This window comes from Nicotiana tomentosiformis, chromosome 4, assembly GCF_000390325.3.
Source record: "Nicotiana tomentosiformis chromosome 4, ASM39032v3, whole genome shotgun sequence".
NCBI classification, from domain to species: Eukaryota; Viridiplantae; Streptophyta; class Magnoliopsida; order Solanales; family Solanaceae; genus Nicotiana; species Nicotiana tomentosiformis.
The window spans coordinates 76364100-76508278 of NC_090815.1; the positions used below are offsets into that span (position 1 = coordinate 76364100).

Sequence of the window (144179 nt, forward strand, 5' to 3'; positions counted from 1 at the left end):
ACCGGAGCAGAAAAATAATATGAACACAACACGTACCACATACGAAAATAAGACACTAACAGACTAGCCCTACACCCAGTACGAAAGTGGACAAACGCTCAACTACCTACTAACCTACAATCTTAATGCTCGACCTCCACATCTTCCAATCAAGGATCATGTCCTCAATCAGCTGGAGTCGCGTCATGTCCCGCCTGATCACCTCTCTCCAATACTTCTTAGGTCGCTCTCTAACTCTTCTCATACCCCCTAAGGCCAACCGCTTGCACCTCCTAACCGGGGCATCTAGGCTTCTCCTCTGCACGTGTCCGAACCATCTAAGCCTCGCTTCCCGCATTTTATCTTCCAAGGGAGCTACTCCCACCTTCGCTCGAATATCTTCATTCCTAATCTTATCCAACCTAGTGTGCCCGCACATCTATCTCAACATCCCCATTTCTGCTACTTTCATCTTCTGTATATGGGAATTCTTGACTGGCCAATACTCTACCCCATACAACATTGTCGGTCTAACCACCGCTTTATAGAACTTACCTTTAAATTCCGGTGGCACCTTTTTGTCACACAAGACGCTAGATGCTAATCTTCATTTCATCCGCCCTGCCTCGATACGATGTGTGAGATGCTCGTCGATCTCCCCATTCCCCTAGATAACTGACCCAAGATACTTGAAACTTCCTCTCTTGGGGATGAGTCGTGAATCAAGCCTCACGTCCATGTCCGCTTCCCCCGTCACGTCGCTGAACTTGCACTCCAAGAGTCCAAGTATTCTCTCTTAGTTCCTAAGTTGTGTGGTTCATTTTTTGTACCACACCCGTCGCGACACGGGACGGGAGCGGGTGTTGGAGCGGGATACGTCCCGTATTCGTTCAACTAACTTCGGATTCTTTCACCTGAGTCCATCGACAAATTTGGGAGGAAATTGAAATTTTGATTTCTCAAATTTAAAAATAAAACAGATGTAAGACATAGAAAATGGCATACCTTCAATATTGTAATACTTTTGTCTCATATTTGCTGCTTTGTATTCCAGAAAAAACAAGAATTCAAGGGGTCGTGTTCTAAGTTCGGACTTCTGGTAGACAGTAGCAGCGATATAGATGGAGAGTTGGTGGAAGGCCTTGAATGGCTTTCTTTTACTCTTTATAGATCTATTTTTTATAGTTTTGAATTTTGTTAGCTGAATCCCCGCACCCGTATCCATACCTGGATCCGCACCCCTAAATCTTAAAATTAAGATTTTGCCGAATCCGAACTCGGATCCGTGCCCGTATCGGATGCCCGTACCCGAGTCCGAGCAACTTAGTTTAATTCTACTCAACTTGAAACCTTTAGACTTATAGCCCGTTTGGACATAAAATTTGATGGAAGTTTTTTCCAAAAAAAATTCACTTTTTTCCAAAATCAGCGTTTGTTCATAAAATTTTCAATTTTCACTTGAAGATGCATTTTGGAAATTTTTTAAAATTTGAAAAACTCCAAAAAGCTGTTTTTCAAAATTTTCACTCAAATCACTCACAAAACTTCAAAAACAACCCAAACTGAAATTTATGTCCAAACACAACTCTAAATTTCAAATACCATTTTCACTTGAAAAACAATTTCACCATTTTTTCGAATTTTACAATTCTATGTCCAAACGCCTACTTAAGGGTCTGTCTCCAAACCTCCAACGACACCCGAGTCCGAGCAACTTAGCTTAGTTCTACTCAACTTGAAACCTTTAGACTCAAGGGTCTGTCTCCAAACCTCCAACCTCTCGTCAACACGGCCTCGCGTCTCATCAATCAGAACTATATCATCATCCCAGTGCAAATAGGAACGGGCTGAGTGCGGATCCTTGGTGTAACCCCATAACCACCGAAAAATGCTCTGAGTCTCCTCCCACTGTCCTAACCCGAGTCTTAGCTCCATCTTACATGTCCTTAATCACCCGAATGTATGCTACCGGAACACCTTTTACCTCCGAGCATCTCCTAATATATCCTAGGGACCTTGTCATACGCTTTCTCTAGGTCAATAAACACCATGTACCGAGGGTCAATAATTACCAAAATGCAGAAAGCATTTCCCTTTTGGCTTACTGGTATAAAATGCAGAATGTATATGATGTTGATAGGCTCATAGATTTCCTCAGTTCTCTCACTGATTAGAAATGGAACTGAGTTTTTGTAAGGTTACAGTTGTAAACACTATGCGCCATCTTAATGCTTGTGATTAGTACAACTTTGCTTACCATTAAACAAAATGTACAAGATTTTGCACAATCACAGGACTAATTCATCATTACAGTAACCCAATATTTAATCAAAATTCCTCCTGTTCCTATGCAAAGTACTGCAAGAACAGAGAGGAGCTGATGGAGACATGGAAAAAAACAGAGGAGGTGCAAGTAATATGTAGATTAGTTGAGGTGTAGACAGGTTGACGCGGAGGACGTTATAAAAAAAATACATAATTACAGATGTGCGCTTTTTTCTTTACAGATGTGTGTGTATGTCTACGTATATAAAGCAATGAAGGATAGCTGCAATATATGCATTCGAACCAAACTATTAAATAATCCACCGGTCCCAAATTATTCCCCATTTTGTGCTCAAACTGACATCAAATGCGAACTAATTAGTCACGATAAAAAAAAATGTGGTTATTTACAATAATGTTTAGAAAGAAATTACATTTTCATTTCAAATCATTTAACAAAATTCGTGTCAAAGTTTAAAACTATTGACCAAGCGAAAACTGGACAACTATTTTGGATCGTCGCAGAAAGTAACCAGCAATAGATCTTTTAACACTCAACTAAAACTTTCTCTTCATTTTTCTTTTCCCTTACGAGGTAAAAGGCTAGAAGTAACACTATTCTCTTCTCTCTTCTTTTCTTCCCTTTGCTTTCACGAAAGTAAAGTTCAATAGGGCTTTCACGAATTCCAAATTTAACACGAAGATTCTTCAGTGGAAGAGGCAGTTTCAGATCCGCTAAGCAAAGTAATAGATTAAACCAGGAAAGAAAAATTACCTGAATAGAGGAAGAATTATCAGCTTGAATGTCGGTCCAAAGCTTCTGAAAAATGTCATGGCTACGATATACAGCACCTGCAGGTGGTTGCAGCAGGGAAAAGAGTGGCCGCACGCAGCTGATCAGTCCCGAGAAGTAGAGAAGCGGCACAACCAGCAGCAAGTGCCTCCGACGGAAGCTTCCTCGCCTGCGTAGCCTCCTCCGGGAACTTTGCCGGTTTTTCGGCGATGTCGGCGGCGAGCTTTGTGTGTTGTTGTTGTTGTTATTGTTGTTGTTAATGGCGTAACCATTTGCACTTTTCGAAGTCATGCTAGAAAGAAAGAGAAAAAATCTATTGTTTACATTACAGTAATGTCTGTTTTATGAAGTTTGTATTTTTTGAAGAATTTAGAGAAGAGTAATAGTATAAACAGAAAGAGTGAAAGAGAGGAGTAGTGTAATAAGTGGAGTGGCCAGTGGCCGTGGAGTATGGAGCCAACAATGTGGGAGGGAGAGTGAAGTATATGCTTATAGTTAGTCTTTTTGACTTTGAAAAAGAAAGGGAAAATGATTGATGTGGCGTTTGTTCGAAATTTTTTTAAACTGTCAAGAAACAAGGTGAGCTTTGGGGTTTGGGAGGGGGGAAGCGTTGATTGAACAAAAATAATTACCTCCCTGTTTATGTATCACACATTTTTTTTTAGAATTTAAGTTTTATATATATATATATATATATATATATATATATATATAGTGATAAAGACTAGCCTATTTAGAATGTGAAATTTGAAAATAAGATAGATTAGTTACTAGAATAAATAAAGATGACTTGATAGCAAATTTATTACGATGAAAATAATATTAGTGAAAATAATGTTTATTACTAGAATAGTGTATATAAATTAAACTCTTTTTTTAATTTATTTCAAAAATAATGATATTTCTAAATCTGCAAATAATTAACTTTACATTTTTCAGTTTATTCTTGATGACAAACTTTTCATAAATGTTAGTTTTATATTTAAACAAAAGGTGTGACATATTTTAGATCACAAGTTCAAAAGTCTTTATTTTTTATAAACTTTGTGTCAATTCAAACTATGTCACATAAATTGAAATGGATAAAGTATTTTTTAAAAAAGATTTACTCCTTGGCAAGGCCCGTTCCTATAATTAGGGGTGTTCATGGAAAACCATAAACCTAAACCAAACCGAAAATCGAATCAAATCGATAAAAAAATTACCATTTTTTAAATTTAATTTAGTTTTACTTTTGGTTTTGAATTTTTTTTAAAAGCGACTAGATTTGATTTAATTTTGTTTTAAACAAAAAAATAATCGAAAACGATCGAACCAAACTAACTATAAAAATGCCCCTTTATAAATTATTCTCTCTCTCTGTATGTGTGTGTGAGAGAGAGAGTGTGTATTTTATATATTCTTTTTATTTTACGGTCCATATTAGTCGTTTGCACTATTGGCTTGTGTGACGATCTGATAGGTCGTTTTAACTATTAGCCTTAATTTTAGTGTTCCGAGACTTTTCTTAACTTTATTTGATATTTATTGATTTGCATGTGTGGTCTGTGTCGTTTTTCAAAAAGTTTTTACGTAAAATTTTGAAGAAAATGTGATTTTTGACTTAAAATGAGGCTAGAGTTGACCACGGTCAATATTTTTAGTATACGACCTTGAATCGGTGTTTGATGAGTCCAGTAGGTTCGTATGATATTTTTGGACTTGCAAGTACGTTTGGTTGGGGGCCGGAGTAACCTGAGCGCATTTCAGCGCATTATGTGAAAAAATTTGAAAATTGAGTTTTCAAGTTGAAATTTAGAGTTTTGGTGATCGATTCTCATTTTTTGATGATTTTGATGATTTGAGGTAGCGAGCAAGTTTGTAGTATATTATTATACTTGTGTACATATTTGGTTGGGAGCCCGAGGGGCTCGGGTGAGTTTTGGATGGGTTACGGATGGGTTTGCAACTGCTGGTGCTCAGCAATTACTGGTGCAAATCTGCAGATCTCGCATTTGCGAGTTCGCTTTTGTGGTCATTGGATCGCACTTGCGTAAAGGGGCTGGGCTAGGTGTCTTCACATTTGTGAGGACATGATCGCTTTTGCGGATGTTGGACATTCGCATTTGCAATCATTTTGGTCACATTTGCGATCGATGTCTCGCGTTTGTGGACATCGCATTTGCGACCAAGTATTCACAAATGCGATGTCTGTTGCTGGGTAAAAGAGGGAAAAGTCGGGACTTAGTTCATTTTATAGCATTTTTCAACCCCAAGCTCTCTAGAGGTGATTTTTGAATAACTTTTTCTTCCCAAATTCATTAGTAAGCATATTTAACTAGTTTTCAATCAATTGCAATTACTTTTCATGAGTTTTTAACATCAAATCAAAGAATTTCATGGTAGAAATTAGAGGTTTTGGGTAGATTTTTAGGATTTTGTAAAATTGAGATTTAGACCTCAAATTGACATCAGATTTCGATACAAATTACATATCCGGGCTTGGGGTGAATGGGTAATCGGATTTTGGTCCAAATCTCGAATTTCGACCATGCGGGCCCGGGGTTAAATTTTCTTGACCTTTTAAAAAATGATCAAAAATGAGCCTTTTTCATTCGTGGGTAGTTTTTAAATCTTATTTTGAATTGTTTGAATGATAATTGGCTAGATTTGGTTGGTTTGGAGGCTTGTTCGAAAGGCAAGGCCGTGATTGGTTGGTGATTTGGTTGCGGAGTGAGATAAGTGTCGTGGTTAACCTTGAGGAAATTAGGACTTGATTGGACTATCTGCTATTTGATTTATGTGTGGGGACATCGTATATGCAAGATGACGAGTGTATATACGTTGTCATGGGTTAAGCATGCGAGGTGGGTCTTTAACTATGTATCTTAACTATATCATGCCTTTTTACTCTATGTTACTACTCATATCATGCCTTCGTTGTTACTTGCCTTTATTTGTTAAATACATGCTTTCTTTGTTACATGCCCTCTCTTGTGTTCTTGATCTGTGCATCCATATTTTTACTTGTTGTTCATTTCCATTTGTCATATGTCTTTAATTATTTATTTGCTTCTATTTCACTCTAATTTGTTATATTGGATTGCTTTAGAGTATTTACTTGCTTTGATTCCTTTCTCTTGTGTTGAGAGCTACGCCATAGATGTTAGGGGTCTCGAAAGGTTAAGCGCGAGGCCACAAAGGAGACTGGTGATGGAATGAGGAGGTCCAAAGGAAAGTAGAAGCTAAGAAAGCAGCATATTTGAAACTAGTAGAGAGCACAGACAAGGAGGAGGAGAGGAACATCAGAGAATGGTATAAGAGCGCTAAGAAGGAGGCGAAGCTGGCGGTCACGGAGGCTAAGACTGCAGTGTTTGCTCGTTTGTATAAAGAACTGAGGGACAAAGGAGGGGGCATAAAGTTATTATGGCTGGATAAGGTGAGAGAGATGAAGGCTCGTGATCTAGACCAAGTGAGGTGCATCAAAGATGAAGACGACAGAGTTTTAATGGAAGAGGCACAGATCAAGCGATGGTGGTAGACTTACTTCCATGAACTCCTGAATGAAGAGGGGGATAGGAACATTGTGCTAGGCGATTTGGATCAATCCGAGAGTCGTTGTGATTTTAAGTATTGTAGGCGCTTTAGTTTTGAGGAGGTCGCAGGGGCAGCACGTAAGATGAAAAGGGGCAGAGCGACCGGGACAGATGAGATCCCGGTCGAATTCTGGAGGTATGTAGGTAGGGCTAGATTAGAGTGGCTAACTGGGCTATTTAACGTTATTTTTAGGACGAAGAAGATGCTCGAGGAGTGGAACTGGAATACGATGATCCCGTTGTATATGAAAAAAGGTGATATCTAAAATTATAACAATTATAGGGATATCAATTTGTTTAGTCACACTATGAAAGTTACTGAGAGAGTGGTAGAAGCGAGGGTTAGAAGGACGGTGTCTATTTTTGAGAACCAGTTCGGTTTCATGCCGGGACATTCGACTACGGAAGCCATCCATCTTTTTAGGAAGTTTGAGGAACAGTACAGGGATAGGAAGAAAGATTTGCATATGGTGTTTACTGACCTAGAGAAAGCGTACGACAAAGTCCCTAGGGAGGTCGTTTGGAGATTCTTGGAGGCTATATGTGCCCATGTAGCATACATTAGAGTGATTAAGGACATGTATGATGGAGCTAAGACTCGGGTGAGGACTGTGGGAGGAGACTCCAAACATTTTTCGGTTGGGATGGGGTTACACCAAGGATCTGCGCTCAGCCCGTTCTTATTTTCTTTGGCGATAGATATGTTGATACGTTATATTCAAGGGGAGGTGCCATGGTGTATGTTATTCGCTGATGACATAGTACTGATATATGAGACCCGAGGTGGTGTCAATGAAAAGTTAGATGTTTGGAGACAGACCTTAGAGTCTAAGGGTTTCAAGTTGAGTAGGACTAAGACGAAGCACTTATAGTGCAAGTTTAGCGATGTGACGGGGGGAGCGGATATAGACGTGAGGCTTGATTCACAAGTCATCCCCAAGAGAGGAAGTTTCAAGTATCTCGGGTCAGTTATCCAAGGGGACGAGGGGATCGACGAGAACGTCATACAACGTATAGGGGCGGGGTAGATGAAATGGAGGTTAGCATCCGGCATCCTGTATGACAAGAATGTGTCATCAAAACTTAAAGGTCAGTTCTACAAGGCGGTGGTTAGACCGACTATGCTGTATAGGGCAGAATGCTGGCCAGTCAAGAACTCCCATATCCAAAAGATGATTATAGCTGCAATGGGGGTGTTGCGATGGATGTGCGAGCACACTAGGTTGGATAAGATTAGAAATGAGAATATTCAGGAGAAAGTGAGTGTGCCCCCCTATGGAGAATAAGATGCATGAAGCGAGGCTTAGATGGTTCAGGCATGTGAGAAGGATAATCCCAGATGCCCCAGTAAGAATGTGTGAATGACTGGCGCTGGCAGGTAGGAGAAGGGGTAGAGGGCGGCCTAAGAAGTATTGGGGAGAGGTGATCAGGCAGGACATGGCGTGACTTCAGCTTACCAAAGACATGGCCCTTGACAGGAGGATATGGAGGTCGAAGATTAGGGTAGAAAGGTAATAGGTAGTAGTGTGTTTTTCTGATCTGTTCTAGGTTTATTAGGGCTAGTTGACTAGTACATTGCCTTAGATTCTTAGAGTGCTAGTATTTGGGTTGTTTTTAGTACTATCTTCCGATTCGGTTTGCTAGTACCCTTTTGTATTACTGCTTGTTGCTATTGCTATTGCTTTCTTCCATTTGTTTTTTTCCCGGTTCATACATTACTGGTATCATTTTCCTGGCCTTGTTGTTGTTATTTACTTGTTCCTATTCTTCCTCTCGAGCCGAGGGTCTTTCGAAAACAGCCTCTCTACCTCCCCAGGGTAGGGGTAAGGTCTGCGTACACATTACCCTCCCCAGACCCCAATTGTGGGATTCCACTGGGTTGTTATTGTTGTTTATTTGGATCGGGTTGTGCGCCGCAATAGATATTGGTATTATTGTATTGGATCGGGTTGCACACCACAACAGATGTTGGTATTATTATTTTGTATCGGTTTGCACGCCGCAATGGATATTGATATGTTGTTTGGGATCGGGTTGCACGTCGCAACGATAATTGTATATATATTTATGGATCGGGTTGTGCGCCGTAATGGAGAAGACTTATTGATTGTTCTTAACTGTTGGTTCTGTATCCGTGTTGTATTGAGAAAATTGAGCATAGATATCATTCTGGGACCCTCTGTTATGTACTTTTTGTTCCGGTTTTCATGTTAATTCTTATTTTCTCTATTCTGCTATTATTTCATTTATACTCGTGCATGTTTATAGTGAGTTCTTTGTTATAGCCTCGTCACTACTTCGTCGAGGTTAGGCTCGGTACTTATGGAGTACATGGGATCGGTTGTACTCATACTATACTTCTGCACTTCTTGTACAGATTCTGGTGTTGGTCCCAGCCGCGGTTAGTGGAAGCTCGCTCAGACTATCTTCACACGGAGACTTAAGGTAGAGTTGCACGGCGTTCACAGACCCTGAAGTCCCTTTCTTATTTCTTGCATTGTTATTTCAGACCTTGGTTGTAGTGTTTTGTTTTAGTAGCTCATGTCCTTGTGACACTAGATTTTGGGATTTGACTAAACAGCGTATTTGGAATTATTATATTTATTTTACAGTTCTAACTCTTTGTTTATTAGTAAACTGCTTTTAAAATTGCTAAAAATGAATAATGTGTAGTTAATGTTGGGTTGCCTAGCAAGTGAACGTTAGGAACCATCACGGCCCCGCGGTTGGGATTCCGGGTCATGACAAGTTGGTATCAGAGCACTAGGTTACCTAGGTCTCACGAGTCATAAGCAATCTTAGTAAAGTTTGGAGGATCGGTACAGAGACGTTTGTACTTATCTTCTAGAGGTTATAAGGCTTTAGAAAATTTCACTTCTTTCTTTCTCTATCGTGCAACTTTATTCTATATCATTGAATTTAAATCATTTTATTCTTGTTCTCTCGCAGATGGTGATGACTCACACAATATCCACAGTCGATCAGGAGCTGGAGCCCCAGGTTGCAGCAACTACTAGGGGTAAGGGTCAGGGCTAAGGTAGGGCAAGAGTTAGAGCTTAGCCTAGAACAAGCGCAACAGCGCCTATTGCAGAGCATCAAATCGAGTAGGAGGAGGATATCCCTGTTCAGACAGTGCTAGTTGGACCAGCTCAGGTCCTAGAGGGGTTCATTATTACCCTGGTACTTCAAGATGCTTTAGTCTACCTAGTGGGCCTTATGAAGAGTGTGGCCCATGCCGGTGTATTTCCTATAGCACCACCCGTCTCTCAGGCTTGGGGAGGAGTCCAAACTCTCGCTACTCAAACTCCCGAGCAGATGGCTCACGAATATCAAACTCCAGCAGCGCCACCAGTTGGAGTAGTTCAGCCTATTATTGCTACACAGTCTGGGGAGGGACCCGTTATATCGTTTGAGGGGCTGAAGAGACTGGACAAATTCACCAAGTTATTTCCTATTCGATTAGGTGGTACACCTTCTGAGGACCCACAAGATTTCTTAGACCGTTGCCATGAGGTATTGCGCAACATGGGTATAGTGAACTCTAATGGACTTGATTTCGTAGTGTTTCATATGCATGGCTCCGCTAAGAAGTGGTGGCAGGAGTATGTTCGGGGCAGACCGGCAGGTTCACCTCCACTTACTTGGGATCAGTTCTCATAGATATTCTTGGAGAAGTTCATCCTTTTTACTTTGATAGAGGACTATCGTAGCTAGTTTAAGCGCATCAGTAGGGTAGCATGACTGTTACCCAATACGAGACCAGATTTGTGGATTTATCATGCCATGCAGTTGTCTTGATCCCTACTGAGAGGGAGAGTGTGAGGAGATTAATAGATGGCCTTACTTATGGTATCAGGTTACATATGGCTAGAGAGATTGAGGATGATATTTCTTTTACTCGAGTTGTAGAGATTGCAAGATAGATCAAGAGGGTTCGTGGTCAGGGCAGAGAGGCGATCTCTGAGAAGAGGCCTCGTCATTCGGTGGTTTCAGTGGTGCCTCATCTGGAGACCGGGGTTCCTTTGGTAGAGGCCATCCTATCATGCTAGTTCAGTCATCAATTCAGGTATCACACAGTGCTTCGGGCAGTCATGGTTCTTATGGGTCTCGTCCTGAGCAGCTAGCCTATAGTGCACCTTCAACTCCTATCAGTGCACCATCGATTTAGAGCTATCACAGTGGTTATTCGTACCGTCAAGGTCAGTCCCAGATTTAGCATCCACGCTAGCCGAGAGAGTGCTTTGAGTGTGGAGGTACATGTCATATAAGGAGGTACTGTCCACTCATCCATCTAGAGGCAGGGGTCAGGCAACCCCAGGTGGTGGTCAGGCCATTAGAGGTAGAAGTTAGCTAGAGAGAGGCTATTCGAGAGGTGGAGGTCAGATTGGTGGGGCTCAGTCCCGTTTCTATGCATTTCCAGCTAGATCTGAGGCAGAGTCGTCTGATGCGGTCATCACAAGTATTGTTCATATTTTCCATAGAGATGCATCAGTTTTATTTGATCCGGATTCTATTTATTCGTATGTGTCATCCTATTTTGCTCCATATTTGGATATGTCTCGGGATTCTTTAAGTGCTCATATTTATGTATCTATGCATGTTAGGGATTTTATTATGGTAGACCGTGTTTATTATTCGTGTGTGGTCTCTATTAGGGGTTATGAGACTAGGGTAGACCTTCTTTTACTCAGTATGGTGGACTTTGATGTTATTTTGGGCATGGATTGGTTGTCACCATATAACGTTATTCTGGATTATCAGGTTAAGACCGTGACGTTGGCCATGCCGGGATTACCGAGGCTGGAGTGGAGAGGTTCATTGGGTTATGTTCCAAATAGTATGGTGTTTTTTCTGAAGGCGCAACAAATGGTAGAGAAGGGGTGCGTGGCATACTTAGCCTTTGTGAGGGATGTTAGTACTGATACTCCTACCGTGGAGTCAGTTCCAATAGTGAGAGACTTTCCAGATGTGTTCCACACAGACCAACCGGGCATGCCGCCCGATCGGGACATTGATTTTGGTATTGACTTGGTGCCGAGCACTCAGCCCATCTCTATTCCACCATATCGCATGGCACCAGTGGAGTTAAAGGAATTAAAGGAACAACTTCAGGAGTTGCTTGATAAGGGTTTCATCAGACCGAGTGTTTCGCCTTGGGGTGCTCTAGTTTTATTTGTGAAGAGGAAAGACGGCACTATAAGGATGTGTGTTGAATACAAGCATCTGAACAAGGTTACAATCAAGAGCAAATACTACCGTGTATTGATGATTTGTTTGATCATCTTTAGGTGCTAAGGTATTCTCGAAGATTGACCTGAGATCGGGATATCATCAGTTGAAGATATGGGCATTAGACATTCCGAAGACGGCTTTCAAGACCCGCTAAAATCATTATGAGTTTCTGGTGATGTCTTTTGGGCTGACCAATGCCCTAACAACCTTTATGAACTTGATGAACAACATTTTCCAGCCATGTCTTGATTCCTTCATCATCATGTTCATTGATGATATATTGGTGTACTCTTGCAGCCGGAAGGATCATGAGCAGTATTTGAGGATCGTACTCCAGACTTTGAGGGAGAAGAAGTTATATGCTAAATTCTCCAAGTGCAAGTTTTAGCTTGATTCAATGGCATTCTTGGGCCACGTGGTGTCTAGTGAGGGGATCAAGGTAGATCCAAAGAAAATTGAGGAAGTTCAGAGCTGCCCTAAACTATCATCGTCTACAGAGATTCAGATCTTCTTGGATTTGGCAGGTTATTATCGTCGTTTTATAGAGGGTTTTTCATCCATCGCAGCTCCTTTGACTGAATTGTCCCAAAAGGGTGCTCCTTTTAGATGGTCCGACGAGTGTGAGGTGAGCTTTCAGAAGCGCAAGACTGCATTGCTTACAGCCCAGTGTTGGTATTGCCTACAGGTTCTGGATCTTATACTATGTATTGTGATGCATCGCGTATTTGACTTGGTGAGATGTTGATGTAGGATAGTAGGGTGATTGCCTATGTGTCTTGGCAGTTGAAGATTTATGAGAAGAATTACCATGTGCATGATGTAGAGTTAGCAGCCATTGTTCACACAATGAAGATTTGGAGGCACTAACTGTACGGTGTTCCATGTGAGGTCCATACTGACCATCGGAGTCTCTAGCACCTGTTCAAACAGAAGGACCTTAATTTGTGGTTGCGGAGATGGTTGGAGTTGTTGAAAGACTATGATATCACCATATTATATCATCCATGGAAAGCCAATGTAGTGGTCGATGCATTAAGTAGGAAGGCTGAGAGCATGGGTAGGTTGGCATATTTACCGGCAGTGGAAAAGCCATTAGTTATGGATGTTCAAAATTTGGCCAATCAGTTTGTGAGATTGGGTATTTCGGTGCCTAGCCGAGTTCTTGCTTGTATTGTGGCACAGCCATCATTGTTGGAGTGCATAAAGGCTCTCTAGTTTAATGATCCTCACTTGTTATTGGTGAGGGACACGATGCAACGAGGTGGTGCTAAGGAGATTGTGATTGGGGATGATGGTGTTATGCGGCTTCAAGGCCGGATTTATGTTCCAAATGTTGATGGGTTGAGAGAGTTGTTCCTTGAGGAGGCTTACAGTTCGCGCTATTCCATTCACCCAGGTGTCATGAAGATGTACCGTGACTTGAAACAACACTATTGGTGGCGAAGAATAAAGAAAGATATTGTTGCTTATGTCTCTCGGTGTTTGAACTATCAACAAGTGAAGTACGAGCATCAGAAATTGGGTGGATTGACTCAGAGATTGGATATACTGGAGTGGAAGTGGAAGCGCATCACAATGAATTTTGTGGTAGGCTTACCATGGACATTGAAGAGATTTGATACAGTCTAGGTTATTGTGGACTGGTTGACTAAGTCCCATACTTCATTTCGATGATGACTTCCTATTCTTCAGAGCGGTTGGCTCAGATTTACATCCGGGAGATTAACCGCCTGCACGATGTGCCCATTTATATCGAATCTGATTGAGGCACGCAGTTCACATCGCATTTTTAGAAAGTCGTGCAATATGAGTTGGGCATGCGGATCGAGCTGAGTACCGTGTTTCATCCTCTGACGGACAGACAGTCCGAGCGCACTATTCAGATATTGGAGAATATGTTGTGGGCATGCTCTATGGATTTTGGGGGTCAGTGGGACCACTTTTTACCTCTAACAGAGTTCGCCTACAACAACAGCTATCAGTCGAGCATCCAGATGGATCCGTCTGAGGCCTTATATGGGAGGCGATGTCGTTCACCGATTAGTTGGTTTGAGCCCGGAGGGTCTAGATTGTTGGACACTGATTTGGTTCGTGATGCTATGGAAAAGGTTAAGGTATTTCAGGAATGACTTCGTATAGCTCAGTCCAGGTAGAAGAGTTATACAGACCGAATGGTTCAAGATGTGGCTTAGATTGTGGGTGAGAAGGTTCTTCTCCGAGTATCGCCAATGAAGGGCATGATGCGATTTGGGAAGAAGGGAAAGTTGAGCCTGAGGTTTATTGGTCCGTTTGGGATCTTGGAGAGAGTTGGAGAGGTTGCTTATAGGCTTGCATTGCCTCTTAGCCTAGGTAGGGTGCATCCGATATTTCACGTTTCCATGCTTCGGAAGTACTACGAGGACAAATTGTATGTTTTGGACTTCAACACAGTGCAACTTGATGAAAATCTGACCTATGAGGAAGAGTTGGTAGCTATTCTAGATCGACAGGTTCGTAAGTTGAGATCTAAGAGGTTTTGTTATGTGAAAGTGCAATGGAGAGACCAGTTGATTGAGGAAGCTACTTGGGAGCCCGAGTTCGATATGCAGAGTAGATACCCCCACCTTTTTACCAGACCATGTACTTTTCTATGTCCATTCAAGGACGAACATTTCTTTTAGAGGTGGAGAATGTGATGATCCGAAAGGTTGTTTTGAGTATTATCCTGAATTTCAGTGTTCCGAGATCTTAGACTTAGGCGTATGTTCGGGTTTATATTTGAAGGTTCCTATGATCTTTGAGATTTTTCGAAAGTTAGAAATTTGGAGGTTTGGAGTGTTCCTTAGTTTGACCGAGGGTTGACTTTGAAGTTATCTGATTCGGATTATTGTTCCGGAAGTTGAAATATGCTCATTTTGTTATTTGGGACTTGTGTGCAAAGTTTGGATATAATCCGGATTGGTTAGGCTTGAATCAGATGCTTGGTTTGAAGTTTGGAATTTTATGAACTTAAGAGAAGCTTAACATGTGTTTTAATCGTCGATTCTTGGTTTTTATGTTAGTCATGGTGTTTTGAGCATTCAGACAAGTTTGGATAAGGTATTTGGACTTGCTAGTGTAACTGGATGGGGTCCCGGGGGCCCGGGTATGTTTTTGGATGGTTTCAGATCACTCTTTCTTGGTTTTGGATTGCTGCTTTTCTGATGTGTAGCAGTGCTTCGCGATCGCGGAGCTTGTCTCACGATCGCAAAGAAGGGGGAGCTAGCATGAGGATTTTTCTCTCCGCGTTTCCTTGATGGTGTCGCATTCGTGGAGATAAGGGAGCAGTAGAATATCGTTCGCGTGCATGGGCCGCATTCGCGAATGGGTAATGTCAGGTGGAAGGAATGCCTTCGCGTTCGTGGAGCAAGGCTAGGGTGTCTTCGCATTCGCGAAGAATCGAAGCAGTTGGGCGGTCATTTTAGCCTTCGCGATCACGAATGGTGTGTCATGATCGCGATGTGTATAACTGGGCAGAACATTACGTGTTATAATTTTAGGATTTTGCCCATTCACTTATATTTTGAACCCTGGACTTTGAGAGGTGGAGATATTTTAGAGCAAATTCACTACTACTTTAGAGGTAAGTAATTTTTACTTGAATTTGACTTTATATCTTAATTCTCCTTGGATTTCTACACCTAAAATATGGATTTTTAAAGAAAAAAATGGGTTTCTGTCTACAACTCAAGAGTGTGTAATTTGGGAATTTGAAGGTCGATTTTGGCTTGGATTTGAAATTTAATCATATATTTGGACTCGTGAGATTATGGGTAATCGGAATCTACCCCTTGACTCGAATTTTGACCTTATGGGCCCGAGTTGAGTTTTATTGAGTTTTTTGATTTGTGTAAAGATCGAAACTTTATTGTTTGGGGATGTTATTGAGTTGTTTTTCTTTACTAGATTTGGATCGTTTGGAGTTGAGTTTGGATATTTAGGCAATTTTTTCTTGCTTTGAGGCTGTCGCACGGAGTAAGTCTCTTGTCTATCCTTGTAAGAGGGAATTCGCCCCATAGGTGATATAATTGCTACTTGATTCATGATTTAGGAACCACATATATGCGAAGTGACGAGCGTATATGTGTAGTTAGGTTTTGGATCATACCCAGTATTTGTTGACTTGAATTGTGCTTTATTGAATTATATGAAGTTACTAATCGGAAACGAGTTACACGCCATAAATATTGATTAATGATCATTTAATGATCAACGCTTGGATATGGATCCATCCCTCTCAAGTCAGATGATTACCCATGTTACCTTGGACCTGTGAGCGTAGGCACTTGTAATTCTTTTGGTGCTTATTGGACACGTGGCATGTGTCAGGCACATGGATTTATGCTGTGAGATGTTGAGAGTGGGATCCTGAGCATGCATATTTATTCATATTTGGCTCATGGGGTAGATTTATTCCAGTTTGGTTGATAAGTATTAGGTCTTATTCGAGGATTGGGCTGTTGATATCTTATGTGATCTCTGATATCTGTGAAAGCATGCCTAAATCCTGTATAATCTCTATTTAAGCTTTAATATTCGTTTGATGATTTATATATTTGATTACACTTTTATCTTATTATTGAACTGTTAGAGTCGATGTCGACATCTTATCACTACTTCTTCGAGGCTAGACTTGATACTTACTGAGTACCGTATTTTATACTCATGCTATACTCTTCTGTACATTTTTGTGGAGGTTCTGAGGCTGGTGTTAATGGTATTCACTCGACGTAGTAGGTGATTTTGAGGAGACTTCGGGGTGAGCTACTCTACTTACCCGATTCGCAGCACATGGAGTCCTCCTCCCTATCTATCTCAGACAAACAGTATTATTCTGGGTTTTGGTTTATATAGACTGTCGCGCCCCGTTTTCTCGTGAAAGCAGGTTTCAACATGTGATAACTCTTTTAAATGGGTGTTAAAAGAGAAGAGTCACCACCTAATATTTTTTTTAGGTGCGTTAGGGCACCTATTCGCAAATAACTCTGTTTGACTAGTCTACGTCACCAAAGATCGAGTGAGAGCTCAAATTACCTCAAAGAGAAGGGGTTAGATACTCTTCGAGGTCCACATATATGGGTCCCGACCAAATTTTATGCTATGTGGGACTATCGAATTATAATTATCCCATATGATCATAGAATTTAAAGAAAAGTAGGGGGTCTAAATTTACAAGACAAAACATCTTGCACTTAGGAAACGAAAGCGGATTAGACATTAATAAACAATGGATACGATCTGGAAGATTACAAGATATGGCCTATTTTAATCTAAGTTCTCGTGAAAGCAGGTTTCAACATGTGATAACTCTTTTAAATGGGTGTTAAAAGAGAAGAGTCACCACCTAATATTTTTTTAGGTGCGTTAGGGTACATATTCGCAAATAACTCTGTTTGACTAGTCTACGTCACCAAAGATCGAGTGAGAGCTCAAATTACCTCAAAGAGAAGGGGTTAGATACTCTTCGAGGTCCACATATATGGGTCCCGACCAAATTTTACGCTATGTGGGACTATCGAATTATAATTATCCTATATGATCATAGAATTTAAAGAAGAGTAGGGGGTCTAAATTTACAAGACAAAACATCTTGCACTTAGGAAACGAAAGCGGATTAGACATTAATAAACAATGGATACGATCTGGAAAATTACAAGATATGGCCTATTGTGTGTGGGGGGGAGGGGGGATCCCTATATTTTTTAGCCTAAAGGATCACCACGTACAATATAAATAATATTTTGCAACTCCCTTAAGGGTAAGGGTTGCTCATATTATTCAATGGGCATAGACTATCATCTCCTGCTTACCCAATTACTATATTAAAGTTGTTTACCTAAAGGCGTTCTAGTTCAATTCTAAAATGCGTCCTGTGAGTGCCTTATCCGTCCCATGCATATGATCTAGGAGATTGGACCTACTATTTTGGTAGTTCTAGACTTTACTTAGGATACTCAAAAAAGATAAAACTAGGCGCATAATCAAAACAATTAGGACTGCACATAGTTGACAATTAAGGGCTCAAATTGACCTCCTCACATAGACACAAATGCATGCAAACAATTATAGGTTCATGTTAACAGTGTTCCAGATTATTAAGTGAACGGCTGTAGGTAGGCAGTTGAAATCGGAGTATATTGAATAGCGCAAGACCTATATGCATGATTTCTATGTGGTCAATCGATTCAAGAGTTAACATAGGATCCTACAAACTATTGATTTTAATAGATGGTTTATTAAAACCTTATAGGCATGATCTCTAGGCGACTTATGACTAGACTGTGAGATCATTGAAAGCGCATAGTTATTTGTCTTTGATCCTATAGACATGATTTCTAAATAAATAGAGAAATACTATAGGCATGGTATCTAGATAATAATATCCGAGCAGCAAAGTAATTGAGAACATACGGTTGTTTCATTTTATTCCTATAGACATGTTATCTAAGGCAACAGTATGACGAGAATATTAGTAGGAGAAATTTCAATTAACCACATTGAAATCCTATATGCATGATTCCTTATTTGGGCAATGAAGTTGTTTTAAACGCATGCTAATTTCATTAATCTTGTAGGTGAGCCACATAATTGCAAGAGGTATCAATGTGAGCAATTCTTGATTACTCAAACGAGATCCTATAGTCATGCTATCTAACAATACATAGAAATAGAGCATGTTGAGCAAGTAGCAAATAAAGCATTTAGATCTAATAGGCATGTTTTCTACTCTCTCATGCGAGAATTAAAGTATCCTAGCCACCACCCCTCACTTTCACTAATTACCCATTATTCGTTATTACAGATCATTACAAGCCAAAATAAAATAATACAGGCCCAAATAAAATAGTTGCAGGCTTAATAGAGCAATTACATGCCCAAATACAACTATTACAGGTCTATCATAAGTATAAAATAACCAAGTGATGCTTTCTGGGCCTTCACCAGCCTTACTCTTCGCATACCCAACAGGCCCAAATCCCCAGGCTCACAAAGAACGATTAAAGTATGCCTGAATCCAATGCTTAGATCCAACAATACACATAGCCCAATAAACCAGGCCCAAACATGAAGGCAATTGTCTTGCTTACCCACTAACTAGCAACCAGCAGGAATACAAACAACACAAGTAACAACCCAATAGACACATGTACATTAGATGCTCGGTGTTACAGCTAATAAAGAAACCGAACTGTTAAACAAATAATATCTAAGAGATAAAAGAAGCTCAAGAACATAACAATTTGGCTAAAGATTCTCATAGAGATTTCAACAAACAATGGTTCAAGATGGACATGGTTCAAACTAATTCTGGTTCAATAGAAGTTCATACATAGAAGACTTATCAGGAAGATCTAAGGCAAGACATGGTTGAAGCTGATCCTATAGTCAAACAGAGATCCCTATAATGAAGGTCCAAAACAGACCAATCTAATAACACAGTTCAATAGGTGTGACAATATAATTAGCAAGTATTTACCTAGTTCCAATCATGAAAGACTTAGCATAAGAAAACCTAAGGTGGAACATGGACAAGGATTAATTCTGGAAAGACAGTCTTTTCAAGAAAGACTTAGCATGAAAAATCAAGGCAAATTAGGTTGTGATCATAGTTCAATGGGTGTAACTCATCAATTAACACAAATTTACCTAATTCTTAATAGGTCAGAGATTCGGTAGGTCGACTACTCATGACAATTTCAATTATATGCATCCAAGATTGTCCTAAAGCATTAAACTCAAGTAAACTTAACTCTGGCATGTAGGGTTCTATAGAACAACACCATAAAGCATGCAACAATAACACAATATTGGGGTTTATAAATAGCAGAGAAATATATTTGTCTAAGAGTTAAGACAATATTGGCACGCAAAATTCACATGATCATGGATTAACTCCAGGAAAGTTAGGGAGTTGTACATGAATGACTTAACATGAAGGAGGAAGAACACATGCGGACAATTATGGGCAAGCATTAGTTTTCTAAGAGTTTTTAGTACAAGAATCCAAAACAAGGTCCAACAGACATCAATAATGTTTAAACGAACCAGGCAAACATTAGGAATCAACTTAGTTAACTATGCATGAGTTAAAATTAGGACTTGAACAGGGTTGAGGCTATTGAAACTGCAGAATGGCATTAAACCGAGCAGGATTGTATACGAAGTAGCATACTATCAAAATCATATTAACTCGTAGAAATCCAAATAGAACCGGTGCATGTAACATAAACACAAACAGAAGGAAGAAGAATTGCGAGGGTAGAGAGCACTAACCAGTTGCGAAAAAAACGAACAAAGAGTGAGAAACTTAAAATCTCAGAAATAGCAGCGATTGAATGAGAAATAATGAAACCCCAAATCTTCAGTGCTTCAGAGTTTACAAGAGCCTCAAAGTGGGATCCGAGCAGTGCTTGCACTAGAGGAGGTTAATGAATTAATACCGGTGGCCTTGGCTTTCATCCGGCCAAGAATCAATAGTTTCATAGAATACCAGAGTAAGTGAGTGAGAGAGTAGTAGTGGTTGAAGGTCCGTTTTAGGGGGATTGGGAAGGGGTTTATATAGTAGTAAACTTAAACGAACAAATAAGGAAAAACAATTAATCAAACATAATAAAAGAAAGAATATCATATAAAATCAATTTAGAATCGAATGAGGAGAAGAACCAGGCAAACCCTAGTTGAAAACGAATTTAGGAAAAATCGTCCACAAGCCCTGATCACTGAGGGATCGACGGAAATATGCCATAATCAAGAGGAAATTTCCTCTTTCTGAGCATGTAGAGCCACAATCGTACCCAGATCCACAGGGTCAAAACTGTATCTTAGAGAATCGGCCTTGCCATAAGGGAATTGGTAACGAAAGTTACCATAATTGAGTGAGATGAACAAAGATGGTAAGTAGAATCCGCATATAAACGCGTATAAAGAAGGGGTGATGGAGGATCTCCTATGTTGGCTAGGTTTTGTAGAGACAGGAGGAAGGTTGGGAGCATTTAGAGGCGACAAATTAGGAGAAATGGTAGGGATTCCGGGGGGGGGGGGAGGGTTGGTTAATTAAAAGAGATGAGTTCTTTATGGGCCGTTGATCATCTGAGATCAATGGCCAAGATTAAAAGGGGGCGGGGCAGGTCGTTTAAACGGGTCATGACCGGGTCGTTTAAAAGAGGATTATTTGATTTGGGCTGGGGAATTATTGGGCTAAGGTGGGGTGTTTGGGCTGCCAATTTGATCCGAAAAATAGCCTGATGGGCCAGCTTTTAAAATACCCAAAATTAATTAAAACAAAATTATAAAAATATCTAATAAATAATAAAAAATATTATTTATGAAATAAAATGCTTAAAAAATAATAACTCGACATTATAAAAATATAAAATGCTATTTTGGCATAATTAATATAATAAACGCAATTATTTATAGAATATAGGCTATTATTGCAACTAATGTAGACAATAGGTAAAAACGCAAATGTAATTATATAAAAATAGGATAAAATATTATAAAATACATGTGGGTAAAAAAATAATAAATTTGGTTGATTAAGTCACCCAAAAATAATTTGAAGGGACAATCAACAAATATTTGAATAATTTAAATGCAAGAAAAATTAATTTTAAAGCTTTAAAACTTATAAAAATACATATACGCCCCCTTATAAAATGGGTAATGGTGCAAAATAATATTTTGAAAGTATATGAAATATTTTATAAAATATGAGTGCAAAATTGGGTATCAACATAGACAGTTGTGACCGTGTTGGCTCATGTGGTGGATTTATTCTAGTTTGGTTGATATGTATTATATCTTATTCAAGGATTGAGTTGTTGCTATCTTACATGATCTCTGATATCTGTGAAAGCATACCTAAATTTCGTATAATCTCTGTTTAAGCTTTCATATCCGTTTGATGATAGTCTGCTCTATTATATATTTGATTTACACTTTCATCTGATTATTGGACTACTAGACTCGATGTCAATCCCTTGCCATTATTTTTTCGAGGTTAGACTTAATACTTATTGAGTACCATATTTTATACGTATGCTACACTTCTGCATATTTTTATGCAGGTTTTAAGGCCGATTTTAGTGTCATTCACCCGATGCAGTAGGTGATTTTGAGGAGATTTCGTGGTCAGCTACTCTACTTGCTCGATTCGCTGCACATGGTGTCCTCTTCTCTATCTATCTATCTATCTATCTATCTATCTATCTATCTATCTATCTATCTATCATGTCTTTCTATCTATTTCAGACAAACAATATTATTCCGTTGGCTTACATACTCTTGTTAGATGCTTGTGATATCCGGTTTTGGGCTATATAGATAGTTGTGGTTGTATAGACCTTGTCTCGGATATTTTATCTATCTTACCGGTTTGAGATTATTATTGTTTCTTATTATATTATGGAATTTATTTAAGATTTGATAAATCTGCTTTATAACTAATTGTGATTGTTATTGTGTTGGCTTGTCTAGCGAGCGGGTTAGGCTCTATCACGACCTTTGGTGGGATTTCGGGTCGTGATACATATGCCTGTATTGAAAATTCCATGTTCAACACCACCAAATTTATAACTTGTATTATAAGTTTAAAAGTAAAGATTAAATTCTAATTAAGGTAACATTCATTATTTATATTTGCGCATTTAGCTGAAACTCATATAGTTATTTCGATAATTTTTTCTCAAGGGATCAGACATTGAGTGCAACTGCACGCTATTGCATTTGACAATCCAAATTTGCGAAATGCAAAACTCAACTTCATAAAAAACAAATTATCAAATGGAAATCAAATTCGGAAAGATGAATTAAAAATAGTTGCTCGTTGTAAATTACTCGAACAAAGTCGTAGCAAGATGGGTGGAGAGCTCAATTATTATTAATACTAGTTAAATTAACCCGCACTTCGCACGGTTAAACAATTCTTTCTACTATTTAGCTGATATAAAGAAAATAAAAGTTGAATGCAAAACCAAAATTACATACGAAAAACTCAGACAGAAAAGCAAATCAAAGCAAATAAGCATTGGCAACTTCTTTTTTAGTTTCATAATTAAAGAGTTCTCAAAGAGCAGTTCTCTCAATTTGAGAGGTGAAGTTAAATACTCAATTTATAGGGAAAACTTATCAAAGAGCAGAATCAGTTATATAATTCATAATAGTTCTAATTATAAATTTTATTAGAGATTGGAATAGGATATTAAATCGATTGCATTTAAACTCTCCTGCAACACGAAGAGGAAAGTACTTGCTGCTTTGGTCATTTTTTCAGTTACTTATTGTGTTTCCGTGGATGTTTAAGAGACGAAAAAAATTAAGGGAAGCTAAAGGTTGCTAAATGAATTTTACAAAAATCTTGCTCGTATTGTTTTCATCATTTAGAAATCGAATGCCAATTTCCAAGTACAACAACTATTAAGCAGCACATTTAATGAATTGATTAAAAGATACACTTCAAAAATAAAAAATAGTAATTTAATTCACATCATTCCAAAATAAAAAATAGTAACTTCACAGCATTTCAGAAACTTTCTACAACTTTTACGTCATATTTTAGCCACTAAGCAATAAAAAATATTATAACTAAACAAATATACCATATAGTGAGAGGCTTCACGTTCCCGTTTCCAAATTGATTGAAACCATAATTTTCTTTCTTGGCTTTTTCTTCTGCCAACCATATTATGACTATTCGTGGTAAAATAGTTAAAAGAAAATAGTTAATCACCCATATTATCCACTAAAAAATAAGTTGGATAATAAACTTTTTAAAAACGGGTCAAATATTGATAATAACCATATTATCCATTTAGAAAATGGATAACCAATAGGTAACCAATGGATAACCAATGAGTTTAACTTTTACATTTGTAAAGCCTCAAATTGGGGGTTCCTCAAGTTTGGGAGACTAGGAGTTCTCCCAAAAGTGATCATATTCAAAAAGTTATGGATAATATGGTTACCCATATTATCCGCCGGTTAACCTATTTTTTATCAGTATTAAATATGGATTGGGTCGGATAATCTATCTATTTTTTCATTACACGTTTCCGACCTGAACCATATCCAACTCGAACCGCCCGTTTGCCACTCTTAATTATGACCAACACCAAATTTAGGATAGGAAAAATGAATTCAAAAGAAGCAAGAAAGGAGGATTTTAGGAAAGAGATAGAAAAATAGTAGTTCTAGAAGAGATTAATGGAGGTCATGGCTTAATAAAAAAGAAAGAGATTAGAGGGACTTTGATCACGCTCAATTATGCCTCCTAAGAGACTAAGCGATCGTTGCAAATATAATCTGGTTTACAAATCCGAAGTCGAATCCCACAGGAAAATAATATGTTAATTACAACCAATAGTTTTACACGAATTCAAGTAATCAACCTTCAGAAATATTATATAACCATTTGAGAGTTTACTAACTAAAATCAAAGTAATTAAAAATGCACTAATTTATAATGAGCAAAGCAAATATTGTAGATAAGATTTGGAAGAGTCTAAGGTTATGATTTCCCCTATTATCGGAATCTTTCCTACTATGTTTTTATGAATTTGCCTAACTATTCTCTACCAATCATGAGTACTTTGATTGTCGTAGCTCTCTCTCTCGCAACTACTACAATTTACTAGACGTATTCTCTCGAACTACACTAGGTGGCACTAATTTACCGCTCACTACGATCGCACCAAGGCTTCGTTATCTCTAATCCCGCCTTTAAACTCTCCGCATCGATCTCTAAACTACGTTAGGAGTGTTGTTGTTCAACAACTACCTAAATGTGTGCTCTCTCTCGAGCAATATACACACTAAATAGGCACAGTAAATTGAGAGCTCTTCAATTAATGATAATTACGAGTTTAACCATACTAATTTCACTCAAATCCGATTCCGAATCGGTGTTCAAATCCCAAAAATTTATTTTATAAAATTTCTACAATTTTTCCCAAATTTCCATCTCAAAATACTGATTACATGATGAAAACAACGATATATTCATGTATGTTAATCAATTCTGAGTTAGAATCACTTACTCCGATGAATTTCTTAAAACACCCATGAAATATCGTCTCAAACCGAGCTCCCAAGGTCCAAAACTAAAATAATAACCTAAGCCTCGATTATATAGTACATTATCTGAACTTGCCATGTGCGGTGCGCACAATTCCAAGTGTGGCCGCACATCCCAGCTCCTGCGGTCGCAAATCCCAGCTCCTGCTGTCGCACAAAAATTGTGCGGCTGCACTCTCTTGGTGACTGCTCTGCCAGACTTTAGTATTTTGGCCATAACTTTCTCTACAGATATCCAGATGATGACATATTTACTTTTCTGGAAACTAGACACGAATGACTACAACTTTCATTTTTGAATCATCTCAAAATTCCTCGTAAATCAAAAGTTATAAGCTTTCGAAGTCGGACCAGCGAATCTGAGAGTTCTTCAGTGCGGCCGCACACAAAATTGTACGGTTCGCACAATTCCCTTGAGGTCCGCACTTCCCTTTTGCCTCAGCAATCCCAAAATATGCGGTCCGCACTTCAAAAGACCCCCAGAGCATCATTAGAGTGCCGAAAAGCCTGTACTCGCTCAAAACTCATCCCGAAACTCACCCGAGCCACTCGGGATCCCGTTCAAATATACCAACAAATTCCATAACATAACAAAGACCTACTCGAGGCCTTAAATCACATCAAACAACATCAACACGTCGAATCGCACCTCAAATGAAAATCTATGAACTTTGAACTTTCAAATTCTATATCTTGTGCCGAAACACATCAAATCAAGTCCGATTGACCTCAAATTTTGCACACAGGTCATAAATGATATAATGGAGGTATTTAAATTTTCAGAATCGGATTCCGGCCCTAATATCAAAAAGTCAACTCCCCGGTCAAACTTCCAAACTTAACTTTCTATTTTAGCCATTTCAGGCTTAATTTAGCTACGAGCTTCCAAATAATTTTTCGAACACACTCCTAAGTCCAAAATTACTATACAGAGCTATTGAAATCATCAAAATTCAAATACGAGGTCGTTTACACATAAGTCCACATCCGGTCAACTATTTCAACTTAAACTTCCAACATAAAATTTATTCTTCCTAGCTAACTCCGAAATACCTTAAAATCAAAACCGATAATTCCCACAAGTTATAATACCTCGTAGGAAGTAATTCAAGATTTCAAATAGTTGAAAGGAGCGTAAATGCTCAAAACGACCAGTCGGGTCGTTAGACCAAGGAAACTTCTTATTGCCTTGACGGAAGTGGGTGGTGGCAGCTTCTCTATTACATCAATCTTGGCATGGTCCACTTCAATGTCCTTACTTGACACTAGGTGTCCCAAGACTATACCTTTCGTGTACCATAAAATGGCATTTTCCCAGTTTAGCACCAGATTAGTATCCACACATCTCTGCAGTACTCTTTTCAGATTTCTAAGCCAATCATCAAAAGCATTTCCCACCACTGAGAAATCATCCATGAAAACCTCCATTATGTCCTCTACCATATCTGTGAAGATGACCATCATGCACCTTTGGAATGTGGTGGGTGCATTGCATAGGCCAAACGACATTATCCGAAAAGCGTAATTGTTATATGGACAAGTGAATGATGTTTTCTCTCTATCCTCCAGGGCAATTAATATCTGATTGTACCCCGAGTATCCATCCAAGAATAAAAAATAGGACCTCCCAGCCAAGCTATCTAGCATCTGATCAATGAACGGCAAAGGGAATTGATCTTTTCGGGTGGCCTTGTTCAATCTTCTGTAGTCCATGCAAATTCGCCATCCCGTAACTATACTTGTGGAGATTAATTCATTATTCTCATTTTGTATAACAATCATCCCAGCTTTCTTTGGCACACACTGAACTGGGCTAACCTAGTTGCTATCTGAGATGGGAAAAATAATTCCTGCATCTAACCACTTAATCACTTCCTTCTTTACTATTTCCTTCATGTTAGGGTTTAACCTTCTTTGATGTTCTCTGGAGGGTTTGTGCTCATCTTCCAATAGAATTTTATGCATACAGAAGGGTGGGTTGATACCCTTATTATCTACAATGATCCAACCAATTGCATTCTTGCACTCTTTCAACACCTGCAAAAGTTTTTCTACCTACACATCTAACAAACCAGATAAGATAATAACAGGTAAAGTCGAATTAGGTCCCAAGAAAGCATACTTGAGGTGAGATGGTAGCGGTTTCAGCTCCAATTGTGGTGGTGCTTCGATCGATGGCTTGGCTGGAGGGTTCTTTCTTTCTTCAAAGTGTAAAGGCTCGAATTCGAGCTCTCTTTTCCAGTACCCTTTCCCTTGAAGAGCCAACACCCATTCCACCAAGTCCTCACCATTTACTTCTTCTAAGTTCATAAAGCAGGCTGTTAGAGGGTCTTTTGTATTAAGTGCCTCATCATCTTCCTCCATGATTACATCCACCATGTCTAACAAAGAGCAATTTGCAAACTCATTGGGTCTCCGCATAGACTTTTGCACATTAAATGTTATTTCTTTATTATTCAGCCTCATCTTCAGCTCTCCCATTTCACAATCAATCAGAGCTCTCCCTGTGGCCAAGAACGACCTTCACAAAATTATGGGAATCTCCTCATCAACCTCGCAGTCCAGAATGACAAAATATGCTGGAAACACGAATTTTCCAACTTGCACAAGTACATCGTCAAGTATACTCGATGGCCTTTTCACCGTTCGGTCAGCTAGTTGCAGTAACATGGATGTGGGCCTTGCTCTTTCAATGCCTAACTTTTTATAGATAGACAATGACATTAGATTTATACTTGCTCCCAAATCACGCAATGCTTTGGCAAATGTATAGCTACCTATGGTGTATGGAATTATGAAGCTTCCAGGGTCGGATAACTTCTCAGCTATAGGTCTTGACACAACAGCACTACAAGTCTGTGTCAATGTGATAGTTGCCACGTCTTGGAAGTCGAACTTACGATACATCAAGTCTTTCATCATTTTTTCATAACCAGGCATCTCCCTCAAAGCATCGATTAGAGGAATGTTTACCTGAATTTGCTTCAGCATTTTCATAAATTTTTTATACTGCTCATCCTTCTGATATTTAGCCAACCTCTGCGAGAAGGGTGTTGGAGGTCGCTTCTTTCCTGTAGCTTGAGTTAGATCCTGCTCAGGAACTTTTTCTAAAACCTTCTCTTGCACTTTCTCAATCTCCTCCGCAATAAATTTTTCCTTGTTTATTTCCTCTTGGGCTGGTTGCACTCTTACTTCTGTTATCCCAGTTGACTCATCTAACTCAATTGGCACTGACACAAGTATTTCAGTTAACCGGCTCTCACGAGCAATTTCTTGCTCTAAATCAAGATCTCTACCATTTCTCGAGCTCACCACCATAAGAGGCTTTGGGCCTTGCTCTTTCGTATTGACATGTGTGTCCGTGGGTAACGTCCCTTGAAGACGATTGTTAAGGGCCATGGATAATTGCCATAGTTGAATCTCAATGCTCTTGATAGCCGAGTCATGTGACACTACCTTTTCTTACATTTGGTGGACCTTTTCTTCCATTTTCCCGCTGGCCCCAATGAGTTGTTGCAACATTCCTTTAATTTCAGATAACCCATCATAATGCCTCACTATTTGCTGTTGTTGAGGTTGTTGATAAGTTAGCTGCTGATTTTGTTGGTTGTATCCTTGTTGCCTTTCGTAAGGTAATACTTGACCCTGTGGTCGCATAGCTCCAGGATTGTTGGTGTTATTGTACTGTTGTTGTGCTAGTCTATATTGCTGATTTTGCTGCCCCCAATTCTGACCACCTTGTCTCTGACCTCCGTAGTTGCTCACATAGTTCATGTTCTCTTGATAGTTCTGGTTCTCACTTTCACCACTCCACGAATACACGTATGGTTGGTTAATGCATGGTGTACATAATCCCCCATTAGTCGTGTCAGTTATGTGTACATGCTTCTGGCCTGATTCATCAATCTTCTTGGTAAGGATACTCATTTGCGTCATCAGAGTGGCCATATTTTCAGCTATGGAATTGTTCGGGTCCAATGCTACTGAGTGAACTATATGGGTGATTGTGGAGTCTCTTGTCATCCATCTTGAGTTTTGATCCATTTTATCTAGCAGGACCTTACACTCTCTAAATGACTTGCTTAATAATGCTCCACCTGCTGAAGTATCAATATTGTCCTTCAAGTTGTCCGCCAATCCCATGTAAAACCGTTGTCTCAACATCTGATCTGGAATGCAATGATGTGGACACTTAACCAGCATACCTTTGAATCTCTCCCACGTTTCTTGTAATGTTTTGGATGGTTTCTAGCTGAAGCTCAATATCTCATCAACCTGCTTGGCAGTCTTATTGGGTGGGTAGAACTTATTCAAAAACTACTTGACTAATTCCTCCCAAGTTGTGATGGAATTTATGGGGAGAGAATTATGCCATGTTTGGGCTTCTCCTGTCATTGAGAATGGAAACAACAACGGTCTTATTGCTTCCGGTGTCACATTTGGTTGCCTTTGCATGACGCAAATCGACAGAAATTTTTCAGATGCTGTTGTGGATCTTCAATGTAAGACCCGGAGAATAGTCCTTTGTTCTGCAGTAGATGTAGCATGTTGTTTGTGATTTGAAATGACTCCGTTTTTATCTGAGGGACTGCAATTGCAGTTGCCAAATTTTCAACGGTGGGTTGTGCCCAATCATACAAAGCTTCTTCTAGCACAAGAGGTGCCACACCCTGATTGTTCGGGTCATTCACATTGTTTCGATTGTTTTGATTATCCAAAGCGTCACCCATGTCCGGTTCAATTTGTTCTCTTGGGTGATGTTGTTGTTTGTCCTTCTTGTTTGCACGATTTAATGCCTTGAAAGTTTTCTCAGGATCCGGTAATGCTTCAAACAATTCACCAGTTCTTGAAGAGTTTCTAGGCATACACCTATAATACACCAGACCACAAACATTAGAATTTCAATGTAATGAATAAAAATGGAGAAAATTGACTATACTAAGAATCCTAACAATTCTTATAGATGTAATTAGTAACACTGTTGCTTTCCTCAGCAACGACGCCAAAATTTGATCACGCCCAACTATGCCTCCTAAGAGGACTAAGCGGTCATTGCAAATATAATCCGGTTTACAAGTCCGGAGTCGAATCCCATAGGGAAATAACGTGTTAATTACAACCAATAGTTTTACATGAATTCAAGTAATCAACCTTCAGAAATATTATATAATCATTTGAGAGTTTACTAACGAAATCAAAGTAATTAAAAATACAGTAATTTATAATGAGCAAAGCAAATATTGTAGACAAGATTTGGAAGAGTCTAAGGTTATGATTTTCCCTATTATCGGAATCTTTCCCACTATATTTTCTATAAATTTGCCCTAACTATTCTCTACCAATCATGAGTACTTTGATTGTCGTAGCTCTCTCTCGAGAAACTACTACAATTTACTAGACGTATTCTCTCAAACTATGCTAGCTGGCTCTAATTTACCGTTCACTACGATCGCACCAAGGCTTCGTTATCTCTAATCCCGCCTTTAAACCATCCGCATCGATCTCTCAACTACGTTAGGAGTGGTATTGTTCAACAACTATCTAAATGTATACTCTCTCTCTCTCGAGCAATATACACATTAAATAGGCACAGTAAATTGAGAGCTCTTCAATTAACAACAATAAAAATATAGTTGAACAAGTAGAGAAAATTCAAAGGCAAATCTATATTAAACGCAGTAGAAAATCATCTTCCAATAGGTTCCATCAAACCTTAGATTAAAGAGTTTAGCTACTCATAACACTACTCAAAAATATATAAACCATTATCAAACCAATATTCATAGAAATAAAGATAGAAAAGTAGAGAGAAACTCTTCGATTCGTCTTCTTGAATGAACTTGAGGATCTTTCGGGCTCAACTTTGCTTCAACAATGGTGTTTCTTGCCTTCTTAGGTCAAGTGTGTGGCTTCAATTAGGATTGAAAACTTTTATATCACGTCCCTAAGCCAATTGACTAAGTTGCCCCTCAAGATAAAACGCATACAAATTTGCCCTTGTGCTATAGCTGTGCTTCGCACAGGACCTGGTTGTGTTTTTCAGATTTTTCTGTGCTTTCCCTGTGCTTTTCAAAGTTACTTTACTGCCTGGTCCGATTTTTCTTTTCTTCAAAAATTGCCTTTTAGCTTCATTTTTTCTCAAATCACCTTTATTCTTCACTCTTGGCTTCCTACATAACAAACTTCAACAATTAAGCTCGATTGGTCATCTTTCAACATTCAAAACACCTAAAAACACATCAAAGTAGGGGTAAAATATATCCAATTATATGAAATTCTAGCATATTATCAGACTTCGTCTATGATAGCAAGCATACTGATGTTTTCTGGAATTTCTTTTTTATGTTATTAATTTTTTCTTTTCCTTTTTCTCTTCTTTCCTATTATTACTCGTTCATCTAGCACATTCATTTCGTTTTTTGTTCATTCTCTCGATCGCTTCCCGCAATTGCTCTTCTTTTATTTATCTCATTCAATTTACTTTTAGCAGCTATTGTCAAAGTACGTTAAATAGGGAAGAGAAAGAACCAAAATCATATAGATAACAATCAAGGACTCAAGTTGGAGTACTTACTCAAAAGACAGACTCAACGCTAGAGGAATCATAAATGATAAAAATAATCACATTTGTCATTGGATAAAGGTTCAATCATTGACACAGTACATCAGTAGTTATACTATTATCAGCACTATAACCAAAACAAACATTTCCTTGCTTTCCAAAATTAGTTTTCTAGCAAAAATTTCAATCTAGAAAGTATCGAAATCGTAACACATAACACGGCTACTTTATAATATTATACAGATATTATTTTTTAAGAAAAAGAAACTCACCTTCAGAGCTTGAAATGTGTAATATTCATATCTGCTTGATTTGAAGAAACTCTTGAGAAAAAATTACTCCTTAAATTATATTTGTAGTTGAGTTACAAGTTGTTTACCCAAAAAATTGGATAGAGTTAAATTTGTGTATGATTCTAAGGATATGTGATATAATTTGATACAAATCGTATAGAGAAATAGAAATACGTGTATTCTTGACTATGAAAATGAGAATAGTGAGAAAAAGAATGAATAAGATAAAGGAAAATAAACACAAGGGGATATCTTTCAATATGAGAAGAAATCTTTTGTTCTAATCTCCCTCTGCTTACAATCCATCCCCCTTTTATAGTAGAGGGATCCTACTTTATATACAACAATAAAAAATACGTAGTGGAGAGCCCATGATGTATTGTCTTTTCCCTACTTCCCGCCAGGATTCTCTCTCTTAGTGCGGCTGTAACGGCCTTGTTTGTGAGCTTCGATACTGACTCGAACTCGATATCGGGTCGAACCATTGGCCTTGAATCGAGCTTGATCCTGACTCGGAGTCTTGATATTCGGGGTGGGTATTGATTGGTCTGTGCATCTCCGACAATCTTTTGCCTCGTGGTTCGATTTGGTCATGGGCCCGATAATGATACCGAACTGATCCTTGATCGGACTTGGAGCTCAAATCCTGAAGGCCCTTTCTTCGGACCTCAACCTGACCTTACGTAGATACCTTTCGATCGAAGTATTGCCGTCTTGATCAGTCTATACGACTGACTCAATCGGTTCTGACCATACACAGATAGTCCCCTTATTTCTCGAAAAAGGATGTGGCGAGAAACGATATAATTTTCCAACAGCTCGTTCAGATATATACTGATGTTTACATCGATCTCGACTATGACGTATGTGATAGTTATCCCATCGGTTCGATTTTACCAAGGCATTTAATGTGTCAGACGGTGGTCAGCCACCTCTCATATTGAACCGTTATTGCTTCAATCTATAAATAGCCTTTCCTTCCATCATTCATACTTTACGTCTTCAATCTTCCAATTTTTCTAAGTTCCTTTTCGTCTCGTCTGAGTTTTCTGCCTGTAAATCTGTGAGTTTTACTGCAAACTTTTTCTTAAAACACCAAATACTTCCGTTCTTTGTTCACGAAAATTTAAATGGCAAAAACGTCTAAAACTGTTCCGCAAAAAGAGACCGCTTCTTCTTCTCGACCTGCTGGTGGCGAGGATGTGGAAGAGCCCCGCCCTGAGGAATTCGTTCCGGTAGGGTGTTCGTTTGTAGGTGATTTTAAAATTTAAAAGCCTTCTCCGATACCGGGTCGGTGTGATCCGATGTCAAGGTATCAATGTTCAATTACCGAAAAAGTTCTCGATAAAGTCATACAAGAATACAACTGGGATAATAAACTCGTAGTAATCCCATCGCCTGATGAATCAATTACTACCCACATCAAAGGGTTCTTAAGTGTTTACACTTATCCTTTCACGTTCGGACCTTTAGACCCCGACATCGCTGCCTTTTGTAAGAGGTACGATGTGACCCTCGGCCAAATTCACCCTTCCTTTTGGAGGATAGTGATTATTCTTTGATTTTTCTCGAGCAAGGTCGAGGAGCGTATCTTCACCTTCGATCATCTTATGCGCCTTTACAGTCCCCGACTTTATCAAGGAGGGTTGATCAAGCTTGCTCGTCGAGCAACTAAAGCGCCATTCTCGAGCATAAACGAGACCCGGGATCGGGGTTGGATGGGCCGTTTTGTTCGAATCAAAACCTCGGACCTGATCCCTGCTGATGACTTGCCATTTATCGAGAAATGGAATATGAGCCGTGAGTGAACGTTTCACTTTGCCCGTTTTGATTTTGTGATTGCCTTTTATTTTGTTGATCCATTTTTCTTTCCTTATCATAGTCGTAGCTTGAATGCCAGAACCGATCCCGGATCTTAGACAATGGGTCGAAGGTCTGGTGTTGCATAGACCGTACTCCGAGTGTGCTTGGGTCGAATTATCAAATGGTCGATGGGAGGCCCGCAGTCATGGTAAATCTTTTTGTCGATTTGTCTCTTCATCGGTTTGTATGGTAAATCTCCCTCTTCCCTTGTGTAGGACTAGGGAAAGATGTAGTCATGAGGCCCCCATCTGGTGGCAAAGAAGTTCCTGTCCTGAAGCAGGTAAAAGAAAGGAAGAGAAAAGTCGTATCGGGCTCCCCGAGCTCGGAGAAGAAGAAACCGTCTAAGAGATCTCGAAAGCCGAAGGGGGCTCTGGTGTTATGACTTCGGAAGTGGCCCGCCATTTAAGGACGAGCCTGAAGAAGGAGAGAAGAATTTAGCCTGTGTACGTGCTAATGTTGTGATTCAACAGTCTTCCAAATTGGTGAAAACAAATCAGGGAACCTTGGCCATAATCCCAGAACAAAAAGAAGCCGAGATTATCCCTTCTCGAACTAAGATGATTGAAAGGGACACCGAGGGTGGATCTTCTCGGGCAGTAGAAGATATTTCAAGGGATGAGTTTGGGATAGTTGACATTGGCGGATCCCCTCAGATTTCGGATGTCATGATTCGAGAGGTCATCATGTTGGAGGATCGGCCCTATGAGGGTATTCAGGAGTCGGCCGATATCTATGGTTTTTTGGAGGGGCTCGAGTCAGGTGCCTCGGAGGATGCTACCGGTTTTGGTGGAATGTCGGTACCCAAAAAAGTGTCGTGGTCAAGTTCTACCGAGCCTTCATCAATTCATAAACTGGTGGACCAATTTCTGGCCCCGAGCATCGATCCCGACCGAAGGCAGAAGATAGTGCTCTCCGTACCTGCGGATACCCGAATTTTTTCTTCCCCTGTAGGGATTGTCAGCTACCTACGGTCCTTGGTGACCGAAGAAGATCAATCAGTGATGAATGCGGTGGGGCCTGCCTGTCTCTTTAACGAGGCCCAACATGCTTTGAATCGGGTAACTCTGATGGCGTTTCTGTTGCTTCTTTTACACATAGAGTTGTAGGTAATTCTAATATTTCTTCTTTTGTTTGTAGGATTCGGTGTTGCATCACGAGGCCTTTCTTCGAATTCGGGAAGAGCATGATGCTGAGGTTCGGAGCCTCACTGAGAAGAGTGACTCGTACAAGCTCCTTACTGAAAACTTTCTAGCAGATTTGACAGCGGCTCGGGAAGAGCATGAGGAGATGGCTGAGCAGGTATTTCGAATGTTCTGTGATAGTAAAGATGAAAAAGAGATAACCACTAATGATCCGATTCTGTAGGTTCGGTAGAGGATCGAGTAGATTGGATGGCTTAACTCACAGGTAGATGCACTACTTGCCGAGGCATAAGAATTTAAAAAGTGTATGGATATCCTTGCCTCAAAAAAGGAAGCCGTTGAAGCTCAGTTGGAACTGTCTGATGCCCAACTTCGATCTGCGAAAGAAAGTGTTTTGGGACTATCGAAAAGATGAATGAGCTTCAGCATCGGTTGGATTTGGCCACTTCAGATAAAGCAGATTTGGCCAAAGAACTCGAAGTGGCCAGATATAAGGTGATCGAGGCCAATAAAAGAGTTGATGCCAAAGTGGCTCAGTTCAGGATCGATGTCGAGGTTAACCAAGCCAAAGCTAAGAGCATGGTCGAACATGCAAAATGGAAAGCTCGGAGAGAGGCTCTCGAGGAGGTTAGAGCTCAAGGCTTCGATATTGGGGCCGAGATTGAAGTTGCCAAGGTGGAGGAGAACAAAGCTCGGAGGTTGGCCTTTCCTAAGGAGGACTCCGATGACTCGGGGGAGTCTGAAGATGAGGACGATGCCGAGAATACGACCTCCGATGAAGATTGAGTCATTTAGGGCCTTAGGTCATTTGCTGCGTTCTTTTGATACCGCTTTCAGTTTTTGTATAAAGAACTTCATTTTGGTAGAGTAGCCGCCTCTGTACAAAAAATTTGTAAATATAAATCTTTCTTCCTTTTGAAGTAAAATAGCCTTTCAAACTAAATAGATAGTTTGAATTTTAATCTCTGTTGCCTTCGGGCCTTGTGGGTAGTCCCATTTGCTTTATCGGGCTCGAACATCCTTCAGCTTAAATAGTCAAGTGTTCGTTTGAATTCAAAGAAATGAGTAGTTTTGCTCGAAATAATGTAGCCCGTAGGGGTAATGGCCGAGTGAGTGCTTGCTCGAACTCGAAATAAAAGTAACCCATAGGCTTAGTAGTCGAGTGAATGATTCGAACTCGAAATAATGTAGCCCGTAGGCGTAATGGTCGAGTAAGTGCTTGCTTGAACTCGGAATAAAAGTAGCCCGTAGGGGTAATGGTCGAGTGAGTGCTTGCTCGAACTCGAAATAAAAGTAGCCCGTAGGCTTAGTAGTCAAGTGAATGATTCGAACTCGAAATAATGTAGCCCGTAGGCGTAATGGTCGAGTGAGCGCTTGCTTGAACTCAGAATAAAAGTAGCCCGTAGGCTTAGTAGTCGAGTGAATGATTCGAACTTGATGTAACATAGCCCGTAGGCGTAATGGTCAAAGTATCCAGTAGGCTTAATGGTCGAGTGAGTGCTTGCTCGAACTCGAAATAAAAGTAGCCTGTAGGCTTAGCAGTCGAGTGAATGATTCGAACTCGATGCAATGTAGCCCATAGGTATAATAGTTGAGTGAGTGCTTGCTTGAACTCGAAATAAAAGTAGCCCGTAGGCTTAGTAGTCGAGTGAATGATTCGAACTCGATGTAATATAGCTCGTAGGCATAATAGTCGAGTGAGTGCTTGCTCGAACTCGAAATAAAAGTAGACCGTAGGCTTAGTAGTCGAGTGAATGATTCGAACTCGAAATAATGTAGCTCGTAGGCGTAATGGTCAAAGTAGCCCGTAGGCTTAATGGTCGAGTGAGTGCCTGCTCGAACTCGAAATAAAAGTAGCCCGTAAGCTTAGCAACCGAGTGAATGATTCGAACTCGATGCAATATAACCTGTAGGCGTAATAGTCAAAGTAGCCTGTAGGCTTAGTAGTCGAGTGAATGATTCGAACTCGAAATAATGTAGCCCGTAGGTGTAATGGTCAAAGTAGCCCGTAGGCTTAGTGGTCGAGTGAGTGATTGCTCGAACTCGAAATAAAAGTAGCCCGTAGGCTTAGCAGTCGAGTGAATGATTCGAACTCGATGCAATGTAGCTTGTAGGCGTAATAGTCGAGTGAGTGCTTGCTCGAACTCGAAATAAAAATAGCCCGTAGGCTTAGTAGTCGAGTGAATGATTCGAACTCGAAATAATGTAGCCCGTAGGTGTAATGGTCGAGTGAGCGCTTGCTCAAACTCGATCCTATTTGCATAATAAATCTTGAACATATAATATCGGTAAAGAAGTGGGCTTTCTTTGCAAGTCATTATACATGTGTTTATGTTTTGCGTCAGGGCTCGGGCCAACTATATAAGCATGGTTCGTTTTGACCATTTCGCTCTTACAACGTTTCCTGTTGAGACACTGTTTCTCATCAAATAACGAAGTAACTTCCTTTGCACCGAACTTGATAATCATCACAGATGCATTCAATGATAAAGCCCCCAGTATATGAGGTTGATTTTAAAGAGGCCTCGGATACTCAGCAGTAGTATCGTTTTCGCTATATGGCTGGTATCGATCTCTGCTCGACTTTTGCTTGGTAGTTCTTTTCGAAACAGACCTAGAAATTAACTGGCCATCTTCAACTCTTATTTTGGACCGATATCGATTGTGCACATCGGTCCAAGTACTAACTGGGTACTCGATCAGATTTTGCTTCAGCCGTTGTGAAGCCATCGAGCTCCGCTCATTTAGACCTTGAGTGAAAGCTTGAACAGCCCAATCATTTGTGACTAGTAGCAGATCTATTCGTTCCATTTGAAAACGAGATACGAACTCCCTTAGCATCTCGTTATCCTTTTGTATTACCTTGAACATGTCCAACTTTCTAGTTTCGACCTTTATGGCTCTGGCGTGTGCTTTTACGAAGCAATCTGCAAGCATAGCAAAAGAATCAATAAAGTTAGATAGTAAATTATGAAACCATACCATTACCCCCTTTGACAAGGTTTCACCGAATATTTTCAATAATACAGATTCGATCTCATCATCTTCCAAATTATTGCCCTTGATGGCACACGTGTAAGAAGTGACGTGCTCGTTGGGGTCAATCGTTCCGTTATATTTGGGTATTTCGGGCATACGGAATTTTTTGGGGATTGGTTTTGGGGCTGCACTCAAGGGAAAAGGCTTTTGAATGATTTTTTTCGAATCTAGCCCTTTTATCATTGGTGGAGCTCCTGGGATCTGATCGACCCTGGAATTATATGTTTCTACTTTTTTATCGTTGGCTTCAACTCGTTTTATGAGTTCCTCGAGCAATTTAGTAATTTTGGGAGTAGCCCCCAATTCTTGCTCATTTGACTTCACTATGGCTAGTTCCGTTCTGTGGGTGATTTCTCGAAGCGGATTGGGCTCCGACCTGCTTTGTACCTGAGTTTGGCTCTGCAACTGAGCTATCACTTTTTGCTGGGCTTGTAACATCTCAAAGATCATCCGTAAGCTGACTCCGATTTCCTCCACGTTATGGGTGTCTCGAGCTACGGATCGAATATCGTCCTGAATGCTTTTTTCCGGTTCGGAACGTTGGTTCGCCTCAAGAGCCACTTGTGAATTGACATCTAGCGGTACTTCGACTCGAGCTTCTGTGACATCGTTAATTCGCCTTCCGGCCCTGGGTGTCAAGTTGTTGGTTTCATCTTGAAGGCTGGTTTCGTGGTCGATAGGTAAAGCCATCAATCGAAGGTTTGCCATTGTTGATTTGAAGTTGTAAACTGGTGTGTGTTGCAAATTTGTATCAAACAACCACTGTTACCCTTAGCCCCACGGTGGGCGCCAAATTATTTACCCGAAAAATTCGATAGAGTTAAATTTGTGTATGGTTCTAAGGATATGATATATATTTTGATACAAATCGTATAGAGAAATAGAAATACGTGTATTCTTGACTATGAGAATGAGAATAGTGAGTAGAAGGACGAATAAGATAAATGAAAATAAACACAAGGGGATATCTTTCAATATGAGAAGAAATCTTTTGTTCCAATCTCCCTCTGCTTACAATTCATCCCCCTCTTTATAGTAGAGGGATCCTACTTTATATACAATAATAAAAAATATATAGTGGAGAACCCGTGATGTATTATCTTTTCCCTACTTCCCGCCAAGATTTTCTCCCTTAATGCGGCTGTAACGGCCTTGTCTGTGAGCTTCGATACTGACTCGAACTCGATATCGGGTCGAGCCATTGGCCTTGACTCGAGCTTGATCCTGACTCGGAGTCTTGATATTCGGGATGGGTGTTGGTCGGTCTGTGCATCTCTGACAACCTTTTGCCTCGTAGTTCGATTTGGTCATGGGCCCGATAATGATACCGAACTGATCCTTGATCGGACTTGGAGCTCGAATCCTAAAGCCCCTTTCTTCGGACCTCGACTTGACCTTACGTAGATACCTTTCGATCGAAGTATTACCGTCTCAATCAGTCCGTACGACTGACTCAATCGGTTCTGACCGTACACACAAGTTTTTCTTTAGTTGTATAAACTAAAGTTTGTTTACTATCAGACAATCCTCCATATGGATCTATATCTTCCTCTGCATCATTCTTATCACCATTAACAATTTTACAATGATGCAATCCTGCACCTCGTTGAATATATTTTCTCGACAATTCCGTTGTAAGTGGATAATCCTTAATCAATAAGTATAAGTTTATGGGCAAACGAATTTTAAAAGATTATTGTTGGCCGTACAGAATAGTAGAACATTAGCACATTGAGTCGGTGGTATGAATAGAAATGGGAGAAATAAGGAAGATTATGTAATGAAGGTAACTTTTGAAAACAACAGGGGAAAACCCGCATGTGGTTGAAGAAAGAAAAGCTAGAGAAAAAGTTATGAATTACTTGAAACGCTAGGTTATGGGTGCATGGAGTCAATGGAAGTTAGAATTCTGTTGTCATTCTCTCTTCATGATTATATTATTTAAAGAAGAAAACTAATTAATTAAATGCGTCTTTAAAGGTTGTGCTGTTTCGGTACTTAACCGTTGGTTGATCTTTTAATTTTAAACGGCACTTAAATAGAGAAATAGGGGTAAAAAATCAAAAATTTGTAAAAAATAATGATATGAATTCTGCTCAAGGAGAGTGCCACATCACCGTTTCTTAGTCCCTCCTTTATAATATTATATAGATAGATACTCTCTCCGGTCCATAATAACTGACCAATTTATTTTTTTATTTTGGTCCAAAATAAGTGTCCATTTATATAATCAAGAAAAAATTCAATGTGTTTTTTCAAAATTACCATTATGTACGTATCTCTAAAAAGTCTTTTACTCATCGCATTAACTATACTGGAACATTTAATTAAGGGTAATTTAATCACACTAACTATTTTTATCTAGAATATTGTGTTTTCTTAATGGGTGTATCCAAAATAAATTGATCACTTATTACGGATCGGAGAAAGTAATAGAAGTTAGGTGAAATGTAATAACTTTGTGGTAGCACAACTCGCGGATGTGTCTCACATTTATTGTTCTCTCTCTTATTATTGAAGAGAAATCACATTTGTTGTTCTTGCCTACTTTTCAACAAAATGTCTAAGTATTTTCTTTTTTATAAATCTTATAATTTCTCCCAATCTTTTACTTCATATTCTGGCTAAATTTTAGGGCCCGATATTTCAAATGGGATAATGAAAATTGTGTTTCCCCTTAGAAGAATGTCGACTTTCCTTTTAAGTTTTTGTCAAAGTAACTTCTTAATTTTGTTCTTTCTTCTTCTTTTTTTCTTCTTCTTTTATTCTTCTTGTTTTGATAACTTCATTCGCATTTTTTACTTTATTGAAATATGGAGCAAATAATGTCCTATATTACAAGAAAACACACCCCTGGTTCTTTGCCTGTCTTTGACCCCTGTCTTTTTGATATCTTCCTACGGCCGTATAATCCCTAGACAACTCTTGGCTTTTCTGCATGTTGACAGATTACGTGGCAGATTTTATAAATGTATAGTATACTCTGTATTTACCCGTAAAATTATATATTTGAATTTATACGTGTTTTATAGACAAACAAATCGATTTGATCCTAAAACGATAAATAAATTAGACAAAAAAGTAAGACTTAGCCTTAAAATTGGGATAAAATAGCAGAAATCTTGGTTCTGGGAACAGAGTTTTCAGAGACAGTAATAAAATATGAATAAGCAAGAAAGTAAAATGTTATTGAGTTTTTGATAGAATATAGTATATGCTTGTCAGAAAACTCGTGCCCTCTACAATGATGGTAGAGCTCACTATTTATAATTGCACCGAGGGAACAAGGTCTTAGGATCTAGCCCCTCTTAAATGACAATTATGAGGGCCATTGAAGAATGTGTAACAGTAGGCAGTGAATGACATATTCTCTGTAACGGACCGTGCACTTAATGCTATAAAATATTCTTCATTGAATGCTACCGGGTGACAAACATTTATTTCGCCTTTATGAATATCATTTTCTCTGATTATAAACGAGATCGTTGTCTTCGGTCCTGACTGTCTTTTGTCTTCAGCTCCACGTGTCGCTTTCTCATATGATCATAAAATAACATATTTAACCCTATACAGATAGCCCCCTACTTTCCGGTGGCTTAACTTTGTGTCACCGGAAAGTTGGTAGATATATCTTTTTTGGTGGGAAATTCTCTCACCCCATCTGCAAAGTTTCTGACGGTTGATTATACGCACTTCTCTCCGCATTTAATGCCCCGAACACGCGTCATCCCATGATTCAACACTATTTTTGCTGGTTATCGAGATAATTGTGGCCACTATTTTAGCTGCATATTCCTTTACTTATACGCATCAAACATCTCCATTTACACTTCATAACTTTCCAAACTTTCTCAAACTCTCTTTACTCAACTCGAACTTGTCTTCAACTTTCTATAATCTTCTTCTTCAGAAAAAACCCTTTTCTCTCTTCTGATAACAGTGGCCTCTTCTTTCAGAAACCCCAGTAAAGAACAAAGGTAAAGCTGATGAAGCTGCTCCTCCTACGGTGAGCACCGTAATTCTAAGGAGCATTGTCACAACTAAGAAATTCGAAGAGAAGTACCTTTTCGCTAATCCTCGCACGTGGGTTATTGGCGTGTATCCTTCTTCTATCCGTCCTTTCAGTATTCCTGTTGTGAATGAAGACTGCCATTGTAATGATTTAAACATCATCGCTCCTAACCTAGTGGAGCGGATAACCCTACCCAAGAAGAGTTTTACGTATTTTTATACGTATCCCTTCACTTTGGGGCCATTCTCTTTGAGCGGGGATCTTGACTCTGTTATCGTGGAGTTTTGAATCCGTTACCACGTATGCCTGGCACAAGTAAATCTTTCTGTGCGGACGACAATTGCTTGTCTTCGACGTCTATTCCAGGAAACGGGAGAGGAGCTAATCTTGGCCCGCATTATGAACTTTTATTCCCCCAAGGTTTTCCGCGGGGGAATGATAAATTTCAGCAAATGTGGCCACCATGCTCTACTAACCAGCATGGATGATGACAACGACCGTGGGTGGATGGAACGGTTCGTTGCAGTTGCCACCAGGGACATCATTCTGTCCACGACTCCATCCTTTCCGGAATTGTGGAACCGTACTCGTAAGTTCATCGTTTGTTTTTTCTTCTAGTTAAAGATCACCTCATGCTGTGACTAATCCCTCTTCTTTCACTTATTTCAGCAACTCGGTGGACTCCATCGAGGGTCGAAGGCTTGGACCAATGGGTTCAAAAGATTTTGGATGTCACTATGCCCGAGACCCGTACGTGGAAAGAACTAGCCCTTAAATATGGGTGGGAGGCCAAAAATCATGGTAGGTTGAACTCATCTTGTTTTTTCCTTTCGTATAAGAAAGCTGATTAACCTTTTTCTCTTGTTGAATTCAGGTCTACCCCAGGGCTCAGTTGTCATCCCCGAGGAGGACGTTTTGGCTAATCCTTCAGATGCGGCGAGTCTGTTGCAGGAGGACTTTGATCGAACGCGTGTAGTTGGTACTGCATTCGGTGCAAGTACTTCTTCTCGGATTTCCCGACCGGAGAACAAGCAACCAAAAAGGAGACGTTCCTCCGCGGTCGAGGGAAAGAATAAAAAAGCCAAGAGTGTCGCGCCTGAGCCGTCTTCGGATGTTGTGGTGATGAGTGTCACGCCCGAGCCAGCTAGACACCATGGTGATTGACGATGATGGAGGAGCCAGTGATGAGGGAGGTTTTCTACATAGAAGATGACGACCTTCATCAGCTCAACATAATGCTCAATCTGTTGAGCTAGTTACGCTAACCGAGGATGGCACCTTAACACTCTAGGGGGAGTATAATGTAGTGGAAAATGCCAATTCTCGTTTCCAAGTCCCAGTCGTTGTTCCCGGTACCATGAGGTTGGGTACCGGGTCTCTCCCGTCCTCGATTGATGAGCAACCAACAACTAGCACTGTGATTGCTGCAACTGCTTCTCAACCTACAACGCCATCCATTTCATCTCCTTCTTTACCAACTCTGCCTTCGCCACTAGCAACTACTACATCATCTCTACCGGGCGTAGTTGCCCGAGAGGAGGAAGCCCCTCTTCCCCAGTCCCCAGTTCATGGGAGTTTGGGACAAAATTATGATGTCCCCTCCGAAGATCCCTAAAGGAGGAGGAGCGTCACCTTCTTGGTCTCTACCGGGTGCCATCTGTTATCCCAGCCGGTAGAACTTGCTAACTATCTGAAGCCTTTGGCTTCAGAAAAGAGATAGGGATAAAATACAAAATTTCTCGGGAGAGTGTTTGTTGAACAATGCCATGCACAATGTTGCGGCGGTATAGTCTTTGTTTCATTTGTGTTTTCTTCTATCTTTGATATGGCTAGGTTCTGAATTTGCATTTTTGTTTTTCAGGCCAACTTCCTTGCTTTTGAGGGCCTTCAAAGGCTGATTCGTGATAAGGAGGAACTTACTTCCGAGCGGGATCAACTTTTGGCCAAGCGAGACCAAACTGCTACTCGCCTCACAGAATTAGAAACACGAGCTGCTGAGGCCGTTGAGTTGGAGGCTCGGTTGCAGCAAAGCGAGCAAGAAGTAGTGTCCCTTAGCCAGGAGGTCGCCCCGTTAAGGGCACAATTTGAAGAAGCTAGGTCAAATGGGTTGATGTCCAAAATGTTGTTCTTGCTGTATTCGATCGTGAGGCTGCCTTTGCTGAAAGATTAAGTAATTTGGAGGCAGCCTTAAACTCCAAAACTGGAGAAGTTACTATTGCCGAGGAGAAATATGCTTGGTTGGAGGAGAATCATAAGTGGACCATAGAGCACAATATATTTTTCAGCTCTACTGTCTGCGACCTTGATGTCAGCCTCCGTGCCACTAGATCTGCGCGAGATAACCTTTCTGCCGAGGTTGACCGACTTAAAGAAGAACTTCAGTGCCGAGCGGCTTCCCTCATTGTTGAAAACACATATTCCATGTATAGCATGAGGACAAAAACCTTGGAAGAGGCCAAAACGGGTATAATTGACTTTGATGCCGAAATCGCTAAGGCCCGCGAGTTGGAGTCAACTGCCTGAAGGGGTCTCCCGATCCGGCCTGATGCTACCAACTCTTCTGGTTCTGATTCTGAGTTTTCGGTAACTGAAGAAGAATCGGAAGGTGATGATGTTGAAAGCCAAAATGGTGAAGGCCAAGATGTTGAACCGGCAATGGATCTACCCACTTCTCTTGGGGGCGCAGATGCTTCTCTTCCTCTGGGGGCGCAAATGCTTCTCTTCCTCTGGGTCCTAGAGATGCAACAACTTAGTTTTTGCTTTCTTTTCTTTCTCATATCTTTGTACTTGTGTTGTTCGGCACGTTTATTATGAATAGAAACATCTATTTGTTAAGTATCATGCAAGTTTTTTCTCTTTGCGTACTTTTCGTTTAAGTATTTGCACAAGTTTTACTCTTTGCGTCGAATTCGCACAAGGCTTTGGGTGTATTTTCCCCCGAAAGCATTTGGATTTCGGGCATAAGTTCTTCCGAAATCAACCCTTTAACGTGATGGTTTCATAAGAGAGGGCCCTCTTATGTTTACGGTTCTCTTGAAGAGGACGTCTCCTGTTCATTACGGCACTAGCATTTGAAGTACTTATTTAACTTTCAAATGATAAAATTAATTCATCGATAGGATAAGAAACAAGATAGAAATAAAAGGACTTTACTTTATTCCTTCCACTTTCAAAAGTATATAAGCATTCGTTGTGCTAAAAAGAAATTGTCATTTCTTATGGCTAAATTGTATAACTTGTTTCTATGGGGCGGGCTGGTCGCACAGTCCCCGGTCCCGATGATAAAACTTTGTTTCCAGGTTTCGTATTCTGGTCGAGGTGGCAGTCATTGTTGCCCATTTCTCATATCATTACCCCCCAATGTTCGAAAGTGAAGAATGCGAATTTAAACACTGGAAGTTTTGGACTTTTGAGGATTTCACTAGTGAATTGCTAAATAATCTTCAGTTCGATAGCAAACTTCAATTCCCCTTAGGAATTTATGTTATCGAGATAAAGATTATCTAACAATCCCCTAGTGGCTTGCACTTGTGAACGGTCGGGTAATCTTTTCTCGACATCAAACTTTACTTCCCGATAGGAACTTTGCTACCGAGCAAAAGACTATCTAACCGCTCCGTAGTGGCTTTTTGCTTATGTGCCTTGTCATTTAAAGATCTTATTTTTTCTACTGAAGCTTCCTTCGTAGTATGCTTTCCGTTGATGTCTCGTTAAAAACCTTGCCAGAAAAAACCCAATTGGGACAAAAACTAGACGAAGGGATAAAGAGTGCAGCACATACTTTCAGTATATGCCAGGCTCATCAGCAATGATATATCTTGAGGTATGCCACATTCCAGTTGCTTAGCAACTTTTCTCCATCTTGATTTTCCAACTCGTATGACCCCTTCCCGGTGACAGCTAAAACCCGGTAGGGGCCTTCCCATGTTGGACCTAGCTTTCCTGCGTTGAGCTCTCGGGTGTTGTGAGTTACTTTCCTTAAAACCAAGTCTCCTACTTTGAAATAAAGAAGGTTGGATCTTCAATTGTAATATCTTTCCATTCTCTACTTTTGGGCTGCCATCCTTATATGCTCCAAGTCCTTGCATTTATCGAGCAGCTCCAATTTGACCAACATTGCTTCATTGTTTGTTTCTTCGTCCGACCGAAAATATCGCAGGGTAGGTTCTCTTACTTCAACCGGGATTAGAGCTTCTGATCAGTACACAAGAGAGAAAGGAGTCTCCCCCGTGCTTGATTTGGCCGTTGTCTGGTACGCCCATAGTACTCCTGGAAGCTCTTCGGGCCATTTGCCTTTGGCCTCTTCCAATCTCTTTTTGAGATTTTGGATAATCACTTTGTTTGTTGATTCTTCTTGACCGTTTGAGCTCAGGTGATATGGTGGTGATGTGATTCTTTTGATTTTAAAGTCTTCAAGGAACTTTGTGACCTTTGCGCCTATAAATTGTGGCATGTTGTCGCATGCTATCTCTTTTGGTATTCCAAATCTGCAAATTATATTCTCTCACAAGAAATCTACCACTTCACATTTGCCGATCTTCTAATAAGGACCTGCTTCAACCCACTTAGAAAAATAGTCAGTTAAAATAAAAAGAAATCTTACCTTATCGGGGGCAAGGCCCGGCTATATCCATCCCCCACTTCATGAACGACTATGGTGACAAAATTGAGTGAAGTGGCTCTGCCGGTTAATGCACCAACGATGCATAGCGTTGACATTTATCATATTTTTTAACATAAGCCTTGGCGTCTTGTTCCATCAGGGGCAAGCAGTATCATGCCCTAATTAATTTTAACACAAAGGAATCCACGCCTGAGTGATTTACGCAGATCCCTTCGTTTACTTCTCGCATAACATAGATAGCTTCGGAGGCTCCCAAACATCGGGCGAACGGGTCTTGGAAAGATATTTTGTACAATTGAACTCCCTTGAAGCTGTATCGAGTTGCTTTAGTGTACAGCGCCCTAGATGCCTTAGGTTCTTCCTGCAATTTTCGGTGCTCGAGTAGTCAATGATCTCATTTCTCCAGTCCCACACCAAATTGCTCGTGTTTACCTCGTAATAGCTATCCACGTACAATACTGAATGCATAAGTTGTATGACCGTACCAGAGGCTGATCCCTTAATTTCTGTAGACGATCCAAGATTGGCTAGTGCATCTACTTCTGTATTCTCTTCCCTCGGGATGTATATAATTGACCATTCCCTGAACCGAGCGAGCATAGCCCGGACTTTCATTACGTATTGTTGCATGTGTTCCTCTTTGTCTTTGAAGATCCCGTAAACCTAATTTACTATCAATTAGGAGTCACATTTGATTTCTATGACCTCAGAGTCCAGTCCTTGGGCCAGTTCGAGCCCTGCAATTAAAGCTTCATTCTCTGCTTCATTGTTAGTCAGAGAAACAGTTCTTATGGCCTGCCTTAGGGTTTCTCCCGAGGGCGTGGTTAACACTATACCGAGCCCGGACCCTTTCACATTGGAAGCTTCATCTGTGAACAAGGTCCAAACTCATGATGTCGATTATGACACAATTACTGCTTCTTTGATAGCCAAAGGTAACAGTCCCGGACTAAAATCGTCCACGAAGTCGGCCAAAACTTGTGACTTAATCGCAGTCCTAGGTTTGTATTCTATGTCGAATTCACTCATTTCGACTGCCCATTTGGCCAGGTTACCTGAGAGTTCAGGTTTATGAAGAATACTCCATATGGAAAAAGTGGTTAGCATAGCTATCGGGTGTCATTGAAAATAAGGCCTTAGTTTTCAAGCGGCGACAACGAGAGCTAAGGCCAATTTTTTCAGATGTGGGTAGCAATTTTTGGCTCCCGTTAAAATTTTACTAACGTAATAAATAGGAGATTGCATACCTTCGCCCTTACAGACTAAAACGGCACTTACCGCTACCTCCGAGACCGCTAAGTAGATCAATAATTGTTCTCCTTCCTCCGATTTTGACAGTAATGAAGGACTTGAAAAATACCCTTTCAAATCCTTCAAAGCCTGCTGACATTCCGGGGTCCATTCAAAGTTATTCTTCTTTTTTAGGAGTGCAAAGAAATGATGGCATTTTTTTGAAGAGCGGAAAATGAATCTGCTCAAAGCGGTTAGTCTCCCTGTCAACCTTTGAACCTATTTTACGCTTGATAGCTGGTCCGGAATATCTTCGATGACTTTAATTTTGTCGGGGTTAACCTCGATCCTCCTCGTTGAGGGTATTGCTGATGGAATCTTCGTGCTGAGGCTGATTTCCTTGGGCCTCAACATTTTGTGCGATGTTGACACCGTTACCTGCCATTTTTAATGATTTTAGCTAAGAACAAAGAATCAAATAAGTTAGTAATAGATGCAGGGATCAATTCAATTACACAACTGTCTAAGACCCACTGTGGGCGCTATATTATTTACCCGTAAAATGGTACAATTGAATTTATACGTGGTTTATAGACAAGTGAATCGATTTGATCCTAAAATGATAAATAAATTAGACAAAAAAGTAAGACTTACCCTTGAAATTGGGATAAAATAACAAAAATATTGGTTCCGGGAACAGAGCTTCCGGAGGCAGTAATAACAATATGAATAAGCAAGAAAGTAAAATATTATTGAGCTTTTGATAGAATATAGTGTATGCTTGTCAGAAAATTCGTATACTCTACATTGATGGTAGAGCTCACTATTTATAATCGCACCTAGGGAACAAGATCCTAGGATCAAGCCCCTCTTAAATGACAATTATGAGGGCCATTGAAGAATGAGTAACGGTAGGCAGTGAATGTCATATTCTCTGTAACGGACCGTGCACTTAATGCTATAGAATATTCTTCATTGAATGCTATCGGGTGGCAGATATTTATTTCGCCTTTATGAATATCATTGTCTCCGATAATAAACGGGATTGTTGCCTTCGGTCCTGACTGTCTTCTTTCTTAGGCTCCACGTGTCGCTTTCTCATATGATCATAAAATATGAACATATTTTATCTTATACACTCTGGACTCTGATTATAGACAAAAGCCATTCACTTCAAAATAATTAATCAGAATTAATGGTATTTTTACTTCTTCTAACTATTGAATATGGAGCCTAAGTTTACCACTTAAGGTTGTAGCGGGATGGATAGAATCTCTTTTTGATTAAAGGTTTCAAATTCGAGATTTAGAAATAATAAAAAATTGATAGGAAGCACTTTTCGTTTTAATAGATTGTAAACATGCTATGCAAATCCTCATTAGTCGAAATTCAAAGCAAATATCGAACACAGGATAGAAAAACAAAACAAAGAAAAGTGGAAGCCTAAACGTTAAAGCTCATCCAATAGTATTAGCTTTAACTGGGGCGGAGCTAGAGTGTCGCCAACGAGTTCGGCCGAACCCAATAGTTTTAGTTTGAACCTTGTATTTGTCTTAAATTTTTTTATTGAATATGTATAAATTATTAATTTAGAACTCAGTAACTTAAATCGATTAGAATCTCAAACCAATAAACTTGAAATACTAGCTCCGTCTATGAGCTTTAATTCTTTCAACCAGTCAGGCACTCTCATAGTGAAATACATGTAGGATGTCCACAAAGGATGCTGAAAGTAGTTGCGGATCACTAGAGATCTGAAGGACCCATGTGCCCGTGGAGACTGCTTTGACTAGATATGATTTTACCATCTTTCCAAAGATCTAGTAGTTTACATTTTCAGCAAAAGTTAAAGCAGATTTAATACATGTCATAATGTTTAGGTACTTAGAGATTAATACATAGTATTACAAGTTGGAAAATTTTGTCTTAAGATATTTACAATTTTTGTTAAACAATATTATTGATCCAAGTTTAATAATAGGCGTTGATTCTTGACCAAACGTTAGAAAAAACAAGTTAAAGCTTCCACCTGAAATGCTTCCTTCAATCATGCAAAAGGTACCATAAAGCATTTGTTGTTTTCCAGCTTTAGCCAGCTCTGCTTTCTCAAGAAAAAGGCTTTTTTGTACCTAAGCGGTCGTTTGGTTACAGCCTTACAGGAATTGGGGGTATCCAAGTATAGAATTTGGGATTAATTTTATCGAGAGTTTAGTTGTAGGTATAAATTTAAATTAGAATAAAACTTATAATCCCATAGGATAACTTTGTCTACCGAGGATTGAACAAAACAACACCGAAATAATTAAGTTTTGTCTAAGGAAAAGAAAAGAAGGCTGAAATTAGTCAAAGATACTTTTCACGGAAAATGTTCTTATGAGAACGGAAATGGAAGAGATTAATTTGAATGGGTGATATATAATGGTCGATGAGACTAGGAACGTTCACATTGACAGTTTACGGGAAGAAGAACAAATAAAAAATGTAAATACTTTTTTTGGGCAACAATTCATAGAAAATGATTTAGGAGTTGTGATTTATAACACGGGTGAAAATCGGTTTCTCCCTCCAATTTTGAACAGTAGTCTTTTGTACGTATGTGGGTGGGTGAAGCGTGTTATAGAGTTATAATAATATTAGCGAAGTATTGTGTTTGATGAAATTTATGAGTATTAAATATGTATTAATAATTAGTTGGAACAAGAATATCAAATTAAAAGTTAAGATAATTGTAAAGAAAATTACTTTTGCAAATTTTATGGTAATCAAACACTACGGCAATGACTTATGAAAAACATTTTCTAAAAAATAACTTCCTTAACACACATATATATCCATCCAAGATTGTCACAGATAAGGTCCTTTTGGCTAGACTCTCCAACTCCCTTAGGCAAAGAATATCTCCGGCTAAGATTAAAGAATGAATACAGTTTCAACTTTTTTTAATAAAAAAAAACTCCAGAGGGAACACATTCGTGAGTTATTAGATTACAGTTGTGATTGTATTTTTGGGTTAATAATAACGATTATTGGCGCATTTAGCTGAAACTCTTTTAGTTATTTTTTGTAATTTTAAACGCAGCACCTCAAAGAGATGTTGAGCAAACAATATTCTGTTCTTTTGACACGATTTTTAGACTCTGAAGACTAAAACGAACGCAGGTTCTAAAAATTCTGGCTTTAAACAAAGGTCCATGCATTTAGCCATTTTGCTTAAATAGAAAGGTTCTCCTTCCTCATGAATTCAAACAAATTGGCATATATGCATTCATGCACTTTGGGAAATTTCACTCCCCCCCCCCTTTTTTTTTTTGGTTGCATTTTGCCCCGATTTAAGAGTTTTAGAGAAGCAAGCGCCAGATTAGCGAATCTGGCAGTCTTTGCGTACTCTCTGCTCTTTCTCCATTACCTATTTATCGGATCATTATTTGAACTAGTTGAATATATCATTCTGCTGCCTCAGCAACTATTTTGATGAACTCGTTTTACTTAGTTTTACAACATCTGAATCTCTACCATCACTGATAAAGTACTATCCTTCATTGTCAGAGCAACAAGTACAGCAATATACATATATTACATACACAATAACACGGGCATACCATGCCAGCACCCACAATGAAAATAGAAGCAAGATCTCAGGCACCTTTCTGTGGCAATGTTTCAAAGGCAGACACAGTATTCTCAAATTTTACCCGATGCAATGGTGCACCACTTTGTTTGATCGCACAAGCCTGTTTATCTTCCAATGGGCAGCGGGCTTTCAACATTGAAAATACGTGATTATTTAGCCTCCTAGCTTTCTTCATAGCTTCTAGCAAACCTTCAATTCCCTTTAGATTGAAAGTAAGATTGGTCAATGTAGGGCTGAAAGGATTAGATGGAAAATATATGATATTCTACATACCAAAATGAGTGTAAACAATAGTGATAAAGAGAATTGAAAAGGATACGAAATGGCAATCCATAGTCCAACACTTGCAAATAAAATTAATCGCTCTCCCTTGGTTTAGGACCCGAACTTCTTGCTAGCTAAATCCTACGACTTTCAAATCCACAATTACCCTTTCCCTCGATTATTATTTATAGCTACTATATTGTTTTCCATCATTTTCCATTTTCCTTTTGAAATCATCGCCACATTTTCTTCACTACTATGATTATGCATACTGAAAGACTAACATACATGAATTTTTGGTGCTTTAGTTTCCATTTTGTGTTAGTTTTGATCTTGTTTTATTATTAATTTTGGCACCTTTGCTTGATTTCAACTAATACATCTTCACTATATTCCATTATGCCATGATGTTAATGTCTGAATCAAATTGTCGTAAGCTTTTAGAATAATATTAAGGTGGAAATGAGATGAGAAAGAGAAATCCTCTTTCTTTTTTTTTTCTTTTTTTTTTTTTGAGAAAGGAGACAAAGTGAAAGTAAAAAAGAATCGAGGCCCTTATTTCATTATCTGATTTATGTTTTATGGTCAACTTCTAAGATTGAATTCCATGGTGCAAGCTATTTGCAAATGATATTGTATTAATTGACGAAACTAGTGAAGGAATCAACAAGCTTGAACTAAGAATCATTTTATGGAGCACAGATTTTAGAAAAAGTGTTTACGTAAGACAGAATAAACATTACAAGTTTAATACCTACAAGAAGAATCAAGTAAAGTGATAGTATCAAACAAGATTGGATGCTTAAATGCAGACATTTCAAATTTCTCAGAGTTTCAAGAGAAAAACATAATAGAAGAAAACGAAAATACAACATTAGAATAAGATGGCCGACCTAGATAAGTATTATAGGATTGCTATGTGAACATACCTACCAAAGTGAATGAGAAATCTATGAAATAGTTGTGAGACCAAAATGTTATGTTATATTAAAGTGAATGTTTGGCTTCTAAGACCTTAACACATCACAAGATGAGAGTCGTCAAAATAGGCAATATGAATTAGTTGGGATTAGGTCATTGTTGACAAACTTACATTAGGTTTGGCGATTGTCAGTAGTCTTTTTAGTTTGGTTAGAGATTTACATGTAGTGTAAGGTTAAAGAAGTTCTAATCGCAGCAAACCCCTAATTCATCTTAGAAGCAACAACTAGGTTAGGGTTGAAGCATAGTTGTTGTCATTGTTATTGTTGTTTGATGGATCTTCCAGCTAAACAGCTTTCAGGAGCATAACTGCACCCCTTAACAAACACGTGATAGCTTTCTTAAGATCTTTGATTCTGTTTAATCTCATTTGTTAGGTTTAACAACCTTCTATAATGATTGTAATTGTTATTGTGAGATCACAACTAAGGTCCTGGGACTGTTGAGTTATATAGTGGTTTCACATGAGATGTGTAGGACTTCTAAAAGGGTTATAAAGATCTTGGCTCTTATACCAATTACCCTAAGGCTTTGGGTTGTATGGTCAGAGTTTTTTCACATGATATCATAGCACGTAGAGATTCTAGGTTCAAGTCTTACCACATCAATCAACATAAATATTTCTTTTGGATATGTGACCGGTACCATGTAAAGCTTAGGTTTGGATTGAATTGTGGCTGTTGTAGTCATCTTAAAGCTTAAACTGTTAGAGCGGAGACCCTTTTTTTAATTGATTTTGGGCTTGCAAACACGCCCCTCACGTGATGGTTGAACTCTTTTCAGGGTCAACTATGTGAACTTTTTTATATAATGGTGACCATGAGACCTGATGGGCGTGACAATTTATCTAAAAGTTTAAATTGTTAGAGAGGAAACACATTTATTTTTATCTTAGGTTTGCAAGAATTTCTACATGTTTGGCCCAAAAAAAAAAAGAAACAAGTCAGACCTAAAATGAATAAATAAAAATGTTCCTTATCGAACAGTTTAAGTTGTTAGATAAGTTAATCACATAATTCAACACGGGATTTGCATCAATCTTTCATGAGCTCATTGTCACGCTCAAAAGTTCAGGTTACACGTGCGAGAGGATGTTGAGTTGTATAGTTATCACATGAGTCATAAAAACTATAAAGGCTTCGAAAAGGCACACTCCTAAGTTGGCATAAAAGTTTACGTGTGAACCCCATAATCCGCTTACACATACGAACAGGTGTTGAGTCATAAATTTATCATGAGTTATTTAAGGGCTTCCAGGTGGGATTATAAAAGTCTTTGGCTACTCAATCCACTTCCTTAAGGTTTTGAATTGGACATTTAAATTTTTTGACATGGTACAGTAGTAAACAAATGTCCCAAGTTCAAGTCTTGCCGCCAAACATCACTCAAAATATTTCTACGTGCTTGGCCCAAGAAAAAGAATCAGGTCAACACATGAGAATCCATGTTGCTGACCTAAATAAATGAGTAAAGTGTTCCTCCCTAACAATTTACACTTTTAGATGAGGAGATCACAATTCAACAAGAAAGGTGAGGGGGAAAGCTTTATTTCATAGTCATATATAGGAGATTCTGAGGTATATGACAGAAACAATAGTGTAGTCAATAAGCTCTATTAGTTCCTGATTACTTGATTCTAGAGTAATATCTATATCCCTGTGTTTTGCCTTAATCTTTCTTTGCTAATGCAGCATGACAAGATCCCAGCAGGTTGGTAAAGATAAGGTATTAGCAGCAAAGCATGAAGCAAAACCCTGTTTTTATAAGGCTTTCAGCATGTCACCTAAAAACACAACTCCCAGTTTGTATGTTTCACTTTCTCAGAACTATATGAAATGAAAAGTTGGTGTACCTATACTAAATCAGTCATTAATCTCCTATATATATAGGGGGGAGGGGGGAGAGAGAAAGAGAGAGAGAGAGAGCAGTGGTTGGAATAATTATGCGCCAAGTAAGCTGTCACAGCAAAATTTTAGTTGACACAGTTACGAATAATTTTAGTTGAAAGAAACATAAGCCATCATGAAGTGGAGAACATAATTATAGTGTTAATTCTTACAGATGCAGTTCCACATGTTCAAAATAACAAAGAACATTATTTGTTTGGTTAATTCACAATTCATACCTGGAGGAAATTAGGATTCTTCTGTGTTGGCGATATTGCTACAGACTCCACCTCGGCAACATTGAGGACTTGATGGGAAAAATCAAACAGTTCAAAATGCAATTGTTGGCCAAGCAGGTAGATTATTGTACATCCACCCCAAGCAACTGAGTCGCCCAACATTTCGTAAGTGTTGGATTGTAGCTGAACAGATTCCTCCAAGTATTCCTACAGTTGACAACAACGTCAAATCAACAGTTGACGCCAAAGATATTTCCACTCTCTGACTATCAGATTAATAAACAAGGTTATATCTTGGCCATGAATCACTAAGGTTCTAGGGAACAACCTTTTAGGCTTCCCATGAGGAATATTCATCTCGACGACACCCCCTCGACTCCAAAGGGATTGGAGAGTTCTACTTAAAGTTACACTAGGATAACTAATTCCTCCTCTTCTTTTTTTTTTGGGAAAAGGTAATGATATTCTCTTATTGGTGTCTTCCTTTAACAAATCTTGCTTTATTGTCAAATTTAAGAAAATAATAAAGAGTCCTGCCTTATTGTATAATGACGGTATTACTCTATAGGTCCCTCTGTATTATATCTACTTTAGTTGAGTAGTGCAGATTTGGAAAAATATGTCTGATGAATGTAGTTGGGTTATCCTGTCATATGTTAAAACCAATGCTGAAACATGTTGGCCTTGGCTTTGCAGAAGAGATCATATCTTGGCTAAATAGACTAAATTAACATGGACTACAAGTACTTGTAAAAAAAAACTATCATGGACTACAAGTAGTAATTTTGACTAATTTAGAGAGGATAACCAATATTGGACTACCTGGAAAAGCATATTGTTTTTACAGCTTCTGAAAAAATACAGGGAGCGAATACATTACAAAAGCAGGAAGTCAGAAACTAATAGGAATGGATTTTTATTTCTTTTAATCTTTGATAAGCAAGATGAGATTTCATTAAACTGCACCAAGTGCGTAATTTGTACACAAAAAAGATTACTGTCTACCATAGTAACAGTAGGGAGTCAAAACTTTTTGTGTTATTTAAACGGAAAAGGGCCAAAACTACCCCCTGGACTATTGAATTTGGTACAATAATACCCTCCATCCATCTATTTTGCAAAATTTGCCCCTACCGTTTTTTATTCGGCTCAAAACTACCCTTATGACTAACGGCTCTATCTTTTTTTTTAAAAAACTATAATTAATTATTACGTGTCATGTTGCTATTGGCCTAACTTAAACCCACGCCAAATTAACTGAACCCACCCGTAACCCAAAAATTGACCCGCTTTTAATTTTCTCCAAAACATTTCTGTTAGATATTTATGTGTAAATAGTCCTAGTCCCATATGTAGTAGGAGTAGAATATGTCCTAGTCCCATATGTAGGAGTAAAATATGTATTATATATAGTGCTCATTGTATCATTGTTAAATAATAGATTTTTCTCCCGTACATTCTCACATGGTATAAGAGCTTCAGTGGGAAAATTATCGTTGTACGTCATTCCAGCGATTCGCTGTGCAATTTTCCAGCAACTTCGTCTTGTTCACTTAAACCCACGCCAAATTAACTGAACCCACCCGTAACCCAAAAATTGACCCGCTTTTAATTTTCTCCAAAACATTTCTGTTAGATAGTTATATGTAAATAGTCCTGGTCCCATATGTAGTAGGAGTAGAATATGTCCTAGTCCCATATGTAAGAGTAAAATATGTATTATATATAGTGCTCATTGTATCATTGTTAAATAATAGATTTTTCTCCCGTACATTCTCACATGGTATTAGAGCTTCAGTGGGAAAATTATCGTTGTGCGTCATTCCAGCGATTCGTTGTGCAATTTTCCAGCAACTTCGTCTTGTTCCCAGGGTTCATCATTGCTACAGTGGTACTGTGAATATACCAATACCACCATCAGATCCGAAACCCTTGTGCGACCAAATTCAGTCACTGTGCATCTTTCTGGTTGACTACTCAAGATTGGCTTGCGTTATCTCCTCATTGTAAGTGTTGTGAGAAAACCAACACTACCATCTTGTTCGGAAAAGTCAGGCGACAAAACCCCAGTCAATCGCTTCGGCAGAAAGTCACGCGCCTTCACGCGCCGCCATAACTAGGGTTTCGGCGAGCTACAGTAACGTTTCTGGCGCGTGTGAGCCATTCTGGCCACTTTTTGACATTACTTCGTCATGACAACTTACTCGTCCAGTGATTTCGAGCCTACCTATATAAATTATATCAAATTCTGACAATTTTTATTTTTTCCTGCATGAACAGTGATTTCCAGAAAAGTTTATGTTTTCTGGTGGTGTTTTAGAACCTATTTTGTAGTGTGGAATTCGGCTTAGTCTCACTATTTTCAAATTTTTCCGGCGACCTTCGGCAAACTTCTGTTTATCAGCAGCCACATGGTTTTGTTGCTCAGGGGAGTCTATTGGCCTTGTATGTCGAATGATCAGCTTGCAGATATTTTCACCAAGTCCCTCACTGGTCCTCGTATTAGTTATATATGTAACAAGCTCGGTACATATTATTTGTATCTACTGGCTTGAGGGGGAGTGTTAGATAGTTATGTGTAAATAGTCCTAGTCCCATATGTAGTAGGAGTAGAATATGTCCTAGTCCCATATATAGTAGGAATAAAATATGTATTATATATAGTGCTCATTGTATCATTGTTAAGTAATAGATTTTTCTCCTGTGCATTCTCACAATTTCCAACACAACTTTCATCTTGTACTCGTCCGAGTTAGCCGACGACTCCACCATTTTTCCCGGCAACGATTGCTACATTCTTTTCTTACAAAGGGTGATAATAAAGCTCACGACATCATCCACAGTAAAAACGAAAAATAAAAGTTTGGATCACTTATTAGACAACACACAAAAAAATATGGTAACGTGTCGAAATGAGTTTTCAAGGATTGTTATAATTTCTTGTATCATATTTTTAGCCACTTTAATTCACCACAATACAAGCATAATATCAAACTTTCCCACTCAATATCTCTGCCGCAATCAAATTGGAAGAAATCGCGTCAACAAGGCGAGGTAGAGTCAACGACAAGAACAAGAAATTAGCAGCAACTTTGACTCATAAAACCCATAAAGTTAACCGAGTTTTACCGGATTTCGACTTTGCAGAAACTCAATATCGGTGATAACAGTTTTGGTGGCTCCATTTCCTCCGACTCCTGGTCTCTATGTTCAAATCTACACTTCTTGAATATTTTTCAAATTACTTCGCTGGTAAGCGGTGCAGTTTATAGCCAAATTTGATAACCTGACCTCGCTCGATGTTAATTTCAAATAATTTCATTGATATTCCAACGAGTTTAGGCCGGTTCCCCAGATTACAAGAGCTCGGTATTGCCAACAATCTCCTTAATGGTTCATTTCCTGGGTTCTTAACGAATCTTACCGAATTGACTCGATTGGCCATTCTCTCAAAATCCTTTTAAGTCAAGTCCATTGCCTACCACAGCCGGGTGAATCGGAAAACTTCGTATTCTATATGCCCAAACAGCGAATCTTATTGGAAATATTCCAGATTCCATCAGACATGAAATCTATTCGGAATTCAATTTACAATTGGGGCAGGCGGGTTATGGGTCTTAGGATACGAGTAGGTTTATTTTAATTTGGGGTGGGTTTAAGTTAGGCCAATAGAAACATGACATGTAATAACTAATTATAGTTTTTTTTTTAAAAGATAGGGCTAGTCATAAGGGTAGTTTTGAGCCGAAAAGAAAACGGTGGGGGCAAATTTTGCAAAATAGGTGGACGGAGGGTATTATTATACCAAATCCAATAGTCCAGGGGCAGTTATAGCCCTTTTCCATTATTTAAATTGTATTAGAACATTCCACCTAACGAAAGTGAACGACCATATCGAGATAACCTGGAAAGGAGAGGGGAAAAAATCACCATTACATGAAAGAAGTAATTGGGGATAGATTAGGTGAAAAAAGAACATAAGGGAAGAGATAGATGAAGACTTGATGATTTCGTGAAGAAAAGGCACACCTATATATAGGTGTTAACATACATGATAATTTTTTAAAATTAGACTACATCAAATATAAGACAATAACTCCTCTAACACTTTAACTCTCAACATCCTAACACGTCCCCTCAAACTCAAAGTGGAAAAACCAACTTGAATTTCTTTGTGTTGAAGACGTTAAAAGTAGATATAGTCAGAATACATACTGGAAAATCCTGCCAAATCCGGCTGGAAAAGCTCTGGTCGTTGGAAAATATATTGCTGGAGCAGTATCCAGGAGATGAATCGAAAATAGTCACCAGAAAGAAGTGTGGCATTGTCAGAGAGGTACAGTGCATGGCGATGTTGGAACTGTCATAGGAAATAGGTGCAGTGATGCAGTCAGTGAAAAGAGGCACAGTAACGCTGGAACAGTCACAGGAAAGAGGCAAGGTGACACTAGAAGATTCGCTAGAAGAGGTGTGGTGCCATCGGAGAGGTAGCCAAAAGGAGGCGCTGGGGTGAGCCTGAAGAGAGGCGCTGGACGGTTGCTGAAAAGAGGAGCCGGGTGGTCAGTGAAAAGGTGTCAGGCAGTCATCAAAAAGTGACAGCTATTTAAATAGCCGGACAGAGAGGAGTGACGTGTGAAAAAGCTGCTTTGAATATAAGTTATTCCGAAAAAAGGCAAAGTAGAGGATTGCTGGGGTAAGTCAGAGGAGCGACCCAAAGAACCAGAGAGGGGAACTGTCTGGCAGAAGGATGAGCAACATCGATTGCCACTGGGACAAATACAATGCAGAAAGAAATCAGGAAAACATTGGTGGGGCAGGTAGGTGTATGGCCACATGACGGTAAGCATAAACGATTTGAGTCTCAACTGCTGAAATCAATACTTTTTTTAACAATCAACACCAACAACATACCCAGTGTAATCCCACATAGTGGGGTTTGGGCAGGTAGTGTGTACGCAGTTAACAATCAACACCAACAACATAACCTTACCCCTACCGTGACTTTTTTAACAACCAAAAAAAAAAAATAAGGGAGTCTCAACCAAGATTGTAAAGGCTACAATGCCATGTGAAAAGAAAAAAAAAAAAAAAAGAAGAGAAAGGAAGAGACATACTAAAGACCTGTTAATTTAATGAAAACACAAGGCACACCTACTTATAAGTGTTGAATAAAAACACATGATATTTTTACAGTGTGGGACAATAGCTAACATAAGAACATAACTCTTCTAACACTCTACTCCAACACTAAACACTTAAACATTCTAATAGACTAAAGTAGGAAATAGGTCAAACAAAAAGCGATAGAGGTAGTTCTTTTAATCAGAAAAAGGTACAGAGGTAGTAAACTGCAGGGATTCTGCATAAACCATGACAGTCCAGCTGATAGTTGTTGATGTATTAATCAGGTAAAATTGTAACCAGAGACAAATATAATGTGTGCACAACAAATTTGCAACATTGAAGACATCATTAATGTTCAAACCATTGAAATATGCAGTTAAAAGTGCAATGAAATTTTATAAAACAAATGAAGCGAATGACATTTTGTATCTTACAATCTGGAGTCCGCTGAAAATCCGGTAGAAGTCCTTGGAAGTGGTAATATCAATAAATCCCGTCTTTGGGGCTGCACTCCATTTACTGCAGTATTTATCTAATGCGGCACTTGTAAAAGCAAGGGCATATTCCAGCACACTTCCAGTGTTAATATTGGCCTTATACAACAAATCTGAAACCAAAATGGAAAGTGGAAATGCTTAAGTTACATGATACAAGAATAAAGCAAACAAGATTATCAACTTAGAGCAACTCAAACAAATAACAGGGTTTACTGGTTGAGGTTACGTAACAATCACAGTAGTTCACTACCCTCCTTACAAGAAGGAAAATTGCAGAGAAAAAGAAAATAGAAATTGCACAAAAGCATGAAAGAGAGACGAAATTGGAGGAATCTTTATGAGTATTTAACAAGAGGGAATCAGAAGTAACTTCCCACCTTAGCTTCCCTAGTTCATAACTACCTTCTATACATGAGCAAGGACTCAGTTCAAATGATTCATGAAGATGAGCCTAAACTGCAATTTTAATAATTTATTTATTGCTCGCGGTGGGACCTTCCAAATTCACATAAAATTTCGCACATATACAAGCCCTCATCTTCCTCACCAATCACACTAAATGTGCTTAAAAAATAAGTGACCAAATATATGATACAGGGGGAGTATATCTTGCCCCTATATAGTTTACAACTCAATAATATGTAGAGACCCTTATTAGCCACAGGAACCAGTCCAGTTTTTTCCTTTCATCTTAAAAGCAAATGGCTTCATAACTAGTGAAGCATGGCAACGAAAAAGATACTAACTAATAAAGACAAGATATAGCAAGTTGGCAATATCTTTCCTGGTCCAATTATCTAATAAGCAAGTTTACACCGTCTTTTGGATCCCAATTGTCTGATAAGCCTTTTAAAAAGTTGCAAATATTCTGGCACGTAATATAATTATGTAATAGGGCTTTCCTGCACATAAGATTAAATTCCTCTTCTTCAAGAGGAAAAAGAGGACACTGTAAGAATGATGGTACTAAAGCATCACAGTGACATAGTCCAATGGGGAATGTGCCAGAGAGACTTGAACCATGACTGAATTCTATGATATCAGACTTTAGATGCCATAATGAGTTGTTTAACATGTCTTAAATGATTATATCGACAAGCTCATTAAAAGGCTGGATACAGAAAAGGTACATACCAGCAGCTTCTGCTTGTCTTGATATAGTGTGAAATGATGATGGATTTGTACAGTTATGGTTGGACGTGGTGGCAGTAGTTGCTGATTTAAACAGAGTGACCATAGGGCTATCTCCCCCATCTTGAGAGTGCAATATTTGCCCGTCAGCACCAGGAATCAAGCCCAACCAAGGGGCAGTTTGCATAAAATGGCGGGTATCCACTTCTCTCTGTCACATGTATAATACAGAAGATATTAAAGATTCCTCTTTGTGGAATATTATCACTACCACAACAGTAAATACCATCACTTTTCAAGCAAAAATAAGGTGATAACTAAAAAGTAAAAGAACGTGAAGATTGTTGTAATTCAATGGTCCAAGATCAATTAACTTCATTACACAGATGTAACCAAATGAAAAAAGGCATCATGTCCCAAAAAAAAAAAAGCCTATTAGACATTCATTTGCTCCATCATTTCCTTTTGCAGAAACCTACTTTATGACTCATAGGATGAGATCAAATATTGGAGAAACTTCTGCCTTCAGGAGATTGCAAGCACACGCTCCGACACAACTCCATACTTTATGCAAGTAATAAACTCTTATCCAGGTGAGCAGCAGGATCAGAAATGCTATTCAACAGTCTGCCTTCCCCAAACATAACAAAGGACAATGTAGTAAACTCTAGTTACTGAGATATTCAAACTACTTTCAGATAACAAGGATTTAGGCAAATTGCCCAGGAGATCAAACGAACAGTCGGTCTATTAACCATCTTGTAATTTATGTTGTGCAGCAACAACAACAACAACATACCGAATATATTCCCACAAGTGGGGTCTGAGGAGGGTAGTGTGTACACAGACCTTACCCCTACCTTGTGCAGGTAGAGAGGCCGTTTCCGAGAGACCCTCTGCTTGGGTCTTAACTTATGTTGGTGCGATAAATATATGTCACAGAAAGAAAAGCAAAGCAGTTGTGGCAAGATCATACAGAAATGACAAGCCTGAAGATGTGTCCCAAGTGTTATCTACAGAACAAACTAGTACAATTTAATGATGAGTTATTCCTGCCAAGAACATAACAGAATATTAGAGCAAGCAAAACAAGTTCAGTGGCACCATCTTATTACCTCACGGTGTCCTATTCCTGTTCATAGGAAAACTAAACTGATATATTGGTTAGATCTATTACCTTTATTTCACTTTTATCGGTACATGAGAAAATTAATGCCAAAAGTAAATAATGACAAGAATCACGTGACGTGATAGCACACACCAACACTTATTTACAGGATCAATTGGCATGAGGGATTGTTTAAGACAGGAAATCCCATTACTCCGCATTGGATTGTATGAAGGGATTAGCTGTTCAATATAAAAGTTCTCCCATGTACGGTATGGTATAACTGATTATGCATCGCATAGCTCACCAGATCAAATCCTTTATTCTCTAAATGCCTTAGCCTGAATTCATAACTAATCTAATATAAACTATTAAAAAGAAATAGCATTTTAGAAATCAATCAGGAAAATAAATTAAAAACCAAAATTACAAGGCCCCAGAGAAAGCTGCAGAAAAGAAGAGCCACAAAACAGAAAAGAAAAAAGTCTTCGGACAAATATATACCCAAAAAAGTAATAAACGCATATTCTAAAGGTAATCAGTTAATTAGAGAAATACATCGATGGAAAAAGAACCATAAATTGCAAGCCCACTAGGAGTTGTATCAAAAAGGGAACAAGAAAACCTTGACACATTCTCTTTAACATTCAACACGCCCACTCAAACTCAAAGCGGAGAAACCAACTTAAACTTGTTTATTTTGAAAACATAGAAACAATATTGTCAAAAGATCGCCTGAAAATCTAGATTGAAACGCTCTAATAGCTGAGATCTTGCTGGAAAAGTAGTTTGTCAGAAAGATGGACGGATAGAGGTACAGTGCTGCAAGAACGATCACTACAAGGAGGCATGGTGTGACCTGGAATGGTAACGGAAAAGAGATGCAATGCCATGAGGACAGTCATTGAAAAGAGAGACAATACTTAACAATTGTCGAAAAGAGGCATGGTGTCGTGGGAGCGGTCACTACAAAGGTGAAGTGCCGCTGAAAGTTCGCTAGAAACAGGTACAACACAGTGAAGCCGGAATAAGGAAATAGAAGAGAAAGAAGAAAAACATTAGCAGGGCATGCTGAGTCAGTCCACCCACCATTAGGCAAAAACTACTTGACTCTCTACCAAGATCCTAGAGGCTTTTAAACTGAATTGTGTGACCACCTCATCTAAAGTTTAAACTATTAAAGATAGTATATTTTATTTAATTAACTAAATCTTGATGAGAGGTCTTCTTAGAGTTGGATCTAATAACATCTTCACATAATTCCCAGACTTAAATACCACCTGGGGGACAAAAAATTTACTGGAAATGGCAGATCACCAATTCAACATTTATCCTGCATTGACCTAACTGTATCCCTTATTTGGCTAACCAACTACCTGTTATAGTATCTGAGAGGATAATTTACTTATTGGTCATGCCAGAAGCTCAGGAAACTTACCAATACAATATCAAGAAGTCCCATCCAGTACAATATGCTACCAATCTCCTTGATTCCACAAAGGACTTCAGCTTTGAGTTCAGATTTTGAATGCCAACAGCTAAGATGCTCCTTGACAAGCCTCATACAGCCTAAGCATTGGAAAAAACAGTAACAAGACCATTAGATATTGAACAACAATAACCACTTAACAACATCGGGAATCAGAGAATACAAAATGATATTTTATTTGTGGATAAGGTTTAATTATTTATTGATGTGATTTGGAATGGTCGCACATATGATGCATACAAAAAGATGATTCTCGTCTAAACAGCATACAGTCACCAGTAGTGATACATTCCTATTAAATAAACATTAACTTTTGTGCATCCCCCAGTATTCAATCCATTCATCCAATTATGGCCAAGGTCAAATTCTTCTTTGGTGGATTCATCACTGTTAAGAGGTCTGGGACCCTCCACTAGTGTATTTGCCTTTAACAGATGCCGCTTCTCCTTTGTCCTGAATGCAGTTCAGCCCTTGCGCAATCCAACTGTTCTGTGAGTAATTATTGAGTGAAGAGCAATGCCAAAAACTCAGAATCCAGCAATGAGGTCAAATTTAGATTGGTCTGTTTAAGACTAGCTTTCTAACTCTTTGATTGACAAATAAAATTTACTTGACTTCGGTAAAAGCAGTGTTTTGAATAGCGTGTGGCGACAAATAGCGACGAGGGCCCGCTTCACTGAGGCGAGAAGCGAAGCGCTCGCCTTTTTGATGTGAAGTGACAATTTATACAAAAAAATTTTATATATATATATATATATATATATATAACTAAAAATTCAATAGCAAACGCGATAGTCATAGTAGATTCATAAACTAAAACAAGCAACATCTATTCTTCTTCAGGTTTGAAATAATGCTCTCTGCCTCTGCCCAAAGTGAAGCTGTGAAGGAATTGAAAAACAAAAAACAGAGCAAAAAAAGAAAGAAGAAGAGAAGAAGAACTGAAGAACAAAAAGAAAGACAAGTCAGAACAGATCAAAAACAGGGTGCTGCTCGATAAAAACAGAGCAAAAGAAAAAAGAAGAAGAGAAGAAGAAGAAAAAGGAAGAAAAAACAGAGCAAAAGCAGACTCTGTTCTGTTGACTGCTGCTTGATAAAAAACAGAGGCCAAAAAAAAAAAAAAAAGAGAAGAAGAAGAAGAAGAAGAAAAAGGAAGAAAGAAAGAATGAAAGGAGAAAGAAGAAAGAAGACTGAAAAAAGGAAACTCGAAGAAGAAGAGAAGCATACCTGGGTCGACTTGGATGAAGAAGAAAATGGCAGAAACTCGAGATGTGGCTGGGTCGACCACTGTGGCTATGGCTGGAGAAAGAAATCGATGTAGCTGCTCTGCTGTTTGAAGCGTGAAGAAGAAAGAAATGTCTGAAAGCTCAAAGCCCTAATCGCGAGTCGTTTTCTTTAATCCAAAGCGACGCTATAGTCGCATCTCGCTACAGTGTCGCCTCTCGCTACACAGGCAAAGGCGAGCGCTATTTGTAAAACACAACGCAACACAGCAGAAAAGCGATGGAGGCTCGCATCGCTACGCCCCACGCTATTAGCGCTGAGGCGAGCGCTATTTACAACCCTGGGTAAAAGAATTGACGTGACTTCGGAAATGCAAACTTTTGTGATTTGAAGCTTGAAAACCAGGGTTTTGCCGCTAGCCAAGTTTTAAAGGGCTGAATATAAGTGGATCGTGGCAGCAAGGCCGCTCTACCATTGAGAATACTGCTAACCCAGTTTAAAAGAAAACTATATGAAATAGCTGCTTTTCTAAACATGGAATAACATATATGCTATAAAAGATAAATACAAACTGATTCTAACTAAAACTTCTAACCAAGATTACGGCAAGATTCTGCCTGTTTGAAATACATTACAAAAGCTGCTCTAGAAAAGATTACATCCATAAATCATAACTAATAGAACAAAACCTAAGAGACTATGCTGAGAGAGCAACATATTTTACTAAATTGGTGCTCGGAAACTAATTAGAAATTTTCAATTTCAAACTTGCAGCAAGATTACTGAACAAATACATTGTCTCCGCATTCCATATTCCTGATGTTGAGAGCACATTAAAGACCAAAGAAGATACATATCTAGAGCCAGTTGAAAGGGAAAAATCCAAGTTGGGTTCTTTAGCAATACTTCACGTTGAGGAGCAAAAGAGAGAAACATCTAGAGCCCTTATAGTTGAAAGGGGAAAAGGCATCCAAGTTTAGGTTATTTAGCAATACTTCAAACATTCTCTTCTTTCCTAATTCAATCACCAAGGCATAAAAATCTTTATGAGAGGTTATTAAACTCAAAATCCGAAAATATACTCAGCCTTAACTCCCTCGAAGGCAAACTAGATGAGAAGAAGACTAATCACTTGGCTCGCACACAATACCTAAAGTACAAGAAGCTTCCTACTGTGGACCAAATAAGCTCAAGTATTTAGAGCCCGTTTGGCCATGACTTTTTTTTCACTTTTTTCGAAATTTTTTCACTTTTTCGAAATCAGCGTTTAGCCATAAAATTTTCAATTTTCACTTGAAGATGAATTTTGAAATTTTTCGAAAATTTGAAAAACTCCAAAAAGCTGTTTTTCAAAATTTGCACTCAGATCACTCACAAAAATTCAAAAACAATCCAAAATTATATTCATGTCCAAACACAACTCTAATTTTCAAATACCATTTTCACTTGAAAAAAAATTCACTTTTTTTCAGAATTTTACAATTCTTATGTCCAAACGCCCACTTAGTCTAACATAAACCAGAGTTACCCAAATAGAATTTTGAAGGAGGTTTTGCTTCTCCTTCTGAAAGAAGGCAGTAGGAATATTACACATAGTAAGGCAAAACAAGAAAGGGTGCAACGTGACTACCATTTCAAAAACTAACTTACACTAACAGGAGATGTAAGAGGCCAGCAATATCAAGTTTCAAAGGACAGTGAATATGGGTAACCAAATACTCTGGATTAGTACAAGAAAAGTCTCCCACAGGGAGATGGCACCTTCACTGAAGTTGATTTCTGCTACCAGTATAGGTGAGGCAGAAGGATACGAGTCATTCAAAAAGCTGACATTTAGATACCTTTGGAGGTCAACTTTGCTACATAATGCGACAAACTTACCTGATATACCACCATCAAATGGAAGTAACCCTATAGATTTTGGCAAAGCTTCTTGCAATCCAGTAATCATTGGTTCAACAGTAGTTATCTGGACGAGAATTCGCAATGCGTTAGCATTTAAACCAGAGCTTTGTAATGATAATATGCCACAAATTGCAGACAGATGAAGCTAAAAATATTTTCATTTATATGAACTTAAAGTCAGCAAGATGATTACCAAATAAGGGAAAATATTCATGATAAATCAGTGGTTCCAGTACAGTGACATGAAAACTGAAATAATAATGCAGGACATTATCAGGAGAGACACTAGTAATTGTCATAGATCTGTTACCTTGTTCGATATATGATCCAAAAGGGCTCGCATAAGCCAAGGCAGTGACCTAGATCCCAGGAGCTTGACTAGAGAAAACATGTGAGGAACGCCAAAAAAACCACAGTACAATCGAGCAAAGCTCTGGTAAGCAGAATTCAAATCCTACAGCAAGAACAAAGGGAATTGATTAATTATGCTATATAATAATCCAAATATCATGGAAAGTAATTGTATCCAGTCTATCCAAGACACACTGAAATATCATTATCTTCAAATCAAATACAAATATGACAAAAAGTTGTTTGCATCTAAGTTGCTCGGACTCCACTTTCGGTGTCACACCTGTGTCGACACAACATGGGTATGGGTGTGGGATCCGTACCGGATCTAGTCAACCAATTTTGGATACTTTGCCCAAAATTGACAGAAATTCGGGACAGATACAGTGATTTTTGAACTCAAAACAAAAGTTAAGGTGAAATTGAAGAAAATAGAATACCTTGTATATAGAAATTTCTAACTTTTCTTTTATCTCCTTCTTGAACTTTTCTCTTGATCAATATTTTATCCTTCTCGGAATACCTTGTGTAGGGTTGTCTAAGGGGAGGGTTCTGGGTACTTAAGGGGACTGGGTAAAGGGGGCTGTACCGGTAAGGAGAGGATTCCTTAAGGGGACTGAGGCTAAGGGGAATTAAGGATATGGAGTAAGGGGACTTTTGGGGGTTCCGTACCAGTACCACTACCGGTCCTAGGGGGAGGGTACTTAAGGGGGCCAGTAAGGGTACTTAGGTGTATTTTTAAATTAAAATTTTCAAAAATTGCTATATTTAAATATACACAAACTTAGAGGTTAAAAACATAAATTAGGGGGTAGATGGGTTGTTAGGGGGGTTGGGAGGAAAAAATAGACATTTTTGGCGGTTGCCAACGGCTATTTTTTAAAAATAACCGTTGGCTAACGGTCAAAAATGGCTAAATTTAATAAATAAATTAAAAAAACTAAGGGTATTTGACCGATACCGATTCGGTACCTTAAGGGTGTCAACCAGACCGGTTCTAAGGGTACTTTTTCCGGTACCCTCCTACTCCCCGTTCCCTTTGCCTAAATCCCCTACCCCTACCCCCCAACTGGACTGGGACGGAGCAGTACCGGTACGGACCGGACCGGTTCCAGGTAATCCCCTCCCCTTAAACAGCCCTACTTGGATGTAATGTCTCAATAGATATTTGAATTATTTTTAACCGAATCCCCGCACCCATATCCGTACCTGGATCCGTAACCCTCCCCCCACATCTTAAAATTTAGATCATGAAAGATCCTACCTCTAGATATGCACCCGTATCGGACAACCGCACCCGAGTTCGATCAACTTAGGTTTGCATAGCTATTTGACAATAAATTTAAAGAGGAGAAACTCGAGGTTGAGGTGGTTGAATGAAAGACAACACCACCAGATCTTTTCACAGAATCCCCAATATTCATAGACGATAAAAGATATAATGTCATTGAAAAATTACATACATATAGCCATGAACTTTAAGAAAAATGAATCAGAGGGAGTGACAGCAAATTACAAATTCTCAAAAACTTAGGTACTTTAAATTTCACATTTCTCTCTACACTGGCATGCAAGTCTCATTGAATATTTACTGGCATACACGTCTCTAGTTGACTCAAAAGACTCCTTAAAAATACAGAACTGAATGCAAGTGTAATTGCAATAACTAAACCTTAGTCCAACTAGTTGGTAACTTTTATATAGATCATTTGCTGCAATTGTGTATTCTGTTTTTAGTTAGTTCAATTGATTCTGAGAGATTTTAGGTCTTCTGAAACAACCTCATAAGATATACCTCATCTCCTTTAGAACATTCAATCATTACAATGTCGCACCTATACAAGGGCATGTGGAGATCTACCTAGGAAGCGGCGAAACTATCACTTCGACCTTTTCATTTCCTCTATGTGCTCTACTTGCACTGTTAATTGCTCAATTTTAAGCTCATTTTCTCAAATTGCATTAGTAAGATTCAGATATCATTTCTTCAGCTCAGAGAGTAACATTCATAATATACGACTGAAAATACACTGAACAACTGCTGGAAAAAGTTGCAACTGAAGAAACTTAATAGACATACAGAAGCCTCAATATGGTAACAGCAGAAAACACCATTTAAAGAGTACTAGAACATTAAATCAGGAAATGTGCCAAGGAGGTAGTTTCTTACAGGAGTACCACAGTAGAAGTTTGGCTTTGCATAAGGAACCGAAGGCTTTTGGACAGGAACAGGGGGCACTCGTGATGATCGGACAAAGCGCTGAGTTGTATTGCAAAGGATGAAATTTGGCAAGAAGTCATTTTGCATTTCTGTCCAAATCTAGAGCACATCAAGAGCATAATAAGTATCCTTATTACATTACTGAGTTGTTCCAGTATTGACAACTGTCTTATTAAGACTCTTAATTAGAAATGTTAACAGGAAAACAATTCGGCCAGGGAGATGTATAAAATTTAGGAAGAAAAATTAGCACATATCGCAAAACGATATTTGAGAACATAGATTGGCGAGTTATCCATGTAAGCAGATTGATCGTTCAAGTGCTCCAAACAAATGAAGACAGCCAAGGTTAATCTACTGTACTGATGATAAAACTAGCACCGTACTAAAGCACAGCACATCTATCTTGGTCTACAGACCTTTTTCTTCACTTGATCGATAAACTAAGCTGCAGCACTTCCTTTCCAATAAAAATACAGACCTTGCAGTAACCAAAATGACGGGCTACATTTTCTGTTTATGTGTTCTCTCGTAGGCATTGTTGCTTTTCCCTAGTTACATATGAAACCTACTGTAAGTCAGTGCCTTGTTATTTACTCTGTTCTCTTTTTTTCATTTTCCCTCCCTTTTCTCTTTTCTTTGGAAGGGGGGAGGAGTGGGGACTATTTTAAGTTTTTAGCTTTGAACTCTTAGCTTAGGATTAGGTAGTTCTCTGTTGTCCCCTTCCTCTATTACACCGTGGAAGCCTTACATGCCCAACTATTTACTGTAACTGAACTCGTCACTTGCTTGAATTGAATGAGAACCCATTTGTCATGTAGCCCAGAATGAGAACCCATTTGTCATGTAGCCCAGCACCACTCCATCACCCCACTCCTATCCCCACCCACAGACACGTGCGTCAACCATCTTTCCCTCCACTCCCACGTACCTCTTCCCTTATCATAATTACCAACAGTCCCCAAGGAGAAAGCAAATTTAGAATCTTGCGTTCATATCTTTTCTTCCTTTTCTTCAAAAGAAAAAAATAAAAAAGCAAAAGCCAACAAGTCAGAAGGTATATTTTTTAACATTATGCAGAATTTAGAATAGGGTCGAAAACCAGAAAGAACTTACAAAAGAAAATAAAATTGGGAAAGTAAGTATATTGCACCAGAACATCATAAAGGTGAAGACATGGTATCAAAATTAGGTCCAACAATTAACTTTTCAAATCATAACTACTGCGAACATGTCGCCCTTTTCATTGGCTGCACATGAAGTACGTATTAAGAAATCAATGAAGTTCATAACTATGTGATATACATATATATTCACAACCGACTAGAATTGCGGAGCTTAGAAAATAGTAATTAAAGCCACAACTCACCAGAATCAAGAAGATAAGTAAAGGTGGAGCAGGAGATAAAACAGAGATAGATAAATATGAGTATCTGCCATACTAAGTTTCACACAGGATTGAAATAGATACTGACAAACCTGAGAAGCAAGTCGACTAGAATAAGAAACAAGGGATACATTCTCCTGCATCTCGTTCAACATAAGATTGAAAGAATCTATTATAAGGTCTTTTGAGAGCAATTCATGAGTAAGTTGCAAAATGTCCAGCAACATTTCCAGTTCCTGAGAGAGAGAGAGAGAATAAGTGTTAAAATTTTCAATTAAGAGATAAGGAAGGTTCAGGTTTTGGGTGAATTCAGAAGATATGTGAGAGTTTTTACCACAATGGCACATAAATCCTGTGATTCAAAGCGATCAAACAGGAATTCAAGATTATCTCTGAACATTTTGTTCATCCTATCAGCAATCAAACTTCTCAAGTTGATGGTCCTTCCTAGAAGCTGCATGTAACAAAAATTCTAGTTAGAAATTAATAACCAAAGGAGTGAACGTAATGTAGGTAAACCAAGATTCTCATATACAACTCCAAAATTAGAACATAAATATAACCATAATGTAGAAAGGGAGAATAAATAACCAAGGACGTGTTACTAATCTTGTGAATATTACTCGGATCTAGTAAATATAGCATAGGATCTGTGAGCTTGATTTACTCCGTCAACTTTGCATTTTTTATTCTCTTTCCTTTCTTAGAATATGTAGACTTCACTAGTAAAACCCCAATAGCTTGAGGGAGTAATCAAGCAGTTTTGCTCTCAATTTCTTTTACTGGTCTCAATTCTCACATTCTGGGTTCGAGTCTGACCGCCACTCATTATCAAAAAGAATTTCCATGTGCTTAGCTCATTAAGAAAATCAACCCAGCACATGAGCGGGCGTGTTTGAAGGCATAATTAAGTAAAGTAAAAAGTTGTGCTCTCTCTAACCGCTTAAGCTTTCCGCAGAGATGGTCACACATTTCAACATAAGTAAAAAAAACAACTGGTCAACATGGATGCATCTCCTCTAAAATGAATGGTGCCTCGAGGATATGTTTAAATTTTGTAGACTAATGTGACATCTATGCTTTTTAAGAGGTCATTGTATCCATGTAAGTAGTTTTCATAAGTAGTGTCATGGGTGGCTTTCCAGCCATGCCCATGACCCCTTGGACGCGCCCCATGGCGTCCTAGCAAGCCTCCCAATACCTAGCGCCATGTACGGCCCCGTGGTCTTGGTTACGCCAAGTGACAAGCGCGCATGTGCCTCTGTCGCTCCACCGATAGCCCTCGCCAGCACCGCGCGCGCAGACCGTGATGCCAAAAACAAGGTTGCTGACAACGGACCTGTTTCTACCTTGTAGAAAACTAAGTCCTTTTCATTGTAAATATAGAGTAGTTTTATTTCATGTACTTCCATTATGTTCCTCTAGCTTAGTTAGGTCAAGTCTTGTAACTTTGGTTTATTTTTTTTAAGCATTATTAGGGGATCAAGCAATCAAACTTTCTGGCAAGCAAACAATTCTCTGTACTGGTGTCTCTCCCCCTCGACACCGTGTTGCTTTTCTATAATAGCTTTCATTAATGCAATCAAGCTTTCTTTCATTCTCAATTCTCATTTATGTTTTCTCAATTGCTCTTGACATTGGTTTTCCCGTACGGCACTAACAATCTCGTCTAGCGTACGGAGGGGATCTCAGTTGGCGGATAGTAACTGCACTGACATCAGTTGCTTAGCCTTACGTTGCTCTTCCAAGGAATCTCAGGAAGGCGCCGCGTAACAGTTGGTATCAGAGCCTAGGCTCGACATCGGACGAGGGAACACATTGCCATTACCACCATTTCTGACCATGGTGAATCATGGGGATCGCATCGCGGCCCTTGAAGAGACGGTTAACGTATTACGGCCCATCATGGATACGGTGCCTGAACTAAAAATCAGGCTAGTGCAAAGGTTGGACGACCTGGACCGCAGAATGCTCCAGGCCAAAGTTGACATAGAAAACATTAGTCGCGACTCAGAAGGAGACCGGCAAACGGCAGCCACAGAGGCAGCCGAATTTTTTGATAAATTCGAGGGCTTCTAACAGGAGCGTGCCGAGAATTTAGCCCACAGGGCACAAGAGGCAGACAAGCTAACTGCCATGCAACAAACTATAGACAACTTGACAGGCCAGCTCAATGTAGTCAATGCTGCTTTACAAGGCCTGCTTCGAGGAGGCGGAAACCAAATCGGTGGTGCTGTGAATCTCGCCCCTGTGGGACAAAAACTGAAAATTCCTGAGCCAAAGCCATACAGTGGAGCTCGAAATGCCAAAGAAGTGGAAAACTTCATCTTCGACATCGAATAGTACTTCGATGCCGTGGGGGGCCTAGAAGAAGCTAAGAAGGTAGCAACTACTGCCATGTATCTTCAGGGTGATGCTAAACTCTGGTGGCGGGTGAAGTACGAAACCATCAAGGCCGGTGAAGATGCTCTCGAGACATGGGCAGAACTGAAGGCAGCCACCATACGCCTACAGTTCTTCCCCGAAAATGTTGAGTACAATGCAAGGATAAAGCTACGAAAACTCCGCCAGACCAAATCAGTGCGGGATTACGTGCGAGAATTCTCCGTGCTCATGCTGAACATACGTGACATGGGGTACAAAGACACTCTTCACATTCCTAAAAGGGTTGAAACCTTATGCCCATATGGAGCTGCAAAGACAAAGGGTAGACACGTTACCCAAGGCGATCCAAGCAACGGAGTGCCTTGGGGACTATCAAGTGGAAGCTCGGAAGGATAGGCCTCAACAGTCTGTTCGAGGAGGATACAAAGGGGGCCAGCCTAGCACTGGTGGCCCTAGCAGAAGTGGAGGAGATCGGAGTGCAACCAAATCTAAGGCTCCCTCCTCAGGCAGTACTAGCACTGCATCTAACAACAACGATCGGGGGAGGAAACCCCCTTCAGGATGCCGTCATTGCGGCGGACCGCATTGGAATAATGAATGCCCACATGCACAGATGAACGCCCATCAAGCTTTTGATGATGGGACGGATGACGACGCAGATGATGCGGACCAGACCGAACCAGTAGGTGACTTCAATGCAATTGTTGGCTCTATTTCTGAGGCCTTAGCGGGAACAAGTGCTGGTATCCGCAAGAAAAAGGACCCCTACCCAATCACTAAGAAAGAGAAAAAGAAGGCGGATGAGAGGACTCCTCTTAAACAAGAGACGACCTTAATGTTCGTCGAGATAAAGGTAAATGGCAAGCCCATTCGAGCGATGATAGACACGGGTGCTACCCACAACTACTTAGCCTCGACTCAGGTGGAGTGCCTTGGTCTAGTTGTAGGAAAGGGCAGAGGTCGTGTCAAGGCTATCAACTCACGTCCTCAGCCAGTGGGTGGAATAGCCAAAGAAGTAAAGAAAATTCAACTTGCGAGTGGTGATCATAGATGACTTCGAGTTGATAGTTGGGTTGGAATTCCTGAGGCAAACCAACACCATGCCCGTACCGTATGCAGACATGCTACTGATGATGGAGACAAACGGGGCCAAGCCCTGCATTATCCCGTGCATGCCCATGAAGATGGCCGCGGAGAACATCTCGGCCTTGAAGTTGAAGAAGGGGGTCAAAAGACATGAACTACGTTCCTGGCTACCCTCTGCATTGAAGATATAGAACGCTCCTCGGATCCCATTCCTGCACCCGTGAAGGAGCTGCTACTGGAGTTTGAAGACATCATGCAACAGGACATGCCAAAGCGACTCCCGCCTAGAGATTGAGTTGGTGCCGGGTGCGAAGCCACCCGCCCGGGCGCCTTACAGAATGTCACAACCCGAACTCACCGAGCTTCGGAGACAGTTGACGGAAATGCTAGACACAGGGATCATCGTGCCCTCCAAGTCCCCATACGGGTCCCATGGGCTATTCCAAAAGAAACATGATGGCAGCCTACAACTCTGTGTGGATTATCGGGCTCTAAACAAAATCAACGTGAAGAACAAGTACCATATTCCGCTAATGGCAGACTTGTTCGATAGACTGGGTGGCGCAACGGTGTTCACCAAAATAGACCTGAAGATAGGTTATTGGCAAGTTCGGATTACAGAGGGTGATGAACACAAGACGACCTGTGTGACAAGATATAGGTCGTACGACTTCCCGGTTAAGCCATTCGGCTTAACTAACGCTCCAACCACATTTTGCACCCTGATGAACCAGGTCTTCCGAGAGTACATTGACGAATTCGTGGTGGTCTACTTGGATGACATTGTGGTATATAGCCAAACACTGAAAGAACACCTGGAGCACTTGCGGAAGGTCCTAGCCCGATTGCGGGAGCACGAATTATATGCGAAGCTATCCAAGTGCTCCTTTGCTCAAAAACGGATTGACTTCCTCGGACATGTCATCGAAGAAGGGCGGATCAAGATGGACCAACAGAAGATTCAGGCTATCACAGATTGGCCGCCGCCTAAGGATATCCACGCCTTGAGGGCGTTCCTTGGCCTATGCAACTTCTATCGGCGATTTGTGAAAAATTACTCCCTCATCGCAGTGCCAATGACAGAACTCCTCAAGAAGGTCACGCCTTGGGATTGGGGACCTAGGTGAGCGGAGGCCTTCAACGCATTGAAAGCGGCTATGTCTAGTAGCCCCGTCCTGGCCCTCCCTGATTTGGCCAAGCCATTCGAGGTACAAATGGATGCTTCCGACTATGCCCTTGGCGGAGTCTTGCTACAAGAAAGGCATCCTGTAGCATACGAGAGCCGGAAGCTGAAGAATGCAGAGCGGCACTATGCCGCCCACGAGAAAGAATTATTGGCTGTCGTTCATTGCTTACGCCTTTGGAGGCATTATCTGCTGGGAACCCTGTTCGTGGTCAAGACAGACAACACAGTTGTTAGCCATTTCATGACCCAGCCGAAGCTGAATGGTCGACAGGCCAAGTGGCAGGAACTCCTAGCGGAATTTCACTTCAACCTGGAATACCGAAGTGGGAAGACTAATCATGTTGCTGATGCGCTCAGTCGGAGAGCTGATCTAGCATCAGTGTGCCTACTCGCCACCCTAAGGGGGAGCGAAGTAGCCACCACCATAAAAGACCAGATACATGATCTACTCATCAAGGATCCTGCTGCACAGTATTTGGTTGATTTGGTAGGACAGGACAAGACTCGCCAGTTCTACATGGAAGATGGTTTCCTAAAAGTGAAAAGGAACCGACTTTATGTTCCTAAAGGAGGAGATCTACGAAGGACCCTTCTGGCGGAATGTCACGATACTTTGTGGGCCGGCCATCCCGGTGAAGAACGCACTATGGCATTACTTCGCCGTGCATATTATTGGCCTCAAATGGCCGATGACGTCGCTCAGTATGTGAAGACTTGCCTAGTATGCCAGAAGGACAAGTCGGACCGCTTGACACAAGCGGGACTCTTGGAACCACTAGTTGTCCAAAAGAGACCTTGGGAAAGCGTTTTCCTGGATTTCATCACCGGATTGCTCAAGGTCGACGATCTCACAACTATCTTGGTTGTGGTGGATCGGTTTTCCAAGTATGCTACCTTTATAGCAGCCCCACAATATATATCAGGAGAAGATACAGCTGGACTCTTCTTCTCTCATGTCGTCAAATATTGGGGCCTGCCTAAAGATATCGTTAGTGATTGCGACTCACGCTTCACTAGCAACTTTTGGACCCAACTCTTTAAGTGCTTTGGGTCAAAATTGAGCCACAACTCAAGTTTTCATCCGCAATCTGATGGCCAGACGGAGCGGTTCAATGGCATGCTGGAGGAATATCTCTGCCACTTTGTAACCGGATCGCAGAAGAACTGGATGAAGCTTCTGGATGTTGCTCAATTGTGTTTCAATTCACAAAAGAGCTCTAGTACAAACAAAAGCGCTTTTGAAATTGTTACCGGACAGCAATCGCTACTCCCACACACCGTAAATGCACCAAACATGTCAAAATCTCCTCGAGCTGCTAGCTTCTCAAAAGAATGGAAACGAAATGGAGATAGTGCGGAGCTATCTTGTCGAAGCCCAAAAGCGAATGAAGAGGCATGCTGATCAAAATCGTCGATTTGTTGAATACCAAGTAGGAGACAAAGTGATGGTCAAAATCCCAAAGCAGTACTTGTTTGCAGGGGTCCATGACCCTCGCCTATTGCAAAAATACATTGGACCCTTGTCCATTGAAAGGTGCATTGGGAAAGTTGCATACCGGGTGGATACCCCAGCTTGGTGGAAAATCCATCCCGTCTTCCATGTCAGTCTTCTGAAACCTTTTCAGGAAGACATGGAGGATCCTTCACGGAGCCAACTCACAATACCTAGTATTCGAGGCCCCAACTCAACCGGAAAAAGGCGTGTTGAAGCTATTCTTGATGATCGAGTGATTCACGCCTCAAGGAAGGATCACCAAGAGTTCTTGGTGAAATGGCAGGGTTGTGATGCAGAGGAGAATACTTGGGAGAGGGGAACAAACCTCAAAAAAGCCTACAAGAGCCTAATTGATTATTACCTTGCAAGTAAGGCGCCGAGGAGGGGAGCCTTGGCGTAACTGGTAAAGTTATTGCCATGTGACCAGGAGGTCACGAGTTCAAGTCGTGAAAACAACCTCTTGTAGAAATGCAGGGTAAGGCTGTGTACTATAGACCCCTGTGGTCCGGCCCTTCCCGGGACCCCGCGCATAGCGGGAGCTTAGTGCACCGGGCTGCCTTTTTTTTTTAAGGCGCCGAAGACGTCGCCAACTAAAGTGGGGTAGGCGGCTTTCCAACCATGCCCCATGACCCCTTGGACGCGCCCCATTGCGTCTAGCAAGCCTCCCAACACCTAGCGCCATGGACGGCCCTGTGGTCTTGGCTGCGCCAAGTGACAAGCGCGCATGTGCCTCTGTCGCCCCACCGATAGCCCTCGCCAGCGCCCAGCCGCAGGCAGATACCAAAAGCGCCGCGCGCGCAGACCATGATGCCAAAGACAAGGTTGCTGACAACGGACCTATTTCTACCTTGTAGAAAACTAAGTCTTTTTCATTGTAAATATAGAGTAGTTTTATTTCATGTACTTCCATTATGTTCCTCTAGCTTAGTTAGGTATAGTTTTATTTCATGTACTTCCATTATGTTCCTCTAGCTTAGTTAGGTCAAGTCTTGTAACTTTGGTTTATTTTTTTTAAGCATTATTAGGGGGTCAAGCAATCAAACTTTCTAGCAATCAAACAATTCTCTGTACTGGTGTCTCTCCCCCTCGACACCGTGTTGCTTTTCTGTAATAGTTTTCATTAATGCAATCAAGCTTTCTTTCATTCTCAATTCTCATTTCTGTTCTCTCAATTGCTCATGACATTGGTTTTCCCGTACGGCACTAACAATCTCGTCTAGCGTACGGAGGGAACCTCAGTTGGCGGATAGTAACTGCACTGACATCAGTTGCTTAGCCTTACGTCGCCTTTCCAAGAAATCTTAGGAAGGCGCAGTGTAACAATAGGTTTGTGGAACCTTTGACAGATACAATATAATATCTTCTCTTCGCAGATACAGTATTATATCTTTTTTTCTTTTTATAGAAATTAACAGTTAAATAATTATATCACTAGCATATTTTCCATCTCCTTATTTTTCCACCCTATTTTCTTTTGTAAAAGAGGTTGATGTCAGACAAGTCACTTGTATTGTACCATGTCTGTTAAATAAAACACATCCAAACTTCTCAGCGCACACCAATCAGGAATTTTATTTCTCAATCTTTGAAAATGGAAGCAAATGCAAATTTGGAAAATTCTATATATTGAAGAAAACGAGGTAACTTGATTACTAGTTGAACCAACTGCCACTGGACATAACAAAATCAGGAGAAAAACCCCGGCAAAACATATAAGTTCATTACCAGATACAGAATCTATATTTATACTTACCTTCACTCTAGTCGTCTTTAAAAGAGCTATGAATCTCATTGGCTGGACCGCAAACTTTTCGCCAATGTCTATGGCAAAGAGGAATGATGGATCAAGTAGCTCACTGCAGAATAGGAGATCGTCAACTTCTGATAGACCATCTCATTTAGTAAAAGTTACACGTAAAAGGTAAAGAAGAGAAATACCTGGCTGCCCAGCTTTTGTAGTATGTAAAAATAGTCTCACACAACTTCAAGACAAATATATCAAAACAATTGTCCACCTAGAGAGAATATGGAAAACAAAAGGTGTTGTAAAAGCCTTTTAATTCACAAAGGGAAGATAGTGCTTCCTATTGAATCTGCTAAACTAGATTTCCTAAAAGTATAATCGATATTACAATATCTAAAACAAATTGCACTTTAAATATCACATGAGCATATGCTACAAGGTGAGAATAATGCTTGAAATTCGAAATAATAGAGTTCCTTTAGCTCATAAGATAGAATTTAAGAATACAGTTCAACAGCATCAAAATCTGCTGAATATAGAGATTGCATGTACATATGTGAAGTTAGGAAGATGGAGAGAAGATGACCAAAAGGTTTTCCCCGGGATCAACAATGTTAATATGCGAATTTAACGGTTTATTACCTCAGCTTCGATTTCATCATATAGAAAGCGTTGCTTGAGGATCACTAATGCTTGCTGAGCAGCATCATTATAGATGTCAAATGGCATCAAGGCACTCTCCAGAAGGCCAATGATTGGAGATTCGATCACATGATCCACCAACATCCATGGAAGGGAGCATTCAATGGGGAACTGCAAATAGATATGAATAAAGTTCCTTGAAATAGCCATGACAGATTAAGAAGAACTAGGCAAAGCCTTTTCTGTACATTTTTTTTAATTTGTTTGGGGGTAGGTAAACTACAGAAAGCACAACTTTTAAGATATTAAGAAGATTCAGGGCGCCTCCTACTTCCAACTCACAAGAAAGGAATATCAGGATGTTGATATGTATTAAGAAAGGAACCTCTTTAGCTGTGAAGTTGAAATCCATAGATATACCACCAGAATGGAACGCCAAAACTTCTAGCAAATAGGAATTTAACTATGCAAAAAAGGGATCATCAAGCAAGTTGGCACTTATATACCTGTATAACACGAGAAGACTCCAAATAGAATTCTCTAAACCATAAGAAACCAAGATCTGTCAAAGTTCCTAGAGTAGCTGCAAGGAGTGAATTGAAATGGATTATGCTAAGGAAGATATATTACAGAATAAACAACTTCCATATACTCAAAATAGTGTTAGAGGAGTCTGGTGCAAAAACATAAAGCAGTGGCATATGAAGGCCAGAAAAATGATACAGAAGAACTAACACACTCTTATACATGCAAATCGCTATGACTAAATAAGTACAGTATCACCAACAATTAATCAATTATACACCCTAACTTGCACATTAATATAAAAGATCATGAATTTTTATGAGCCTTACAGGATATAAATAACACAGTATAAGATAGATACCTGTGTAGTCTAATACATGCAAGAAAAACCCAAGCTTGTAGAAGAATGTCTCCAGTTGTTTCAAGTCATTGATAGGTATTTCAGAACCACTATTTCCAAAAATACCACCAGGCTTCCGCATGTTGCCACCAGAAACCACCTCATATATGAGGAACTGCAAGCAATGGACCTGGCGAAAGGGAGAAACATTTATACGAGTAATATATAGCATACCCAATATCCAAGGTAGACGCTTCTAATGTATTTCTCTTTCAGATATAACCACTTTCATCATTATTTGGTTTGCTAGTTGCAACCAATTTTGCACTAACTTACAGAGGAAGAAAAGCACTACTCCGCGAGATATAAAGTCAATAAGTATGACTTCTGACTTCTAATTTGGGAAAACTTGACTAATATAGTACTTCAGGAAAGATGTTTTGGATGTGCCATGGATTTGCAACTATAAATGCTTTAATCAAAGAATACTGAAAAATTTTATATTCGGATCCAGTAAACTTAAACATCTTGTGCCTAACAGAATAAAGATATTATATAAGTAACAGAATATAACCCATCTACCACTACTTAGATCACGACAATGCATGTATAAGGACAATGAAGCTTATAAAGAAAGTAGTAAATTTTCACTCTGGCCACTTAAGCCTCCTGTGTGAGATGTCACAAGTATTCAAATGAGATAAGAGACCATAAACTACAAAGCAGGGAATGGAACACATATCAAATTTTGGAAAGACAAATGGATGAGCAACACCCCACTCATGTTTGAATACCCCACCATTTTCCAGATTGCCCTTGATAAGGATTCCCCCATTACCCAGAACAGAACTGGCAATATTTGGGATGGGCACCTCAGAAGATCTATACAAGATTGGGAAATGGACAGCTTGATAGACATGTTAGCCAGAGTGGAGGTCTTCACCATTGATGAGAATCTACCTGACACTATGAAGCGGGGGAACAAGGGCATCTTTACAGTGAAAGAATGCTATAAGCACATCTGTATTCAGAACCATGTATTTGACTCAGACCCTTGGCCATGGAGACTAATATGGAAGACCAAACTACCCATCAAGGTTATTTGTTTCAGCTGGATTGCTCTATATGAAGCCTGCTTAACACATGATAATCTCAATAGAAGAGGCTTTCAACTGGTCAACAGATGCTACATGTGTAAGGAAAGCTCAGAGAATGTCAGTCACCTGCTCTTGCATTGCCCAGTTGCCACTGATCTGTGGAACATGTTTTTTTGTCTTTTCGGCTTGAACTGGGTCATGTCATTGCATATTAGAGAAGCATACACAAGCTGGAGTCTTTGGGAAGTTGATAAGGCCATCAAGGAGATCTGGTTAATGATTCCTACAGTTATTTTTTGGAGTTTGTGGAATGAAAGAAACCAAAGATGCTTTGATGGAATCTCAACTCTAAATCACACTCTTAAAGCTAATTGTTTGCTTAAGGCCAAAACTAGAAGTCATAATAATAAAGTTACAACATAAACACAGTAAAATGCTCTCAGGCACTTTATCATGAATCCTAGGATTGTATCACCACCCTCCAAGAGCCAAGCCTGTCGCGACCAAAACCCAGCTAAAATCTCCGGCGTCCGACCACCCACGCGCCCTCACGCGCGGCCCAGCTCCGGCGACTTCTCAGCCACGCGCCGGCGCGTGAGGCTTATCCCGGCCAATTCTCAAATGTTTTTCTTCAGACAGCCTCTTCGCGAGGCTGTTCCGAGTCTACCCATCCAACAATTTCCAAATTCCAACGACTTTCACTATTTTCCGGCGACTGAGAGGCTTTTTTCAACCAATTCTCACTTCTTCTTCTTCTTCAGTCAGCTTTGGGTCAGCCGCATTTAGATATGATGGATTCTACAGAGAGAAGCTCTTACTTCTCTCTAGAATCTAGAAAACTGGAAAATATGTCTTTCATTAAAATTGTCTCTTGGCCAGCCCTAGAACTTGGGGGAAGATGCCATCGAAAGCTCGACGTAGGGCAAGAGCCGCACTTCTCGGTGTGTGAGGAGCACACTCTCAGGCGCAAGGGTTTCTTGGAATCTTGTCTGATTGGGTCTTTCTCCAAATGGGTTGGTTCTCCAGAGGCTGTTAGGAACTGGGCAGCAGAGGCATGGAACGTCAAGGACGGGCTGAAAATATCGCAACTAGGGGACACGCAATATCTCTTTCGATTTGTCGACGAGTCTCAAGCTTCAAAAATTCTTGTTAATGCTAGCCAGATAGGTGGAGCACGATGGGTGTCTCGACCCTCGTTTCCCCGGCGAAACATTGGTGGTCAACATGGTGGGTCTCCCGGTGCATCTTTGGTGCCTTGACCTATTCAAGAAGATTGGGGAAATATGTGGGGGTTTATTGATGTCACTTGCAGCCTGCACGATCTTTCGCGAGTGAGGATTGTGGTGAGGAAAGGGGGCAGAATCACTGTCTCAACTGTGGTGGAAGATGGCTACTTGAGTTACAGGGTTTGGTTGAGCCCTGAATTCCGCCCTATATTTATGCCTGTGGTAGTGGCGGAAGAAAAGGGAAGGTTAAATAGAAGGGAGGAGAGGGGAAACCAGTCTCTGAAGGGAGGGGAGGACTCGCCGGATCAGTGGACTAAGCCGGAATCAGAAGTTAAATCGAGAAGGGGGGGGGGGTTTGAATTTCGGAGAAGAAGTCAAAATTTTATCGGGAGGAAAAGGCGTGAATGCCCATGGGTTAGTGATGCGGGCTGGAAAGGCAGAATGGGCCAGTCCTCCTTTAACCATCATAGGGCCGGGCAAGTTTTCAACAAGTATAGGCCTGGGCCTCCACACATGGGCCCAGCAACTTTTCCCAATTCTATTAGAATTGATCCCAAGAGGCCCAGATTATATCGAGTTGCGTCTGTTAAGGCTCCTAAGCATATGGGAGCAGTCGCTCCTTCTTCTTCTGCCTATGGTGCTTCACACAGTGGCATTTCTTCACCATGCACTAGTGACCCACGCCCCTCCTCGGCCACTGCTCCAGGGGCAGCACATGCTAAAGCTGGTGGTGTTAATCCACGGCCTCCCGCCTCTGATGAACCCAGCTCCATCGCCCCCTCATCTTCCCTTGTGCTTAGCTGTGCTGAGCTTACACTCCAAACTCCTTCTTCAGGGAAGATTGCTGCACCTGTCCCAGTTGATGTCAGTGGTGGGCCAGCAATACTAGTTAATATGCCGCCAAGGGTTCCATCCCGATACCTAAAGTTCCTACTGCTAGCAATGCTATGGTCTTGTATTCCTCCGGCAGGAGCAAGGAAATGGTACATACAGAAGACGTCTGTCCGATTTCGTCACGGGTTGGAGGAGGGGATATGTCCTTCTGGATGGAGGATAAACTATTAAAATTTGGGAAGTTCTTAGATGTTTCTTTTGAAGGGAATGAAGATAGGGTGCTACAACTGTTGAGGGAGATTGAGCAACAGTCTTTATATGAAGGTGCAGGGAGGGAATTGGGTCAAGGTGTTAAGCAAAATAACTTAGGGGATGTAGTGGTGTACCAGAGAAGGGGTCGGGTGTGCGATAGGGAGAAAGGGACCTCGGCTAGGGGGGTGGGGAAAAGGGGGCTATTGTTACTTATGGAAGCTAAGATTCTTTCATGAAATGTGAGGGGGATGAATGACCCAAACAAAAGGGTCATCATCAAAGTGGGAGTCAGAGAGTGAGGCGCTAACCTAGTTTGTTTTCAGGAGACCAAAATGGAAGCTTTATCAGATGCGATTGTGAGAAGTGTCTGGGGAGGTAGTTGGGTGAAATATGACTGGGTCCCAGCAACGGAAAGTGTCGGGGGCATTCATTTTATGTGGGATGATAGAAGCTTGGAGGTAAAGGAGATTAAGAAGGGAGTTTTTTTTTTAGCAACTCTCGTCAAAGATAGAGTGAGTGGGGTGGAGTGAGGATTTGGGGGAGTGTACGGACCGGTAGGAGAAGGGTCCAAGGTGTCTTTCTGGGAGGAACTAGCCAATATTATGGGGGAATGGGACATTCCATGGGTTCTAGGGGGAGACTTTAACACTATTAGATTCCCAGAGGAGAGATTAGGGTGTCGCCTGATTTCGAGGGCAATAGAGGAATTTTCTGACTTCATCAATATCATTGTCTCATTGATCTTCCTCTGTCAGGGGAAAGGTTTACTTGGGCCAGGGCGGAGGATTCCAACTCAAGATCTTCCTCATGCTAGATGGATGCAGAAAGAGGGGGGTGCGTGCTCCCTTCCGATTCGAGAACATGTGGTTGAAAGTGCCAGGATTTGGTGACAAAGTGAAAGAATGGTGGGCAAGCTACGAGGTATCAGGGTCATCCTCATTCCGTCTTCCGAAGAAACTCAAATTGCTCAAGGGAGATAATATTAGGTGGAATAAGGAGGTTTTTGGGAGGGTAGAGGTTAAAACGAGAGAGCTTATGCATGAATTGGGGGAATTACAGAGAGGGGAAGGGGCGAGGGAGCTAGATGAATTTGAGAAAGCGAGATTGGGGGAGGTTAAGAGGGAAATAATTGAGTTAGCAATAGCTCAGGAGACTAGTTGGCGGCAAAAATCGAGGGCGCTCTGGTTAAAGGAAAGGGATTCAAATACTAAGTTTTTCCACAGGGTTGCGGTCGCAAATCGAAGGAGAAACTTCATAGAGTCCTTAGTTATGGATGGGGTGAGGATTGAGGGAGAGGAGGAGGTAAAAGGGGCGATAGTGGGGTTTTATGAGAACTTATACAAAGAGTAAGTTAGTTGGAGGCCTACTTTGGGGGAATAGAGTTCAACAACATAGGGGAGGGAGACAGTGAGTGGCTAGAAAGGGCTTTCGAGGAGGAGGAGGTGCACGAGGCTGTGTCGAGTTGTGCTGGTGATAAGGCCCCCGGGCCTGATGGTTTCTCTTTGGCCTTCTTCCAGCTATGTTGGGACACCATTAAGGGGGAGTTGATGGAAGCCATTGAATACTTCCACGTGAATGGTGCTTTCGAGAGAAGTATCAATGCTTCTTTTATTATTATTGTGCCTAAGAAAGAAGGCTTATCTTGTATCAAAGACTACAGGCCCATCAGTCTCGTGGGGAGCATTTACAAGATAATTTCTAAAGTGCTCTCCAACAGACTCAAGAAGGTTCTTCACGTGTCTGTTTCGTCCTCCCAGTTATATATTATGGAAGGTAGGCAGATCCTGGACGCCGCTTTGGTGGCAAACGAACTAGTAGACTCCAGAAGGAAAAATAGGGAACCCGGCTTACTGTGCAAGTTGGACCTTGAGAAGGCTTTCGACCATGTCAATTGAGAGTTCCTGGATTTCATTATGATGCGGATGGGGTTTGGGGAAAGATGGAGGAGATGGATCAAGTTCTGCATTTCCTCAGTCAGATTCTCTGTCCTGGTTAATGATAGCCCGTGTGGTTTCTTTGGCAGCTCCAGGGGCCTCAGGCAAGGTGATCCCCTATCCCCCATGCTATTCATTCTAGTGATGGATGCTCTGAGTAAAATGATGGATCGTGCGGCGGGCGGAGGCTTCTTGAGAGGATTCTCAGCTCCGATCGGGGTGCCCAGTACCTGAAGAGTCGCATTTGCTATTTGCGGATGACACCCTTGTTTTCTGTGATGCCGATATGGATCAGTTGACCTGCCTGAAGCAGGTCCTGCAATGGTTTCAAATAGTATCAGGACTCAAAATCAACCTCGGCAAGTGCGAGATTTTCCCGGTGGGTGAAGTTGCTAACATTGATGCTTTGTCTCATGTCCTCAGATGTAAGTTGGGCTCTCTTCCCATCATTTACCTAGGTCTACCATTGGGCGCTTTGCATAAGGATACTACGGTTTGGAATCCAGTGATTGAAAGGGTTGAAAAAAGACTAGCAGGCTGGCAGAAACGATACTTGTCAAAAGGCGGTAAGGAAGTACTTATCAAAAGTACTTTGTCGAGTATCCCTACCTATTACTTGTCCCTTTTGCAAGCTCCAGTGAGCATCACAGATAAACTGGAGCGGCTTCAAAGGAATTTTCTTTGGGATGCGGCGGATGGAACTAGAAACTTTCATCTAGTGAATTGGCAGACAGTCACTTCCCCAAAGAAATGGGGTGGACTTGTAGTAAAAGATCTTAGGGTATTCAACAAAGCTTTGCTGGTGTGGAGATTCGGGGTAGAAGAGCATGCTCTATGGAGGGAGGTCATAGTAGAAAAGTATGATTCAACGGGAGAGGGTTGGAGAACCAAGGCAATCACAGCACCGTTCGGGTGTGGCATGTGGAGGAGCATCATGAAGAACTGGGAAGCCTTCAATGGCAACATCACTGGGAGATGGAATGAGAATCAGCTTTTGGAATCACAGGTGGTGTGGAGAGGATACTCTAAGGGTGTCTTTCCCCAACGTTTTCAGAGTTTCAAACCAGAAGGAACTGATGGTCCAACAGATTCGCAAGGAGCATGAAGGGGGTAGTATGGGACCTCTCTTTTAGAAGAAACATGCAAGATTGGGAGATTGCGGAGTTACAAGATTTGTTGGCACTGCTATACGGGCAAGAAAGGCCCCATCGATCTTGTGATTCTTGGAGATGGTGGTTGCGTAGCGATGGTTTGTTCACTATAAAGTCCTTTTACCAGAGTATGTTGGTGAGAGAGGAGGCTACTTTTCCATACTCCTCGATCTGGATCCCTAGGGCGCCAACGAAGGTGTGCTTCTTTGCATGGCTAGCGGCGAGGGGAGTGATCTTGACTGCTGAAAATCTGCGAAAGAGAGGAATTACACTTGTTAGTTGGTGCTACATGTGTAAAAGCTCAGGGGAAGAAGTTGATCACCTTTTGTTGCATTGCCATGCTTCCTCGGGTTTGTGGAGGGCAATCCTGAATCTTTTTGGTGTTCAATGGGTGATGCCAAGCACTGTGAAGGATATGCTACATAGCTGGGCCGGTTTCCGCAGAAGAAGCAAGCAAAAGGCGTGGAAGTTCGCCCCATTAACTCTTATGTGGATAGTTTGGGGAGAGAAATAGGAGAGTTTTTGACGGGATTGAGTCTTCTTTTTCACAACTTAAGAATAGCCTTTTATCTTTGATCGCTTTTTGGTGCACCCATATAGCACCTACTTGTGTAGAAGATTGGGCGTCTTTTGTAGAAAATCATGTTTTGATGTAAATTCTCTACTTTTTGGTATACTTCTTGTATACGGGAGTTTTTTTCTCCCTTTTGATTAATACAACTTACCTTATCAAAAAAAGTTAATTGTTTGCTCACCCTTTGTAGCTGGGTCAAGTTAACCCCTGTAATTAGCACTGACCACCTTTTGGACTTTGTTAGCTCCTTAGTTATAGTTTAGCACATCCTAAAGGGGCTTACAAACTTTTGTTTTTCTGTATTTTTGTCTTCTGATTCTGTAACTATTGCATCTACTTGATGCCTTTCTAATGAAATACCTTACTTCATCAAAAACTATTAAAGAAGCACTTCCACCCAGAGCAATACCTTGAGTTAATAAGAATATCATTTATGATTGTCATGTGTTTTAACAATAATCAGAATTTGTACTTGAAGTGTACTACAACACTGAATACAAAGTCTGAAAATATAAGGAAACCTGAGCAGATGTTGGGGCTACAGGCCTTGGATAAAAGAAGGTCCCTCTGCTTTCTTCACCACTATGCTGATATGACTGCATTTCAGTCTCTGGCTTACTAGTATTTGCCATCCAATCTGCTGAAAGTGTCCTCATATCAGAAAGAATCCTGAAAACATTGCAAAAATGCAGAGCAATTAGAGACTAGAAGGATCATCAATTAGACCAAAATCCAAGTTATCCAAATCAGTTATGTAAGAAAACAAGGTACTCCAACTTGAAAGACCTATTGCGTATGTGGGGTTTGATACTCGAGAGCCAATCTGTATGGATTCATATAGAAAGTAAAATTTTCCTCAAATGCTTTAGCATTTGCATATCCTGAAGCATGGAATACCCAACACAAACAAAATATACAAAGACCAAAAAGGACCGAGGACATAATTTCTTATCCCAGACACCCCCATAATCTTCTTACCCATTAGTGACCAAAATCACTTGTAAAACATAATCTTAGCCACCCTACAAGGTACAACAACAATTACACCTACAATTTCATTTTTTTTCTTTTGTCTGTTTTTCAATAATCCCTAGCTTCAAATTTGCTCAGTTCTCGCACCACTCTGGTTTCCCTTTTGCTTACTTGTAAATTTCAGCTTTCAACTATCGAGTATAGCTCCCTTGCTCTCCTATCATTTTCCCCAATACACTCCCAAAAACTATGCAAAAGCTTCAACTTGCTGCTTTCTGAATCTCACAAGTCACAGTTGATGTTTTCTCACTTATTTGTATATCAACACTTCAAAGTAGAATTGTATGCCTCCACCTTCAGCAAAATATACTCAATTCCAAATTGTGTTCCCAAAGAAAAGGTGTTTCATATTTTTCATAATAAACATCATAATCAGAATGTTATTTTCTACCGAGTTTCATCACTCATAAATTGTCTCTCCTCTTTCAAGAACAGCCTTTATCATGATTAAGTGGAGTTTTATAAAATGTTCCAATTTATCACTTGATTCATTTATCGGGGACAACTTTGTCCTTTAATTTCTCATCAATGGAATCTTTTCCGTTCAGCCCAAAATAAGTTTTTAAGAAAATAGTTTTACTCTTTAACTTGGGTAATAATGTTTTGCTCTAAAGACAAGTTAATCACCAAAAGAAATCTGTATCCTACTCCAGTCAAAACATGCATTCAAACTATTACCACGATAAATATACTTGAGCTTTCATTGACCTAATAAAAGAAAAGAGAATAGTAAGAACTGCCCAAAACAAAAAAGAAAAAAATAAGAGGAAGTGGTTCCCACCTAGAAAGGTCTTTCTTCTTTCGAAATGTAGTCCGCAACATTGTCGCCACTGTATTTTGAACAAAATCTTGCACCTCTGCATGGATTGTCTCCCACAAGGCGTCAGTCACTGAGGTGTCAACCTTCTGCATCATCGATCCAATACTCTTGATGTAGCTCACAAGTTCAACCAGAGCCTTCCTTTCTTCAGCACTATAATTGTACCGTACTACCTTTATTTCAATTTAAGAATAGTAAAATTGCAGGTATCATGCCAGATGCATTTTTAAAATTTAAAAGAAAAAAAAACAGCTCTTCTCAATCTTTTAGGGAGCAGTTCCGTTTTCTTTTCTTCCTTTTTTTATGGCAGTTCCATTTTCTTTTCTTTTCAGTTCTTTCTTTCCTTTTTTTTTGGTTGTTGTTGTTGGGGGGGAGGAGGCAAAAGAGATTGAGGATTTCACTGAGATGCACCATTATATGTAAGAGGGCAATTAGCTACATAAGAATCAAATTAAATGAAACCTTTTCATAGTCAGAAAAAGATGCAGGCATCTCATGTGACTCTATTGGAACAGGATCCTTGCATGGGCGAGAAAATTTCCAAGCACATTGCTCCCAAACTCGTGCAGTCCATCTGCTTAAAAGTTGAAAACCTTCAACAACCATGTCATAAATATTTCCTTTGACTTCCTTAACCCACTCAACATCCACACCATCTATTGATTTTAGCAAGACAAGCTGCAAAGAAAGTCGAGATATAATATGATCAGATCCATTCACTAATGAGGATTTGCAACATAGTCTGGGTATTTGCAAAAAAATGGTTTAGTGAATGTTGGGTTTTCATTTCTTATTGAAAAAAAGAACTCGAAAAGGGAGATTAGTTTAGTTTTCTAGTTTTTATGCAATTTTTTCTGAGGGCCAATGGCGCACAGTTCAAAATTGGTGGATAATGGCCCTGCCCGTCTACCTTTCTCCATTTAAATACTAGGCTTTTGCCTGCGGCGCGGTCCAAACCCGTGATGGGTGCCTAACCTAGACATCATGTGCTACGCTCTTGCCACTAGACCAAAGCATTGGGGGCCAAAATTTCTTTTTCAGTTACAATTCATTGGAAACTAAAATTCTCCCCCCAAAAACTTTTTATGTAAATTTGCCACTTGTGTTTGATGCAGCTTCCTTATCCCATTCTCATGCTCTGCCTATTCCCCTAACCCAACACCGTAATAAAAGAACAAAAAGAAGAATGATGACAGCCAGAACACTGGTCCAGACATTCTAAAAGAAAAAGAAAAGAAACAAAAGAAAAGAAAAAGGAAAAGTGTGGACAGTTGGTTGCCATGCCAATCCTCAAGAATCAAATACTTTTCTAATTTTCCATTTCTTTTCTTTCATTTTACTCCATATGTTAATCATAAATAAACCCATCCATCTGACATTCAATAACTTCCATATCTCCCAATCCCTCTTTATAAATTAGTTTTAACTTGAAATTCCTAGCTTTCTATTGTCCCTGCTGTACATTTAAGTATTCATATTAATTTGAAAGGAAATTCATATTTGAAGTACAAGACTGATCATATCTGCAAAAAAATAATTTAATTTAATTTACACGTTCAGTATATTCTGAAATTAACATTTCCATCATACATCTCTAAGCAAAAGAGCTATGTTACATGGGAAATTCATTTCTCTTGATGTACTCGTGGCGGATGAATGGGTGTGACATGAGGACGGGTGTGACATGCAAATTTCTTAAAATACAACAAAAAATGGTAAAAAGTGTGTATCCATAACAGATATTCACAGACCCGTGTTGATACATAGCTATAAATGAGTCTATATTAACATTGCTAAAAATATTGGAAGATCCAACCTCCACCTAAAACGAGTCTCCCCATAGGCCCGTACATATTGAGTTTCTCGAGCCAGGTTCATATATATTATCGGGCTCAATTCAAATGGAAGATCCAACCTCCACCTAAAACATTGCTAATCAGTCTTTGATCAAAACAATGCTAATCTGAATGTGTGAACTTGACTTGCCATCAACTCTACGAGCTGTATTATTTACAAGTCGTAGAACACATTGAAAAAAGAGAGAAGAAGAAGTCAAGAGAGAGAGAGAGAGAGAAGCACCTGACTCATGGCTGAAGCAAAACGAACAGTGAAGTCATCATGCTCAGCACGGATCGCCCCAATATGGTTGACAATCAGATATTGCCGCTGATAAGTAAATGTTCGTTAAGAAATTACTTGATCTTCCAGTGGATAGTGGATGAAGTTTATCAGACAAAATAGAGGAAACAAAAGGAAAGTATAGAGAAATTACTTATAAGTTAAAATACAAATAAACACCCATAGATGACATGTACTTTAAAAGAACTAAAGCATTTAAACTTTCTATCATTGAATATGAACTTCCTGATATTTTATAATACTTGCTCCAGTAGTAAAAAAACATTTTAAAAGCCGTTTACTGAATTTTAATACTAAAAAAGAAATAACACCTCCATTAGAAGGCCAAATAAGTTTTATGGATTCAAACTTACTAGTCTTGTGTTGGGGGGGGGGGGGGGCAAATTAGGACAATATTCTGCTTGGTCGCGAAACTTCAAAGTGATAATGTTCGTGGAGAAAAGTAATAATTTGGGACTGCTGGTGAAGAGAGGAAAGTGTTAAAATAAAAAGAAAAAACCAGATATTCTAAGCTTTCTCTAGCTATTTCCTTCAAAAAACAGTAGATTTTCTGTAACTTAAGTAATCAATTGGAATAGGGAAAGGAAAAGCACCGCGCTAAAGTACTATTCTGTTTCAACAGAATCTGTTCTCAAGTTATCAGCAGTAATGAAAAGTAAGTTTCAGGAAAACCGAATCTGACTCGCATGAACCCAAAATTGAACAGCATCAAAAGCAACAAAGAAGATTAAAGGTCAGAAACACTGAGAAAGGATATTCTTGTGCCTCACGCGGTTGCAGCTCATGAGGTGCTGGAAGAGTGAGAAGCCGAGTTTGTGCAGAAAATTTAGGGAAGTATGCTGATAACTCTTTTAAAATTGCAGCAGGAGACAGGTGAAGATCTGGGAAAGCAGGTATCACAGGATCATTCTGCATACAGAGAAAGGTAACAAAGGACAATTTTCCAAGGGGTTGAGAGTATGTAGTATTAAAGTTTATATCATAATAAGAACAAAATGAACATACCTTAAATATGTTAATAAGTCTGTTGATTTTCACCCTTTTGTACAATGATTCGCTATCTTTCTCTGATGATGATGCTAAGACAACAAGGACAGGCAAAACACGAAGAAGTGTGTGCCTCTCCGGAAACAGAAGTGCAAAATTCAATTCCAATGACTCGACTATGAAGACAATGAGAACTTGAAGAATGTCTTCAACACTATAAAAAGTCAAGGAGCTCAGGAAAAGTAGAGCACAGGAAATGAGTAGACAATTTCATGACATACATGATAGAAATTACTACCAAAGCAAATGATATTTAGACACAAAAAATTGCAAAGTGCAGACATTAGTGGTCAGATATCCTGAAAGCGATGGACATGTGCTGGCTTCATCAGAAGTGCACATCTCCATGATTTGTGCTATACTCAATCAAAGTGACTTATATAAAAGGTACTTCAGATCCTCAGAATGCAAAGCTGAAAGAACTGACCTCTGATGTCGAGGTTGGAACTTGGAACATTGATTACCTTTCTAACATAAGATCCTCCCAGACGGATTCCATTCAGCCCCAATGGTTAAATCAATCCAGCAGGAAATACCAAGTTGGTTATGTCAAGCACTGGTTATTTCTGATCTTACCTTTCTAAAGCTATCAGCAGAGGGTAATATATGCCAATGCTCTCTCTTAGCATTCTCAGACGATAATGTCTCTCTTAGAATTTTTCTATGCATTCTTCCTCTTTATCTTCTTTTTCCTTTCAGGACGGATTTTGTTTAATACGTAAATAATTTGACCCTCATTCAGGGGTAAGAAAGAGAGATTGGGAAAAAAAATTAGGAACATTTATTCGGGGGGAACTAGAAGTATATATTTTCTTTGAAAAGGAAAGTTAAAATATTAACAATTGTGGCTAGTGAGAATTGAACTGCTGACCTCACAAAGGTTTTGAACGCCCTTGACCGCTAAACTATGCTTTCGGGGGGAACTAGAAGTATATAAAAGAAATGAAGTAAAAATTCTGAACTTCAAGACAGGATGTGCACAAGATCCTTTAGCAAAATGCATGGTTATGCTTATAGTGACTCTTGTAGAAGTCAGATTTGAATATTTTCCTCCAAATCAAACTTCTGGCTCCCTTTTCAGGAATTCTGTCAAAAAAGTAGGTCTGAAAAAGTTAAGTTCGGTTAACTCGAAACTGAACATTTTTTATTAAACTTGAAAAGCTGTTTCTCTTTTACTTCCAAAATCGGATAAGTTAAATATCTCAGTTATGAAGAAACCTCAAGATTTACAATGATGAAAATGAAAATTCCTTCAGACTACATGTTTTATCACCTATGTCGTTATGAACTTTCAGATATCTAAGATGATTAGCCTCCAATAAATAAGACTTATCATGACAGAACTTGAAGGCCGTGAGACACAGTAAATACACATACATACAAACATAAATACAGACATAGATATGCAACAAAATTCACTCAGTGCTGCAGCATCATTTCACCACTCCTCTGGGTAGAGAAAGATTATTGGAAGGATACTTGTTCACCCGGAACATCTCAACATGCAAGTTTAACAAAATAGCCCACCTCGTGCTCAAGAAGATCTGAAAATATGTGCAATTCATGTTCAGCACACACAAATACGTGCAAGTTCACATGATGCAAAAACTTAACGTAGGCAAGAGTTAGATATGCACCTGCAAATCATCCAACTCCTCCCTCATTGAATCTGTATCTTGCCACTGTACACTGACTTGTGTGAATGTTCTGACATATTGGATAAGACAAACAAATGAAACACTTTCACTCAAATAGGAAGTTCTATTAAATGGAAGGTGAACTGAAATTCCTGATGTTGGGAGAAGTACAAAAAAGAGGGGAAAAGAGAACAACCATGTAACAAATTTCTTCAGCCGCTTCATTCAATCGATCAACTAAGCTCAATTCCTAACTAGTCTGGCCGGCTATATGAATCCTCTGTTTTTTATTGCACTCTATTCAGGCTCATTTTGTTCCAAATTTAGGCTACTTCATTATAAACATAAGAATTTGGTGACTAATACTTCATGAGATACTAAATATATATTTTTTCTGACGCAAGCACCCAGCACAAACAAACAATTAAATAAAATTTTGTGGGACCTTTGGCTTTTTCCATTTCTTCTTTCTTAGTCATTGTTCTCTCTTTTGGACTGTGAAAGGAACACCAAGATATGGCCCCTTCACCAGGCAGACTGGCAGTTCAAAGCTCAAAGTTGTTCCTCGAGGATCCTGCCTTTTCCACTCCCTTTTGTGCCCCAGGGAGAGGGTGTTGGAATTGCCTCTAATTTTCTAGTGCCTAGTAGTTACACAATTTTGTAGGTGGCATAACAGATCTATGTTTTCAAGAATGCTTTCAAATTAAAATCAGAACAGAAGTCTGGGAGCAAAAGTGACCACACTCGGTATACACTGAACAAGAACAAGCAACACTTTAGAAGATATCACTGCTGAAATATAGTTTGCTACTAAGAGAGTTTCAATAAAATATGCAGATAAAAAGTATTGATTGCAATCAACAAGGAAGATCTGCTCATAAATAAACACCAAACATGACGGCAATCATGAAAATAAAAGAACTTTTACCATCAGTTACAGTGTTTTTCTTTTAAACGATCACTTACAGTGTTCATATAATTCCCTCGTGGTTTGATTGACAAGCATTACTATTGTTAAGTAGTCAATTTATAACATGTTAAGCCTTTGTGCAACCAATTGTCGTAAACGGCAGGGATTGAAAAGTTGAGCACTCATGAAGAACAAACAACTAACACGCACATCTTTACCTTTTGTACCAAGAAAAGTCATTAGGTATACTAGCTTTTGCATTTTTAAGATGATCAAGCTGGATCAGAACATCAAGTAACTTCAGCATGGACCTGCAACAAAATATTTGAAATTTATGCCTTATTGCTCATTGCAAAGTCAGAGATTCAGGGGCATTTGAGAAAAACAAGTAAATTCATCAATCATAAGCTTAAGAAAACAGAACTGTCAAACTAAATGTACTAGTAAAGGTGCAAGCTCATTTTCACAATATCAGGTCATGATAAAAAAAACTTGAGCTGTTCAACTGTATACTTTTTCATCTTTTCTTTGGGCTAATAATCAAGTAGTAATGAGAAATCAGGTGGTACAGCAGACTTGAAAGAAGGATTCATTGAGTGATTTGGATCTGTGCAAATAACTGGTGTCTTGCTTCACAAAGATTAATCAAACAATACTGCACCGATAAAACATTGTCTCCTAAACAATGAAATATTATACACTTAACACACATTTTGCCATAATATCCAGAACTGCATAACCAAATTTTTGGAACTCATTCATCCGATACCCTTTTCCCCAATCACCAAATAATATGAGACACAAGAAATAGATACCTTGGCATGACATGCTAATAAGTTCTGGAATTTTTGTTTCTTTTCCTGTTTTCCCTCCAAAATAGCAAAAACATACTGGTTTTTTTAGGTTAAATCTATGTCGAGAGGAATTTGACTGCCTCACCTAATTTTAATTGGTGTTAAGTAATAAGCTATGCGTCATCAGATCAAATTTTCAGTAGTCAGACCAAGTACTGAACATTTCGTAAATCTGGACTATCCAAATTTGGCTTTGATGCCTATCTAAATTTTTCTGATACACAATGCTAGGTAAGTAAAGCTGCTTTCAGTTGTGCATTTTAATGCAAAGAAGAGACCTCTAACAGAAAATTGGCACGCTTGCGAAGATCTTTTTTAAATTTGGTAAACCTCACCCCCCCCCACCCCCCCCCAAAAAAAAAAGCCCTATGCAGGAGCCAAAGAGTGGTTTTTTCCACTTTGGTACCTTGGCGACTCAAACCCTCAACCTCAAGATTGGAGGCGGAGCGCCCTTTATGCTAGGCTTTCTCTTCCCTCGTAACATTTCCAAAGATTATACACACCCTAAAAGAAGCAATTACCACCTAGGATGTGAATATGAAATAGTGGCAAGTAATTTAACCAATTAATGTAAATAATTACAATTCATAGAAAAGGTAATAGACTAACTTTTTTTATAAATATAAAGAGAATAGACTAATGAAAAGATAAGACACATGTACAGACCATAGATGAGTTACTGTGGGACCATTAATGCGACGCTCCGGTCTGGAAAAACGTTGCATGTCAGCTGCCAGCTGTGTTGAAATGGATCGAGCAGAAAAGCTTGTGTGAGAAGAAATTTATATCTTTAGTAAAGATTTTAGATAAATAGAATCATGGGTTCAAACCTTAGATGCAGCTGATGCTTGCCATCTCTGGATTTCACGCAGACGGCTCATTTCCAAATCCAAAACTTGATAAGTTTCGAGATACAGGTCAGCCTGGCTTTGCTTCATAGAATCTGGAAGCTGCAATACTATGTCTACAACTATTACAAGTTTATTAAAGGAAAAAGAAAAAGTCGGAAGGTGGAAAAAAGAAGGTGCAAACATCGAAAAAAATATGTACAAGAAAGAAAGATTAACAACTTCAATCTGCCATAAATTTGCCTCAATTATTGAGAGGAACTTTATCTCTCAGAAAAATCAGCTTTCACTTGTTTTCTTGCTAGGGCTTCGTAAACACATTAAACTACACAACAAACATCCAAACAAAGGAAATGCAAAACTAGATAACATACTTAATATCCCGACAGCAATATAGCGCAGTATTTTTAAAACGAAAAGCGTAAAAAATGACAAGGTTCATGAGGCTAAAAGCAAAGGGCATGAAGTGAAACGCATACTGTGAAGTGAAGTGCACTATTTAGAGAAAATTAAATTATACCAACATTTATGAATTTAGTACAATTACTATTAAATTGCAATTAAGATGACTAATTTCAGCATCCAAAATACAATAATGTTGATTTTAATCTAACTCTTTAAAGTTGAGATTCAAAGAACTGGTTGATTCTCATTAGGATCTTTTTGTGGATCCTGTTTGAAGCGTACACCTCTCTAAAGCGCATGGCTTCACCCATGAAGCGATACTCCCTCCCTTCACTTCATCGCTTTAAGCGACAAAATAATAACATTGATATAGCTAGTTATGACATTGAAGAGGTAGTTACATATCAATGTAGACTTGAATCAATTTAACAAACCCTGATGCATTCGAGAATAGTTATATGAAACTTTAATGAATTTGAAAGGAATTGTATAATTTATAAGGAACTTTGCTCAAGTACTTCCACCTTTCTCCCTTTTTGGTTAAAGTCTGAAGTCATCAAAGATGAAAACAGCTACAACTGGAGTCTATTAAATGGCTAGCATTTCTACTACCAAGGCATACCTACCTAGATCTCCTTAGACCTGGACCCAAGGTGGCATGACGGGTAGACTTTGGTTTAAAACGAAGCTACCTTTATGAGCTTTAATGCTACATGTGCTGGTTAGTAACAAATTTTGCACTCCTTCCACATTTGATTTAGTTTAGTGACCTTGGGCGAAGTTATCAGGAAATTTACAAGTCAGTTGCTTAAAAAGGTTTTGCTCTTCTTCCTGCTAAAAGTTAAGCATGAATTGAAATTGCTCATTGTTTGTGCTCTCACAAAACTGCCACAGATGTATAGATTTTTTAACTAATAACTGCTACAGATATGTAGATATACAACAATATTCTGAAATAAACTACAAACAAACACCATATATTATCATCATTTTCACGTACCAGACAAAAAACAAAAAGCTTAGCAGCAAAGTAGAAGATCCTAATAATAATGCCTTATCTCATATTCAGAAATCAAAAGCTTTTTTGCTAGAAGCCGAAGTCCTTTATTAACCTGAGGAAGCGCTTTAACGCAACTTCTATATGTGTAGAGCACGGAACCCATTTCCTTCCCCTCTTGTATAAGTGTGTTCTGCAAACAACTTCAGCATTACATCAAGGAAAAGAAGTGCAATTTCAGCAGCAGAAAACTGGTACAATTTCTTAACATATACCAGCTGGTTAATAGCTTTAGTGTCTTCCGATAATGACAGCCTATATGCAGCCACGTCACTGTACTCTGCCAAAAATATTTTGAAACATTAAAAAAGGTAAAAAAGAACCTTTACTCAAATATACACAAGGCAATTTGATTTCATGGGTGGGATATAATTGCAGAAAGAAGACCAACAAGGAACATTCACAATGACTCACCTGAAATTCCAAAAATAATAATAATTCTAACAGTAGAATGACAGATAATAGTAAATGAGAAAAAAGAGCATAGCACACGTCACGGTTTCGAATGCAGGGCTTTGGCCTAGTGGTAAAAGCATAGTGCAAGATGTGTGGGTTAGGCGCACGTCACGAGTTCGAACATTACTGTAGACAAAAGCCTGGTAATTAAATGGAGAAAGGGTAGAGGTGCAGGCCCATTATCCATCGAGTTTCAAACCTCGTGGCAATGGTCCTCAAGGATTTCTCGATTAACAAAAAAAATGAGAAAAAAGACAGCACATCTAAACAATATTGAAGGCAATTTTATTTAACAAAACAAAATATTGAAGGCAAATTAATTTATAATTACATAAAGGAAGACCTCAAAAGAAACATCATTAATGAAAACATTCAGGAAAAAAGTAAATGATAATAATCATAATAATAACATTACCAACAACAAAATAAATAAGAAAAAAAAAAAACTACTGACTGAAGACCTAAAAGAAAAATATGTGTTACCAATTGGACTAATAGTTGCACCTCCTTCAGCTGAAACCCAAAACCCTGGACCTTGTACCTCTGCTTGATCATCCTAATATTATAATTTTAACGAGAAAATCATCAATTAAGAAAACATACTTATATATAAAGTTCATTTCCTAACTATGAATCTAATTTTCATCATAATTACGTTAAAAAAATTAACCTCTAAAGAAAATGTGGATAGTGCAGCTATAGCTTCTTCAATCGGAACAGCCATTTGATCTGAGAGACAAAATGTGGTAAATATCTTTCAGAATTAGCAGAAAGTTACTGCATTGAAGGAGCGGAACTCTTGAACTAACGGCGTGTTTGCGTATTTGGTGTTGTTGGATCTGGAGAAGAAGGTACAGCAATTTAAGAAGCAGGTGCAATTCGGAGACCAATGTTAGTAGTAGCACTCAGAATTAAGAAACGATAGTGTAAAAATACTCACTTTTGTAAATAGTACCAATAAAAGTTGGAACTCATTTTTATTTTTTGTTTAATAAAAATATTAGACTCATTTAAATTTTACAATTTACACTTTATATATTACATTAAAACTTATTAGGAGTATTATTTTACATGACAAATCACATATCATAATAAGAGTTACTCTTACATATTGTTTTAAAAATAAAGTATCGAAAATTAACCTAATCATACAAATATCAAAAATAATTTGGACAGTTCGAAAAATTTAATTTTAGCTATGCATAATAGGATAATCAAAAAATAAGGTCTAATTTCGAAATAATCTATCAAACCGAATCATTGACACCCTAAAGGTACGAAAACTTTTGTTATGATAAAACTTTGTGCAAAGTTCATTTATATAATATTTACTGTTTTTTAAAGAAGAAGAAGAAGAAAGCAAATACGGTTGAGTTGAAAATGTACAATAAAAACCTTATGGTAAGTGAACAACTGATGGAGAAAACCATAAAACATGAGGTACAGATACATAAATACAAATTAAAATTTCAGTAGTTACGAATCTTATGATGTATAGATTTACAAATATACATGTAAATTAGTAGGTTCATGACTACTTCATACATTGTGTGGGGAAGTCCTAATAAAAAAAATTATTCTAATCAAAGTGGAGGAGCAGCACGTTGTCTTCCCTTTGAAGACTTAACTCCATTGAGATTTCTTTTCCCCAACGCCAATATTTCCTTTATCTTTTCCTTATAGTGTACTTTTTTCTCTATTTTGCTTTTCAGATTTTTGTGTTTTTCAGACAATTACTTCAATTACTAATCTTCCGTAACCACTCAAGCAAAACTCAAGATGTTAAACGAAACTCAACAAGATACGGGTCATGATTCTTTAAAAGTTAAAAGGAAATTTAAGTAAGTGGTAAATTGAAGAGAGGAGTCAGATTCTTTAAAAGTTATAAGGAAACTTAAGTAAGTGGTAAATTGAGGAGTCAAACTGTTTATGGTATTCATTTTCTTATTAAAGTTCACACGTGTGTTGCACGTGTATGTCGTCTTGTGGTACACAATGTTGTAAAATAATAGTATTAGTATTATTAACTTAAGGCTTTAAGTAAGTAATTATGCATGAAAAAATAAAATATAAGTTTTTGTGGATGATTAATGTTTATCCGTAAAACGGTACCGTTGAATTTATACATGGTTTATAGACAAGTGAATTAGTTTGATCCAAAAATAACATATGAATTAGATAGAAATATAAGACTTAGCCTTAAAATTAAAATAAACGGCGGATATCTTGGTTCCAGACGCTGAGCTATCGGGAGCAATAAGAACAGTGCAAATAAGCAAGAAAGTAAAATGTTATTTGAGCTTTTGATGAAGTATAGTATATGTTTGTCAGAAAATTCATCCTTATTATAATGATGATAGAGCTCACTATTTATAGTTACACATAGGGAACAAGGTCCTAGGATCAAGCTCCTCTTTAATGACAATTATAAGGGCTATTGAAGAATGTGTAACGGTGGGCAGTGAATGCCATATTCTCTGTAACGGATCATGCACTTAATGTTGTAGAATATTCTTCATTAACTTCTACCGGATGGCGGAATTTATTTTGTCTTTATGAGTATCATTCTCTCTGATGACAAGCGAGATCATTGCCTTCGGATTTGGCTATCTTATGTCTTTAGTTCCACATGTCGCTTTCTCATGCGATCATTAAATATGAACATATTTTATCACATACAGATAGTCCTCCTGCTTTCCGGTGGCATAACTTTGTGTCACCGGAAAGTTGGTAGAGATACCTTTCTTGGGAGAAAACTCTCTCACGCCCTCTGAAAAGTTTCTGATGGTTGATTAGATGCACGTCTCTCCGCATTTAATGTCCCGAACACGCGTCATCCCACGATTCAGCATCATTTTTGCTGGTTATCGAGGTAATTATGGCCACGATTTTAGCCGCATATTCTTTTACTTATACGCATCAAACTTCTTCATTTACATTTCATAATTCTTCAAACTCTCTCCAACTCTTTTTACTCAACTCGTACTTTGTCTTCAAGCTTTATTTAACCTTCTTCCTGAGAGAAAGACTTTCCTCCTTTTCTGATAAAAAATGGCCTCTTCTCCCAAAACTCCTAGTTCCTTAAAGAACAAAGGTAAACCTGATGACGCTGCTCCTCTTAAGGTGAGCACCATTATCCCAAAGAGTCTTGTCAAGACTAAGGACTTCGAAGAGAAGTATCCCTCCGTTCACCCTCGTACATGGTCTGTTAGCGTATACCCTTCTTTCATCTATCCTTCCAGTATTCCTGCTGAGAAGGAAGACTGCCATTGTCAGGATCTAGACACTATCGCTCATGATCTGGCGGAGCGGGTAACTTTACCCAAGAAGGATTTTACGTATTTTTATACGTACCCCTTTACTTTAGGGCCGTTCTCTCTAAGTGGAGAGCTTGACTCCGTCATCGTGGAGTTCTGCATCCGCTACCAGGTATGCCTGGCACCTAAGTCCTTCTGTATAGAGGACAGTCGCTTGTCTTCAGCGCCTATGCCAGGAGACGGGAGAGGAGCTAACCCTAGCTCGTTTGATAAACCTTTATTCCCCCAAGATCTTCTTCGGGGGAATGATAAATTTTAGCAATCGTGGACATCATGCTCTGCTATCCAGCATGGATGATGACAACGACCGTGGGTGGATGGAACGGTTTGTTGCAGTCGCCACCAGTGACATCATTCCGGCCACGACTTCATCCTTTCCGGAATTATGGAACCGCACTCGTAAGTTCTCCATTTGTCTTTCCTTCTGTTAGAGAGTGTCCCATATCATTATTGACTCCTCTTCTTTCGTTCGCTTCAGCAACTTGGTAGGTACCACCTAGGGTTGAAGGCTTTGACCAGTGGGTCCAGAAAATAATGGATATTACTACGCCCGAGACCCGCACGTGGAAAGAACTGTCCCTCAAATACGGGTGTAAGGCCCAAAATCATGGTAAATTGAACTCACCTTGTCTTTATTTTTCGTATAAGGAAGTTGATTAACCTTTTTTCTTGTTGAATTCAGGTCTGCCCTAGGGCTTAGTTGTCGTCCCCGAGGAGGACGTTTTGGCTAATCCTACTGATGTAGCAAGGTTGCTGCAGGAGGCTTTTACACGAACAGGTGTCTCCGAGACTGCTTCTGGTGCAAGTGCTACTTCCCGGAGCCCCCGACAAGAGAACAAGCAACCAAAAAGAAGACGTTCCTCCGCGGCCGGAGGAAAAAATAAAAAGGCAAAAAGTGCTGCTCCCGAGTCATCTCCGGAAGTTGTGGTGATGAGCTCCCCGCTCGAGCTGGCCATAGACACCATGATGATTGACGACGGTGGAGAAACCAGTGAGGAGGGGGCTTCTCTACATAGAAGGAAACGACCATCCTCAGCTCAATAGACTGCTCAATCTGTTGAGTTAGATACACCAACCGAGGATGATGCCTCGGCACTTTGGGGGGAGTATGAGATGGTGGAAAATGCTAACTCTCGCTTTCGAATCCAGTCGTCGTGCCCGGTATCGATAGGTTGAGTACTGGGTCCCTGTCATCTTCGGTTGATGAGCAACCAACGACCAGCATTATGCTTGCCGCAACCACTTCTCATCCTTCAATGCCATCAGCTTTATCCCCCTCTACTCCAACTCTGCCTTCGCCACCAGCAACTGCTACATAATTTTCGCCGGTCGCAACTGCCCGAAAGGAGGATGTCTCTCTTCCCCAGTACCCAGTTCATGGGAACCTAGGGCAAAATTATGATGCCTCCTCAGAAGATCCCCAAAGGAGGAGGAGTGCCACCATCTCAGTCTCTACCGGATTCAATCTGTTATCCCGGCTGGTGGAACTTGCTAATTATCTAAAGCTCCTAGCTGCAGAGAAAGATTGGGAAAATATTCAAACTCTCTCGGGAGAGTGTTTGTTGAATAATGCCATGCATAACGCATCAGCGGTATAGTCTTATTTTTGTCTGTTGTTTCTTCTACTTGTGTTATGGCAAGGTTTTCAATTTGCATTCTTGTTTTGTAGGCCAACTTTCTTGCTTCCGAGGGCCTCCAAAGGCTGATTCGTGATAAGGAGGGACTTACCTCCGAACGGGATCAACTTTTGGCCGAGAGGGACCAAACTACTGGTCGCCTCTTAGAACTGAAAGCTCGAGCTTCTAAGGCCGTTGAGTTATAGGCTCGGTTGCAGCAAAGTGAGCAAGACGTAGTAACCCTTAGCCAATAGGTTGCCCCGTTGAGGGCTCAATTTGAAGAGGATGGGAATGACGTTCTTGCTGCATCCGATCGTGAGGCTGCCTCCGCTGAAAGATTGAATAATTTGGAGGCAGTATTAAAATCCAAAGTTGAAGAGCTTGCTGCTGCTGGGACGAAGTATGCCTAATTGGAAGAGAAGCATAAGAGGACCATTGAGCATAATAGAATTTTTAGCTCTACTGTCCGTGACCTCGATGTCAGCCTCCGGTCCGTTAGATCTGTGCGAGAAAACCTTTCTGTTGAGGTCGGCCAACTTAAAGAAGAACTTCAGTGCCGAGCGGCTTCCTTCAATGTTAAAAAAACATATGTTATATATAGCATGAGGAGAAAAACCTTGGAAGAGGCTAAAACAGGTGTCATTGACTTTGATGCCGAAATCGCTAAGGCCCGTGAACTGGAGTTAGCTGCAAAAAGGGGTCTTCTTGTGTGGCTTGATGCTACTGATTCTTCTCGTTCCGGTTCTGAGTTCTTGGGAACTGAAGAGGAAACGGAAGGTGATGATGCTGAAGGCCAAAATATCAAACCGGCGGCAGATCCACCCACTTCTCCTGGGGGCGTAGATGTTTCTCTTCCTCCGAGTTCTGGAGATGCAACAGCTTAATTTTTGCTTTTCTTTTCAAATTTTTGTACTTGTGCTGTTTGGCATATTTATTGTAAATAAAAATACTTTTCCGTTCAAGTATCATATAAGTTTTCCTTTCTGCGTACTTTCGTTTAAATATTTGCGCAAGTTTGCTCTTTGCGTCTTTTTTGTTTAAGTATTTATGCAGGCTTTACTGCTTGCGTCTAATTGTGCAAGGCTTTGGGTGTATTTCCCCCCGAAAGTGTTTGGATTTCGGGCACATGTTCTTCTGGAATCAACCCTTTATCGTGAGGGTTTTCATTAGAGAGGGCCCACTTATGTTTACGGTGATCTTGAAGAGGACGTCTCATGTTTATTACGGCACTAGAATTTGAAGTACTTGTTTAACTTTTCAAATGATAAAATCAATTCATCGTCAAACAAGAAACAAGATAGAAACAAAATGACTTACTTTATTCCTTCCATTTTCAAAAGTACATAAGCATTCGTTGTGCTAAAAAGAAATTGTCATTTCTTGTGGCTAACTTATACAACTTGTTTCTACGGGGCTGGCCGCGCAATCCCCGGTCCTAATGATACAACTATGTTTTCGAGTTTCGTATTCCGATCGAAGTGGCAGTCGTTGTTGTCGTATTCTCATATCATTCCCCAGTGTTCAAATGCGAAGAATACAAATTTGAACACTAGAAGTTTTACACCTTCGAGGATTCCACTAGTGAATTGCTAGATAATCTTCATTTCGATAACAAACTTTGCTTCCCCTTAGGAATTTATACTATCGAGCCAAAGATTATCTAAAAATACCCTAGTGGCTTGCACGTGTGAACAGTCGGGTAATCTTTGTTCGACAATCCATGCCTATTTGAGACTCCAGGTATGGTTCTAGACACGTTCGGGGATGAACGTTTGTTTAAGAGGGGGAGAATGTAACGACTCGGTCGGTCATTTTGAGTGTTGTAGCCCCGTTCCCCTATTTACTGCCTATTATGTACTTAATTGTTGTTATGTGACTTTCAGGGGCAGTTGGTTTGGTTCTGGGGATGTTTCGAAATAAGTTGGGACACTTAATCCCAAGGTTGGAAGCCTAAGTTGAAAGAGTTGACCGAATGTTGACTATTGAGTAAAATGGCTCTGAAATGGAGTTTTGATGGTTTCGATAGCTCCATATGGAAATTTTGGGCTTAGGAGTGTGTCCGAATATTGATTTAGAGGTCCGTAAATGATTTTGGCTTGAATTGGCGAAAGTTGAAAAAATAGAAGTTTAGAGAGTTGAGAAGTTTGATCGAGAGTTGACTTTGTGGTTATCGGGCTCAATTTTTTGTTCTGGAAGTTGGAATAGGCCTGTTGTATCATTTATGACTTGTGTGCAAAATTTGAGGTTAATCGGAGTTGGTTTGGTATGTTTCGACATTAGTTTTGGAAGTTAGAAGTTCATAAGTTCATTAGGCTTGATTCGATATGCGATTCGTGGTTTCAGTGTTGTTTTATGTGATTTGACGCTTCGAGCGAGTTTGTATGATATTTTAGGACTTGTTGGTATGTTTGGTTGAGGTCCCGTGGGGCCTCGGGTGAGATTCAGATTGATTACGGATTGAATTTGGCCTTGTTGAACTGCAAAAATTCTGATGTCTGGTTTCTTTGTTCGCATTCCCGAGTGAGGTCTCACATTCGCGAAGAGTACTTGGGAGGCAGGTGAAGTTTGTTCTTCGCGTTCGCGAAGAAGGCCACGGGTTCGCAAAAGTATGGGGTGTTTGTGCATCGGGATCGCGAGAGGGGAGCCGCGTTCGCGGAGAAGAGAGGCTAGCTGGGGGACCTAACGCGTTAGGTCTACACGTTCGCGAAGGAGGCTTCTGTGATGACCCAGCCGGTCATTTTGAGCATTTGCATTCCGTTTAGCTATTTGAAGTCTTGAACAGTATCGTATGATGTATCATAGCTTGTGTGAATCGTCAGTCTTGGTTTTCAGGTTATTCGAAATTCATTTGGAAGAATGAATTTCATGAATTTCGGCGCTAATTAGCGAAAGTTGGAAATTTGAAGGTTTGAAAAGTTCATAAGTTTGACTGAGAGTTGACTTTGACGATATCGGGTTCGGATTGTGATTCCGGGAATTGGAATAACTTAGTTATGTCATTTGGGACTTGTGTGCAAAATTTGAGTTCATTCCGAGTTGATTTGATATATTTCGGTACGAGTTTTGGAAGTTGAAAGATTTAAAGTTTATTAAGTTTGAATTAAGGTGCGATTCATTGTTTCGATGTTGTTATGTGTGATTTGAGGTCTCGAGTTGGTCCGTGTTATGTTATGAGACTTGTTGGTATATTCGGACGGAGTACCGAGTGGCTCAGATGAGTTTTAGATGAGGTTCGGATTATTTTTCCTCTTGTTGCATTGCTGAAGATTTCTGGTGATGGTGTAGCCGCATCTGTGGAGTATTGGTCGCAAAAGCGACTTCGCAGATGCAAGAGGTTCATCGCAGAAGCGGGAGAAGACTGGGCTTGGAGTCTGCGCAGATGCGGAATTTGAGTCGCATCTGCGATTTCGCAGAAATAATTGTCATGGGCGCAGAAGCGAGGTCTTGCGCAAGAGTGAAGAGGATCTCGCACTTGCGATGCCGTAGAAGCGGAAAATTGTTTCGCAAGTACGAGGGGTCGGCTAGTTAGTTGTGGTCGCAGAAGCGTAAATATTGTCGCAGAAGCGGCTATTGTTTTCGCAGATGCGAACAGTGCTAGGCATAACCTATAATTTCGAGAGTTTGTCGTTTTATTCACATTCTTGAGAATTGGAGCTCGGTTTTGGGCGACTTTGGAGAGGAATTTCATCACAGATTGGGGTAAGCATTCGTGGCTCGCTTGTGATTATATTTTGTGAATTAATCTTCATTTTTGGCGTATGATTATTGATTTTAAAGAGAAAATTGGGGGGGGGGGGGGGGGGTTGTCTAAAGTTTCATAGAGTGAATTTTTGAGTTTTGAACATCGATTCAGAGTCGGATTTGAGTGAAACAAGTATGGTTGGACTCGTAATCGAATGGGTTGTCAGATTTTGTATGTTTTGTCGGGTTCAGAGGTGCGAGCCCGGGTTTGACTTTTTAGTTGACTTTTGACTTTTGATTTAAGATTCGACCTTTATCAATTGGGTTTGTTTCCTTTGGCATTATTTGATGTTCTTGAGTTGTTTTTGGCTAGTTTCGAGCCGTTCGTAGATCGGTACGCGTAGGATGGCATTTTTGGTGCATTGTTTGGCTTGCTCGATATTGGATTTGGCTTGTTCGAGGTAAGTAACACTTCTAAACTTGGTGTTGTGGGTATGAACCCTGAATATACGTGATATGTGTTTGGTGTTGAGGTGACGCACAGACTAGGTGACGGGTGTGTGGGCGTGCACCGTGTGAATTATGACTCGATTGATTATGTGATACTGTATAGTGCCCTAATCTTGTTTCTATTCATGAAATTTCTATGTGCTAGGGTAATTTAGCTATGATCCATATTAGAAACCATGTATAGGCTATATGCTTATCCTGTTGAGACCCACTGAGGTCATTTCTGTTGTTGAGTTATTTGTTATATTGCAATTACACACTCAGTCATACTCTTTCATTTGCATATCATGTCTCAGTCTCTATTGCCATTTATTGATATATCATATCATCATTTTGGGATGATTTTCATGACATTCCGTAACAGGTATCATTGACTCATGATGGGATCGGACCGCACGTCGCAGTAGGTATTATTGATTCATGATGGGATCAGACTGCATGTCGTAGCAGGTATTATTAATTCATGTCATGATTGGCTTGTTATAGCGCTTGGTCTGGATCTGCCCTTCCGGAGTCTGCACACCCACAGTGAGCGCAATTGTTATTGATTCATTTGGTCTGGATCAGCCCTGTTCAGTGCTGAGTGACTTAGTGTGTTGAGTGATTGAGCGTGATAAGTAGAAAGTGTGAGACAGTGAGATTGAGTACTATGAGAGTGTGAGTACGTGCGTTCATCACTGTGATGCATTGCATTTGACATGCATACTTGACATACAGGCATAGAGATGCATTCCCTCATTCTACGCGGTGTTGGTGACATTCATGATTTCATATGCACACTGATATGCAGGCATATAGAAGTACTTTCCTCATGCTATCTGATAATGAAATATCTTATTTATTATTGAAAGGTTTTGGAAAAAATCACTGTTTTTCTGGCTCACTCATATTTTGATGATTTCGGTGAAGGATTTGGGTTTTACTGTTATACTTGAAAAGCATGACTATTTTTTCGTAACTGTTAACGAGCATCACATCACATCATATCTATGAGTTATTTATTTTACCACTTTTATGATATTGTTATAAACTATTGTTGGCTATTGGTGTTGGACTCCGACCTTTGTCCCAGCTCGTCACTACTTTCAAACTAAGGTTAGTTTTGTTACTTATTGAGCACATGGGGTCGGATGTACTCATACTACACTTCTGCACCTTGCGTGCAGATTTTTTATGTTGATGTTGTTGTGCTGGAAATGAAGACGTACCTACGTTCCGGATATTGCTGCCTTTTGTTGGTAGCTTTAGAAAGTTTTAATATGTTCATGTATATTTCAAACAGATGATGTATTTATTTTATATCAGCTTTGTAAACTCTAAATCTTAAAAGTTTATGATTTGTACTACCAGTCCTTGGGAATTATGTGTATAAAAGCATAGTTGTATTATCATTACTTTTCTTAATGAATCTCATTAGAATTTGTTTATTGTTAATTGGCTTACCTAGCGGGTTGGGGTTAGGTGCCATCACGACTAGTTGAATTTTGGGTCGTGACAAGTTGGAATCAGAACTCTAGGTTCATAGGTTCTGTGAGTCATGAACTAGTGTCTAGTAGAGTCTTGCGGATCGATATGATGACGCCCATACCTATCTTCGAGAGGCTACAAGGTATTTAGGATAAACTTCACATTTTTCTTTCCTTATCATGCGACATTGATTCAACGTGAAGCGTATCTCTTTGAATTCCTTCCATTCACTCGTATGCGTACGTAAGCGTTCAGTATCAGGTGTACATCAACGACTTGTGGATTCTATAGATGAGGTGCGGGATGTGTCTGTGTTTTGGTGATAGACCAATCTAGAGGTCTTGAAGCCAGGTTTAGACCGCAGCTTAGGCTCGATAGTTTCAGTTGTGTGAGTATATACTTTTGGACTTATACGTCCAGTAGTGTCCCTATGAGTAGAATTTGTGGCTCGATGAGTGGTTGGATGGCTATATGATGAAGTATGTATGATGTGACTGCAGGATGTGTTCAGATGGTTTGAAAGTGATGAGAAGAGTTTGTTTGAGATGTAAAAGGGACTATAAGGTACTTGATTTTTGTCTTAATTTGTAATATAGTCTCGAGTTATGATCGTAATGCAGAATCTTTCATGTTGTTTATTTGCGGAACGAAGTAGATTTTCATGTCTTGTTGATGAGTTCAGACTTAGAAAGACTAAGGGACTGCGTATTAGTCGTGGCTGTGAAAGGGTATAAAGAGATGTCAGTTTGAGACTAAGCAAGTGGGTTATCACCTGCGGGATAATCTACAGATGTGTGGTCCTTATGATGTTATGTGGAGGCTTTCTTTCCTATCAGTGGGTCATATTTGTGCGATTTGAGTTGGATCGGTTGTAATAGTTGACCTGACCGTCACGAGGATGAATGCGAGATTTATAGATGATTTGAAGTATTATATGGTTTGTGTTACATAAGCTTATGAAGCATTGAGTTGAATTTCTGTACGGGATTATGGAAGTAATAGAGTATGGGTATTATGAGTTATCGAGTGTATGTTCTATGGCTTTGAGCTAAGTGGGGGAGTCTACTATCGACGATTTGATTGCATAGTTATGTGTTGTACTGGTTTCGGGTTGAGGCATACTTGTGAATCAGATGTGACTTGCGGAGGTTGAGATCGAGGATGACTCGAGTAAAGGAATTTATGGATACGGGTTATGTTACACTTTATGGGTATATGGGAATCATGGAATGATTGAGTTGTTATTCGTGAAGGATGTAGTGCGCATGGAGTAGAAAATTGCTCGGTTGCTTAAAGGTGAGGATTACTTCTTTGGGTGTTCCCGTGCTAACGGGGCACATGTCGTTCGGCCCGTTTGGTCGGTGCAATTGAGATTTGAGTTGAGTGGATGACTCTCGAGAAGGTTCTAAGGGATTCAAGATTTATATGTATCAATTGAGAATTTTGCGAATTTGTATATGGCTAGAATCTAAGATTTACATTGGTTGGTTCAGAGAGATTTAATTCTGATGGCTTGGTTATGTGTAATGGGTTTCGAAGAATTCTCGATGGTTTCTACCACGGTTTGATATAGGTATTTCCTACCGGCGTGAGGAGCATGTTACGTATTGTGATTTTCTCCTAGATGGGATCAAATTGAAGATTTCTGACTGATCGGGTATGTATTCTGCTGGTGACTCAGAGTTGATTTTGAGATTCTCGTGCTTTTCATATGATGGCAGGATATATGCGGTGTGTTGTGTGAGATTGAGGTTTGCATATGCAAGGTCACAGTTTATATTTGAAGGGAAGGTCATAAATTTTTAGACAACATGGACGGTTGTAGATAAATAGATAAATGGTATTACTACTTGGTATTTCCTGAGAAGGGCGCGCATTTTAGAAGGCGCATTGTGTTTTGACTTGCGGATGCTTCATGGTTATTGCGGTACTCACCTGGTTGATCGACTGCTGACGTTCAGATTTTGCTATGTGGCATGGAAGAATTATAGAAGTATTTCTCGTGGGGATGATTATGTATGATAGATGGGTTAGTCATTCGAGCAGCGGAGTTGGAATCGACTATGGCGATTCATGTGTTCCATGGAATTGGAGGCTGGAAGTTCTTAGAAGCAGATTGTTTCGTGGTTGTGGACTATGTAGATGTGGCCAAAGTTAGCCAACTGGTAGTATGTGTTACAGTTAGGTCATTGTGGACTTTTGGAGGGTTATTTATCTATTTGCGGATGACCAGGATTGATTTGGGGGCTTATTGGTAAGCCTAATGAGGATGTGTATACTATACCAGGTCGGATTTGTTGACTCGGCACCGTATTGCAGAAAGGTGTATCATTCGGTTAGAATTGATCTTATGTATCCGATGTGTTCTATGTGTTACTCTTCTATGTTACGAGGGGTTGTGATTTGTTGGTTATATGCACACATGGTGCGGGTCTATTTGGGTCTTGTAGCGGAATTTGAGCGAGATGGTTATTAAGGTGTTGAATGGTTGATTGCGCCTTGGTTGTGTTCTTTTCGGGTTGTGGTATAAAGTGTTATTCGCTTCTCCATGGTTATGGTCATGCACTTGTGTACTTGGTGCCAAATTGCTCATGGTTGTTGATTTTGAGCAATGGGGCTCGAGGTATTTCATATGGATCAGTGGTTGGATGGGTCACGTATTACAACTAGGTTATGATGGGATATGATCCTTTGTGATAGATTCGTGTGTTTTGGTTTTATTGTGTGTGATGGGTTCTTAGCATTGCGTTGTGGTGGTACTTGTTGAGCTTGCGGAACGGTTCTCTCATTTGAGTCATTTTTCATTTTTGAGTGCATTTGAATTGTCGCGTATTGGTGTACAGATTGCACTGTTTGTGGCTAGAGGTAGTATTGGTGTGGCATGTCAGTAGGGTAGCTTGTATTTTATGAGATGTAGTCTTTGGGTCTGAGTTGGTTGCTATTGAATTTGATTACGGTGTGTTCGGAAGAGTAATATCGGGAGTCAGCTTAGAATTTGTGCTATGGTTCTGGTTAGGCGAGAGAGCTCCGTAACTAGCTGATCTGATGAGTGGTTATGAGTTCTGCGTGTTGCTTTCATCATCGGCAGTGTATGAAGGTTTTAGAACAAGGTTTTTGTTTGATATGAGGTTTATTACCGGTATTAGGTTTGTATTTAGCAGCTACTGTGGTCAGAAGTTATTGCTGTAAGCGTCTGAGTTATGTGGTATATCATATGATTACATCTTGGGTTATGGATATGACTCGAAACAGCTTGTTCAGACTTATACAGTGCGTAGGTGCGAGATTCGGGTCGTGTAAGGAATTCCGGATGTTAGAAATTGGATTCCAAGGTTTATGGGCTAAGGTTGAATTAAGGATCTTCAGTTAGGTTGTGTCATCAGGCTTATATGGATTAGGGTGACGTGGGATCACTCCCGGGTATGTGCATGGTAAGGTGGCACAGTGATTTGAAGGCTTTGGAACGACTCTTGGCACGTTCGAGGACGAACGTATGTTTAAGTGGGAGAGAATGTGATGACCCAGCCGGTCGTTTTGAGCATTTGCATTCCGTTCAGCTATTTGAAGTCTTGAGCAGCATCGTATGATGTATTATAACTTATGTGAATCGTCATTCTTGGTTTTCAGGTTATTCAAAATTGATTTGGAAGAATGAATTTCATGATTAAAGCTTTAGAGTTGGAAGAGTTGACCAAGTTTGACTTTTTAGTATTTGATCTCGGATTGGAGTTTTGATGATTCTGTTAGGTCCGGATGGTGATTTTGGACTCGGGCGTATGCCCGGATTTGCATTTGGATATTTCTAGAAGGTTTTGGCGCTAATTGGCGAAAGTTGGAAATTTGAAGGTTTGGAAAGTTCGTAAGTTTGACTGAGAGTTGACTTTGAGGATATCAGGTTCGGATTGTGGTTCCGGGAATTGGAATAGCTTCATTGTGTCATTAGGGACTTGTGTGAAAAATTTTAGTTCATTCCAAGTTGATTTGATATGTTTCGGCATAAGTTTTGGAAGTTGAAAGATTTAAATTTTATTAAGTTTGAATTGAGGTGGGATTTGTCGTTTCTATGTTGTTATGTGTTATTTGAGGTCTCGAGTAGGTCCGTGTTATGTTATGGGACTTATAGGTATATTCGGACGGGGTCCTGAATGGCTCAGATGAGTTTCGGACGAGGTTCAGATCATTTTTCCTCTTGTTGCATTGCTGAAGATTTCTGGTGCTTGTGTAGACGCATCTGCGGAGTATTAGTCGCAGAAGCGACTTCGCAGATGCGGGAGGTTCACCACAGAAGCAAGGGAAGACTAGGCTTGGAGTCTGCGCAGATGCGGAATTTGAGTGGCATATGCGACTTCGCAGAAGCGATATTCATGGGCGCAGAAGCGAGGTTTTGCGCAGGAGCGAAGAGGAGCTCACACCTGCGATGTCGCAAAAGCGGAAAATTGTTCCACAGGTGCGAGGGCTCGGCTGGTTGGTTGTGGTCGCAAAAGCGTAAATATTGTCGCAGAAGCAGCTATTTTCTTTGCAGATGCGAAGAGTGCTGGGCAGAACCTATAATTTCGAGGGTTGGTCATTTTATTCACATTCTTGAGACTTGGAGCTCGGATTTGGGCGACTTTGGAGAGGAATTTCACCACACGGATTGGGGTAAGCATTCTTGGCTCGATTGTGATTATATTTCGTGAATTAATCTTCGTTTTCGGTGTATGATTATTGATTTTAAAGAGAAAATTTGGGGGGGGGGGGGGGTTGTCTGAAGTTTCATAGAGTAAATTTTTGAGTTTTGAACGTCGATTCGAAGTCGGGTTTGAGTGAAACTAGTATGGTTGGACTCGTAATCGAATGGGTTTGTCATATTTTGTGAATTTTGTCGGGTTCCGAGGTGCAAGCCCAGGTTTGACTTTGGTTGACTTTGGGCTTTTGATTAAAGATTCGACCTTTATCAATTGGGTTTGTTTCCTTTAACATTATTTTATGTTCTTGAGTTGCTTTTTGCTAGTTTCGAGCCGTTCGGAGGTCGGTACGCAAAGGATGCCATTTTTGGAGCATCGTTTGGCTTGCTCGGTATTGGATTTGGCTTGTTCGATTTAAGTAACACTTCTAAACTTGGTGCTGAGGGTATGAACCCCTGAATATACGTGATATGTGTTTGGTGTTGAGGTGACGCACATGCTAGTGACGGGCGTATGGGCGTGCACCGTGTGAATTACGACTCGATTGATTCTATGGTACTGTATAGTGACCTAATCTTGTTTCTATTCATGAAATTTCTATGTGCTGGGTAATTGAGCTGTGATCCATGTTAGAAACCATGTCTAGGCTATATGTTTATCCTGTTGAAACCCACTGAGGTCATTTATGCTATTGAGTTATTTGCTTACATTGTAATTACATAATCAGTCATACTCGTTCATTTGCATATTATATCTTAGTCTCTATTGCCATTTATTGATACATCATATCATCATTTTTGGGATGATTTTCATGACATTGTGAGCCCGAGAGACTGGAGAGATTGATGACTGAGTTGAGGCCTGAGAGCCGAATTGCGAGTGACATTGATGGGATCGGGCTGCACGCCGCAACAGGTATCATTGACTCATGATGGGATCGGGTTGCACGCCGTAGTAGGTATTATTGGTTCATGTTGGGATCGGGTTGCACGCTGCAACATGTATTATTGATTCATGCCATGATTGGCTTGTTATAGCGCTTGAGCTAGATCTGCCCCTCCGTTGTCTGAATGCTCACATTGAGCGCCGTCGTTATTGATTTATTTGGGCTGGATCTGCCCTATTCAGTGCTGAGTAACTGAGTGTGTTGATTGATTGAGCGTGATAAGTGGAATGTGTGAGACAGTGAGATTGAGTACTCTGAGAGTGTGAGTACGTGAGTTCATCACTGTGATGCATTGCATTTGACATGCATACTTGACATACAAGCATAGAGATGCATTCCCTCATGCTACGCGGCTTTGGTGACATTCATGATTTCACGTGCACACTGATATGCAGGCATATAGAAGTACTTTCCTCATGCTATCTGATAATGAAACATCTTAGTTTTTGTTGAAAGGTTTTTGAAAAAATCACTGTTTTTCTGGCTCACTCATATTTTGGTGATTTCAGTGAAGGATTTGGGTTTTACTGTTATACCTGAAAAGCATGACTATTTTTTCGTAACTGTTAACGAGCTGAGCATCACATCTATGAGTTATTTATTTTACCACTTTTATTATATTGTTATGAACTATTGTTGGCTATTGGTGTTGGACTCCGACCTTTGTCCCAGCTCGTCATTACTTTCAAACTAAGGTTAGGTTTGTTACTTATTGAGCACATGGGGTCGGTTGTACTCATACTACACTTCTGCACCTTGCGTGCAGATTTTTGATGCTGATGTTGTTGTGTATAGAAGGAGCTGGCAATGAAGACGTACATGCATTCCGGACATTGCTGCCTTTTATTGGTAGCTTTAGAAAGTTTTAATATGTTCATGTATATTTAAACAGATGATGTATTTATTTCATATCAGCTTTGTAAACTCTAAATCTTAGAAGCTCATGATTTGTACTACTAGGTCTTGGGAATTCTGTGTATAAAAGTATAGTTGTATTATCACTACTTTTCTTAATGAATATCATTGGAATTGGTTTATTATTAATTGGCTTACCTAGCGGGTTGTGGTTAGGTGCCATCACGACTAGTTGGATTTTGGGTCTTGACAGCTTCGCGTCCGCGAAGGTTGGGGTCGTTTGGTCAACGCGTTCGCGAGGGGGCTCACGCATTCGCGTAAGACGATTTTGACAGTTGAGAATTTTGTGCTTCGCGAACGCGAGGCACTTTCCACGTCGTGAAGAAGAGCATTTGGGAAGACTTTTAAATATCAAAAACAAGGGTTAGAGTTATATTTCATAATCTGATTTTGAGAGCTCGGATTGAGGCAATTCTTGGAGGTATTTTCAAGGAAGTGATTGGGATAAGTGATTATAACTCTAATTTGGATAATATACATGAATGTATTATTGTTTTCATCATTTATTTAGTGTTTTCGGTTGGAAGAATTAGGAAAAATTGTAGAAACTTCATAGGCTTTAATTTGAGAATTTGAAGATCGAGTTGTGATCAGAATTGAGTAATTATGGTATGGTTGGACTCGTGGTTGAATGGGTATTCGGATTTTGATAATTTTGCCGGATTCCGAGATGTGGGCCCGGGGTTGACTTTTTGAGTTGTCTTTTTGACTTTTGTTAAAGAACTTAGCTTTTTCATATGGAATTGATTCCTATAGCTCGTGTTGTTTGTGGCTAGATTCGAGTCGTTCGGAGGCCGATTCTCGAGGCAAGGGCTTGTTGGAGTAGAGATTTATACGGTTTGAGGTAAGTAACACTTCTAAACTTAGTTCTGAGGGAATGAATCCCTAGATTACGTGTTATGTGGTTGGTGTTGAGGTGACACACATGCTAGGTGACATGCGTGTGGGCGTGTACCATAGTAATTGTGATCCGGTCGATTTCGTGGTACCGTGTAGTCATCAAATCTTGTTGCTATTCATGTGATCTCTATGCGTTAGAGTAATTGAGCTGTAATCCATGTTAGAAATCATGTTTAGGCTGTATGCTTATCCTATTGAGACCCACTGGGGTCTTTTCTACTGTTGAATTATTTGCTTAGATGGCAATTTTGTTCTCAATTAGCAACAATTATTTAATTTTAATCACCTATGAGGTAATTTCCCCCTCACAAGATTAGACAAGAGACTTACCTCGTCTTGCTCCAATTAATCCACTATAAGGCCTTTTCCACGATTATCCAACTCTGTCTGGCTCGAATCTATCCAAAATAATTCGATACAATCACTAAAAATTATAAGAATCAATTCTATAAGAAAATACTACATTTTAAAATAAAAATCCCGAAATTAGTTAAAGATTTGCCCGTGGGGCCCACATATCGGAATCCGGTGAAAGTTATAAAATCTGATAACCCATTCAATTACGAGTCCAACCATGCCAGTTTCACTCAAATCCGACTCCGAATCAATACCGAAATCTCAAAATTTTGTTTCTATGAGATTTTTAAACTTTTCCAAATCTCAAATCTCAAAACACTAATTAAATTGTGAAAAACAATAATATACTCGTATATGTAGACCAAATCCGAGTTAGAATCACTTACCCCAATATTTATCCCTTGAAAATATGTCAAAAGTCGCCTTCTCTCAAGCTCAAGTTCGCCAAAAATGGCAAATGGGACGAATGTCCTCTTTTTATTAAACTGCCCAACAGCCTTTGGAACTGGTCCTCGAACTGGGCCTCGATCGCGGCTTCGATGGTCATGGTCTCGATCAGGGCATCGAGCATGTGCCTTCGATCATGGCATCGAGCATGGGCCTTCGATCAGGGCATCGAGCATGGGCCTTCGATCAGGGCATCGAGCATGGGTCTCGATCCTAGCCCTCGAGCCTTACCTTCGATCATGTCCTCGAGCCTTGCCTTCGATTGAGGCTTCGATACTGAGCCTCGTCCCTGGCTTCGACTCAGGCCTCGATCGTGGGCTCGATATCTGTGTTCGATCTAGGGCTCGATCACAACCCAGAATATATAGCAGAAGAGAAAATTGCAGCAACTTTTTAAGTCCAACTTTTGTTCCGTTAACCATCCGAAACTCACCCGAGGCCCTCGGGACCTCAACCAAATATTCCAACAAGTCCTAAAATATCATACGAACTTAGTCGAACCTATAAATCACATCAAACAACGCTAAAACCATGAATCATACCCCAATTCAAGCTTAATGAAACTAAGAGTTTTCAATTTTACATTCGATGCCGGAACCTATCAAATCAACTCCGATTGACCTCAAATTTTACACACAAGTCATAAATTACATAACGGAGCTATAAAAATTTTCGGAACTGGATTCTGACACCGGTATCAAAAAGTCAACTCATCGGTTAAACTTCCAAACTTAAATTCTTGTTTTTAGCCATTTCAAGTCTAATTTAACTACGGACTTCCAAATAAAATTCTGAACACGCTCCTAAGTCCAAAATCACCATACGGAGCTGTTGGAATCATCAAAATTCTATTCCGGCTTCGTTTTTTAAAAATGTTGGCCGAAGTCAAACTTAGCACTTTAAGGCTAACTTAAGGAACCAAGTGTTCCGATTTCACCCCAAACACTTCCAAATCCCGAACCAACCATCCCCGCAAGTCATAAATCATTACAAGCACCTACGGGAAGTTTTATTTTAGGGAACAGGGTTCTAAAAGATAAAATGACCGATTGGGTCATTACATTCTCCACCTCTTAAACAAACGATCATCCTCGAACGGGTTTAGAATTGTACCTGGAGTACTAAATAAGTGTGAATATCTGCTCCGCATGTCTTCATCAGCCTCCCAAGTCGCTTTCTTGACTTGTTGGCCCCTCCACTGGACTTTTACTGCAGAAATCCTCTTGGACCTCAACTGGCGAACCTGTTTATCAACAATGGCAATTGGCTCCTCTTCATAACCCAAGCTATTATCTAGTTGAACTGTGCTGAAGTCTAACACATATGATAGGTCGGCATGATACTTCCGGAGCATAGATACGTGAAAAAATGGATGAACTCCCGATAGGCTGGGAGGCAATGCAAGCTCATAAGCAACCTCCCCAACTCATCTCAACACCTCAAATGGGCCTATATACCTTGGGCTCAACTTGCCCTTCTTCCCGAATCTCAAAATTCCCTTCATCGGCGAAACCTTCAAGAGAACTTTTTCACCTACCATAAATGATATATCACGCGCTTTTTGATCCGCGTAACTCTTTTGTCTGGACTGTGCTGTACGAAGTCGCTCCTGAATTAACTTTACCTTTTCCAAGGCATCCCTTACCAAATCAGTACCATATAACTTATCCTCACCTTGCTCAAACCATCCGATAGGTGAACGGCATCGCCGACCATATAAAGCCTCAAATGGAGCCATCTCGATGCTGGATTGGTAACTGTTATTATAAGCAAACTCGGCCAAAGGCAGGAAACGATCCCACTGAACTCCAAAGTCGAACACACATGCCCTGAGCATATCCTCCAAAATCTGAATTGTCCTCTCTGACTGTCCATCGGTCTGCGGATGAAAGGCTGTGCTGAGCTCTACACGGGTCCCCAACTCACTCTGTACTGCTCTCCAAAAATGTGAAGTAAACTGAGGGCCTCTATCTGATATGATGGAAATTGGCACACCGTGCAACCGAACTATCTCCTGAATATAAATCTGGGCCAACCTCTCTGAAGTATATGTAGTCACAACAGGAATAAAATGTGCCGACTTAGTCAACCTGTCAACAATCACCCAAACTGCATCAAACTTCCTCAAGGTCCACGGCAACCCAACTACAAAGTCCATAGTAATTTGTTCCCATTTCCACTCTGGTATAGTCATCTGCTGAAGTAGGCCACCTGGCCTCTGGTGCTCATATTTAACTTGCTGAAAATTTAGACATCTAGATACATACTCAACTATGTCCTTTTTCATTCGTCGCCACCAATAATGTTGCCTTATGTCACGATACATCTTAGTAGCACCCGGATGAATAGAATACCGAGAACTATGTGCCTCTTCCAGGATCTTTTTCCTCAGTCCATCCACATTAGGAACACATAGACGATCCTGGAGTCGCAGAACACCATCCGCTCTAATAGTAACTTCCTTGGCACCACCTCGTAGTACCGTTTCATGAAGAACCATCAAGTATGGGTCATCATACTGGCGAGCCTTGATCTGCTCAAATAGTGAAGATTGGGCCACCACACATGTAAGAACTTGGCTGGGCTCTAAAATATCCAGCCTCACAACTTTGTTAGCCAAGGATTGAATATCTGAGGCTAATGGCCTTTCCTCTGCTGAAATGAAAGCCAAACTACCCATACTCTCTGCCTTCCTGCTCAAGGTATCTACAACCACATTTGCTTTGCCCGGATGATACAAGATAGTAATATCATAATCTTTTAGTAACTCCTGCCATCTGCGCTGCCTCAAATTTAGATCCCTCTACTTGAACAAATGCTGCAAACTGCGATGATCAGTGTAAACTTCACAAGACACCCCATAAAGATAATGCCTCCATATCTTTAGAGCGTGAACAATCGCAGCTAACTCCAAATCATGTACTGGATAATTATTCTTGTGGGGTTTCAGCTGACGTGAAGCATATGCAATAACTCGCCTTTCCTGCATCAATACACAACCCAAGCCAACACGTGACGCATCGCAATACACTGTATATTTTCCCGAACCAGATGGTAACACTAACACGGGTGCTGTAGTCAGTGCTGTCTTGAGCTTCTGAAAGCTTGACTCACAATCATCGGACCATCGGAACTGAACAACCTTCTGGGTTAATTTGGTCAAAGGTGCTGCAATAGATGAAAAACCTTCCACGAACCGACAATAATAACCTGCTAAACCCAGAAAACTCCTGATCTCAGTCGCCGAAGTGGGACGATGCCAATTCTGAACTGCCTCAATCTTTTTAGGATCAACTTTAATACCTTCGCCCGATACAATATGTCCCAAAAATGCAACAGACTCTAGCCAAAACTCACATTTAGAGAACTTAGCATATAGCTTTTATTCCTGCAATGTCTGAAGCACTACTCTCATATGCTGCTCATGTTCCTCCTTACTGCGCGAATAGATTAATATGTCATCAATGAAGACAATGACAAACGAATCAATATATGGCATGAATACCCTGTTCATCAGATCCATAAACGCTGTTAGGGCATTAGTTAAACCGAAGGACATCAACAAAAACTCATAATGACCATATCTAGTCCGAAAAGCAGTCTTCGGAACATCCGAATCCTGAATCTTCAACTGATGGTACCCCGACCTCAAGTCGATCTTAGAGAATACCCTAGCACCCTGCAACTGGTCAAATAGATCATCAATACGCGGCAACGAGTACTTGTTCTTAATAGTGACTTTGTTCAATTGGCGATAATCAATACACATCCGCATTGTTCCATCCTTCTTTTTCACAAATAATACTGGTGCACCCCAAGGCAATACACTCGGTCTGACAAATCCTTTGGCTAGTAACTCTTCAAGCTGTTCTTTCAATTCTTTCGGAGCCATGCGATACGCTGGGATAGATATAGGCTGGGTATTTGAAGCCAAGTCAATATATAAATCAATATCACGATTAGGTGGCATACCTGGAAGATCTGACAGAAATACATCGAGGAACTCCCGAACTACAGGCACTGAATCAATAGCCAGAGTCTCTGCAGTAGTATCCCGAACATAGGTTAGATAAGCCAAACAACCCTTCTCAACCATGTGTTGAGCCTTTATAAAAGAAATAACTCGATTAAATGAACTAACAGGCGAAGCCTTCCACTCCAGCTTAGGCAATGCTGGAATAGCCAAGGTAACAGTCTTGGCATGACAATCTAGAATAGCATGATATGGAGATAACCAGTCCATGCCCAGAATAATTTCAAAATCGGTCATCTCAAGCAATAGGAGATCTGCTCTAGTTTCATAACCACAGAATGTAATAATACAGGACCGGTAGATCCGGTTCACAACAACAAAATTGCCCACAGGAGTGGATACATAAACAAGAGTACTCAAGGACTCACGAGAAACACCCAGGAATGGAGCAAATAGAGATGACACATATGAATACGTAGATCCTGGATCAAATAATACTGAGGCATCTTTGCCACAAACAGAAATAATACCTGTAATCACGGCATTTGAGGCCTCTACATCTGGTCTAGCCAGAAAAGCATAGAACTGAGCTGGAGCGCCAAATGTCTGGCCTCCGCCTGGCTGACCTCCACCTCTAGGACGACCCCTACCCACCTGTCCTCCGCCTCTTGGTGGTTGGACTACTGGTGGAGCAACTGGTCCGGTAAGCATAGGCTGCTGACCCTGCTGTACTGGTCTACCTCGAAGCCTGGGGCAAAACCTCCGCATATGACTAGGATCCCCGCACTCGTAACAACTCTTCGGTGCGATGGGCTGCTAACTAAGTGTCTGACCCTGGGGACCTGAATACCCACGGAAAGAACCCTGAATAGCTGGTGGGCGATAAGAACTCTCTGGTATAGCATTGAAATAAGGTCGTACCGGAGCACCTCGAGGAGGTGGTGGTGCTGGATATGGGGGTCTGTTGGACTTCCCCCTCACGAACTGACCTCTGCCCCCGGACGGAGCACCTCTGAACTCTCCAGAGTACCTGAACCGCTTATCTCTCATAATCTGCTCTCGGCTCCGCTGACGTACACCCTCAATCCTCCGGGCTATCTCCACAACTCGCTCATAAGAAGTACCCATCTCAATCTCTCGAGCCATAGTGGCCTGAATACCAGTATGTAAACCGGCTACAAACCTTCGCACTCTCTCCGCCTCAGTAGGGAGTATCATTAGTGCATGGCGAGATAATTCAGAAAACCTCGCCTCATAATCAGTCACTGACATCTGACCCTGCTGGAGCTGCTCAAACTGAAACCGCAACTCTTCCCTCTGGGAGGGTGGAATATACCTGTCCAAGAAAATACGGGTGAACTTGTCCCAAGTCATGGGAGGAGAATCTGTTGGTCTACCAAGAGCATAAGACTGCCACCATCTACGGGCTCTACCCTATAGATGAAAAGTAGCGAAATCAACCCCATGGGATTCCAATATCCTCATGTTGTATAGTCTATCCTTGCAACGATCAATGAAATCCTGTGGATCCTCATGTCGCTCACCCCCGAAGACAGGAGGATGTAGTCTAGTCCATCTGTCCAATAATTTCTGAGGATCGGCGGCTACAGCTGGCCTAGGCTCAGGTGTAGCTGCTGCCACTGGCTGGACTCCACCCACGGGTAGTGCACCCTGGGTCTGATATACAGTAGCTACCTGTCTATGAGCCTGCGCGGTAAGGGTTTGTGCTCCCCCGCCCACCTGAGATATGGTTGGGTCTGCCAGAAATAAACCGGTCTGAGTCATATTGTCCATGAATCACAGCATACGACCCATGACATCCTGAAATTCCAGTGCAGATATGAAGTCCACCGGAGCTGGCTCTGCCACAGGCACCTCACCCTGCTCCTCAATAATGGGATTCTCTGCTGGATTTACTGGTGGCATAACTGGAACAGTCCTGGGACGTCCTCGCCCTCTACCACGCCTGGAGACCTCCCTCGGCCTCTGCCTCGGCCTCTAGCAACTGGGGGGATTGGCTCTTCCCTGGTCTGGAATCTCATTAGAGCGTGTTCTCACCATTTGTGAGAGAATAAGAGAAGGATATTTAGTACTACATCAATTGCACGATGGAATATGAAGAAAGGTAGTTTCCTAACACCATATAGCCTCTCGAAGATAAGTACAGACGTCTCCGTACCGATCCGCAAGACTCTATTAGGTATGCTCATAACTTGTGAGACCTACGTGAACCAAGTGCTCTAATACCATATTGTCACGACCCAATTTCACCTATAGGTCGTGATGGCGGCCAACACTACAGCTAGGCAAGCCAACTAATAAGTCAAACGTACATTGGTTAAACTTTTATTCCAAGAAAATAATAAAATACTAACTTCTACCAATGTGTGTGTGCCAAGACCTGGTGTCACAAGTGCATGAGCATTTAGTAGATTATACAAAACTCCAAATACTGTCTGAAATGAAATAGACAGAATATAAATATAAGAAGAGACACTGGTAGCTGCAGAACGGCTCAGAAAGGCAGCTCACCACTATACCTCGGGATGACGTGGGTATGTGATGATAGGTCCTCCACTAGTACCTGTCTCAGATCCTGCACAAAAAGTGCAGCAAGTGTAGTATGAGTACATAAACAACGTGTATCCAGTAAGTATCAAGCCTAATCTCGAAGTAGTAGAGACGAGATGGCCGACTTTGACACTCACTATGGGTCAATAATGATAACTGAAATAAAACCAGGATATTTAAATTAGCATGATTTACAGAATTTACAATAATTTATTTAATCAGCAGAAATAATCAAATTCCTTCAAATGTAACAATTCTCAATATATTAATTAAATTCCTTCAATTCAAATAATTTCTAATTTATCAATTAAATATCATTTACAGGAGTAACAATTAATTCCTTAACAAGCAAGAATAATAATTCATTAAATTTTAAGGATTTTTCAATTTATTAATTAGCTTCACAAGCTGAAATAAATTATTAAAATATCGTGTAATTATTATTATTAAGCACGATTTCTGCCGAGGACGTACGACCCGATCCAGAGTATCGTGTACACTTCCGAGGGACGTGCGGCATGATCCATAGATGCATCTATCCTGCCGAGGCGTTCGGCCCGCTCCACAAGAAAGGAGGATATTTTCTTATGTCCCTCCGGAAGGAGAGTATATTTATTATAAGGTAAATTCGGGAGGAGAATAATTTCTTTTAACAATTAATTGATTTAAACAGAAAATCAAGCCTATGAGATTTTCATCCTTTAATATCTTTATCTAACAATTCACAATATATTCATATAGATATCAATTAATATAAATAAATCAAAGAATATAATTTACAGAGGTAAGGCATGCTTTGAGTCCTAAACTACCCGGACTTTAGCATTAATAGTAGCTACGCACGGACTCTCGTCACCTCGTGCGTACGTAGCCCCCACAATTAGCAATAATTATTTAATTTTAATCACCTATGAGGTAATTTCCCCCTCACAAGATTAGACAAGAGACTTACCTCGTCTTGCTCCAATTAATCCACTATAAGGCCTTTTCCACGATTATCCAACTCTGTCTGGCTCAAATCTATCCAAAATAATTCGATACAATCACTAAAAATATAAGAATCAATTCTATAAGAAAATACTATATTTTTAATAAAAATCCCGAAATTAGTTAAAGATTCGCCCGCGAGGCCCACATCTCGGAATCCGGCGAAAGTTATAAAATCTGACAACCCATTCAATTACGAGTCCAACCATGCCAGTTTCACTCAAATCCGACTCCGAATCGATACCGAAATCTCAAAATTTCGTTTCTATGAGATTTCTAAACTTTTCCAAATCTCAAATCTCAAAACACTAATTAAATTTTGAAAAACAATGATATACTTGTATATGTAAACCAAATCCGAGTTAGAATCACTTACCCCAATATTTCTCCCTTGAAAATCTGTCGAAAGTCGCCTTTGCTCAAGCTCAAGTTTGCCAAAAATGACAAATGGACGAATGTCCTCTTTTTATAAAACTGCAGAGCAACCTTCGGAACTGGTCCTCGAACTAGGCCTCGATCGCGGCTTCGATCACAGGCTCGAGCCTGGACCTCGGTCATGGCCTCGATCAGGGCATCGAGCATGTGCCTTCGATCAGGGCATCGAGCATGGGCCTTCGATCAGGGCATCGAGGTTGGGCCTTCGATCAGGGCATCGAGCATGGGCCTTCGATCAGGGCATCGAGCATGGGTCTCGATCCTAGCCCTTGAGCCTTACCTTCGATCATGTCCTCGAGCCTTGCCTTCGATCGAGGCTTCGATACCGAGTCTCGTCCCTGGATTCGACTCAGGCCTCGATCGTGGGCTCGATATCTGGGTTCGATCTGGGGCTCGATCACAGCCCAGAATATACAGTAGAAGAGAAAATTGCAGCAACTTTTTAAGTCCAACTTTTGTTCCGTTAACCATCCGAAACTCACCCGAGGCCCTCGGGACCTCAACCAAATATACCAACAAGTCCTAAAATATCATACGGACTTAGTCAAACCTCTAAATCACATCAAACAACGCTAAAATCATGAATCATACCCCAATTCAAGCTTAATGAAACTAAGAGTTTTCAACTTCTACATTAGATGTCGGAACCTATCAAATCAACTACGAGTGACCTCAAATTTTACACATAAGTCATAAATTATATAACGGAGCTATTAAAATTTTGGAACTGGATTCCAACTCCGGTATCAAAAAGTCAACTCATCGGTCAAACTTCCAAACTTAAATTCTTGTTTTTAGCCATTTCAAGCCTAATTTAACAAAGGACTTCCAAATAAAATTCCGAACACGCTTCTAAGTCCAAAATCACCATACGGAACTGTTGGAATCATCAAAATTCTATTCCGGGATCATTTTTTAAAAATATTGACCGAAGTCAAACTTAACACTTTAAGGCCAACTTAAGGAATCAAGTGTTCCGATTTTACCCCAAACGCTTTCAAATCCCGAACCAACCATCCCCGCAAGTCATAAATCATTACAAGCACCTACGAAAATTTTTATTTTAGGGAACGGGGTTCTAAAAGTTAAAATGACCGGTTGGGTCATTACACTCATGTACTCAGTGACACCCGAATTTTGAGAAATTCTTTTTGAGTTGCGGTATTTTCTTCCGGTTATTATGAGATTTTAGTTACTTAAACCTATTTGAGTATGTTTTAAATTAAAGATTCCTGTTATTTGTGAGTTGTCGGCTTGCCTAGTATCGCGATAGGCGTCATTACGTCACATGCGATTTTGGGTCATGACAAATAGATACATGGATCAATTTATTTACACAACTGGCTATGCCCCACGGTGGACGCCAAACTCTTTACCCATAAAACGGTACAATTTAATTTATACGTGGTTTATAGACAAGTGAATTAATTTGAATAAAAAATAACAGATGAATTAGACAGAAATATAAGACTTAGCCTTAAAATAGAAATATGCGGCAGATATCTTGGTTCCGGGCGTAGAGCTACCGGGAGCAATAAGAACAGTGCAAATAAATAAGAAAGTAAAATATTATTTGAGCTTTTGATGAAGTATAGTATATGTTTGTGAGAAAATTCGTCCTCCTTACAATGATGATATAGCTAACTATTCATAGTTATACCTAAGGAACAAGGTTCTAGAATCAATCTCCTCTTTAATGACAATTATGAGGGCCATTGAAGAATGTCTAACGGTGGGCAATGAATGTCATATTCTCTATAACATATCATGTACTTAATGCTGTAGAATATTCTTCAATGAATGCTACCGGATGACGGCATTTATTTTATCTTTATGAGTATCATTCTCTCCGATGACAAGCGAGATCATTGCCTTCGGGTTTGGCTATCTTCTATCTTTGGTTCTACGTATCGCTTTCTCATGCGGTCATTAAATATGAATATATTTTACCCCATACAATTAATGTGGATAGTTGGTGACATAATTTATCGAGGTCAAATATTAAATATTATCTGAACCTACGAAGATGACAAATGAAAGTTTAATTTAGCAAGAAAGCGGTGTTTCTTTATTGTAAATGTTCTTTTAACAAATAATGTAATATATGTGAATATATTTTATGTATATGTACATCTGATTTTATTTTATTTTTTAGACAAAATTGACCTCACCTTGATGGACTTTGACTTTGTAGTACTATCGACTTCTTTATCAAATGTATCTTATATTGGAATTGATTTTCGTTTGTTTCTAGTCTAATTTATTATGTGATTATGCTAGCACTTGTGGCAAAAGTATGATTTTATGGATAATAAATAACTTTGGTAGCTTTACTTGTTTTTTAATGTACATGTTTGTCATAATTTTCCATGTTAAATTTCTCTTCTTCCATCTATCAGATACGGTGTACAATTCTTTTTATCCTATATATATAAAATTATACGGGATCAATTAAAATAAAATTGCTGGTGTTCAAAAGGCCAGTGATACTATTCATATCTTTTGTATTTAAATCAAAAGATATCGTGCTTCATATTGTAGACTACTAAAATAAATAGTTGATATATAAAAATATAATTATTATCGCATATGACTAAATAGATAAAACATAGAGTTAACTTATACATATGGTAATATTTCGTTGACATCTTTTTTGATTGGTTAATTATCTTGATATGTAAATATAAGTATTATCGGTGAAAACCAATACGAACAAAAGTATTAGAACAACTATGGATTAAAATGATAAAGTTAAGAATACAAATCGGTTTGATTGTTATGCTAGCACATGTTTTTATGTGAAGAAAAATACTACATTTAATATTTTTAATGACACAGAAGTAATAATACTTTTTGGACAAACAAAACATCAAAAATCAATTTAATTTATAGTATACTTCACTATAAAAAAAGACCGGTAATTTTTTTTTAATACTAATGTTCTTTTAGTTATTGAACGTTAATTTTTTATTGTTTCTTTTGGCCTCATTTATTCATAATTATTGGACTCTTCTTTTTCCATAAAATAGGAAAAGAGTTTCAATTCGCAAAGTCTGTCAACTTCCTGCATGAAGTCGGGTGCAGTCGCATTGACAAGTGAGATGCAGAAAACACAAAGCAACAAAATCCTTGTATAAGAACATGGAGTGTTTAACCGTTTTTTTTTGTTTAATTATTCAATAATACCAATTGATATTATCTAAAATTTATAATATTGAGGCATAAAACATTTTGAAGGAAGAACTAAGGAAACAATTCATTCAAAGCATCTCCTAACACTACCAAATCGTTTTGGGAATTTAATACAGGAATGTTGCATAAATGTTCCAAATAAGTTCTAATTTACTAACCTCTAGCCATTAATCATAGACTTACCAAATAAATAAGGTTCTCTCTCTAAAAATTACACGCAAAGATCTCCTTCCAAATTTTTAAGCGTGATCAATAACATTAGATGAAATTTCATGGATGAGGTAACAAATAAGATGATGAAATACAAATATATATATATATATATATATATATATATATATATATATATATATTTGATTTCAAAAATCTAAGAAAAAAAGAATATTTTTCAATGGGTATGGTTGAAATTCATTGAAAACATATAGATGAGTCAATATGCAAAATTTGAGAAAGATTGGAGGTGATTTGAGCAGATTTGGTATCAAAATTCGTAGTTAAAATCGAGTTCAAAAGAATCTTCTAAGACACATGTATCGCGCATGTATCTCACACGCAGGCATACATGTGATACAAATATGATACATATGTGATACACAAATGATACAACGTGTGATACACATATCAACTTTTTCATGTTCATCTTCTACTTCGAATTTTTAATTCAAACCACCTCAAAATTTCACCAAATCATCCAAAACTGAGATTCAAAATCCTTAAGATGTACCAAATCTATTCTAATAACACCCACTAAAACAAAAAGCAAAAGTTTGACCTTTTTTTGGCTATAATAGCTAATTGACTAATATTGATAATATTTGGCTAATATTAATAATATTTTATAAATTGACCAATTTTTGTAATAAACTACTTATAAATTGACATAACTGGTAGTTGTCCACACTTATGTTCCATTTAAACACTTTAACCATGCTTTTACTGTGTCATTTAGACACAATATGCTGATATGGCAAAGTAAGTGTCTCTCACATTTTTCAAGTGCGTGAAAATGATCTGAAAAACAAACCTTTCATACTTCTTGCTGGAAAATGAATATTTTTGCCGAAAAAATTTTCCGGTGAATATTTCTTTTAAATTTTTAGATCTTCCAAAAACCCTTCAGATCTGAAAGCTTTGCGGTGAGACCAAATGGGTCGCAGGTCAATTTTGTCGGCACCAATTTATTCTGGCGAGACAATGTCGAGTATGTGCTTAACTTGTTTGTTGCACTGGATAAACAAACTAACAACCATAAATTTGTTCCTATTGCAGCAAATTAACAAGAAAATTTTTGAATGCTCAAAGGTTGCTTTTGTTTGATTGGTCATTAAGAAGAAGGTATTTTTGGTTCCTCTTGTGTTGTGACGGGCGGGGTTTCGTGTGAAGATTCGACGTCGACAGGCGGTGATCGGCGACAGCGGCCATGGCATTGTCGTCTTCTCTTTGCCCCATTTTACACAGATCTGAGCCTCAAGGATTTTCAGTAAAAGATGGTCTCCCCTCTCTGCCATGTCCATGATTTCTCCATTATTAAAACCAACAATACTTTGAGAAAAGAAGAACAATAAAAGGAAAATATTGAACCATCTCAGCAGCACTCCTTTATCTCTGCAAAAGGGGCTATTATGCTCTTTCTTTTTCTACTTCTGCTTATGCTGTTACAACAACTGATTTGCACAAATAACTAATTTTCTTTACCTAAAGTTTTTTCTCCAGTCATTTTGGTTTAACGATCCGACCGGTCATTTTGAGTATTTTAGCCCTGATCCCTTAATTTATGCTCCCTCTATGTTATACTGTGTTTACGTGACTTCCGGGGTGCTTGGTGTCGGGTTCGGGAGAGTTTCAGAATGATATGGGATACATAGTCCCTAAGTTGGAAGTTTAAGTCGTAGGAGTTGACCGTAGTTTGACTTGTATGAAGATAACTTTGGAATGAAGTTTTGACGGTTCCAATAGCTCCGTAGGGTAATTTTGGTCTAAGGAGCGTGTCCGGATGTTGATTTGGAGGTCTGTAGGTCGTTTCGGCGTTAATTGGCGAAATTTGAAAGATTTTGAAAAGTTTGACCGGGAGTGAACTTTTTGATATCGGGGTTGAATTCTGATTTCGAAAGTTGGAATAGGTCCGTAATATCATGTATGACTTGTGTGCAAAATTTTTTGTCAACCGGAGTTGTTTTGGTATAAATCGGCATTGGTTTCGGAATTCGGAAGTTCATAAGTTCTTAGGCTCTAATCAATGCGCGAGTAGGGCCTTGACCCGACCTCGTCACTACTCTACCGAGGTTAGGCTTGGCACTTACTGGGTATCGTTGTGGTGCACTCATACTATGATTATGCACATATTTTGTGCAGATCCAGGTACATCTTATCAGTCCCGGTACTAGCGTGCTGAGCTTGCTTTTGGAGACTTCAAGGTACACCTGCCCGCGTTCGTAGGTCTCGGAGTCCCCTTCTATCATGTTGCTCCTTATTTCATTTCACTTTTATTGACAGTGATGTATATGATTGTTCAACACTGTACTTAGAGCTTGTGACTTATATCTCACCAAGTTTTGGGAGGTGAATGTATTGAGTTTACAAATTTTATTTATGAAATTGTTGGAGTTTTGAAATTCTAAGCTTTTATTTAATGTTTCCGCATGTTGTTAGGCTTACCTATTCCTAGAGACTAGGTGCCATCATGACATCCTATGGAGGGAAATTGGGGGCGTGACAAGTTGGTACCAGAGCTCTAGGTTCGTAGGTGTTATGAGTCACAAACAAGTTTGGTAGAGTCTCGCAGATCGATACAGAGACGTCTATATTTATCTTGGGAGGCTATGGAACTGTTAGGAAAAGTTTTACTTCTTTGATTCTTTATCGTGCAGAATTGTTGACTTCAGGATTCTAAGCTTTTGTCTTTCTATTCTATCATAGATGGCGAGGACAAGAACAACTGGATCAGATGACCAGACACCTGCGCCCCCTGCTAGAGCCGCGAGAGTCCGGGGTCGGGATAGAGGCCGAGGATGTCCACGTGGTACAACCAGAGCACCTGCACGAGCTGCTACAGAGGAGCCACCAATAACTCTAGTTGGAGATCAGGCACCTGAGACGTCTGTTACCATATCAGCACTCCAGGAGACTCTCGCCCAGATTCTGAGCATGTTCGGCACTTTAGCTCAGGCAGGGTTGATCCCACTTGCTCCTGCCACATCTCAGCCGGGGGAAGAGCACAAACTAACGTCGCCTGTACCCTAGAGCAGCGGGTCCAGGTTGACCAGGTCCCAGATGTTATACTAGTGCAGCCGGTCACCCCAGTTCAGCCTGAGGTTAGGGTAGCAGTTTCTGAGGGGGAGCATCTCAGGCTCGAGAGGTATAAGAAGTACCACCCTCCTACTTTCAGTGGCTTGGCTTCAGATGATGCCCAGAGTTTTCTTGAGGAGTGCCATCGTATCCTCCGTACTATGGGTATTGTGGAGTCTAGTGAGGTTACTTTCACTATATTACAGCTTAAGAGAGTAGCTTGTCAGTGGTGGCGAGCATATGAGTTGGGTAGTCCGGCCGAGGCAACTTCAATCACTTGGACTCAGTTCTCGGATATGTTCTTGAGGGAGTTTGTTCCCCATAGTCTTAGAGATGCATGGCGCGCAGAGTTTGAGCAATTGCTCCAGGGTTCTATGACCGTGTCGGAGTATGTGATCCGGTTTAGTGATTTGGCTAGGCATGCACCAACCTTGGTGGCTACTATTAGAGAGCGAGTCTGTCGATTTATCGAGGGGCTCAACCCCGGTATCAGATTTAGCATGGCCCGAGAGTTGGAAATGGACATCGCATACCAGCAGGTAGTGGGGATCACTAGGAGATTGGAGGGTATGTGGACTCGGGAGAGAGAAGAGAGGGAGGCCAATAAGACTCGATATTCTGGCACATATAGTTGTACTCGTGCCCCAATTGTAGCTCGTCATAGTAGGGGCTATGTGAGTCGCTCTGTTCATTCATCAATTCCAGCCTCCAGCGGTATTACGGCCACTCCTTGGCCTCAAGCTCCCTATTATGCACCACCATTGTCTAGTGCACCTCCTACACGGGGTGCCTTCACCGTTCAGTCCAGCCGATCAGGCCCGAGCCAGCCACAACAGCCATGTCCTCTGAGAGCTTGTTTTGAGTGTGGTGACACTCATCATATGGTGAGGGATTTCCCCAGACTCAGGAGGGGTGTACCTCCACCGACTACTCAGGATCTGCGTATCCACCGGGTCCTCAGGATTCTCAGTCCATGGTCGTCGTACCAGTTGCCACTCCACCTGCATGGCCAGTTAGAGATAGAGGTCGAGCAGGTAGAGTTCACCCTAGAGGGGGAGGCCAGGCCATATATTATGATCTTCCTGCTAGGACGGAGGCAGTTGCATCCGACTCAGACATCACAGGTATTGTTCTGGTCTGTCATAGAGATGCCTCAGTCTTATTTGATTCAGGCTTCACTTATTCCTATGTGTCATCTTAATTTGCTCCATATTTGGGTGTATCCCGTGATTCTTTGAGTTCTCCTGTCTATGTGTCCACACCTGTGGGATATTCTATTACTGTTGACCATGTGTATCAGTCATGTTTAGTTGTTCTTGGTGGTTTTGAGACCAGAGCCGATCTATTGTTGCTCAATATGGTAGATTTTGATATTATTTTGGGCATGGACCGATTGTCGTCCTATCATGCTATTCTCGATTGTCACACCAAGACTGTGATGCTGGCAATGCCAGGATTACCACGGATAGAGTGGAGAGATGCTTTAGACTATGTTTCTAGCAGGGTTATATTATTTCTAAAGGCTCAGTGTATGGTTGAGAAGGGGTGTAATGCTTATCTAGCTTTCGTGAGGGATGTCAGTGTTGATACTCCTACTGTTGAGTCAGTTCCGGTAGTAAGGGATTATCCAGATGTATTTCCGGCGGATCTTCCGGGCATGCCGCCCGACAGGGATGTCGATTTTGGCATTGATTTGTTACCGGGCACTCAGCCCATTTATATTCCACCTTATCATATGGCCACAACAGAGTTGAAAGAGTTAAAGGAGCAGTTGCAAGAGTTGCTTAATAAGGGCTTCATTCGGCCCACTGTGTCGCCTTGGGGTGCTCCAGTCTTATTTATAAAGAAGAAGGATGGTTCTATGCGTATGTGTATTGATTTTTGCCAGTTGAACAATGTTACAGTGAAGAATATATCATGCCCCAAACTCGGGGAGCGCGACCGGCGTTTAACCGAGTGAACCCGGCCGAGCAAGCCTATTGGATTTCCTTCTACCCTAACTCATCCATGGATAAAAAGAATACATATTTTCACTAATCAAACAATAAAGTGATCATGTCTGCAATACCAATCCTTACCATTTGGTACTTCATTTTAAAGTCTCAAATTTCACACACATTTTTCATAGTTTGAAGTGGAATAAGTCATTCAAACACAACATAACTAGTTTGACTTCCCCAGCACCAATATACAACCCACACTATGTCTACAGAGCCTCTATAGATACAGAAGAGTGTTGTAATAGTGCCGGCAATAAGGCCCCGGCTATACCTCGAGATGTGATAATAATATAAGCAAAAGATACAATACATGACCCCGGGATGAAGTGGGGATCACCAAGTCTGCTGGGAAGAAGATGTACCACTATCGCTGATCAACACTGCCTGCTATGGAACCACTGTATCTATTTAAAGATGCAGTACCCCCGGCAAAAGGGATGTTAGTATTGTCGAATAGTACTAGTATGTAAAACTAAACACGATCTCAATAGAATGAATAATAATACAAGGGGGAACAGTCAAGAATTCAATAAGAGCTTCAAATAATACTAAAACATCAAGTTAAGGATCACATAAGTTTTCAATTCAATTTCCATGTTATTAGGTTGGGTGATCTTTAGTGCCGATATACCATAATTCACAATACCACCGTATTCTTATACGGAGTCCGATCACGACCCGATCGGCTAAGTCGTCTCATTTGAGACATCAACCATAACCACAATTTCATTATAATTTCCAGTACAATCACCACCATGTGTGCGGTATGGCGTCCGATCACGGCCCGATCGACCAGGACGTCTCACCCATGACATTACCTTTTTCAGTCAATCATCTCACATCATACTTCTTTCATATCCTTTCGATTCATTGGCACTAGTGGCCACAATTATAAAGTCATTCTTGGCACTTGGCTGTATTTAATAATTTCAGTTCCCTTTTTCGCATTCAAACATCATTATCAACAACAATAAGACTTTCCATTAAAGACATTAAATTCACATATGAGCAATTTGAGAATCTTACGCACATAGAAGCTTTTCATACAATTTGGCATAACAACCTTTATTTTGATCTTGACTTGAAGTCTTAACATTTTTAACACATATTCCATATTTTGAACACATCCTCAATGATAAGGTGATATGATGAAGTATTTACAATACATATTGAGCATATATCCTTCAACACAAGCACATTCGGAATAGCCAATTCTATTATGATCAATTTGGGACTTACACCAATTACATGAACACCGTGGGATTCGATTCTAAGAAGAAAGGGGTTTAACCATCATACCTCAATTGATCTTCCTTTAAACTCTAAAACATTCCGGAATTCTTAGCAACTTCGATCTATTTTAGAAATATAACACGTTGGACCAAAATTAGGAAGATGGTCATGATTCTAGCTCATTTGAGCACATTATCAAACACTAGGTATGCATTAATATTTTTAAGGCCCTTTTGTGAAAGATTCCATCATTCCCCAACCCATTCCCTACCATGTTTAACTCACAACCTTCCCACATTCTTTGATAAGACATGCATGCAAGATAACAACCCCTACACCCAAGAATTGTCTTTCTAATTATCTTATTTGTTTCGTAAATTTTCGAAATTGAGAGCTAGGACATAGATTCTTACCTTTAGGATGAAGACTTTCTTTGTTAATCCTCAATGATTGAGCAAGAATTGATGGATAATAGGTTGAAGGTTACTCCCCCACACTAAGCACTCTTTCTCACTCTAAAAGTATCAGAAATTTGCTTAAATTTGACTATGGCATATGTTTTATCGAAGTAGGGTCGGGTTATAAAAACTCAAAAATGAAGCCCCAAGACAGGATCTGCGGTCACATATGCGACCGTATAATGATTCTGCGGTTCGCGAAATGACCGCGAAAAAATGGCCTTTGGAATTGGGCTAGCCTGCTTCACTCTGCGGTCGTTTTGTGGCCCGCAGACCTGTTCTGCGGTCGCATAATGCGCCGCAGAACCTCCCTTCGCAAAAATTCCAAGGCTGATTGCACGACAAAAGTGCGGCTCGTGAAATGATTGTGCGGTCGCATAACTGGCCGCGAAATTGTCATAAAAAATGGCCCAAGTAGCTGCTTCACTCTGCGGCCGTTCTGCGGCCCGCAGAGTGATTATGTGGCCGCATAATGGGCCGCAGAAATGCCTAACTCTGTAACATATTTTCCTTCAACTCCCCAGCGCACTGTTCAATCCAAAAAGTCCGAACCCCGATTTTTAGGAAATATTTTACGGGGCCTTACATCCTCCCCAACTTAAGATTATTCGTCCTCGAATGAGGATCAAGGCTAACTTTTAGCATCATATGCAACTTAGTTTTCATACCACACACCATCAGCCCCAAATTCAATTAGCTCCCTGAATGTCCAAAAATTTTGCTAGAGTTTCCCCTGTAACTGGGCCTATCCACCTGTCAGAGAGCCCTAGAAACACATCCTCAAAACATATATATAATCCAATGCCGTAACATAACTCATAACAACACCAACCATGGCCTCACATATAATATATTTAGAAAGAATCACTTTTACATTAACTGAACAAGTGATACAAGAATCCATAGGCGACAGTTTTATAGAAAGGTTACATAGCTTATACAAACAAGTAAGGATACTTATTTTTCATCTCTTCCTCAGCCTCCCAAGTAGCCTCTTCAACCTGCTGGTTTCACCACAACACCTTCACGGAGGCAATTTCTTTATTCCTCAACTTTCGGACTTGCCTATCAAGAATGGCAACTGGAATTTCTTCATATGACAGTTCTTTATTAATCTCAATGGTCTCAACCGACATAATAGCTGACGGATCTCCAACTACCTTCTTCAACATAGACACATGGAATACCGGGTGCACTAATGACATCTCGGTTGGTAGCTCAAGCTTGTACGCCACTTGACCAATCCTCTGAATGATTTTTTACGACACGATTTACCTCGGACTCAATTTCCCTTTCCTTCCAAACCGCATTATACCCTTCATGGGGGAAACCTTCAAGAATACCCAATCATCTTCCTTGAAATCTAAGTCTCTACGACAAACATCCGTATAGGATTTTTGACGACTCTAAGTACTTTTAAACTCCTTAATGATTTTAACCTTTTCTACAGCCCGATGCATGAGGTCTGGTCCTATCAACTCAGCTTCCCCAATCTCAAACCACCCAATGGGAGATCTACATTTCCTACCATATAATGCCTCAAATGGTGCCATCTGAATACTAGCATAAAAGTTGTTGTTATAAGCCAATTCTATGAGTGGCAAATGATCATCCCAACTACCTTTGAAGTCAAGAACACAAGAACGCATTATGTCTTCAATTGTCTGAATAGTCCGCTCTACCTGCCCATCGGTCTGTGGATGGAAGGCTGTACTAAGATTCACCTGAGTACCCAAACCTTTCTGAAATTTCTTCCTAAAATATGACGTGAACTGAGACCCTCGATCGGAAATGATAGAAACTAGAGTGCCATTTGGCCTGACTATTTCCTTGATATACAACTGAGTATATTGTTCCGCTGTGTCGGTAGATTTAACTAACAAGAAGTGTGCTGATTTTGTGAGCTGATCCATAATCACCCAAACTGAGTCAAACTTGCACGGAGTGCGTGGTAATCCTACCACAAAATCCATATTAATCATTTCCCACTTCTACATTGGAATTTTTATGTTCTGTGCCAACCCGCTAGGCCTTTGGTGTTCGGCCTTCACTTGCTGATAACTTGGGCATTTGGCCACAAAGTTCACTGCATTCCTCTTCATATCATTCCACCTGTAGACTTCTTTAAGATCATGATACATCTTTGTAGAACCTGGGTGCACGAAATACGTGGAACGATGAGCCTCGATCATGATTCTTTCCCGGAGACTATATACGCCTGGAACATATAATCGCCCTTGGTACCTTAGTGAACCATCATCCACGCCAAGAGAAAAGTCATGGTCTTATGTTTACGAATCCCTTATTTCAACTGTTCCAACAATGGTCGTTGTGTTACTTCTTCTTTACTTCCACAACAAGCGATGATTCAGCTCTATTTTGTACAATTACCCCACCTTCACTAGAGTCCACAAGACGAACTACTAAACTAGCCAACCAATGAACCTCCTTGGCCAACAACCTTTGATATGACTCCAAGTGGGACAAACTACCCATAGATATTTGGCTAAGAGCATGTGCCACAACATTAGCCTCCCCGGATGGTATAGAATATCGATATCGTAATCCTTACGTAACTCAAGCCATCTTCTCTACCTTAGATTCAATTTCTTCTATTTGAAAATATATTGAAGGATCTTTTGGTCCCTGAATATGTCCACCTGAACCCCATTCAAATAATGACGCCAAATCGTTAATGCAAAAATCACAGCCGCAAGTTCTAAGTCATGTGTTGGATTGTTCTTTTCATGATTTTTGGGTTGCCTAGAGGCATAAATGATCATCTTGCCACATTGCATCATTAGCAGAACATCTATATCATATTCTTCTTTCATATGACCTCCTAAGAATTGAGTTCTACAAAAATTTCCTTGATACAGTTACAATCTTATTAGTATTTGCTACTTGTTTTTCCAAATTTCTCAACAAAAGACATTACTAGGTCTGTTTTCTTATATGGCCATCTGTTTCAAATGAATAACATCTACTAGCTTGCGCGCACACCCTAATAACATCAACCTGTGCCTCAAATGTGAAGTAACATTGTGCTTAGACCTTTCTTAGCCACCCTCTTTCCTCCTTATAAGTCTTATAGGATTTTAAGAAACCACTCTACTTCCCTTGTGAACATTCTCATGATCCCTCTTTACTGCTAAAAACTTCCCAAAACACATATCAACAACCTTCATATTTATTCAATTCAACAAAAGTCATTGGCCCGAACAAGGCCTTTTCTGAAACTTGAGATCCTCCTAAATTCTTCAACGACGACTTCTTGTTTTCCTTATAAGTGTAGGATTTAGTCCATCTGATTCCATCCTCGATGAGTAACTTACCTTATTCATAGTATTGTAGTCACCAATAGTATTTCCTGGTATTGCAGCCTAAGAGCTATCATGTTAAACATGTTTGGTTCGTAACAAATGTTCATACTCTCTCAATCTGTTTCGAACATTTCCTTTTTTTCACTTTATGTAGATTGTGTTGTTTTTTCCCTCTTTGATCGCCCTTTGGTTTGGACAATATGCTGGTACTATATTTCCTTTGTGACTGGAGCATTCATTCCCATCCCATTTTGTCCTTAATTCATAGTTGACAACCTTATTGTGCCACACACTTGCCTGCCTCCTATGAACTCGTAGTATCATTGTGCCTGGTTTGTTGAGTTTATCACACCACCACTTCATCACCAGTATTCTCACTTTCCAATGTAATATGTAGACATGAACTCCCTCTAAATCTTTTAGTTGATATTCAGTGTCACTCAAGTCAACTGCATTATAGTTGATCCTTTATATCTTCTATTAATACTTGTGCTCTAGGCGAGTCCACCATTATGATACGAACTATTTTGTGATAACCATGACCATCTCAATTTATAGATTTTTTTCCAATTCTTCTCGCCTCATTTTTCCTAGTTAGTGAATAGCTATGTGCTCTTCCATACGTTATGTGGTCTTTTCCCTTAGTTGGGAATTCATCCTGCTTGCGTCTGGACAGTTGTTGGGAATCTGTGGGAAAGTGTGTTCATCCGTGTATCACTTAACACTTCCTTGCTTGTAAGATTCTTAAGAGACTCTCCATCAAGTCCAGATGCACTCTTGGGTTATTATAACATCACATTTATCTCTCCCACTCATTCTGTCTTTCTTAAAGCCTTGGAACTTTAGCTAAATCACAAATCCGTGATTAACTCATTCTAAGAACTCGCAAGCCTTTCACATTTGATATGTAGTACTTCCTTGGGTTCCATTGTCCCTGACTCTCTAACAAGTATAAAACCCTTTTGCAAACCTTACTCTTAGTTTCTAGTATCATTGACCCTGTCATGTATATTGTCACGTACGAAGAATTTACATTTCTTAACCTTCCACATTATTTTTGTACTAGTGATTTATCATTTGCATATCCTTTCCGAGAATAACATTATCCCTTACCACTTTGCTAGACTACACATGTCTTTAACAAAATATCCAAACATCATAGCTACATGGCCCTACTCTCATTTATTGTACTACTTGGGGTGAATGTTTCACATTTCGACACAAGTCTTGAATTTAGCAATTTGAGGGACATATGTTTCACATCTCTAGTCCTCTTGTATATGATTGACTATTATAGAGATTTAAGTCCCCATGGTATTAACCTCATAAGTTCTCTACTCTTATTCAGCCACACAAACTAGGGATCCAAATCCCTCGTGTCAATATCCTTTTTGGAGTGTAACACAACTTCGCACATTCCTGGGATTTTTATAACATTCATAGTGCTAGGGTCTTCTCATTGTGGGTTCAATTGACTCTCCTTTCATAACTTCTTGTCTCCCATGAGAGACCTACACATTTATCATTACTCTCCAGGCCATGCCTTTCACATATCACCTGCCTATGTAATCATATACATGGTTCCCCCACTATCCACATGTACTAGTTAAGCTTAGTTCTTATTTATCACGTCAATGACTCTTTGGAGGTGGGTAATCACTTATAGCACTTTTCTCATATAAAGTATGCTCATGGTACTATATACTTATCTTATATGACCATACCATTCATTCAACATGATACATGTGCCATCTATTTAATATTCAGGCCTTTACCCATTTGTCATGTCATATGACAACATTACTTTGAATAAACAAAAGAGCATTTAAACTTACCTTGAACCTCAATGCACGAGTTAGAAGTTGGACCAAAATTAGGAAGATGGTCATGATTCTAGCTCATTTGAGCGCATAATCAAACACTAGGTGTGCATTAAAGTTTTTAACGCCCTTCTGTGAAAGATTCCATCATTCCCCAACCCATTCTCTACCACTTTTAACTCACAACCTTCCCACATTCTTTGATAACACATGCTTGCAAGATAACAACCCAACACCCAAGAATTGTCTTTCTAATTATCCCATTTTTTGTAAAGTTCCGAAATTGAGAGCTAGGACATAGATTCTTACCTTTAGGATGAAGACTTTCTTTGTTAATCCTCAATGATTGAGCAAGAATTGATGGATAATAGGTTGAAGGTTACTCCCCCACACTAAGCACTCTTTCTCACTCTAAAAGTATCAGAAATCTGCTCAAATTTGACTATGGCATATGTTTTATCAAAGTAGGGTCGGGTTATAAAAACCCAAAAATGAAGCCCCAGGACAAGATCTGCGGTCGCATATCCGACCTCATAATGATTCTGCAGTCCGCAAAATGACCGCAAAAAATGGCCTTCGAATTTGGGCTAGCTTGCTTCACTCTCTGGCCATTATGCGGCCTGCATAATGCGCCGCAGAACCTCCCTCCGCCAAAACTTTCAAGGTTGATTGTGCGACAAAAGTGCAGCCCGCGAAATGGTTGTGCGGTCGCGTAACTGGCCGCGCAATTATCAGAAAAAATGGCCCAAGTAGCTGCTTCACTCTCCGGCCATTCTGTGGCTCGTAGAGTGATTATGCGGCCGCATAATGGGCCGTGGAAATGCCTAACTCTGCAACATATTTTTCTTCAACTCCCCAGCGCACTGTTTAATCCAAAAAGTCTGAACCCCGATTTTTAGGAAATAGTTTATGGAGCCTTACAGAACAGGTATCCATTGCCATGTATTAATGACATATTTGATCAGCTACAGGGTGCCATAGTGTTCTCTAAGATTGACTTGCATTCAGGCTATCATCAGTTGAAGATTCGGGAACCAGATATCCCGAAGACTGCCTTAAGGACTCGGTATGTTCATTACGAGTTCCTTGTGATGTCTTTTGGGCTGACAAACGCCCCAGTAACATTCATGCACTTGATGAACACTGTATTCTGGCCCTATCTTGACTTATTCGGCATTATGTTTATTTACGACATTTTGGTGTACTCCTGGAGCCGGGAGGATCATGAGCAACACCTGAGGACCGTGCTTCAGATCTTGAGAAAAAAGAAGTTATATGAAAAATTTTCAAAGTGTGAATTCTGGCTAGATTCGGTGGCATTTTTGGGTCATGTAGTATCGAGTGCGGGGATCAAGGTTGATCCGAAGAAGATTGAAGCAGTGCAGAGTTGGCCCAAATCGTCTTCAGCTATGGAGATAAGGAATTTTCTTGGTTTGGCAGGGTATTACCGTCGATTTGTAGAGGATTTCTCGTCTATTGCAACACTTATGACCAGATTGACCTAGAAGGGTGATCCGTTCAGGTGGACGGAGGAGTATGAGGAGAGCTTTCAAAATCTCAAGTCAGCTTTGACTACATCCCCAATATTGGTATTGCCTTCGGGTTCAGGTTCTTATATTATGTACTGTGATGCATCGCGTATTAGTCTCAGTGTGGTGTTGATGTAGGACGGTAAGGTGATTGCCTACGCATCTAGACAGCTGAAGGTGAATAAGAAGAACTATCATGTCCCCGACCTCGATTTAGTAGCTATTATTCATGCGTTGAAGATCTGGCGGCACTATTTGTATAGCGTCCCTTGTGAGGTCTACACCATCCACCGGAGTCTATAACATCTGTTCAAACAGAAGGATCTTAACTTGCGACATCGGAGGTGGTTAGAGTTGCTTAATTAGAACTATGATATCACCCTTCTATATCATCCCGGGAAGACCAATGCGATGGCCGATGCCTTGAGTCGCAAGGTGGAGAGTTTGGGTAGCTTAGTATATCTACCGATAGTAGAAAGGCCATTAGCCTTGGATGTTCAGGCCTTGGCCAAATAGTTTGTTAGATTGGATATTTTCGAGCCGAGCCGAGTATTGGCCTGTGTGGTTTCTTGGTCTTCTCTTTATGATCGTATCTGAGAGCGTCAGTATGACGACCCCCCATCTGCTTGTCCTCAAGGACACGGTTCAGCACGGCGATGCCAAGGAGGTCACTATTAGAGATGACAATGTATTACTGATGCATGGCAAGCTATGTATGCCCAATGTAGAATGCTTGCGCGAGTTGATTCTCTAGGAGGCTCATAACCCACGGTACTCCATTCATCCAGGTGCCGCGAAGATGTATCAAGACTTGAGGTAACACTACTGGTGGAGGCAGATGAAGAAGGACATAGTGGAATATGTAGCTCGGTGCCTAAACTGTCAGCAGGTGAAGTATGAGCATTAGCGGCCAGGTGGATTGCTTTAGAAGCTAGAGATTCCAAAGTGGAAATGGGAGCGGATTACTATGGATTTTGTTGTTGGGCTCCCACGGACTTAGAGGAAGTTCGATGCAGTTTGAGTGATTGTGGATAGGTTGACCATGTTAGCTCATTTCATTCCAGTGGTGACTACTTATTCTTCAGAGCAGCTAGCTCAGGTTTATATTCGCGAGATTATCAGGCTTCATGACATGTCGGTATCTATCGTCTCTGACCGGGGTACACAGTTTACATCGCGGTTCTGGAGGGCCGTTCAGCATGAGTTAGGCACGCGGGTGGAGTTGAGCACAATATTTCACCCTCAGATGGACGGACAGTCCGAGTGCACTATTCAGATATTGGAGGATATGCTTCGTGTGTGTGTGATGGAGTTTGAGGGTTCTTGGGATCAGTTCTTGCCGCTTGCGGAGTTTGCCTACAATAACAATTATCAATCAAATATTCAGATGGCCCTGTGTGAGACTTTGTATGGTAGGCGGTGCCGGTCTCTGGTGGGTTGGTTTGAGCTGGATGAGGCTAGGCTATTGGGTACAAACTTGGTTCAGGATGCTTTAGAAAAGGTTAAATTGATTCAGGATCAACTTCGTACAGCCCAATCCAGACAGAAGAGTTATGCGGATCGGAAGTTTCGCGATGTTGCATTCATGGTTGGGGAGCTGGTTTTGCTCTGGGCTTTGCCCATGAAGGGTGTTATGAGGTTCGGGAAGATGGGCAAGCTGAGCCCTAGGTATATTGGACATTTTGAGATTCTTGAGAGGGTTAGAGAGGTGGCCTATAGACTTGCACTACTACCC

General features: G+C 39.9%; 3 protein-coding genes and 3 long non-coding RNA genes across 8 annotated transcripts in view; 2 read left to right on the top strand and 4 right to left on the bottom strand.

Moving 5' to 3' along the window:
• Window positions 1–3328, bottom strand: part of LOC104094967 (O-fucosyltransferase 10-like) — a 13827-nt gene extending 10499 nt beyond the window's left edge. The window contains exon 1 of the mRNA XM_009600992.4: window positions 3020–3328. Coding sequence (XP_009599287.1) covers window positions 3020–3328 — 309 coding nt within the window. The remainder of the gene's footprint in view (window positions 1–3019) is intronic.
• Window positions 1–3414, top strand: part of LOC104094960 (uncharacterized) — a 6574-nt gene extending 3160 nt beyond the window's left edge. Inside the window, exon 4 of the long non-coding RNA XR_011415470.1 lies at window positions 3094–3414. This is a non-coding gene — a long non-coding RNA (uncharacterized lncRNA). The remainder of the gene's footprint in view (window positions 1–3093) is intronic.
• Window positions 3415–27459: 24045 nt separating this feature from the next.
• LOC138909973 (uncharacterized) lies at window positions 27460–28335 on the bottom strand. Its single transcript, XM_070201189.1, has one exon. The coding sequence runs from the start codon at window positions 28333–28335 to the stop codon at window positions 27460–27462; it is 876 nt and encodes a 291-aa protein (XP_070057290.1).
• Window positions 28336–51142: 22807 nt separating this feature from the next.
• On the bottom strand, window positions 51143–99719 carry LOC104094980 (protein PIR). Of its 3 annotated transcripts, none has more exons than XM_009601002.4 (30): window positions 99486–99719; window positions 99299–99371; window positions 98575–98639; window positions 98415–98492; window positions 96880–96999; window positions 96716–96786; window positions 95414–95506; window positions 94286–94355; window positions 94128–94192; window positions 92607–92802; window positions 92359–92510; window positions 91542–91635; window positions 89925–90140; window positions 89424–89635; window positions 88132–88279; window positions 80564–80732; window positions 80184–80260; window positions 79678–79848; window positions 79230–79306; window positions 79045–79147; window positions 71474–71593; window positions 71232–71375; window positions 69702–69851; window positions 67491–67634; window positions 67157–67244; window positions 64001–64131; window positions 61458–61665; window positions 60261–60433; window positions 54703–54909; window positions 51143–51531 (listed from the first exon to the last, which is right to left on the bottom strand). In XM_009601002.4, the coding sequence occupies exons 1-30, from the start codon at window positions 99537–99539 to the stop codon at window positions 51337–51339; spliced, it is 3864 nt and encodes a 1287-aa protein (XP_009599297.1). In that variant the 5' UTR covers window positions 99540–99719; the 3' UTR covers window positions 51143–51336. The 3 variants fall into 3 exon arrangements, with proteins under 3 accessions (XP_009599297.1, XP_070055971.1, XP_009599306.1); XM_070199870.1 differs by having other exon boundaries at window positions 91542–91630; window positions 92354–92510; XM_009601011.4 differs by having other exon boundaries at window positions 96880–97007; window positions 99486–99718.
• On the top strand, window positions 77848–78442 carry LOC138908983 (uncharacterized). Its single transcript, XR_011415471.1, has 2 exons — window positions 77848–78223; window positions 78273–78442. It is a non-coding gene; the product is annotated as an uncharacterized lncRNA (long non-coding RNA).
• LOC138908984 (uncharacterized) lies at window positions 82927–88116 on the bottom strand. Its single transcript, XR_011415472.1, has 2 exons — window positions 87359–88116; window positions 82927–87286 (listed from the first exon to the last, which is right to left on the bottom strand). It is a non-coding gene; the product is annotated as an uncharacterized lncRNA (long non-coding RNA).
• Window positions 99720–144179: the final 44460 nt, after the last annotated feature.

What these genes read in the sequence shown, in the direction of transcription:
- LOC104094980 (XM_009601002.4), bottom strand. Translation starts at nt 99,539, where the DNA reads ATGGCTGTTCCGATTGAAGAAGCTATAGCTGCACTATCCACATTTTCT. An exon ending in AGGAGTTGGATGATTTGCAG is followed by an intron (nt 94,193 to 94,285) that starts GTGCATATCTAA and finishes ACATATTTTCAG; the next exon opens with ATCTTCTTGAGCACGAGGTG. An exon ending in TAGCCCCAACATCTGCTCAG is followed by an intron (nt 80,733 to 88,131) that starts GTTTCCTTATAT and finishes CCCTTTCGCCAG; the next exon opens with GTCCATTGCTTGCAGTTCCT.
- LOC138909973 (XM_070201189.1), bottom strand. Translation starts at nt 28,335, where the DNA reads ATGGCCCTTAACAATCGTCTTCAAGGGACGTTACCCACGGACACACAT.